Source organism: Paroedura picta, chromosome 2 (genome assembly GCF_049243985.1).
Source record: "Paroedura picta isolate Pp20150507F chromosome 2, Ppicta_v3.0, whole genome shotgun sequence".
Classification (NCBI taxonomy): domain Eukaryota; kingdom Metazoa; phylum Chordata; class Lepidosauria; order Squamata; family Gekkonidae; genus Paroedura; species Paroedura picta.
In genome coordinates this window covers 156510329-156654507 of record NC_135370.1, presented here as the reverse complement: position 1 = coordinate 156654507, position 144179 = coordinate 156510329, and positions in this window count along the sequence as shown.

The window sequence follows — 144179 nt, the reverse complement described above, 5'->3', positions numbered from 1 at the left end:
TTAGCCACTTGTAGTCATTTTTCAAGGCTAACCTTCATTCCATCCTCAAGGGGTCAACATATTTGACTGTAACAATACAAAAAGTGCTATTAGATGCCTGTTAATAGCACTGTGTTCCCTGCAGGGAACAACAGGAACACACTTCCTCTGGGCTGGAAGGAAAATGGTTTACAATGACAAGGAAGCTCTTTGAGAACCTGGACTTCAGAATAAAATTCACCAGCACTGTGCAAAAGTGGGCAGTCTTTTTCATACTCAAGGGGAGTCTTCCTAATCAATGCCACTGCCTTAAAGTATTGGTCACATAAGGACTGCAAGGTCAAGTCCTTCTCATTTGCAGTGATTCACAATGTTTGATTTCAGACACTGTCCTCCATCTCACCATTCTAAACCTTTTCAATCGCCCAAAGAAGTATGTCGGACTTCAACAAGGGCCAGAGCTGTCTCTGTACTGGACCTCACCTGGTGGAATAAGCTCCCTGAAGATCTCAGGGCCCCGGTCGAACTCCCAGAATTCTACAGGGCCTACAAAAGGGAACTCTTTCACCATGCATTCGACTGACATTAATCATATTTAAAATAAAAGTCAGCTCTAATCTCCTTTGTACTGGTTGAATTGTCCACTCTCATTAGATCCACTAATGTGTAACACGGAAAGGAAAGGTAACTGAGAAAGATCTTGTTCAAGCATTTGTTTGGCAGCCCATTTGACTCTCTCTTTCTTCTAGCTTACCATTCCCATCTCTTAGAATAGTATTGAGAATCTGAATGCTCAAATCTCCACCAGTTTGGCTCTTATCCTGTTAACCATAAAGAGGAGCTAAACAATTTCCTGCGGAGTGGATCAGTGGTGTAGTAAAGACTGGGTGAATGAATCTCCATTGGGATGGGACACAACTCGTGTGGACAATAGGATTGCCAGATCTTCCCTGACCACTGATACATGTGTGTTTGTGTGTGTGTGGGGGGGGGGGTGGACTGTTCATCTGGTTATTGACCCATTCCTGGATGATTAGCAGATTGCCTTAACAATTCCTTCTGACCAGAAGGAGAAGATCTGGTTCTTAAATGCCACTTTTCTCTACCTGAAGGAGTCTCAAAGCAGCTTACAATCCCCTTCCCTTTCCTCTCCCTACAACAGACACCCTGTGAGGTAGGTGAGGCTCAGAGAGCCCTGATATTACTGCTCAGTCAGAACAGCTCTATCAGTGCTGTGGCGAGCCCAAGTTCATCCTGCTGGCTGCATATGGGGGAGCAGGGAATCAAACCTGACTCACCAGATTAGAAGCCTGCACTCCTAACCACTACACCAAACTTGCATGATATAATACCATGCAATTGGATTGCTGTACATAAGGGTTGCCAGCCTCCAAGTGAGATCTGGGGAACCCCCCAGAATTACAGCTCATCTCTAGACTACAAGACTCAGTTTCCCTGAAGAAAATTGATGTTTTGGAGAATGCATACCATGGCATTGTACCCCACTGAGGGCCCTGTCCTTCCCAAGCTCCATCCCCAAATCTCTAGGAGTTCCCCAATTTGGATCTCACAACCCTACCTCACCCACTGAAGAAGAAGCAGAAGAGGTTTTTTTTGTATCCCACTCTTCACTACCCAAAAGAATCTCAAAGCAGCTTACAATCTCCTTCCCATCCTCTCCCCACAACAGACACCCTGTGAGAGAGTTCTGACAGGACTGCTCTGTGAGAACAGCTCTAAAGGAACTGTGACTAGCCCATGGTCACCCATCTGGAAGCATGTGGTGGAGTAGAGAATCAAAACTGGTTCTTCGGATTAGAGGCTGCCATTCTTGACCATTATACCACATTACCAGTGGCCAGGGAGGACCTGAAAACCCTATTTTACAATCTAACAAAATATATAGGAATTGTCCAGGCTATTCCAAATCAATAATGGATCTTTTTATTTCTTCTTTTTATAATGATTCAAAACTTTGTAAATCATTCAAAACCATAACAGAAATAAATCACAACCAAAACAGGTTAGCTGGGTCTAGCTAATTAGGAAGCAAAAGCATGATGAGCTGAGAGCCCATGTGATAATTAATATGGAACAGTGAAAATATTAAGAAAATATTATGGAGAATCACAATCACTGAGGAAGTTTGGGAAAATGGGATATTATTTACCTAGGAACCCGTTTTTGTGCATGTCTCCTGGCCTAAGCTCTAGAGTAGCGATCCCCAACCTGTGGGCCGCAGACCACATGTGGTCCGTCGACTAACTGGAGGTGGGCCGCGAAGGAAGCCTTCTCTCCCCCCCCCCCCGGCCCTTTACTTCATCCACGATCCAATAGGCACACATGGAACTAACTCATTGCAGAGAAACAAGCTCAGGGTTCCCATTGATTTGTCATTGCCATGAGTTAAAATTTCCCTGAAAATAAAATGTTCCTTATGTTCATTGTTGTGGCGTGTCTGTAACTTATTTTGAAGGGATGTTTAAACATTACCATAGAGACCAGAGTCAGAGAGCATTAGGGCAGTGGGCCTCTGTAAAATTGTCAAGCGTTGAGTGGCCTCTGGTGATAAAAAGGTTGGGGACCACTGCTCTAGAGAACTGGGGCAGTTCAAAGACTGCCCAGTGCACTTGGTTCTATGAGCCTTTGGCTTCAGCAGAGTTATTCATAGGGCTGATTAAAAGGCACATGAAAAATTCTAATGGGCTGGATATGATACATATCAAAAAAACACATATGCTGGCAGCTTGGACATGAGCATCACAAAGAGGTTTTTAAAATAGCTTTAAAAATGTTTCAGAAGAGTTCAGAGTTGGAAAGACCCCAAAGGAAAAACAACTCATTCTACTATAGAGGTGGGTTCAACTTCAAACCTGTCCTCCTGACTTTGTTGGCCCGGAGTCATCCCTGTCTATAAAGACACAGTGTGCTTTCAATGAACTTCAATGGCAGAGATCTTCTAAAGCTGATTGGGTTAGCTCATTTCCGCTCTCTTCTAGAGGTTTTCATGCTGTCCTTACTAAGGGAATTCTTTCCCTATCAAGATTTCGGCCAAAGAATCTTTGAAAGCCTGCCATGGAATCCTAGCACATTTCAGAAGATTCCAAAGCATGTCCTGGGGCACTGGCCAAGCTTGTTGGGCCTCTCTCTTACCCTGAGTGAATGTTCTCTGGAATACGCCCAACCTTCCAAGGCTACACAGTACAGCGAAAATCTGATAATGTTAGACAAAATAAGTTTCAAAAAGTCTGAACAGTATTTCATTTATTCAATACTAGCCACATTCTCCAGAAATACCACAATGTGGCTTAAAGATAAAGTAAAAAAAAAGGTTCATAAGTGAAACAACAGCAACAAATAATCCATGCGCAGTGTAGACCAGGCTTTCTCAACAAGGGCTTTGTGAAACCCTGGGGTTTCTTGACAGTGCTGGAAGGGTTTCCCGAATAGGTTGGGGTTAATTATTTTTAAATATATAGGTAAAGGTATCCCCTGTGCAAGCACCGAGTCATGTCTGACCCTTGGGGTGACGCCCTCTAGCGTTTTCATGGCAGACTCAATACGGGGTGGTTTGCCAGTGCCTTCCCCAGTCATTACCGTTTACCCCCCAGCAAGCTGGGTACTCATTTTACCGACCTCGGAAGGATGGAAGGCTGAGTCAACCTTGAGCCGGCTGCTGGGATTGAACTCCCAACCTCATGGGCAGACAGCTCCAGACAGCATATCACTGCCTTACCACTCTGCGCCACAAGAGGCTCATATTTTAAATATATATATTTTTTAATTTGTTATACATTTGTTGAGTGATATGACATATATGGTCATGTTGACCCCTCCTCCCAAAATGGTCAATGATGGGCTTGGAGGAGGTAAGAAGGGGGAGGGTCCCCAAGTGGGCATATAGACAGCTATGATTCCCAACCATATTATTCATGATTTCACCAATTCTGGGGTTTCTTGAAGCCTGAAAAAATGTTTCTGGGGTTTCTCAATGGTGAAAAAGTTGAGAAAGGCTCGTATAGACATAAAGTAGGAGGATATAACACCAATTTTGGCCATATACTTAAAACTTTAGGGGGAAATCATTGTACATCCTCCTGCTGCTCCTCTACAAAAATAAGAAAAAAGGTTCCAATGTATTTCATTTGGTGGCTGAAGAAACAGAACAAAGTTGTCACACTTTATGTTTTTTTTTTATGTGCTATAAACCCCCAAAAGAGCACTACACTCTGCCACCACCAACTGACTAGTAATCCCTGGTCCCAAAGAAGTACATCTGACCTCAACAAGGTTTCTCTGTACTGGCCCCCACCTAGTGGGGAAAGCTCTCTGAGGACATCAGGGCCCTGGTCAAGCTCCCAGAATTCTGCAGAGCCTGAAAAAGGGAGCTCCTCCACCAGGCATTCGACTGAGGTTAATCCAACCTAAAAACATCCGGTGGTCCCTCTCAAGACATACCCTCCATAATCTGAATGATTCTGACGTCCCTAGGGGTTCTGTTAAAGTTGTTCCATTGAAATTGTGCAATGAGTTAATTATGGTAACTTGTTAAACTTATATTTATTGTTAGAATCGTTACTGAGGTCCATTCTGCACAGGTTTAACGTAGCAGGAGTGTGGCAAATTGTAATCGCTACTAATATGCAGTTATGCACAACGTCGTACACAATCTGACACACTCCTGAAACAGTCCCAATAGAAGCGCTTCGTTGTAGCACTTCCAGGGAAATCCCAAAAAGTGGATTCACCCTCTGGAAAGCGCTACACTCTTGCAACCAATCTGCAACACTAGCGAAAAAGTTCTGTGCGTTACCATTGTTGCGGTTTCAGCAAAGTCCCTCCCCCTGGCTCTCTCCTCTGAACTTCTGGCAAAGCGATCGCTATTTTTTTTTCTCGGAGCAAGCGGAGAGCAATGAACCGGAGAGCCTTCATTCATCCAGCGAGGCTTCTCCAGCTGCAGTCCCTCCACAGAGCTGCTTTAAAGCTCACCTCCAGTCACCAAGCACAACACAGCCCTGTTTGCAAGTTCCCTTTATTTTCGGCCGAAAATCGTGCCCGTGCATGGGGGGAGTGTGGCAACGATGAAGCGGCAGCTCACAGGCCAGCTGCCAGCTAGATGGGTCTCTACATTAGGAGGAAGCAAGGAATCAAGGCATATTCATTGCAACATGTGTTTTTCTTTTTTTTAAAAAAAACATGTTCTTAAAGGCAAAGGGGCTTTTCCGGAGCATGGTAACAACCGCCCATTGTCTGCTTGTTTGATTGACAGCCAGGGGAGGGACAAAGCACGGCAAAAATCACTTCCTTTCTAGCGATTTTTGCCGAGACCGGAAACCTGTGGGAAACGATTGAAACGCAACTGGATTCCACTACAAAAGCAGGTATGTGTTATGTCGAATTCCACTATTTTAAATTCCCTTTTTTCTTTCCGTAATCTATTTGCCACATTGATCCTGGTGCGGAATGGGCCTGATATTTTTCCTGTAACTGTTGCTAATGTATGATATTCTATGTATCCCACAACATTCCCATGTAAACCGCCCTGGGCTGTATGGGAGGACGGTATAAAAATCTAAGAAAATAAATAAATATTAGCAAGTGTGGACAAAGTCAAAGTTGGTCCTGGTGTCTTGTCTATACCTTAAGATGGTGTGTTTGATGTCTGAGCTAATATTTCAGTTAATATTTGAGTTAAAACTAGTCAAATTAGGAAATTAATTCTCATTGGTGACAAGAGAAAACACATATCCAGGCAAAACCCCATCCAACTAGATTCTCAGAAACTGTCTTTCCCACCAAGGGGTCCTCCTTGCCAAATAACAGGCAGACAGGAGGAACATACCCCCCCCCAAATCCTTTGGACAGCAGCCCCTTGTAGATGTTGGAATATTTATGTGCCAGTCTGCCTTTCCTTGTTGATGGTATGTACATGCAGTGGTAGGGGTAGAAGGGGAAGAACAAGGTTTGCTCCGCTTACTGTAAAGCTGTTCTGACTGGGCAGTGATATCAGCGCTCTCTCAGCCTCACCCACCTCACAGGGTGTCTGTTGTGGGGAGGGGAAAGGGAAGGCGAGTGTAAGCCGCTTTGAGCCTCCTTCGGGTAGGGAAAAGCGGCATATAAGAACCAACTCTTCTTCTTCTTCTTCTTCTACTGGTGAACTCTGGTTTTGTTTCGCAGCAGACTCTCCCTGCTTTACATGAGGACTCATGCATATCATGTTGCACTAAGGCTGCTTTAATAGCAATACATGTCTGAAAGATTTCCATGTCTTTCTCTTGCATAGTGAGATGACCTGCTCTTTCATTATAACTAACATGCATTTTTCCCCTCTGATTGCTTCCTCTTTTGATTGCACTGGAAATCCTATCATGGTGGTGCAGAAGTCTTAGGCATTTGCTTCCATAAATGAGAAGTTTGCACTCAAGGTCAGGCAAGATCCTAGCACTGGTCTCCCCATACATCCCTGCAGTATCAACTATTCTGATTGTCTGCCAGTCATGTTCAACCAATGCTTCTGTCCCTCCTGGAGGAACTGGACTAGCTGTCTCTCGAGAGAAGAAGTAAAGCTGTAGTATATATCTCTGTCCTTCTGTATGTCTGGTATACTAACCAACAGATGAAACCCCATGTGGATTAACAAGCACAACCCCAGAATTAAAAAAAAAAAAAAAGATCATAAGATTCAGGAAGGCTTTCCAAAGCAACTGAGGTAGTGTCATGACTGGTGAAAAGTAGAAATGTAGTACACAGAACTGTTAATCAAAAAATTCCTGTTAGGTAGCAAACTTGGCTATCTGTTCTCGCTGGATGGTGTCCCTCTTAGACATGTGTCTTTTCCATACCTGACTCCCTTCTCCATTACTGATTCTCAGGGAGATAAAATGAGACTGCAGATTTACAGAATAACTGAAAGGTAAGAAGCTTTCCAATCGCTCTTGAATGTTGGAAATAGTTCTGCTCTTATTTGGAATAGTTACAAATGGGCATAGTTCAAGTCAGAACTTGATTAGTAAAGTCCAACTGCACATCCATATCATAAATGAATGATTGTGACAGTTTATTACAGACCCTAGCACAAAACCTGTTTTGTCTGTCATCCCAATATAATTATCCTTTGAAATCGCTTGTAATCTTAGCTGATCTATGTTGCACCCAATCAAGAGTAATTACACCCAAGCCAGTATGCCGTTGCCAATTTGGCGATACTACTGAGCTCCAGAATGAAGGATATGCTTATTGTGTCGCATCGGTGCTCGTATTGTATTTATATTGCTATTACCCGAGAAATGCAAGCTCGTATCCTATTTGTGTCTTTCAAAGTAGCTGCAATTTTGGTGGAAGCTTTAAGAACATTTTTTTGGCAATATTTCTTAAATCTATTTCCTGGCCATTATGCTGCAGCACTTTCCCATTTAGCTGCTGCTCATTTTGTTCTTTCCTCCCGTGCTCATTATTCTTCTTCTTTTTTTTTATCTCTTTACTGAGCTGTGTTTGGCATCTATTAACCTAGGTACTTCCAACCACGTATATAAACAAAATCAAGGCTGCATCTGTGAAATCATGACTTGGGGTGGGTGGGTGGGGGGAGTGACATGCTTCTCACATAGTCCATCTTTGCAGAACAAAAAAAAATTAGTTTAGTGTTCTACTGTGCAAGGGTACTCTTAGGCAATAAGGCAACTTATAAATCAGCTTTTTTACCTGCAGGCTGCTGCTTCATCTTATATATTATGAATTCAACATTGAATGTCATTGTGGTTTAATGGCACTAATCTTATGAGCTGCTGCAGACACTTGTGTATCTATCTTTGCCTCAACTGGGCTTATGATCAGGGAAGGGGGCACAATAGCAATAGTGCTATCTTCCAAAAGGCTAGTGGCCCAGAACCAATATTTAAACACAGGATTTACAAGGATTGTTGGGAAGCACTGAGGAGAGGGATTATCTATTTCTTTATTGCATGGAATGTATGTAGTAAAGCCAAGAGATCAGAGGATTGGTAACCAAGCAAGGGATGTTTGGAAGTGGTTTGCCTTTGCCTGCCTCCACATCATTACCCCTTTGTTCCTTGGGGGAACTACCACCCAAATCTTTGGAGGTCTCCCATCCAAATACTAGACATGGTCAGCCCTGCTTAGCTTCCAAGATCTAAAGATCTAAAGGCTTGCCTGGGTTATCCAGGTCAAAGGGCATGGAAGGGGATGGAATCACCCTGCCCTACCTCAATTCCAAGTACCAACTCTAAAGCTGCAAGAAGCAAAAGAGTAGTTTTGCCACTCCTCCCTCCTCAGGGCAGGCATCCCTCAAACCTTCATGTGGGTCTTGAGATTCTGGGAGTGAACTTTCCTGGAATCAGAAGGGGCAGCTGGAGGCAGAAAACATGGGGAAGATTCCTGACCATCAGCCACTTTTGCTGACAAACTGTGGTGCCCATGTGCATGCCCATGGTGTTACAAACAATAATAAAAGATTAGCAATTGCCCCTGCACATATGGAAGAAGACTTGATACAAGTACTAGCAGTCATTGTTCATGGGGCTGCCATGGCTGATGGCAGCCGCAACAACACAGGGCGTGTGTAAGTATTCATATTTCCTTACTGCAGGCCAACTGAGGCTCTGATTCGGAAAAGGGCTGGGAGGCAGCCAGGATGGCGGTAATGTCATGTGCAAGCAAGGATTACCCCTGCCGCCACCAGCCTGGCTTTCCCATCCTGTGCATAATTGATCTTAGAGGGCATATAGAGGAGGAACTGGGGGAGGTCTTTACCAAGTTTGATGTCTTTAGACTCAACAGGATATGTTCTATACACTCCTAAACCTCCATCTATCAAAATGACCATGGTTCAGGCATGTACAGAATGGATCCTGTGCAAGCTAAAGTTATCAAAGTTGCAGGGGACCTTCCCCAGATGCTCCTCTACGTGCCCTTCATTGTTGCTTGGAAGTTCTGTAAACATTTTGATTGATCAGTGTCAGGGAATATCTGGGAATGTCTCCACTCACATACCAGCAAGAACCTCCATGAAGAACGGTCATGGTACGTATGTTCCAAGTGACCTGCCACAAACTTGGCTTCTTGAAGCATGAACTCACCAAAATTCATCACCATCTTTAATTTATGACCCACTTCTTACCAAACCCTATTCATATCCCCTCCTGTAACAAGTTTATATTGAAATACAAGTCTTGTGTTGCATTCTGGTTGACCAAGGCAGGGTTAGCTGCAAGCAGACTTGCTTACTGATTGCACAGCACTCATTCCCTATCTTGAATCAGGCAGATCACAAGAAAAACATTAGACTGTTAAAAACTGAAACATGTCTATCCAAATAATACATTGCAATATTTTCAAGTTATCGCCTACAAGGTTTTAACCATACAATAATATTAATGATAGTTGTAACAATATAAACAGTGTAAACAATGCGACAGTGCAACAATACAAACAGGTCCAGAACATTCTGGTGGAGTTCTGAGAGGGAGGGGAGCAGGGGCCCCAATAGAACAGAGATATGGTCTTGATTTAATCTGATATATGGTCTTGAGTATGTAGGATACAGTCTTGAGAAGATAGGGTCGTAAGTAGGTACGCATTCCACAATTTAAATGGTATGTATGGTCAAGAAGGTTCTGCCTATATCACCTGCAGACCAGTTTTATCTGCTATGATGAGTTATTCCCAAATAACTATTTCCTGGGGGGAAAATGTATGTGTGACCTCATTTTAACATGCCATCAACTTTTTTTGTGAAACTTTCTAACATGAATGAATTCTTTTCCTTTCATTGCTCAGTTCTGTTTCTTATACTAAAGAAGTCAGCTTGACTGAACTTTTAACATAGCTTTTTAAAAAGCCCTTTCGGAGAATTTTCTCCCCTCAAGCAATTCATGAAATAAAAGGAATGTCTAATAGAACAATATATTCCCTGGAGCCTTTGATAATTGGCATACTTCTGCTTCCACAGGGGTATGCCTATTAAGAGAATTCAGTTATTTCACTGTTGCTGTCTTAAGTTGGTCTTACTTTCTAATCATTGTTAAGCGATCTGGTGAGTCATCATGCCATATTAAAGAGCCTAACAGCAAGATGAATACACGCATGGCCTTTCTTATTTAATGTACTCTGCTTGTTTAGTTACTTTGGTCACTTTCCCTTACAGTACCATGACTTCTCAGCATGGCTTAGTGCAGGGGTAGTCAACCTGTGGTCCTCCAGATGTTCATGGACTACAATTCCCGTGAGCCCCTGCCAGTGTTTGACTACCCCTGGCTTAGTGGACTAGGTTGTTTATATCTGAATTTTAAGACTCCACAGGTCAGATTGGAACAAATGTGGTTTCTAAGAGTTATTTTAGCCTACTGGCTAAAACAGATAATATAGTTTGCCAAACTGATTAAGTTTGACTATAAAATTCAACTCAATAATGATAACAATTGTTCAGATTTTTGAAGGTTTTATTTGTAATGTTGCAGTTGGATGATTCACAATGATTGACCAATGATTCCTTAATGGGTTTTAATTGTCAGGAGATAATCTCTCAATATCTGTGAGAATCCATGAGAGTTTTGAGGAGGTAGCTCTTCCTAACTTAGGGAAAAGACATGATTCAATCCAGTCAGCTTTTTTTAATCACTCACCTAATTCCTCTTCTTACTGCAGACTCTATAACATATTTATATATTTATTTATTAGATTTATAGACCACCAGTCTTGGCCCAGCCAGTTTATGGTGGTTTATATATACACACACATACATACACAGGTATATATATACATATTCCATGATTTCCAGCATAGCCTCTTTTTTGTTGGCTGAAGGGGAACTTCCTGTTTTCTTTTTCACCAGTGCAAAAGCTGGTAGGACTTGTCAGCAGGGAAAAAAACAAATATGACAACAATGGCATAAGGTTCCAATGTTCCATGTCTTCCAAATGCAGGGAGGGGGGAACACCTTTAGAGCTTCAGAGACAAAACATTAAAAAAAAAGAGGACCATCTTCTAACAGCTGAAATATAAGATGAAGTGACTCAGAGCTTTGAACAATAAGAGTAATTGAAAAAGAACAATAGCTGACAAAGGGGCAAATCAGGCACAATCTGTTTCTGGAAGGTTAATTTCTCATTTGTTACTGAAAAGGTATTGTCTCGTAGTAATAAAGCAGATGTCAAAACAGTAGGAAATGTCATAAAATATACAACTGAACCCGGAAAATTTAAATTTGGAAGGGGGATATGGATTCTATGAACATTAGAGGACACGGAGAATTAAAGGCATATATTGAATAACTAGCACTCAAAGGATGGAAGGTTGGATGCAATTGTTAAAAAAAGACCCTTCTTGAGATCCAAGAGAGGCACTGCCTGTCAGAGCACCGAGTTAGCTTGGTGTCATGATTAAGAGCTGTGGCCTCTAATCTGGAGAACAGGGTTTGATTCCCTACTCCTCCACAGGCAGCCAGCTGGGTGATTTTTGGGGTGGTCCCAGTTCCCTCAGAGCTCTCTCACCTACCTCACAGGTGTTTTGGGGAGAGAAAGGGAAGGTGATTGTAAGCTGTATTCGCACGAGTGGGCCATAGGGGCCATATCAGTTTAGACTTTTTCTACTGGCTTCCAAATCTCTTCTGGTCTCATTTCAAGGTGCGGAAATTGTCAAAGATCTGTACAGCTTTGGACCATACACCTTAAGGACTGTTTTCTTCCATATGAACCAACCCATTCAATGCAGCCATCTTTGGAGGCCCTGCTTCGGTTTCCTTTGCCATGTGACACTACTTCTTCCGCCGGGCATATGGTTGAGGGCAGGACAAAGTCCCGGGTTTTTCCAACTGGATCACAAGCTCCACCAGACCAGCTCCCGCTCTCACCAGAGGAAGATCAGGGCCCCACCCTGAACAAGGTGGGAAGGATTAAATAAGGATTACTGCCATCTTTGTGATACTGTTTTATTGTGTAAATTGGGTAAACTGGGATTTTATTGTTGTTAGAATTTTATGCTGTGAACCGCCGTGAGCCCTGTTGGGGAGCAGTGGTATAGAAAGCAATAAATAAACAAACAAACAAATAAACAAACACACACACACACACACACACACACACATACATACATACATATATGGGTGGTGACCCAAGAAAGTGCTCACTTTCTTTTGGCACCAAAAATTTGGAGCTCCCTATTCAGGAGATGAGCCTGTCTCCCTCTATTAATGTCATTTACCAACAGATGGAGAAATGGCTTCATTCGGCATCCCCCTAATAACAGTCCGTGGCCTCCTACCTAGTTCTGGTCCTGTATGTTTAAATATCTTGTTGAATTTATATTTTTAATTTTAAAAAATTATTCAGATGTTTTTATGTTTTCGACCTTGGAGATACCAATTGTATGGAAACATGGCATAAAAATGTTTTAAGTAAATAAAAAAAACAAACACAAATAGATATGTGAGCTAATTGTCCATCTAAACCATTGTCTGCTGAGCAGAGCAGTTATGCTGCAAGGATGGTTTGACATGTAGCGCTCGACTCGGTTGCATGAGGAATACACATATGTGAAAAAAATTGTGCGGTACTGTATGGTTAGGAAGAAATGTGCTGAAGGAACACAGTGAAGCTACCTATTGAACACCAAGCAGAAAAGTAAACCTGTCCCTTAGGCTTACAATAAAGTAACATGTCAATATTTTGCAATAAGATGGGAGGGGGTGTGTGTCATCATGACCATATATATTAATTAACTCCCACCCATTTGGGAAACCCTTCTAAGGTCATCCAGAAACCCCAGGACTTCCCAAAACCCTGGTTGAGAAAGCCTGGAGTCAGGTGTGACATACTGAGATTGATCAATACCCTGGCATTCACATTAACCAAGAAAGGAGAGACAGCCTTTAATTCTAGGATTCAGATTTTCCATTAAGAAACAAACCTGTTTATTTTACACCACTATGTGCTTGGCTGTTAGGGAGAAACATCACTACATCACCAAAATAATGAAAAGGTCAGATGCAGATTTTAATAAATTAAGGAAGTCTCAGCCAATTTTCACCACCACCATTGCATCCATTTTAAATTAGTGCTCATTTTTTAAATGAAATTCTGTGACATTCACACTTTGATTAAGCATGATGAAAGGGGCAAGCCAGCTTCAACTAAATCAGCCAGTGGAGCAAAACAGAGCTGGGGACACAAAAGAGGCACACAAATCCATCTTCTATAAAAGGAAAACAACATCATCAATAAAATGCTTTATAGGAAAAGGAAGAATATTCCATTAGCATCAACCAATGATCTCTTTGAAGAAAACACAGATAACACAACAGCAACAAAGGGATAAGCCTAAAGGTGTACAACATGTATCCCTGGGATTTGCACTGAGAGATGGACTAAGAATGCCTAATTTCCCTTGTTTCATTCTTTTATTGTTCTGGACTTGACCTACGAAATTTGTTTTATTTCTTGTTTAAAAATTATAAAATCAGAATTGTGCATGGTATGTCACAGCTATCAATACATCAGTATCTTCCCTATGATGTATGTTATTAGTTTTTGTGTATATACTCTGGTTTCTCTTCAGATCATTTAAATCTTTCTATGTTTGTGTGCATTGATAAAATGGTACAAAGCACATGGATGAAATTGTATATGATTGCATTAAGGAATTCCTTCTTTATGATATAGTGATGATGTATCTATTCAGGTGTATATGTAAAATGTGCTACAGAAGACATGTTGGTATGACCTTACATATAATTTCTGAATTGCTGTTCCATAGAGTTTTCTCTATGTGTATATCTGTATCAACCATATAAAAGGAGAGAAAAACTATTTGGATAGCCTATAGGAACTGAAGCTGAAGCAATCTTCTTTGAAAACAACATAGACATGACACTATATAGTTTTCAAAAGTTGCAACCATAGAGAATTTGTTGCATGTCTCCCCAATTGACTAGGGATACTTGAACCTGTTTGGGTCATATTGTATAAGCTAACAGTAAGTAGACAGATAACTTGTTAGAAATTCAGATGTGCATGAATGTTTTGGGTACGTTCATTTCATGAGATTCTGTTACTTTCTTGCATGATTGCAATGCTTTTTCTACCACAACCTCCCCACAAAAACCCTGTGTGATTCCAGGTTTTCAGAATCCTGGATTTCAGGTTTGCATTCATTGTCACACTGTTGACATGCAGCATGGAGGGAGAAGAGAAACACATACACACAAAACCCAGTGTGCTCAAGAGAAATGAGGTACATGACCTGAAAGGGGGAGGTGGGGGAACAAAAGGTGAGAAATGGTGCTAGTCAAATGAGAGATTCAAAGAGATTGTTAGATCAAGGCTGGAATGAGCAGCGCTGGCTTCACAGTCAAGAAAGCCTGAGAGAATTTAATGAAGAGAAAAGTATTCTAGAATACAGCACAAAAGCCACATTGACATGAATGCTAAAACCTCCCAAAGTATCAACACTCAAACCCTTAGTGATTTTGAAGTAGCAGCAAGTGACACAACTACCTAATGAGGCATCCCAGATTGCTTTCTTGTTCAGAACCTGTGCATCTTGATGTCATAGTTTCAAGAGATCAATAAATCATGGAAAACATACTAATCAAATAATAATAATCAAAAATGAGAGGAGAAAAATTGAACTATTACAGCAATAATATTGCCCATATCAAGTAAATAAGGGCCCTGCCTTGAGTAATGTTGAATAATTCTATGTTTTGGTCTGTTTCTGTCCTAAATGGACAAAGCCCATTGTTTTGCAATGTTCATTCAGAACATTAACTAATCAAAATCCAATTATTCATGCTTGGTCCAAAATAAATGTATTCTGTAGAACTTTCTCTGGACTTTGTCACCACATTGTGCACATGTAAAAATTAAGGATGGCCAAACCATCTATTCATTGAGAAGCATGTTAATTATGAATGTTAAGATTGTTCAGTTGTCTCTTTGTCAGTTGTGAGTTGGAAGCTGATATATATACATAGATATATTGCTGATCAGTTAGGCTGATTGTGAGCAGTTGGAGCCTGTTTGTCATATTACAATTGTGAATTAATAGTGTACAGTACCTCAGAAGTTAGATGCAGTCGCGGTCCCTACTCGATATCCAAGTCCAATGACTACCAACACTCAGCATTTCACCAGAAAGTTGGTTTAGTTAAAGCGGGACACACAGACATTTCACTCAGCCAATGCAACATGTATACAAGAAAATTGACTGCAACATCGCTCTTCGATCGAGCCCAGGTTTTTAAATGCACACTAGTAGACCCTCCCCTCCCCTCCTTCAACAGGAGCACAGAAGCAATCTTTTCTGGAGAGTTTTTGAAGACAGTGGGGTGTGAGACTGTTGGAGCCAGAAAAGCTCCTGCTTTTACATTTCAAGGGGAGCACTGGGTCCCACCGCCCAGAGAGTGGGAAGGAAGGTGGTGATTAGAGCAATGGGGGGGAGGGGGGGAGGAAGGCAGTGATCGGAGTGATGAGGTTTTTGACACCTCTACGAGGGGCAAGTGGAGCCCGCCCTGAGAAGGATAAAACAGGAAAAAGGGGAAGGAGGGCAGAGGCACCTGACACAGATGCATTCTCTTGAAGCCCATGAGGATTTCCTATGGTCACCATACACTACTTGTCAGTCAATTTTATGTATGTATGTATGTATGTATGTATGTATGTATGTATGTATGTATGTACGTACGTACGTACGTACGTACATACGTACATACATACATACATACAGTGTCATCCACATTTTAGTGATAACCCAACCTGAAACTATGGATCAGCTTGGAAAGGAGCACATATAGATGTGAAATAATATTAAGGAGAGTATTGCTCCCTGCGGGACCCCACAGTTTAGGGCCTGCTGCTGGAAGGTGCTCCCCCCAGCACCACCATCTGTCCCTGGTCATGGGAAAAGGATTGCAGCCACTGAAGGGCCATGCCTCGGATTCCCACACTGGATAAGTGGTGGGCCAGGAGTCAATGGTCAACTGTATCTAATACTGCCATCAGATCTATCAGAAACAGCAGTGCTGACCTGCTTAGATCTAGCTTTCTCTAGAGATCATCTGATAGAGCAGCCAGAGCTATCTCTACCCCAAGGCCAAGTCAGAAGCCAGTTTCAACAAGGTCAAGTGCCAATGTTTCCTCCAAGAAACCCTGCAGTTGTCCTGCAACCTCCCATTCAGCCACCTTACCAGTTTACATTAACTGTAAACAGAACTATTCACAATACAAATGTTATCTGAATTTCAAACTTATATAAGCCAGGGCCTGCCTCTCTCTCTTAATAATGCCTGATTGATCTTCTGAATACATACTAACGGGCTGGTAACTAGAACAATTCTTGAGTTCAATGACACCTTTAAGACCAACAAAATTTAATTCTGGATATAAGCTTTCATGTGCATGCACACTTCTTCAAAGTTTACATGCAGAATTCAACTTTGTAGGTTTTAAAGATGCAACTGGACTCAGACATTGTTCTTTTGCTTCAGACTAAAAATCTATCTTCATGGTTGGTCACTGTGTGAGACAAGATGCTACACTAGAATTGAGTCACTAGATGGACCACTGATCCAAGTCAACAGAGCTCTCCTTAGATTCTGATTGACATGGCCTGGGCTCAGATTCAGAGACCAAGTGGCAAAGGCCAGATACAGGTGTAAGGTAGACTTCAAATTACCAACAACTGAATATAATTAGGTTAGGGAAACTAACCATTACACCATCCATTACACCAACAATACACCTTTATGGGAAACAATTTATGATAGGAAATCTTTTTACAAAGTTGAATAAGTCTTGATTAGGGAGGTATAAATAGTCTTTTCCTGTTTATTTTAGTTCTGAAATGTTACAATTTCATTTTTTGTGGCTGGCATCCCCAATTAACGTCTTTCTTTTAGAGCAGTTGCTTTGGCATTTTGTGCTATTTTGGTGCAATTTAATGTCATTTGTACATAATTCATGGACCATTTATATACAAATGCTAAAAAAGAATGATTAAAATGATGTGCCTTTAATAGGGGAATTCAGCATGAGGAAACAGCAAAAGATGCAGAAAGATTTGCAGCCCTTCTGGGTCAGACCTGGGATCCACCTAGTTTAGCATCCTACCACACAATAGTTCTAGAACAGTATAAAAGCCAAGACCATCCCTTTATGTTGCACCACTCTTCAGAGTTTTTATCATTTGATCTTTCCCTCTGCCGCTAGACCGCTGCTATTCATGTTAAGGTTCTGCTTCCCAAAGAGCCCTGCTGGATCAGATCAGTGGTCCAACTAGTCAAGCTTCCTGTCTCACATAGGCCTATTATGCACGGAGGGGAAGGTCTACATTCGAGGTGGGATGGCGGCAGCTAATATCACCAATAATGCACGGCGCAGGTGGCTGCCGGGCACAGAGTCGACGTATGCCGCCAAAAAAGCTGCGTTAGTGAGATGCGGAAGAAAGTGGAGCTTCTCGGGCGACCAGGGCGCAACCAGAAACGGCTCCGGAGTGGCCGTGTGCATAATCGGGGAGGTCCATGGTGTACAGGGCTTCTGGATGTGCTTGCTCTCTCCCCTTCTGTGCCCTTTGGTTCCGCCGGCAGGGCCTGCACCTGCGCATGCCATGGCCACCCTGCTTGGCAGCCCAGTCTCAGTCAGCACCGTGCTCGCCTTCCTTCCTGTTTGCTCCACATCACCGCCTCATTGGCTGCAGCCAGCGGCTGCTCTGGGTTTTGCCACCGTTGCGTTTGTCCCATGCATTTGTGGTTTGCTTTGCTTCTTCCTCCTCCGCGTTTTCCATGCAACCTCCAACAGCCGTTTCAGTGGCCGTGCATAATAGGCCATAGTGGTTAACCAGTTCCTCTTGAAGGCCAACAACAGGACAGAGAGGCTGAGACCTTTCCCAGATGTTGCCTCCTGGTTCTGGGATTCATAGTGCCTTTGAATGTAGAAGTTCCCCTCAGACACTATGGCTAGTGACCCTTGATAGATCTACCTTCCATGAATCTACTTAATTCCCCTTTAAAGATGTTTATTCCTGTGGCCATCACTACAAACTCTGGTAGCAAATTTTAATCACTCTCCTTGAAAAAACGTATTCCCTTTTGTCCGTCCTGAATCTACTGCCCAACAGCTTCTTTGGATACTCTCAAGTCCTAGTCTTTTGAGAAAGGGAGAAGCATTTCTTGTTTGTTCATGCTCTCTCTACCCCATGCATAATTTTATAAACCTCTACCATGTCCTCCTTTAGTCATCCCTTTTCTAAACTGAAAAATCTCAGACTTTTCAGCCTTTCCTTATAGGGCAGCTACTCCAACCCACTAATCACTTGGCTACCCTCCTCTGTACTTTCCCTAGCTCCACAATGTGATGAGTTCACACCACAAATCTATATGGGGAATTATAACATCAACCATTTCGTTTTTTACTCCTTTCCTATGAATCACTAACACATGAATAATATACTTTTCCCTATGGTTGGAAATAGCTGCTGGATTGAGAGGAGTTCAAAGAAGACATGTGGAGCTCAGTGTTGGTATCTTTGCTGGTGGATTCTGTGATCCCTTGGATAGCAGACATTCTTGTGCCATACCTCCAGGAGTCTGTTTCTAAGAACACTGGGGGCAAAGCCCATAGCATTCAGGAATACAATGGGCACTAAGTTGGGGGAGGGTGGAAGAACTCTGCAGATGGCCTCTCCCTCCCCTCAGGACCTGGAAAGTCTGCAGGCAGGTGTTAGGGAATTCACCAGCAGGGACAGCTCTCATGTGGCAGGGATCTGCAGTCTTCAAGCCTCGGAGGGAAGTAGAAGGAGGAGGGGTAGTCAGGGGTGGGGAACGGAAGTCAACTGGCTGGCCACTGAACAGACAGGGAAGCTGGTTGGAGGAGGAAGCAGGGGCTGGACAGCTGCCCTGAGTGGCTATTAAGCGCTGAGTGGCACTTAAGCCATGAGACTAGCTCCTCCTCCAAACCATTACCAGAAATATTGAGTGGAACAGATATAATGAATGTACATAAGGGAGAAGCAAAATCATGATAGGGAGCTCAAGGAAACAGTGGGGTTGCAAAATCCAGTCCCATCTCTCATCATAAAGTGTCTCCCATAACTTTCTTCACAGCTTTCTCAATTTCCATTGTCTGTTTCTGAACTGTTAATCTTAACCAGTGGGTTCATTTGTCACTGCTTGGTTGCATTTCTGCTAAGGGAGGCTTTCCTGAGGTCTGTATTATTACACTGGCTTTATTGCAGCCACAAATAGCTGTGGGAGATTATTGATCTTCCCCTCCTTGCTCCTTCCAATTCAAAGATCTGACCTGGATTACTCTAGATAAAACTGAACAGTGTTTATGACCGTTATTCCCATAGGTGGCAGTTATTATTTTATTTTATTTATTTATTTTGCGTTGCGAGATGATCGCCAAAGAACCTTTTACAAGTTTTTGCATCCATAAAACAAAAGCTTTTATAATCCTGGAGAGGCATCTTGCTGTGAAAATATATTTAACTCACTTGCGTCGCTATAAAACAGATAAACTTTAAATACAACATATTGTGCCAAAAGATTAGAACTGACTTTGCTTGAGTTCACGACGAGTTCAAAAATCAATGCTAACAGCTTTCTCCCCACCATTTTGGTTAAGAATACAAACCATTTCCTGTTCTGTTCCTGCTATCTTTTTGCAAATACAGACCAAAGATAAAAGGTTAGGCAGGGGAGAACATAACATAGGTAAATCTTATGTGCAAAGATAGCAATGCCTCCTTTAACACTGTGGTTATATTCCTGAAAACAGAGGCCCAGATACTATGATGCTATTGAAGCTTTGTCCTAGAACTGGAGAGGTGCTACTGCTTACTCCACCACCCCCAAGGTTCCTATTAAGATCTTGTTCCTAGCTGTGCTGTTCACTTCCAGATCACTAATGGAGAAATGAGAAGTGGCTGTGTTTCACATGACGTCAAACCATGTCTCTTCTGGCTAGGCCGATCATTATGTAGTCGCCACACAGCCACCTCCCCTTTTCATATTTTTGAAAAAGACCATCATACCCAGTCAGAGATGGCGGCTCTTGTCCCCCACCGTTTGCACATCCAAGGGCTCTTTTCTACGGCTGCTGGCAGCCACCGCTCTCTGCCTCTGGTCCTGTTTAGCTGAAACCGCTGGCTTTCGTTCACTGCAGCCTCCTTGTTGGCAGCGGCGGCTCCCTTTCTGCAGTGGCAGCTCGTTTTCGGTGCCAGTGGCAGTTCCTGATTGCCACCATGGGCAGCTGGATGGAGCAGCAGGGTGGCACAGAGTGGGCAGTCAGGGAAGGCGGGTCATGTAGGGGCTGGCCCAATCAGTGTGTGGCCAACGTTGCTGGCCACACCTTGATTGGGATGGATTCAAGCTCGGACACTGTCTGGGGGGTCGGACACAGTCTGGGGGCCGGACATGCCCCACCCTCTGGGCAATTTCCAAAATATATAGAGGAACCATGGAGGGATAAGGATAGGTGTTATTGTCACTGGATAATATGCAAGGTGATGTTGAACTTCTCATTCCTGCTGATTCAACTACAAAATCCTAATATGGATTTCAGTTACTGGGGCACTGGGTTGGCTGGGACTGGTTCAACAAAGAATGAATAGTGGTTAGATGAGATTCCTTGGATTTGGGATTGAATTACCTGGTAGGGGGTCTGTGAGAAGGGTTCTTATCCTCAAGTTATTGTCCAGCAACCTTGAGTCAATTACTTTTGGGTATAAATTTGAGGGAGCTTCTGGAGGCTTTAAAAGGTAAAGGTAAAGGTATCCCCTGTGCAAGCACCGGGTCATGTCTGACCCTTGGGGTGACACCCTCCAGCACACCAATCTTTTTCAAACTTTTGACCAGGGGTAGTCAAACTGTGGCCCTCCAGATGTCCATGGACTACAATTCCCATGAGCCCCTGCTAGCAAATGTAGTCCATGGACATCTGGAGGGCCGCAGTTTGACTACCCCTGCTTTTAACTATGGAGGAGTCCGTGATATATTATTGAGGCTTCAAGAAGCCCTAGAACTGGGCTGGAAGCGTGGCCTAGTCCATTAAGGTAGGATACAGGGGATAGGCTGGGGAGCCTGTGGGGAGCTCTCCAGGGAGCCCTGGTTGGCAATCGCTGCTTTACACGAAAGAAAAGCTTGAATCAATGTATTCTCTGGAGCATTACAGCAAGTGGGCTCCTCCCATGTGAGAGCATCCAGAGGAGATCCCTGCTAGTTCAGTGCCTATTTTGATACTACACTGGATGATTTTATCCAGGCCTTTGGCAGCTAGGTCAGAGGATCATTTGGGATGCTCAAATATAGGGGTACATTTGCAAGAGACTACCGTCCCCTGTGCCATACGGTCTGTCATTTCCCCAAGCCCTGCAGGGCAGCAGAACTATAAGAAACAAGGCTTGTTCAGTGGTGACACCTTAGCTTTGGAATGGACTTAGTCTCCTTTAGCTGCTAAATGAAACACTTCTTTTTATCTAGTGTTTTTGTCTAGAGCCAGCTTGGTGTAGTGGTTAGGAGTGCAGACTTCTAATCTGGCAAGCCAGGTTTGATTCCACACTCCCCCACATGCAACCACCTGGGTGACCTTGGGCTCGCCACAACACTGATAATGCTGTTCTGACTGAACAGTGATTAGAGAGCCTGAGGCTCTCTCAGCATCATCTACCTCACAGGGTGTCTGTTGTGGGCAGAGGAAAGGAAAGGTGACTGTAAGCCGCTTTGAGCCTCCTTCAGGTAGAGAAAAGCGGCATATAAGAACCAACTCTTGTTTTAATGAAGGAATTCTAGCCTTTTAACTGCTTCTAGCCTAAATGAATGATACGGGCTTTATGCCTTGCCTTTTTTAATGGCTTGTATAGTGATATGGCTTTTATTATATTTTTATTTTATGAGCTGCTCAATAAAATGTCCAAAGAGGTGTCATATACATTTTCTAAGTGCAAATGTCATACAAATAGAATGAAAAGGTGAGTAGGGATAGGTGTATTGGATGTCCTCCTGCTACAGAAATGTGGGTGACTCCCTTTATTAAGGGAGACAATCTCTTAAATTTTGTGTGGTTTTGTGGTGCTTGAGTTAAAAAAAATGCTGAGAACCCTAGACATTGTGTATACGGGAGGATTTAGCTCCCCTCATACTCATAAAAATTTGGACTCCCTCTGCTTGTTTGAGGATTCTGAGGCTCACTCACCCAAATCCATAACTTGTTGCGTGATAGTCAAGTGCAAATGTTAATTGCATACAGAACATGGACTCTGCATGAGAGCACACATTTTGGTTGAAAGATCCCTTTGGATGAGGGGTGGATTTCTTCCTTCCATTGCAGTGACATGGGCAGAAAAGCATGTAGCTTCACATTTGGTGGAAATTACTGACTGCTCACTCTGGGGCTAGGATACACCAGCACTGTTTCCATAGTCACAAGGTTTTCTGCCTGCAGAGTGTAACTTTAATTAAAAAACAAACATAAGAACCCAATTAAAGCTTTTGAAAAACTTTGAAGATAAAGGAGAAGAGTTGGTTTTTATACCCCGATTTTCACGACCCGAAGGGAGTCTAAAAGCGGCATACAGTCTCCTTCCCTCCCTCTCTCTACATCGGACACCCTGTGAGGTAGGTGGGGCTGAGAAAGTTCTGGCAGCACTGCTTTGTGAGAACAGCTTTAAGAGGACTGTAACTAACCCAAGGCCACCCAGCTGGCTGCATGTGGAGGAGCAGGGACTCAAACCTGGCTGTCCAGATTAGAGGCAGCTGCTTTTAACCACTACACCAAGCTGGTGGATCCAAGTTATGACCTTTTGACTTAGTCTTGTGTGCCTTCATGAGGAGGACCAACTCCAGTTGTTTTTTCAGTCCTCAGTTTTGCCATTGAAGTGAAGAAGGAGACTTCAGACACACCATCTCTCCCTATTATTTATTTTGACTCCAGTCTAATTATTAGATGAGGGAGGTGCAATTCCAACCTGCTTAAACTGACTCCATGGCAAAAATTCACTCCTGATTGACAAGGGCAGTAGAATCGCAGCCTTGGGATAGAAGGATAAAAGGACTGGACCAAAGCAAAAGATAGAAAGACCCGTGACTCCACTATGTGGAATATACGAAAATTCTGCTGGCACTCTTCATCATAGTATAATAAGAGATAGCTTGCATTCTGGCATAATTTGTTCCAGAAGTCCTTGAAGGACAGGGGAATGATTTACAGACTTGTTTCTAGTTCTGGTGACTTTATGTTGGAATTCTGTCAGCAAAATGTATCTTCAAAGCCATTTCATCCGTTTAGTTATTCCTCAGCTAGGTTCACTCAGTGAATAAATATTCCCTCACTTTTCTTAACTGGAGCTTTCTCTCCATCATGGGGTGAGGAGAGGAAAGCTTGGCAGCAAAATGTGTGCTACAAACAACTCCAGATAAGATTATGAGAGACAACAAAATTAACACATAGAGCTCGGATGTCTCTAAAAGTGCAGGATGGGTGTAAAGCAACTTTACTGCATAACCAAGATAACTTTTGAACATATAAGACACTAGAGGCAAAGCTCATTGCACCCAGGAATACAACAGGAGCTAGCACATACACCTGCACTGTGACCTTTCTGGGTTCCACACCGCCCACTCCCTGCTCTGTCTTGAGATCCAGTGTAGTGAAGGACAGACTGGTAAGATGGGGAAGGGGAGCTACCTTCTTCCCATCCCCCCACATTTCCCAAGTACCAGAATTGGTGGGGAAGGCTGCTGAATGCCCCCATCCCTTCTGAGGAGAGGGAGGGGAGAAGGCAAAGAGCGTTTTGATGGCCAGCTGTGAGCCCAAGTCCTGTTAGGGAGAACTGCATAAGCTAAGTTTTCAATTCTGGTTGTTCTGTCTTGAGAAAAGCCTTGGAAATACTGGTCTCATTTAGAGTCCAGTATTGTTTGAACAACTTTCAAATTGTTAGTAATGATGAGATTCAGACACTTTTTCTAATGAAAGAGGGTCAATGAGTCCCCGAATGACCACCCAAAAAGGTATAAAATCTGCATATGCAAAAGCCTCTTGGAACATGGGTTGTTGTAAGATATGTGTGTGAACAAAAAACCTGACTGGATCCAACAATGTTTCTTTCTAATATTTCAGTATATGAGCTTGATCTACCACCAGATTTCCAAAGATGGTAGCAATTCATATCAGTGAACAGCGAAACTTCAGGAACAGAATTAAGGGGAATTCAAGAGTTTTGGAGCATGAGAGGAAAATTCTAAAAAAATAAATTTTCCCTTTCATTTGTGGACATCCTCAAGTGAAACTGAAATCCTTTCTGTCTCCTCCCTGAAGCAGTGCATAAAAGTTTAAAGCATAAAAGCTTAAAAGAACTACATTGCAATCCCCCATGGCTAGGCTGCAATCCAGACTACATGCCCACAATCAGCAGATGGAGAGACCTGAGAGAGTAATGGAAGAACCTTCCTCCTTTCAAGCAGAAGATCCTTCTCTTCCTGAAGAACAGGAAATGGGCTGTGGCCCATAAAGGAATCTCCTAGCCACTTGTGCTCGGAAATTTCCACTCCACATGGCTTGAGATCCCTGCAGTTCTAGTAATAACCATTTGGTGCCACCAGTGAATACATAGGTGTACCTTAGCTGCTTGACAACTTAACAACAACCCTTGAGGGTTAACGTCAACAAATTACTTGCTGATTGCAATTCTAACACTATCCAGCTGGGATGAAATTATAAGACATCTGTATCCTTCATCAACAGGATTCTCTTTGAAAAATTTTAGAAAGAGAAAAATTATCCCATTTCATAGGGAATGACTATTGTCAAATGGCATTGGGAGGTGAAAATTGGCATGAGAGGGCTTTTCCCTTCTTTTCTGACCTTTTCATGCCATGGTAAAGGAGATAAGAATACAATTGAGGTGAGTTAAATCAAACCTGCTTTAGGTCTATGTCTTTTAACAGAACCTGTAAATAAAAAGCAGGATATATTGCAGGGGATGTTTAATCCAACATCAATTGGGTGATTGGCTGCCTGGGTCCCACTGGATAACTTAATATAACTGCTAATAAGCTTTATAATATCTTCATACAGTAACCAAATTAAACTGAATTTGTCTATGTAAATGAGAAGCATTGTGTTTTAAAAAGTGACAGTGTAGGTCTTTTTATAATCACTTGTCTTACTCGTGTTATGTATGCTGGACCACCCTACCCAAATGTTGCCGGCTCAAAGGGGCTTTAATTCTTGATGAAATTATTTACCAGTGTCTCATCTTCTATTCTATTCATCCAGGCTATTTGCATTCACTTCAGATTTCTCAAGACAAAAGCTGCAGAGCCCACTTGTCTAGAGAGCTGAAGCTTTCATGCAATAACATAATATTACATTTCCTTTAGATCAGATGGTTGCACAGTTGAGGGGATTCTGGTGGCCCCAGTGACTACTCGAGAACTTGTTGGAGGGGAAGGTTTTGCCAGTTTGGTGTAGTGGTTAGGAGTGCACACTTGTAATCTGTCATGCCAGGTTCAATTCTGCACTCCCCCACATGCAGCCAGCTGGGTGACCTTGGGCTCGCCATGGCACTGATAAAGCTGTTCTGACCGAGCAGTGATATCAGGGCTCTCTCAGCCTCACCCACCCCACAGGGTGTCTGTTGTGGGGAGAGGAATGGGAAGGCGACTGTAAGCCACTTTGAGCCTCCTTTGGGTAGGGAAAAGCAGCATATAAGAACCAACTCTTCTTCTTCTTCTTCTATTACAAAATGACAATGTAAAAAAAACAACAACAACAACAACGGGGAGAGAGATTGTCCTTCACAAGCTGTAATCGGCTCTGGAAGTTTTTTTCCAAGAGCTTTATGGACTTCTGCGTGAAAAAAAAACCCAAACTACAGTCATAGTGGTCACGTTGAAAGATGACACTTTGTGTGGTGTGTGTGTGTGTGGTGGTATCAAATCCAGGGAGAGTCTTCCCTTGATTGAAAAAAAAATGTTTTCAAATATTCTAAAGGAAGGGTTTTTTTTTTATTTTACGTTTAGCAGAAAAGCACCAAGAAAAATGTAAAGAACCTGTCATCCTTGGGCTCTGACCTTTTCCAGGCTAGACTAGAGGGATCACCTCTCGTCAGTTCCATTTTGAGTATGAAAAGCTGCAGTGCCAGCATTTATCTACATGATAGATTTTATGTAAGAAAAAATGGGTATAAATTTCTGAACAGCATAAATAAGCTTATCGCGTAGCTTCCACCTCTTTTCTTTGAATCCTTGAAGGTTCGTGCTGGGTGAAAGCAAGTGTTTGGCCCTTTTCATGCATGCCTTTTAAATAGCCCCTCCAAAGCTGGGACAGTGAGTGGGAAGAGAGAGATTCAAGCATTTTTCTGTAGCCCAACACAGGGGCAGCTGTTCCTTCAAAGGGGCTAGTTAAATCATGGACAAGGCATGGAAAGAAAGGGTTAAATTCTTTCCTTGTGATATTTCCTCCATCTTCAAAGCAGTTACCTGGGGATACTGAGGGTTTTTTTTAAGTGTACGTTTCTGTTCACAGATCATCTGCATGTTAACTTCAGCCATAAGGTTGAGTCAAATCATTGTGACCTTAATTAATAGAAGAAGAAGAGGAGGGAGAGATTGTTTTTATATGCTACTTTTCTCTACCAGAAGGTGTCTCAAAGCAGCTTACAATCACCTTCCCTTTCCTCTTCCCACAACAGACACCCTGAGAGAGCTCTGAGGTGAGGCTGAGAGAGCCCTGATATTACTGGTCAGAACTAGGGTTGCGCGTGGCGGCATCTGAATTGGCTGTTCCAGGCTGATGCAGCCAGCACTGCGAGGTGGAGGGGAGGTGCAGGCGCCAGTGCGTAACTCGGCACATACACACAGGCATGGAGCGCCATGCTTGCGTCTGTGCGCTGAGTTACACACTGGCGCCCACACCTCCCCTCGCCCCCCCTGCAGCGTGGCTCTGGCTGCATCAGCCTAGAATGGCTGATTCAGACATTGCCACACACAACCCTACTCAGAACAGTGCTGTGGCGAGGCCAAGGTCACCCAGCTGGCTTCATGTAGGGGAGGTGCGGGAATTAAACTCAGCTCTTCAGATGAGAAGTCTGTACTTCTTACAACTACACCAAACTGGGTCTCGAAGTCAGTGGGCATTCACAGGGCGAGGGCTGAGGCATCTACACAGCTGGCATGTTTCCAGCAGGCCATGGATCAAGTGAGAGGCATCATTGGCCCCACATAAGGGCCTGATAAATTCAGCCTTAGATTGCATAGCAAATGGGATTATATTGGGGGAGGGACAACTTCCATGTTTGTGGAGAAGTGAGTGACAGTCGTTAGAGACCTCATTCAATATAAATAAAAACACACCAGAAGAAGAAGAAGAAGAAGAAGAAGAAGATCAGGTAAGGGGCATCTTTATTTTAAAGATGAGGAACCTCAAGGAGGGAATATGTCTTAGTGACATCATTGCTAGAAGAGAGTAAGAGGATCAGCCCCACGTGTTTGTTGTTAAAGCCTTTCTGGCAGCAAGTGCCAAGAAATACAGTTCTCTACCTAAAGTTCACAAAGGCTGAAGACAGAGCAGACTATATGATTACACTCCTTGTTTGCCTGTTGCTGATTGCAGTTCTGAAGCCTGTTGTGAGGGCTGTTGCACCTGTCTCCCCCACTCCAAGCAGCCTTTTGCATTTCCCATCTTGCAGTAGTTGCTTATGGGCTAGGTAAGAGCCCTTGTTCGGTCAGTTTGAGACCTCAGGCTGTGTGTTTAACACCTCTGCTCTAACCTGTCCCTAGAGCCCAACATATGGGGCACACGTACTAGAATTATATGGATCATTGGTGTGATTCAATGGAAAAATAATAGGCCTCTTCCACACTGTACACTTTTCCTTCTATTTTTCCAACCTGTGTGCCCCAGGAAGTTACATGTAAGACAGTTCTAACTTAGGTCTATTTTAGGACTTCTAAGTCATAAAATTCCCTAATCAAATGTATTTATTATATTGTTCTTGTTATATTTATATCATCTTAATTTTCAAATGAATTTTCATGTGCTGTTCTCCTCCTCTGTCTCAGCAAGAGTCTCTAAGCTTAATGATATGCTGCTAATTAATTTGTTTAAAGGACCACAGAAAGATTATAGTGACTTTTTCTTTCTATTGCATGTTTTAGTAGTTTAATATCAGTTAATTCTTCTCATGGGCTTTCCCTTTCAACTGTATAAATCTCAGTCAAGTGAAATAATGACTTTTAGAAATGAGCATAAAAAAAACATAAGAGAATGTGAGAGTAGCTTTCTGTGGCATCATCTTCTCTCTCTCTCTCTTTCTCTCTTCCACAGAATGTCTGCATTGATATGTTGGTAAGAGAAATGCCTTATGATGAATGCCAGAATGCAAAACAGGGATAAACATGATGACATCATGCCATCTAGACGAAAAGCTCTTTCGAACAGATCTGCTTTGTGCTATTTCACTGTTTACCATACCATTTTGTTTAATTTTCTTTTGTTATGTTCCACTGTCAAAAACAGCTATATTTATTCTACACTGACAATTTTGATAGGAACAAGGATGGGTTTTTCTAGAAAACTTCAGTGTCTTCTAAGCACAAGTATCACTCTCTTTCCTCATATCCTTCTGTACTGAACTTCATACATATATTGGTGCTCCTAACTGAAAGTGATTCACATGAAGCATGATAAAAATCATGGTGAATCTTTAAAGAGAGCATTCTAGTCCAGAAATAAGCAGCACTCAGCAAACGATTTGCTGATCCACTAATGGCCTCTCAGTGGAATTGGCTACATATAATTTGTGTCATGTATGGGTATAGGACTCCTATTTTGGTTTGGCACTATGATCATAGCATATTGATAAAGGATACCTCTTTGTATGCAAAGCATAGATGACAATGTCACAAAGTCTCTGAAATCACTGGAAATCACCAGATACTTCTATGTTCCTCCAACAGAATGGCATTTATGGAAGAGAGTCACTGAGGGGCAACAGATAGGGCATGGAGGCCTTCTGATATTACATCCTAGCATAGGTACTCACAGATTTACTGGCTCTGCATATGTCAACTCTGCTTAGGCACCATGGTTAGTTCCTACCCTCCATGAATCTGCCTAATCACCTTTTAAAGGCCTTCATGCAAGGTCCCTTTTTAAATAACTTCATTGTCTATTGGCAGCAAATTTGACCATCCATCCATCCATCCATCCATCCATCCAATTTCTATCACACCACTTTCTGTAGACTTGTGGTGGGTTACATAAAATAGATAAAAACCCTGATAAAACCAATCAGAGGACAGAAAGGCCTGGAGGATCATTCTCCATGGGGTTGTGATGGGTCGGACACGACTTCACAACTAACAACAACAACAAAATCAATCAACTCCCCTTAAAACAAACATAAGGCAGCATAAACCCCATCTACCCTTCCCCACCCACAGCCAATTGCTATAGGGTGGGTTCTCATGATGTTACAGTGTTGCTCAGAGGAGGAGCACCAGTTGTTCCTAACCCTGACCTCAACTGAAGACCTGGCAGAAGAGCTCTGTTTTGCAGGCGCTGCAGAACTTAGGCAGTTCCAGCAGGGCCCTCAGTTCTTCCAGGAGCTCATTCCACAAGGTCAGGGCCAAGACCGAGAAAGCCCTGGACCGGGTTGATACCAGGTATGCTTCTATGGGGCCAGAGACCATGAGCAGATTAGCACCTGCAGAGTAGAGAGCCCTGTGGGGGGCATAAGTGGTCCTTCAGATAGGCAGAGCCCAAACCACAGATAGCCTTAAAGGTAAATACCAGAACCTTGAATCTAATCTGGGCTACAACTGGCAGCTAATGCAGCTGCCTCAGCACAGGCTGGATATGGGCTCTCCAAGATGTGCCTGTGAGGAGCCTAGCAGCTGCATTGTGCAACAGCTGCAATTTCCAGGTCAAGGACAAGGGAAGGCCCACATATAGTGAGTTACAGAAGTCTAATCTAGAGGTGACCATTGCATGGATCACTGTAGCCAGACAGTCCAAGCACAGGTAGGGTGCTAGTAGCCTCACCTGGCAAAGATGGTAGAATGCCGTACAGGCTACACCTGTGACCTGGGCCTCCATTGAGAAGGAGACATCCAGAATCACACCCAGATTCCTGGCTGAAGGACCAGTGTTAAGCTGCACCCCCAGCCTCGGTGGGTAAGTGTGCTTCCTGTCCTGCAGCCTTTTTGCCCAGCCACAGGACTTGGATGGGTTGAGTTTCAGGTGACGCTACATGATAAAATTCCTTTTTATATGTTATAAATCTATTGCCCATCACCCTAATTGTTGCCACTGGGTTTTTATATGATGGAAAAGGGGCGACAAACCCCTCTTTATCCTCTTTCTTCTCCTCATGCATAATTCCATGAATGTTAATAGTTGTTTTCCCAGCCACTGTTTCCTAAACTGAAAATTCCTAGACTTTTTAGCCTCTCTTTGTAGGATTGGTGTTCTCACCCCTTAATAATCTTTTTTTGTACTTTTTCCAACTTTTAAATGAATGGTGACCAAACTTTGCATAGTATTTCAACTGAGACAACCTTATGTGCATATAATGAAATTTCAATATTAGCCATTTCATTTTCCTTTCATCTAGATTCCCCTGGGAGGTCTAGAAGACAGGTACTGTGGCCAAAATCTCCTCCAAAGTTACAGCACAACACTTGACTCAGAGAGTTCCTGCCTGAAGGTTTATATGCATAATGTGTATATTTTTGTGATTATGAATGAAAAGTAGAATCCCAGCATTTTTAACTAGATTGGTATACTTTTCCTAATGTCTCAATGTAAAGGCTAGCCTATTAGATTATTGACCAGATTGTATGACTGTAATGTACTCCACATGAGGCTGTCTGAATATCATCCAATCTGATTGTGTCAGCTAAGAAAGGGTAATATGCAAAATTCAAGAAGCAAAACAGTCTACCAACCATTATTGAATGCTTAAATAAATCATGGGATTATGTGGTTATGTCTAAAATTACAATTTATGTCCATCTGGAAGACAAAGGTTGGGTGTATATTACCAGAAATTGTATATGGTTATTGAGTTTTCTGATGGAGAATTATGAATGGATATTAATTTTAGAAATCCCTTCTGTTTATTATATATTGAAAATGATAATTTTTGTACATGGTCTGTAAGTCCATATGTTAGAATTTAACTCAATAAAGACATTTCCATTGGTTAGAATATGGAGGGCCAATTACTAACAGTCGCAGACCATTAGAAGGCCATTAGTTGTTGAGCAAAACTCATGGATATTACCAAATGACACACATTCAACAAAGACGGTAGAGTGAAACCTAAAGGTAAAGGTAAAGGTATCCCCTGTGCAAGCACCGAGTCATGTCTGACCCTTGGGGTGACGCCCTCCAGCGTTTTCATGGCAGACTCAATACGGGGTGGTTTGCCAGTGCCTTCCCCAGTCATTACCGTTTACCCCCCAGCAAGCAAGCTGGGTACTCATTTTACCGACCTCGGAAGGATGGAAGGCTGAGTCAACCTTGAGCCGGCTGCTGGGATTGAACTCCCAGCCTCATGGGCAAAGCTTTCAGACGGCTGCCTTATCACTCTGCGCCACAAGAGGTAGATATCACCAATTCAAGCAACTTTTGCTGTAGTGTAAGATTTGCCATGAATGGACTTTTAAATATTGCCTAGCTAACTAATTCTGAAGATACATGGTGTTATGTATGACATCTGGCTTCTTACATTCTTGATCATCAGAACACATATAGGGAATACATGGCTTGATAGTAGCAGGGATTTAGGAGTTCTGGGAAACAATAAGTTGAATATGAGACAACAATATGAGCAATATGGCAGCTAAGAAGGCTAATACATTATTAGGCTGCACTGCTAGGAACATAGAATCTAGAGCTATAATACCACTCTATTCCACCTTGGTTAGACCTCAGTTAGAATATTGTGTTTAGTTCTGGGTACTGACAAGTTGAAATGTTTCCGAGAAGGGTAACTAGGATGGCTGAGAGTTTGGGATCCATGCCTTACAAGGAGAGACTTGAGAGACTTTTGTATGTGTAGCTTGGGGAAGAGGACAAGGGTGATATGATAGCTGTGTTTAATTATGTAAAAGGTAGGCATGTTGAAGAGGGGGCCAACTTGTTTACTGAGGCTTTAGAGATAAAGACTAGGAGCAATGGGTTCAAAGTATAGGAAAGGAGTTTCTACTTAAATATTAGAAAGCATTTTCTGATAGTAAAGGCTGTTCATAGATATAATATGCTGCCTCAGAGGATCATGGAGTCTTCTTCATTTAAAGTTTTTAGGAGGAAATTGGATAAACACCTGTCAAGAGTGTGTGTTTTAAAATACCCAAGCAGTTGGGGGGCTGGGCTGGATGGCTCTCTGTAGTGTCTTCCAGCTTTGTATGATTATGATAATGATGTCACCAGAGGTTTGGCGGTGGGCAGCGCTGTCAGGTCTTGACCAATTTAGGGCAACCCTGTGGGATTAGACAAACAGAGAGGTTTGCTATGGTTGGCCACTCTATAGAGCTCCTGGCCTTACTTGGTGGTCTCCCATCCAGTTACTCACCAGATATGATCCTGCTTAGATTCTAGGAGCTGAGAACATTACAAAATCTTCCTTATTTGAGCTAATCAGAAAGGAAGCAAAACATTCTTTCTTACCCAATTACATTCACTGGCTCACCCATTCTTAAGTAGCAGCCTATGCAGCTATGAGAAAAGAGGGCAACTGAATATTTGGGATGTTTGGGAACACTGCAGCATAAAATCTTAGTAGGAAAAAGATTCAATAGATATCTATTGACATTAATTCAACATATGGAGGTTTCTATATGTGATGCTAATTAGATCAGATCTATTTGTTGTTGTTGTTTCTTTAGCTAGAGAAATTATCACCAACTTGGTCCTTCATGAAAGTGGTTCTTCTTCTTCTTCTTCTTCTTCTTCTTCTTCTTCTTCTTCTTCTTCTTCTTCTTCTTCTTCTTCTTCTTCTTCTTCTTCTTCTTCTTCTTCTTCTTCTTCTTCTTCTTCTTCTTCTTCTTCTTCTTCTTCTTCCCCTCCACCCCTAAACTTGAGATAAGAAATTGTGCATTTGGTAATATCCAGAACAGCTGTAGAAGAGATGGAAGAGATTTTGATAACAATTTTATGTACCAAAAAAAGGAGCTTGAGTGTCCACTGTGTGGAATATCGCAGAGAAACCAATCTGTTGTTTGGTAATCTTCTCAATCCTTCCAGCAAAGGAATGTTTAAGGGGGGAAAAATGAGGATTAAGAATCTAGTAGCAATTCATATTTCACAGACTGAACTGCCTTTAAACCATTTAAGCCATATGAGAAGTTAGACAAACTTAAACCCTTTTGTCTGCAAAGGCGACATCCAGCTACCCAATTGGTTTTCATTTGCATTATAGCTCTAGCAGATGTTGTGTTTTCACAGATTAGCTCATCACCAAAGTGAATACTTAAAAAAAAGAGTTCTGTTACATTCCAAATTATTGCAGGTTTCAAGAACAGACTGAAAGAAAACCAAGCTCTGCAAGACTTTATGAGGTTTCCAAAATAGCACAGGAAGGTTAATCCTGAATTTAAATTGCCAGGTACATTCAGTAGTGATCCCCCCCCCACCCGTAGCTGTTCATCTGAAAAACTTTTTTCCCCTTCTGTACTTAGTAGTTATCTGTTTTTAGGCCAAGCCCTGGACTCACAGAATATGGCTAAATAAACATATCTACACTTGAGACTTTGTAGAATAGTATTTACCTTAGCAGAAAAGCGAAGGGAATCAAGGGTAATGGGAATGGGGGAAAGTAAGCCCCCCCCCCTCCAACTGAAGTGGATAAACATCCTAGAGCTTGATGAGACAAGCCCCAGAACTACAATGCTCCCATTTGGGTTTTGTTGGCATTCTAACATTCTTTGTCAACCTCATTTTAATATATCACATGCCATTTTAATACCCCCTGCCCACAACTGATACAAAAACAGAAGTAAATTCAATGGCAGCCTTTCTATCACATTTCAATCATGTAGCTGGAAGAAAGACTGACCGCCACTTCCTGCCAATGCTGGAGAAACAGTAAAAACAATCTGAATGTTTGAAACACTTGAAAATAGGATTTGGGGGTCCTGTGGTTAATGTGGTGACTTCACAGAGTGACTCTTCTAGTTCAAACTGGAATTTATGCAGAATAGGTCCTCTAAATATAACAATAAACTAAACGTTAAGTTTTACACCTTTGTTTAAAAGTTGGTAGCCCTATGGGGCCACTAAAGTTGGGTAGCCAACACTGGCTTGGAAAATCTCTGGAGCTCTGGGGACAGCACTAGGGGAAGGCATACTCGGGAGAGCAGAGGGATCTCAGTGCAGTTGTCACGTCACAGAATCTACCCCACAAAGTGACTTTTGCCTCTAGGGGGATGGAATCGCTGAAGTCCAGATTATAGTTGCAATTCCAGGAGAACCACAGGCCCATCTGGAGGTTGTCAGCCCTACTTGACATAGTTTAGGGTCTCTGCATGGCTCGACTGAACATCCCGGAGGAGCTGTGGGAGCTTTCAGAATTCTGCAGGGCCTGCAAAATGGAGGTCTTCTGCCAGGTCTATGGCTGAGGCCATTGTGGCAAGGAAGAGCTGACTAGTTCCCCCCCCCCCCCCCAGTGTTAAGAGCATGCACTTACTTGGAGATCTGTGTTCCCTCCTTCCGCCCCTATATTAGTTTTCGGAGGGGTTTAGAAGGGTATAGTCCATGATGGTTCCAATTGTTGGAGTCTGTTGTGTATATTGATATGTCCAGTACAGTTTTAAATGGGGTTTTAATAGGGTTTTCATTTTGAACAAACTAACCCGCCACGAGTCAGATGTGAGAGGGGTGGGCAGTAAGTCCAATAATAATAATAAATAAATATTTTTTAAAAAACTGTCTTCATTAATACATGCCTTTCTCCCTAATGGAGACTTGAAGTGACTTACATACTTCTCCTTTTTTCCATTTTATCTTTGCAACAATACAGAACGGTATGTTGTGCTGGGAGTGCGGCCTGCCAAAGGTCACCCAACAGACTTTCACTGCAGAGCAGAGCAGTGAAAGGGTCCCAGATCGTAGTCTGGCACTCTAACCACTATATCACTCTGGTTTGCCCACAGTTTAATCTCTGATCATTTCATGCGATCACCCTGCGATTATAGAAGAAGGAATGCTTCCCGAATAACATTCAATATTTAAAATGTCTACTTTGGGTTAAAAGGAAGAAATGTCTTCAAATTTATTCAGAGTTTAGCTGACAATTTTTACAAAACATGTTTATTGTTTATGGATATTATGCCGACTTGTCCAAGTCAATTATCATTTCAATCTGGTCCTGTTGGCGGAATTTATGAAACAGCTTCCCTGTTTTCCCACATTTTAATTCTCTCACACATTTGACTGTGAATTTATTCTGGCTAGGCCGAAGATTGTGCTTTGGGGTAGGAGGAGAATAATGGAGCTGAAATGCTGTGGAGGAGAAAGAGAAAGAAAGAGAAAGAGAAAGAGAACAGATTTTTTTTGGGGGGAGACAAAACAGCAACTTGTTCTTCCCCTTACTTACTACAACATAGCATGGCGACAAATAGACTGGACAAACAGAGATAATAGTAATAGGAGTGGAGTTAAAGGAGGCAAATATAATAAATATACTGATGTTTGGCTACTTAAACAAAAGGGTGTGAATCAAAGTCTTTGCTGCCTAGCTTTTAAAGGCAGGTAAATCCCTGGTACAAAAGAAGCAAGAGCTAAAAAAAAACTGAAGGTTTAGTAACAGGTCCTTGTTTAATTCCTCAAATTCTGCAATTAAGGAATAGAAATATGGTTGCACTCATTGGGCCTGGCATCCCCAAAGTGACTGCAAATATAAGGAAGAGATTGCTAACTGTCTAGCTGTTGCATTGTTTAGAAAGGCAAGACAAATCATTGCTTTCCTCCCCTGGAATGCTGAGTGTGCTGAGAGGATCTGAGCTTCTGGGTTATGATCTGTGGTATAACATCTCATTGGCCTTCTCGCATAAAACCTCAGAAGAGTTCCCCCCTGGAACAAATAAGATCTGAGGGATCTGATATCAGCAAGCAGGCTGTGCTGAATTGAAATTCTAGTTATCTGATAGTTTTAGTTGTATGGTTTTACTATTTTATGATGTATATTTTAATGTAAACTGCCCCGAGCCAGAATTCGGGAGGGGCAGAAATATAAATCCAAATATAAATAAGTAAATATAAATAAATTAAGCCCCACCAGAAGGCAAAGATCCTGTTGGCAAAGCTACGACTTGTATGGCCCTTAACTTGTCATGTTTTCAGGAGAAAGAATCCAGTAGCATAAAACCCTGTGTCTTACCCTCAGGCTTAAAATCTAATCGAAAATTCACTATTGGAATGTCTACAGAAACAGCATTCTCTCTCTCTCCTTGGTGCGATGTCTCCCTTTTTGAGCTATATGTATGTATTCACTTCTGCTGTTTTCTCGAGTCCCTTTATTTATTTAAATATTTATGCATATACACACTTTTTAAATTCTGCCTCTACTGGAAGTTGCCGGAGGCAGCTTACAAAAGAATAATTTAAAACAAATTAAAGATATTAATGTAAATGAATTATTATAAACACAGCAGAGCATTAAAAATAGACCATAAAACTGACAGCTTAAAATAAGATTTCCCAGACTGAAATACTATTGAATCATCAAACCCTTAATTAAAGGCCTTGTCTCATGTCTTGTTCCACCCTGCTTGGATCTAAAATCTGAGTGAATGAGCCTGATGAGAGTTACAGCCAATAATTCTGGACATGCTGAATTGTAAACATGTTTGATTCTTGATATGTTGAACTTTGCTGTATTACAGTTTAGGCTGCATTCTACAAAATTATAAGCACCTCACTGATGGATGAGACCAGCAGACCCTTTAATCTAGCGGTCCCCAACCTTTCTAAGGTCAGGGACCGCCTCTGGAGTGAGGGAAGAGCCGACGGCCCGGGTGCTGCGAAAACGCGCACGCGCGACTGCCGCGCGTGCATGTTTTCGCCACCAGGTGGCGCTAACGCGCATGTGCGGCAACTGCGCGTGCGCGTTTTCGCCACTAGGGGCACTAACGCGCATGCGCGGTAACTGCACGCATGCACGTTTGCGTCACCGCCATGCCGGCCGCACGCCTGCCTCTTCCCTTCCTTCTTGCTGCCGGTGGGGGAAGGCAAGCGTGGCTGGCGGTGGCCCGGTACCGTGGCCTTTGTGGCCCGCCAACGGGCCGCAGACCGGGGGTTGATGACCCCTGCTTTAATCCACCCCCCTTCTCTCTTTCTCACTCTTTTTGTATCTGGAAAGCATCACATAGCAGGCCAAGGCCAATAGCCCTTGTTCAGAGTTGCCTCCTACTGCCCTCTATCCTAGGCTGCCTCTGAATGGGAAGGTGCCTACCTTTCTCAAATTTTCCCCATAGAAAAACCCCTGAAACATTCCAGAAATGGTGCAATCATGCAGAATATGGTTGAGAAGCATGGCTGTGTACATGCCCACCCAGGGCCCCTCTCCTTCCCACCCCCTCCAGGCCCATCATTGGCCATTTTGGGAGGTGGGTAGCTCAACATGACCATATATATACATATCACCCAATAAATATTTCACAAATTAAAAAAAAAATATTAAAAATCATTAAATCCCACCTAATCAGGAAACCCTTCTAGGGCCATCAAGAAACCCAAGGGATTCATGAACCCCTGGTTGAGAAAGCCTGCATTATGCTAGCAGCCTGTGATAGGTCTACCTTCCTTCCCCGTGCCTGATCCTGTTTGCAAGCCATCTAAGAACTGCCATTAAATAAATTGTGTGAAGAACTTTCTCTTCCTGTCCAAAATCTATTGCCCATCAATTTAATTGGGTATGCTCAAAGTGAGATGCAGAAAAGATCATCTGTCTTTGCTTTTATCGTGCCATACATAATTGCCTTGCAGGGTGGGAATTCCGGGATAAAAAAATATGCATACACGTATTGGCGTAAAAAGGCCACAACTTTATTCACCGCAGCCCAGCATGAGTTAGCATGACAGAGGATTAGGAGCCGAAGCAGTCAGCCAACTGCCTTATTTTTCCCTGGCAAGGGTTTGCACCCCTCCTGCTTATTTCCCCTCCGGGAATGCGGGTTCCCCAGCCATTGCCTTACCTATCTGGAAAGTGTCTCACCCTGGACACTAGAGGAAGTGTCTTCTGGGCCCATCCAGGGCCACTTGGCTCTGCGAAATTCCATGCACAGCCCAGCCAGGATTGTCACCCGCTCACCACTTGCCACCTCTTTAAAGAGGTCCCGTTCCTGGGGAGTAGGCCACGCAGGGCGTACTCCCCCACAAACCGGCTCCATCCTCTGCTGACCTGAAAATTGTGACAAAACACAACTTGGGCAATGTAAACCAAATAACTCCAATGCCAATGCTCTGTTGCCTTCCCCAGCCACGTCCCCACCCAACGGGAGAAGAACAAAAAAGGGAGGGTGGGGATCCCGTCCGCATCCCAGCCGAAGAGGGCTCTCCCAGCACGAGGCACTCTCCTGCGCTTCCCCCTCTTTGGCCAATCATGGAACACCACACTGCAGCAAGTAGTGGGTGTGCTCCCAGCCTCCCACTCCCGTTCATTTCTCCCGCCCGCCCCACCCGCCACAGTAATGCCGGCCTCAGCTCAAGCTGAGCCGCAAATTATAGACTTTTGATTTGTTCCCCCTTAATAATATTTTCTTTCTAAATTAAAAAGGTTCAAATGTCTAAACCCTTATTTGGTGCTACGACCTCTTGTTCAATGTGGATGACACATTTTTGCCCTGAGAAAGAAATAATAAATCAACTTTAATAAAATGTATCAAAAGAATAGTTGAAACATAAATTGTGTTAGAATAAAATATGATTATGTAAGAACTAGTTTCAGTCCTTGCTCTTTGGTTTTGGTAGTTAGATTGTTCTGACAAATTGGTGTTTTATATTTCGAAATATTGCTGCTTTAAAAATAAGTATTAATTTTAAAAAATCAAAGGTATTATTTCTTTGTAAGGAAAGACAACCCTTTTCCTCCCAACCTTTCTGGGATCTATTCTAGATGGTGGCGGGGTGTGTGTGTGTGCTGTTGTTTTCTTTTGCTCCCTTCTCCATTCTGCAATATAAAATACTTCCTCAGATTAGGAAACTAAAACTTTACTCAGTGTTCCAGATGTGACAGTTACACTACAGATTTATCTAAAGGCATTATGATATTTATTCCTTATCCTAGCTCCTAGTATGACTTTTCTGTTTGTGTGAATGAATGGAGATCTTGAACCTGTCTGTTGTTACGGTGCTAGACTCTCTCATTCAATTTCCCAGCAAATGGGAAATTGACAGGTAAATGGGAATGACAGGAATGTCATTCATTCAGAACTGTTAGCCAGACTTTCTGCCCAATCATGTTGATTGGTGTTTCTTTGTAAAACACATCTGCTTTCTGCCAATCACTGCCCTGTTACACTGGGATTGCTTCTTTATAAGGGTGTGTTCTAGACTGAGGTAAACTACCTTGTTCTATGGTCTGTCTCTGCATCCCACTAGAAGAAGAAGAAGAGTTGGTTCTTATATGCCGCTTTTCCCTACACGAAGGAGGCTCAACGCAGCTTACAGTAGCCTTCCCATTCCTCTCCCCACAACAGACACCCTGAGAGATGGGTGAGGCTGAGAGAGCCCTGATATCACTGCTCGGTCAGAACAGTTTTATGAGTCCCGTGGAGACCCCAAGGTCTCCCAGCTGGCTGCATGTGGGGGAGCGCAGAATCGAACCTGGCATGCCAGATTAGAAGTCCGCCCCCCTAACCACTACACCAAACTGGCTCTCTACACCAAACTAAGTAGGATCAGGGCTTTTTTTGCATCCCTGTAAGGCAGGCCAAACAGGGGTAGTTCTCAAGAAAGCAGGTGTCATAAACTGCCCTCTGTTGGGATAATCTCAGGACGAAATAAGGGGCGTTCTCAAGCCAGCTGTGGGGAGGGGGGGGGCTGGGTTGCTTGGCACTACCGAATCAGCTTCTGGGTATGTGAGCTCCTGCTACTGCACTCAAGTTGGCTGCTGGGGAATAAACACCTGCTTCCACTCTTGGTAGCTGCTAGGCAGGGGTTTTTCCCCAGAAGTGACATTGTGACATAGCTGACGACATCACTACCCATTTCTCAGCTCATTCCCATATACATTTAGGAGAACACTGAAAACAAAGCATCAGGTCAGATCTTACATGTGAAAGAACTGCTGATACACAATCTGAGATTGGTCCAAAATGTGCATGGCATTTCACAGCTCTGCATATGGGCGGAGACGTCTGTTTTTAAAAGAAAGTCCAAGTATTCATGTGACTGGAGTCACTCTGGCTTGGATACAAGAAGTCAGCTGATATGGACAAAAGTGTTAAAAGGAACAGAATACAGTGAGGAAAGGCATGATGGGGATAGGGCTTAGCTCTTTTTACCCACAAGCTCTTTTTTGCTTTAAGGGTGGGGGCAGTTCCACAGAGAATATTGCTGACGCCAGAATGTTAATCCACCATTAAATCTGGAATGCAATGCAGTATTCTAGACTAGTTCTTACCGATCAAAGTACTGGAGAGGATCACAGAATGGGTAAACATGACAATCCGAACTGTTGGGTCAACTATATCCACAAAACATTTCCGATCCTGTCTGTATTCACTTTGGAATTAGCATTCCAAACATTCTTGCAATGTTGTTGATTCTGGTGTAATTAAAGAGTCCTGGAGTTTTATGACTACTTGGACTCAGGGATGGAATGTATTACTCATTGATAGGATGTTTCTGATAGGGGAGGTTTACACTGGGCAACCCGGCAACAGACTCAGATTCCAACCTGTTCACATGAACAGACACATGAAAATATCGCCGAGCAGCTATAGATTCAGATGGCAAAAGATAAATTTTCCTTGTTATTCTTCTTTTTACACTTTAAACGGAATATGAACAATTTAACATCTGCATTATATCTGTGCTTCATTTTTGTAACCAATAATGATCTCATCCTTTGGTTTTCTTGGTACCTTCCCATCATCATAGAGTTTTAATAGGCCTGAGGTCACTGAGTAATCACATCTGGATGGCTGAATGTCTAGAGCGGTGTGTGGGGTGGGGTGGAGAATAAAAGGATCAGTCCAGAACTCTACAAATCAAATGTAATGGTACATGAAGTTGTTCCTGGGTGGAAGAAGCCTATTTGTTCCAGATGTTATGCAAATATGCTATTTATCAGCACCTACCAGTTCTGAAAAGAATCAGGATGCAAAAATTACCAACTTCTAAAAACCAAGGTGAACTGTTAGTGGAGTGTGCGTGCGTGTGAATACGACATCAATTTTGACCTTTTTGCATTTAAGGGATTTTTTGCACACAACTTGCATGTATGCAAATACAAAGATCTTTTCCTGGTACATTCTGGGATAAGTGGTGAGTGGGTCTGTGTCATTTCAAAGGGGATAAAACACCTTCAGAAACCCCTCCTTGATGAGGTTCGCCTGGCACATCTTTTTGAAGTTATGCACCAGGTGAAGATCTTGTCCTTCCATGTCAGTTCTAGTTAACTTAGTGTTGGTTTATTTTGAGTATTATGAGTGCCCTTTAGATTGCATTTCTTTAGCAGCATCTAAGTCTGCTGCCGCTCCGTCATTGGTGTTTGTGATATTGATGCTGTGTGTTTTAGTACTTTTATTCATGGTCCAGTTGTTTCAGCTGCAGAGGGAACATTTGAACACTGGGAAATTGTGGCAGCTATAATTTAAGCAAGTCAACAAATGATTGAATTTCATGCTTTCTCAGATTGACCCTACTGAGGACCAATCTTCTGGCTTCCTTGTGCTTTTTCAGACAATGACTGTAAATAAATAATCTAATCAGACAAACACATTTTCTTACCTTTCCAGCAATCCTAAAGGAAAACACTTGAAAGACTTCCAGGTTTTAAATTATTTAATGCTATTAAAATCTACTGCAATTTTGCATTTAATCTTTAGCATATCCAAGATCATGCCTGTGGAAAACTCTGCACAAGCAGGATTTTTTTAAAAAAACAACCCAATCCCGAAAACAAACTCTTCACCTTGCACTTTCAGCTAGTTGTTAGTTAAACATTCAAAAACTTACCAAAATATCTCCCATTATGATAAAGTGAGGTCTAATGCCTCATATTTAAACAGCACTGCTTGTCTAGTGGTCCTTTGGGTATCTTGTGTATTGGTCACTAATGGGGAGTGCAAGAAAGCAGGCTAAGTATAGATAGGAGTAGAAGCTTTAAATCCACAGACATGGTGATGCTGTTCGATGAAATAGTTTATGAATAGGAAATCAGAATCACATGTAAAAGGAAATAAAGTATTTTGAAGTCTGCCTGTAAATTGTACTTTCTTTGTCTTGGTATAACATACTGTTATTTCCTTAGTCTAGAAAAATTCGTGTTGAGATTTTTGCAGTGGCTTCAAGCAAACGGTCCCCCAGGAAATAGTTAGGCTGGACGAGCTCCATCTATATATGTTTCTATTCTGGCTTCAGGAAGAGAGGGAGGGAGGGAAACGGAGAGCAGAACTTCCTGTGGGGCTCTTTAAAATGGGAAACATTTGTGATTGGACAGAATATATCTACCCCTGTGCAATCTAGAACAGCTGAGTTCTTTTGAGGAGGCTTGTAAAAAAAAATCACCAAACCTATTACTAATAAGAATTACATCCTTTGTGATAATTAATGGTTCCATGTTAGCACTGAGTACTGAAATCAAACTTAGAATGGTAAAGTGGCTTCTTGAAACCTCAGGGAAACATGGTTGTCATGGTCTACTTAGCCCCAGTCTAGGGACTCCCCTATGGATGGTCCACTAGGGATATCCCTCCCTTGTTCCTCATCAGCCATAAATATTTATTCCTTTCTTTTTACCCAGCTGAGTCCCTCCAACAAAACCCCTAAATATCTATGTCCGCAATCTGTTTCATTAATACTGTCCCCTTCCCTTAAAGCTATTTAGGCTCTCTCCAGTCTATGCAAGTCTTGCCTGCCTTCAGTGTGGTCTCTGCTGCCCAGCTGCTTTAATTGTCATCCAACTGAGCCGGCAACATCTTACGCAACATCAGCAACTGTTCCTCTCAGCTCCAAGCACACTTGGTCTGCATCAGTTTTCAAGGCTACTGTTGCTTTTGCTGCCTCGGGGCTCCAGCACCCCTCCTCCATATTAGTCTTTGCTGCTGTTTCCTTCTTCCTCCAACTTCCCTTTGCCTCCCCCAGTCACCTCTTTAAATTTCCCAGCCTCGTCCCCACTCTTTCATTGTCACTGGTATGTTTCTTCTGGCCCAGTAGTGAGGCACTCCACATACTGGTCAGGGCTCGCAGGACAGGCCACCAGGCACAATGGCTTATTTAATATCTTTATTTAGAACATTGTCAACCTGCAGGCTTCCCAACATTTCTTTTTGTGTAGGGCTTGTTTCTTGATATGCACCTGTACTCCTGCATGTTGATCAAGTCACTCAAACTGTTTTTTTGATACTACCACCTACGTAGCTAGGGAAGTGGAAGGAAAAGAATCATTTTGTTTTCCATGGTTGATGGCCTCGTTTTGTGACTTAACTAGTTTCCGTGTCACGTTTCAACTGTTTGCTTCATTTTCACCTCCAATTTTCATTTTATAGATTTCCCATCACTAAAATGGGAATATTTCAGTTCAGCAGAACTTTTAATAAATAGAATTGGATGAGGCCCTCAGTAATGAAACTAAAGTTCCGAACATTTCTTCCACCTAGGTCCTAGAGATTTTGTTCTGGGGCAACTGGAAAAAAAAAATAACGTCTATTGTTATCACTCCATGTTTTTGAGGGCAAGTTGTAAGGAATCCCCTGGGAATTCAGATACGTTGGGAAGGAATTTTCTGCTAGGAGATTTCTGTAAGCCTTCAGGAAGGTAGGCTCAGGAGGGATCCATTGAAAAAAACTATTAGAGGTTTGCCTTTTATCAGTCCTGTGCTTTATCATTCTTTCCACAAACGTGGGGTTACTGATCACTGCAGGGATAAGTTCTCCCAGAGGAAAAAACAGAGGGTCAACTTTATGGCAACACATGCCTGCGGAGCACCTCCCCCATCCTTCCCAAACATCACCTCCCAAATCTCTGGGGGTTTCCCAAACTAGAATTGGCAAGCCTACACCCAAGTCATTGGCAATGCAAAACAGACCTAGGAACGTTCTCTGCAAAATTTCAGAAATGTGCAATGCTTTCCAATGAAATCACTGTCAAAAGGAAATGTGTGATACACTTACATACTGAAATTTAAGTGCTGCATCAAAGTGAAACTAACTCACAGACATAAACTAATTTCAAACGCAGACCCCCAGATTCCTGCTAAAGTTCACTCCAAAGAGAGAACTCACCCAGGGCAGAGACAGGGCAAGACCTATTAGATTTCAAATTGTCATTGTTCCCTCCCACAAATTGCTCTAATTGGAATAGGAAGCAAAGGAGTCACCAGTTAGCAGATTTCACTGGACTCTGTGTGTCTCAGAGCTCAGAGCTGCCAATCATAATGTCTTTCGCTTGACCTTCCCTCTCCTCTCTTGGAAGCCACTTTCCATATATGGAAGAAAAGGCTCTCGGAGATGACAGACAAAGCATAGAAAGAGGTGGCGCAAATGAACTATTCCAACCATCAGAAAAAACTTAAATCTACTTTAAATGGCTTTGCTTTCATCCATTAGAAAGGTCCTGTTTCGTTTAGAAGTCCCTCAAATGTGATTGGGGTGATCTATTTGGGGGTTTGATTCATTCTGACACAGGTATTCATCCATATAACGGTACACAGAGAATGTGGGTTCCCCCCTCCCATATTTGGATGACATGTTAAGAATGCACATGTGGAAACTGAAAATGCAGGTAAAATGAAAAAGAACTCAGCAAACTGAGAGCTGTTTGAAAATTCACATTCCAAAACTCTTTGCAAAAAATTGTGAATAAAAAGAAAAAAAATGGATGATGCTTGTTTACCAGAAGAATTGATGCATCCCAGTCAGGTGATCTGGAGGAGAATTTCAAAAGCATTTCTGGTCCTAATATTTAGATGAGACCCACAAATTTACTGAAAGTTAACAAAATGAGAGAGAGAGAGCGAGAGAGAGAGAGAGAGGGGAGTCTCAAAGGCCGAGAGGGAGGGTGGTCATATGGAAGTGGGACAATTCCTGCTTTCACATGTCATGGATAGGTCCCTAATTTGGCCTGGGCTAAGGGAATGTGGGAGAATCCATGGTCCCTTAGCCTACTGTGAGGGCCAACAGGGCCTGTCCTGTGGCAGGTCCATGTGGAGAGGCCAAGAGGGGCAGGAAATGCACTGTGGGACAGACGGGGGCATTGATTTATATTTTGCAGATCTGGGGCACTGTTTTTTATTTTGCAAAATAACCCCCCATGCCTCCTGGCAGGGCGGAACCATCCTGTCACTGCTGGGTTTCCTGGGGGGGGGGGGACATATTCCAATACTGGAGCAGATTGAGTGCTGAAATTTGTCTCCTGGGGGGGGGCACAGAAAGCTGTGAAGCATAAAGCTCCACAGCACCGCATTGCAGGTGGCTCAGAGCAGCTGCTGCCATGTGGAATCAGCCAAAGCGGCTTACAATCATTTACCAGACCCTTTGTGAGGTTGGTGTATCTGAGAGAGCTCTGAGAGAACTGTGACTGGGCCAAGTTTACCCAGCTGGTTATATGCGGATGAGTCTGGAATCAGACCTGATTCTCCAGATTAACCACTACACCAAGGTGGCTTATCTACTTGCCTTATTCAATAACATTGCAATAGTTTTAATGCTTAAACAAAATGAAACCAACCTTTTCTTTCTTTGGAATTGATTCCCATCCTTCTGTCTAATTGCTATCAGCCTTCTAAAAGAAATCATATTGTTATATTGATTAACAGTGGCTGCATTTTCCAATTATTTCTTTAATGAGTGAGGCAGCAATGACCCAGAAAATGGACAAAGACCTCACTCCAGACTAATGTTAATTTGGTTTAAATTGTTATTTCTCCCCCTTCTCCGGGAAATAACGATGGAAGAAGGCTACTGTTAATTAATCAAAACTTCTCAAAATAGAGTTCACCAGGTGGAAATAATTAGCTGTTAATTGTCTCGAGTTTATTACTCTTCAGAGATGTAAGCAAGAAAGGCTGGGTTTCTTTGACAGTTGTTAGTAAAAAGCTGCCTGATACATAAATCCGAGGCAGCGGGTGTTGCTATTATGGCATGAGTGTTTGTTCTTTTGCATTTGTTCTGTGAGTCAATTTGACAGGTGAAGAATTGGAAATTTCCCTTTAGAATTAAAATATCAGATCAGCAGGTGGGGAACATTTGCCTTTTGTTTCATCCACATCCTCTCCCTTGATTGTTTTCAGATTGCTTAACCGACTGGCAAAAATGATACAATTCTCTTTGTCAGATGGAATAACTTTTAATGATGCAAACTATGCCCAAAGGTGACATGTCTGTTGCACCTGTACTACAAATAGTCTTCGGAACTGTGTTCTCCCAAAAGACGATAGTTCATCCAGGCATCCATTCTGTTGTGTTAATATGATGCATGTCTTCATTTCACAGTAACCGTGGCATGATAGTGATGAGTTCACATTTCTTTTTGTATATATTTTAAAGATTTGTGCCGTTGTTTTTTTTTTCCCTCTGGTTTTCATTGTTGATTTCATAGAGCCATTTGCTTTGTGGATGCCAGATATGATTTTGATCTTCTATCTGCTGTGATCCTATCTTTCTTCGAAGGAGCTCAGTTGGCATATGCAATTCCCCCTATCCCATTGTATTCTCATGGCAGCTCAATGAGAGAGGCTGAAATGATGATTTGCCAAGGGTCACATAACTAGAGGGTCCAAGTGCAAACTTGGAAAATTCTTGGTGATTTTGGGGTTAAGATTGGGGGAGCTAGTGTTTAGGGAAGTGAGGGACCTCAGCTGGGTTTATCCATGGAACAGTCACCTCTAGATTGGACTTCTGTAACTCACTCTTGTGGCGCAGGGTGGTAAGGCAGCCGACATGCCGTCTGAAGCTCTGACTATGAGTCTGGGAGTTCGATCCCAGCTGCTGGCTCAATGTCGACTCAGCCTTCCATCCTTCCAAGGTTGATAAAATGAGTACCTAGCTTGCTGGGGCTAAAACAATAATGACTGGGGAAGGGAATGGCAAACCACCCCATATTGAGTCTGCCAAGAAAATGCCAGAGGGCGTCACCCCAAGGGTCAGACATGACTCGGTGCTTGCACAGGGGATACCTTTACCTTTAACTCACTCTACATGGGCCTGCCCTTATCCCTACTCCAGAAATTGTAGCTGTTCCAGAATGTAGCTGTCAGAGTCTTCACAGGAACATCTTGGAGGACCTATATTCAGCTTGTGTTTTGGCAGCTGCAGTGGCTTTCGACTGAATTCCGATTAAATTTAAGGTTAGGGTTCTTATCCTTAAAGCCATTCGCAGTCCAGGCCCTGCATATCTGAGGGACCGCCATTCTACCCATACCCCCCAAAGAACACTACACTTTTAGAATACCATCCAGCTGGTGATTTCTGGGTCCGAGGAAGTACATCTGTACTCCACCTGGGCCAGAACATTTTAGTCCTGGCTCCCACCTGGTGGAATTAATTCCCGGAGCATATCTGGGCCCCTGACAGAACTAGCACAGTTCTGCAGGGCCTGAAAGATGGGGTTCTTCCACCAGGCTTTTGATTGGGGCCAGTGAATTAGATAACATCTACTGGGCTCCACCATCAAAGTCACCTTCAGACTGCAATCTAGTTCTAAAAAAGCTGTTATATAATATCTTTCTGGTTGATGCTGACATGGTTGCATAATTTAATTTTACTTTAAATTTTATTTTATTATATGTTTTAATATGTCTTTATGTTGTACACTGCCCTGGGCTTGTCTGTTGGGAGGGCAGTATAGAAATCAAATTATTATTGTTGTTGTTAGGTGCGAAGTCATGCCTGACCCATTGTGACCCCATGGACAATGAATGATCCTCCAGGCCTTCCTGTCCTCTACCATTCCCCAGAGTCCATTTAAGCTCGCACCAACTGCTTCAGTGACTCCATCCAGCAACCTCATTCTCTGTCGTCCCCTTCTTCTTTTGCCCTCAATCGTTCCCAGCATTAGGCTCTTCTCCAGGGAGTCCTTCCTTCTCATGAGGTAGCCAAAGTATTTGAGTTTCATCTTCAGGATCTGGCCTTCTGCCTCTCTTGACATAGCCAACTTGGGGCAGTTTACAACAATTCAATAATGATAAGCATTAAAACAGGCTAATAACGTTTAAAACCTTCAAAAATGATTTTACCCACTGTAGCTGCCAAACTGGCTGATCAGATGAATGCGCTGCTTGCAGAAGGCTTTTAAAGAGACAGAAAGTCCATTAAACACCTTTGGAGTTCACTTGTGGCTTACAAAAGGTATGTAAAGAGACTGTATTCCCTTTAAATACTTTCCCCCTTTCTATTGAAATCAATGGAGGATGGGGCTGCTTCTTTGGGGGCTCATAGAACTAGACTCCCTGTTTCAATTCTTGAGGAAAGGTGCCAGCAGCTACGCTGCAAATTTATTGCCTCTACCTCAAAAAACAGCTCCCTCCAAACCCCAGAAACCCACATATCAGTTTTCCATTATACCCTATGGAGCTGAAAAAATCCAGGATTCCTGGCTATTTACCAAATCCAAATACAATATCAGTATTGGCATTCACAAACACTGGCAAATATCCATATTTTTCAGGTTCCGTATATATCTGAACTCAAAACATTAGCTTTTTTTTTCTCTTTTTTTTCCTTTTCTTTTCGCATACTCCTAATCCAGTTGTTTAATTGTATGTAGATATATGGTAACCCAGTTTAGGGAACTAAGGATTTTTAAAAAAATCATATGCTTGCACATGTCAGATTATGGCACAAGAGAGAACGATGCTTATTCAAAACAAACAATTACTTTATTTAATTTTTGTAGGGGAAAGGGTCAAGTCAGAATGTCAGATTTAAAATCTGGCAAGTGAACAAGCAACAGGAATGATGAAACTTTCTATAATTATAAACAATAGATAGTTTGTCACAATAAAGTAATTGTTTTGTTATCGAGACAGATCTTTGAAACTGTGGAGAGTGACCTCTTAGCAATCCCTGCTTAAATAAGAAGGCATATGCTGCTTTGTCTCAAAAATACTTAAGTGTGAACATAGGAATATATATGTAACTCTCAATTTTCCATCTTTAACAACTGATAGGGATCACCCTCCTCCCCTCGCTAGGAGCTGTTTCCCTGAGGGAAGGACTCACTTCTCTGTTTCAGGATCTTGCTCAATCCTTTTACTCTACTTCTCCATCTGAACTCTCAACTGTACAATTCCATCTGAACCCATTAACCCTTCAGAAGAAAGAAGAGCTGGGTTTTATACCCTGCTCTTGACTACCCAAAGGAGTCTCACAGCTGCTTACAATTACCTTCCCTTCCTCTCCCTACAACAGACACCCTGTGAGGTGGGTGAAGCTGAGAAAGCTTTGACAGAACTGTTCTACAAGAACAGCTCTAACATCACAGTGACTAGCCCAAGGTCACCGAGCTGGCTGTATGTGGAGGAGCAGGGATTCGAACTCAGTTCTCCAGATTCGAGACTACACCAAATTAGCGCAATGTCCATTATGAACTTCTTGGCAGAGAAGGGATACTCAGTTTTGCTGATGCTTATTTATACTGTGTATAATGATAAGATAAGAGCCTCTTGTGGCGCAGAGTGGTAAGGCAGCCGTCTGAAAGCTTTGCCCATAAGGCTGGGAGTTCAATCCCAGCAGCCGGCTCAAGGTTGACTCAGCCTTCCATCCTTCCGAGGTCGGTAAAATGAGTACCCAGCTTGCTGCTGGGGGGTAAACGGTCATGACTGGGGAAGGCACTGGCAAACCACCCCGTATTGAGTCTGCCATGAAAACGCTAGAGGGCGTCACCCCAAGGGTCAGACATGACTCGGTGCTTGCACAGGGGATACCTTTACCTTTACCTTTATAATGATAATGCTGACATATCTATGCATAAATAATGCTGAAAACTGCATTGTTCCATGGAGAAAAGCAGGAAAAAATGGAAGATGGTATGAAAATAAAAGAATCATGAATTTGATTTGTTCAGTAGAGGATAGAAATGTCAAGATCAATAACAAAAACAAGGAAACTTGTATTCCCACTGGAATCAATCAGTTTTGACAGCTTTAATAGGAATGGTCTTGTCTGGGAAAGTTTTATGGCAGGGGACATTGAGTCGGATACCGAAGTAATCTTCACTGGCAGGAATTCTATGGCAGGCATGGTCCTTCTTCTCCTCTACCAATCCACTGCTATCCAAAATGCTGCTCCTAGGGGACAGGGATCTCCCATGATGGGCAAATTGGAGGTTGGCAGTTGAAGAGGCGGAATGGCTGAAAAAAGTCTTTCCTCCTCTATTAGCATAAACCTACAACTTGATTCATTTTATTAAAAAAAAACGAGAAGGGATTTTAAGTGTGTAAGAGGGACTATGGGCCTGAGAAAAGAATAAAACAGGATGTGAACAGACACAGTGTTGCTTGTGGAAAGATAAAAACACTGCTTCTACGGAATTATATCCTGCTGAGGTCCCTCTCCATTCCAACCCTTCTCCCCAGGCTCCACCTCCCAATCCCCAGGAATGTTCCAACCCAAAACTGGCAGGATCCTTACCTTTCCTCCAGAGCAGGAGTGGCCAAACCATGGGTCTCTAGATGTCCATGAACCATAATTACCACAAGCCCCTGCCAGCTGATAGAGGCTCATGGTAATTGTAGTCCGTGGACATCTAGAGAGCCATGGTTTGGCCATTCCTGGTCTAGAACTATCGCACTAACCTACAAGACAAATTGGCTAGCTAATTAGGAGCCTGCTCACAGAACTGTCTACAGAAAGCTTGAGGCAGACTGAAGGGGCGTAAGGTACCAAGGATCATGTCTGCTGGCAGGGCTAACTATCATAAGCTGAATAACAACTGGAGGCATCACGTTGGACAGCTGTGGGCGTGGGGTGTGTGAGCAACCTGAAGATGTGGAGTATGGCAGCTAAAGGAAAGGAGCCCTTCCTATGGGCAGTGCTGGTTAACTAAGCATTCTGGATAATCAAGTGCCTGATCACAAAGCTTTTCTTGTAGCCATACTTTGTACCCTATGTCCCCCAAAGTCCAATGTAGCTTTTTTTGAATGACATCTTGGTCTGGAAGCAATATGAAAATGTCAGTATGAGCTTGCAGGCTTAAAGACTGACAGTGCTTTTTTTTCTGCTTGTCTAGGGCACAATCATTCCAGGGTGAGGCTTGAGAGAAGAATATGTTATATAAGTTTAAAATATCGCAGGGTGTTTCACTGCATCGCTACAAAGGGTGTAATTTCATCTTTAAACTCATCCTTACAATTTATGCACTCAACCCCTACATGGAAACAATACCATGAAGCTCACATAAGGGCACATTTTCTTCTCAAAAGAAGATAACATGGAAATATATTACTGAACCAGTGCAAAGAAGTGACATCCAACTGAGCTGAGCATATATAATTCCTTACCATGGTACTCAGTAGTCACATTTTCTAATAAAATTACCCAACTTTTATTGTTTTCTCCTTGATTTCCTTCTCCTTTATTTTATGCTTTCATCAATCCCAGCCAAAGAGATTGGAAATGAAAGCCAAAAAAAAAAAAAAATCCCCCATTGATACAAGCTTTGATTTCCAGATTAAACTGTGACATGTAGCATTCTGATAGCCATTTTTCTTAACCACCAAATTAGACACCCTGAAACTGGAACTGATTTTACACTTTCCTATCATAATATTTTTATGAGTGAAATTGGATGAAGAGGCACTCAATAGGAAGATAAAAATAGAGCCTGGCTTCTTATATAGAGATATTTATGAGGGGCTAATATTTTCCTTGGAGGATAAGGAGAATTTGACCTTTTTTTTCTCTCCTGAAGAAGGAAAGAAAATCTACACAATGTAGGGTTTGTAATGTAAAGAGACTTATACTGCCAAACGAAATGAGATGTTTTTTTTCCTAAGTATGGACTGCTCCATTTTTTTTGTCTTTCGTACGTCTATCATATTGACCCGAACGAGGATAAATTGTAAGCTGCTTGATCTTTGCAGATGAATTTTGCTCAACTAGAAAAATCAGATAGCAAGGTCCCTGCTCTTTAACAGCCTCTGATAGAATAGCTATTTGAATAATAGAATCTTACTGTTGGAAGGGGCCTCCAGGATCATATAGTCCAACCCCCTGCAGAATGCAAGAAATTCACAGCTACCTGCCCACAGTTCCCTGCCCAAATGATGCCCCTCCACTCAAAAAGACCCGGAATCATTGGCCAGTGGTGATCAACATTTTCCTGGGCATGCAAGAAAGAGTCACAAGAGCCAAGCTCAGAAACATTCCCTTCCGCCCACCCACTTACAATCTGCCCAGTTTGAGCACTAAGAAAGAACTGTCCTCCTGGATTCAAGACAAATCCCAACAACAGCAGTGCAGTAACTTAATCAGTTGCTTGGAACTGGAATACAACCCTATGAAAGTAGAGTATAGCATAATTTAGAGCAGGGGCTCATGAGAATTGTAGTCCATGAACATCTGGAGGACCACAGGTTGACTACCCCTGCTTTAGAGAACTAAAGTAGAATCTCGAAGACCTGATATGAATTTCCACACTGTCAGGTAAGCTCGCTGCATTCTTTCCTAGTCTGGCCGACCTCACAGGGTTGTTTTTATTTTATGTATCTAAAACATTTCCATGCAAACGTGACCACAAATTTAAAGTCCCCAAGGGAGGGAATAATGGGGGGGGGGAATGAAATCCACTTTGAATATACATGCAAACATATGCATGAATAATGGCAAGCAAAAAACCTATCCAAACAAAAACACAGCAAAGCTTCTGAGGAAGGGGTAACTCAATTAATAGAAGCTGAGATGAAACCTCTGCTATTTTATTTACAGAAAAAGTGTATAATCATATATTAGCTGCTGTCTCTTAGACACAGCTTACTGCCTTGAGTACAATTTGTGAAAATAGTTCTTGTTGAGAACACAGATATGAAACACTTTGAATGCTGAAAGTACTATATAAATGCTAAGTACTATTAATTAAAATTACAGAAAAGTACTAGGGATCGGCGATTAGGCCTTGGAAACGACCGAATCGGCTGCTGAGATGGTCCGAATTGTGGTCCCTTTAAATTTTAAATGGCCGAATCACCTTGTTTTGGTGATTTGGCGGCAGAATCAATTCGATTTGGCCGAATCAGAGGCAGCCGCTTGGCTTCCTAGCCTCATGCTGCCTCTCTGCTATTTTTTTTTACTTCCCCCCACCCCCTGCTTTGAAAATCCTTCCCCCGCCTTTTCTGGAGGCTGGGGAGAAAGGGTGTGAGTTGCACTCCTCAAACTCAGGGAGGGTCTTCTCTGACTCCACTGCAAGTTTCAAGAATATTGGACCAAGAGGTCCAATCCTAGGGGCTCCCAAGAAGGGTACCGCTAGCCGCTCCATAGGATATAATGGAGAATCGGATTCTGTATTCTGAACTTGATCCCCCATAGACTTCTATGGGGAATGGTCTTTGGGAGCACCTAGGATAGGACCCCCTGGTGAAATCTCCCTGAAACTTGCAGGGGACTCAGGGAAGACCCTCCCTGAGCTCCCCTGAGGGGTGCAACTTACACCCCTCCCCCCCCCCAGCCCCTGGAAAAGGCTGGGGAAGGATTTCCAATGCAAGTCAATAGCACCATTGACTTGCATTGGCTCCGAATTGGTCTGAATCGGTCGAATCCGAATCCGAACCTGAATCGATCCGAAACAGGTTCATCCAAATCCCAATCGAACCAAATCGGGCCCCCCCCCCTTGCACAACCCTAATCACTACAGGGAAATGAAGTATCCATGGCATAACCTGACCAGAAAGAAAAAGCTGGGAGTGTAATCTTTATACAGATTTCACTGTATTCATATTTGGCTTAGAGAGTTAGTTTGGTGTACTGGTTAGGAGTGCTGATCTAATCTGGCATGCCGGGTTCGATTCTGCACTCCCCCACATGCAGCCAGCTGGGTGACCTTGGGCTTGCCACGGCACTGATAAAGCTGTTCTGACTGAGCAGTCATATCAGGGCTCTCTCAGCTTGACCCACCTCACAGGGGAGAGGAAAGGGAAGGAGAGGAGGGGAGAGGAAAGGGAAGGAGATTGTAAGCCACTTTGAGCCTCCTTCAGGTAGAAAAAAGCGGCAAATAAGAACCAACTCTTCTTCTTAGTTGTGAGGAGCCTGAAAGAAAAATGGAGGTCCAAAGATTTCACACACCATCGTTCTCAGCACAGCCCATCCTTCATGCCCCCCTTGGCTATGGACATTGGTCTTTAACAGATTTCTCTTGGAAAACTCTTTTCACCCTCATCAATGATCCCTTTGTCTCCATTGAGTGTCAGGGCCTTCATTTCATCGTCTGAAACAGGTGGCAGAAAGGATATAAGCCAAAGTCAACAGGATAAAGAGTCAACAGCTCGGGTGCACAAGATAGACTTATCTGTCAGTGAAACCATTTTTTCTTACGATGGCTTGAATAGGCCGGTGGGTGTTGTGGGACGGCCCTTGAGTCATTTTAACCTACATGTTGACAGGCTGTGTGGATTTTCACATGCTAATTTACCCGTTCTTTAAAATACAAAATCCTTCAAAGCCCAGTGTATATTTCCTTGTCTAGTTCCCAAGAAAGCTAAATACTGACAAGTTATGTGGGGTTTTTGCATGCTTATTTACCCCTTTGAATCTGAAGGTATCCACCACAGGAGCCTCAGTATCAGATTTCATACAGAGCAGGCTTCTTGTAACACTCAGTAAGTGGTCTCACATGTCTACCACAAACCTTTAGCCACATTTACAAAGCTGGAAAGGAACAGAAAAACAAAACAGAAACTGCCCTTTCCGACCGAGATTAAACTTGTCCTTTCTCCAGAGACAACGGTTCTCTTTTCCTCAGTGAACTGAATGATACCAACAGCAGGATTAAATATTAATGCATCTGGTGGACGCCTTTTTCGGAAAAAATCTGCCAACATAAGGGGTGAGAATCGTTGTTCCCTGCCCCCTCCCCCTATCCCCCCTACCCACCCCTACCTCTCTTTACCTGCTGACTGTGCTAGCCATGTCCCGCCAGTCTTCCGAGGCTGCCCCCACCCTCCGGAGGGTGGGAGCAGCCTTGGAAGACTGGTGATGGTGACACTGCCAGAGCACTGAGCATATCTCAGTGCTCTGGCACCACTGCCCATCCACTGGTGCGGTCCCTGGGGGCAGGACTGTATGGATATCACATCCATAGACTTCCATTTGGGGGACTGTGCCAGTAGATGTTCCACGTCAAAAATGGGAACTTCAATAGGACTTAATCATCCATAATCTGCAACATTCAGATTCAAAATTGCATTCATAAATCATGTGTTGGATCCAATCAGCTTTTATGCTAATGAAAAAAGGAAGGAGGGTGCCTCCTGAGCACCCAGAAATGCTATGACAAGGATCATAGGGCCCTGCACACACAAAAAGGGGATGGGGAATATTGCAAGCAGGAGAAAGGGGTGCAAAGTAATGAAGTAGCTGGTAGGATCTCATTATTACCACATCTTAGTGTGTCCAGGAGAATCAAGAAAGTAGGACTGCCTCCACAACTCATTGAATTTTGCAGAGCCATTGTAGTACAGCCATTGTAGTACAACCTTTTTGTGAAAGGACAGAATAAAAATGGAAATATAAATAAATAAATCAGTGGCAAAAGCTTTCCGTAGAGGAACAATATCCAGTGATGTGCGGATGACGTCAGAATAAGTTAATAATGCATCTGCTAAAGCATTAAATAACTGCTGGTGTTAGAGATCATGAAGAGAAGAGGTCACACAGGAGGTATGAAATCAAAACATATATCTATGGGATTGCAATAAGGTTATCAGAAATAAATCCTTAGTGTCTTCTCATCTGTGATATAGTGTTGCATCAGCTGACTGTAGTATGTTATGTAGTAATTAGGGCCTGAAAAAGACACAACTCAACTTTTGGCAAGAACAAGGCCACAGCTTTATTTAACAATCCAACCAGGGTTGGCCAGGCACGAGTAGTAGAAAAACCCTGCGCAGCCATCCGGCTGCTGACATGGGCTCAAGGGGCGCCCTGGATCCGCCTTCCTCCCAGCCGGGAGGAAGGATCCCTTGCCCCTTGCAGCCCTCCACCCGGGAAGAGACTGGTGATGGTTGTTGGGCGTCCACCACATCCAACCATCCCATATCTCCTGGCTCCGAGCCCCTGGCCTTCCCAGCCGGGTAAGGCGTTAGCCGGTCTCTTAAGGAGACCCCCTCCTCAGGGCCCAGTACGCAAACTGGACCCTGGCATAACTATTCTACCTTGTGCCGCACTTCCGCCGCTGTGACGAACAAGAAACAAGGGAGGGAGGGTGGGTATCTGTCCTCCGACTCTGCAGGGCGAGGGAGAGCGTCCCAGAGCCGCATGGCGCTTTTAAATTAGCGCGCCAACGTTCCCCTCCCCGTCACGTCTTTTTTCCCCTCCCTCCAGCCGCGTCAACTGCGGCCTTGTTTAAACTCGGCCGCTCTCTACTGGAATTAAATGCTTTATTTATTGTAAATAAAATAGCTATTTCAAATATAGACTATTCATAGCAAGGACGGGCCTAAAAACAGAGAGGAAAATCCACTGATTCTGAATGTCTGAAAGCCACATTTCTATCTCCTCCAGGGTCTGAGTTGAATAATCAAAGCTTTTTGCTTTTAATCTTTCTGTAAACACAAACAACAAAAATAGGACCCCAGATTGCTCTTGTCAATCTTCCCATATGTTTGGCCTTTCGCAAACTTGCAGTTTTGTCACAACATTTTTTCTATTAAATTTGTGCAATATAATGAGGCCTAATTTTGCTGTATTGTAAAGGAAAAAAAGGCCTAAAGGAAATAAACCAATCAGGAACAACAGTATCATAAACGGGCTAATTGAAATGGCCATCGGAAACTAAAGGAAAACAAAAAGGGTGAATCAATTCCTTTAGTGTCGTTGCAGGTAAAGAGTGTTCCCTGGATGCCGCCATTTCAAATTCATTTTCCCTGCCAACGCTGTAAAGGTTTCTAGTTACACACCAGTGTCATCTGCAGCAGGGGTCTTCTACTGGCAGTCAATTTTCAAGCACAGGTACACAATTAATTACAACAGAGTGTTTGATCCTGCATCCAATAGATGCAGTCGCTGGACATGATCATGTCACTTCCAAATTATAATGGGATTGACCTTTGGCTTGTGTGCAGAAATATCATGGGGATAATTTGTGTTTCTGGAAGAAATTAGTTCAACATTTGCTGAAGTGAATGAATACTAGCTATTCATGTTGTTTGTGTACTTTTGCAGGGGATCTATAAGGTAAAATACAAAGAGCCATACAGTGAGATTCTTTGCGCTCCCTGTGGCTTCTGAGGCTCTTCTCCCAGTGAATTTATGCACATAGTGACTACTGAGATTTCTCTTTCTACATTCTAGGCCACCTGAAAAGACACTCTGTAAAGTTGCAGGCCCCTCAGGAGTTGCATACTTTCTCCAATAAAACTGAATTCAGAAGAGGAAATTACAGGCTCACGGGAATCCTTTGAAAATGTCACACATATCAGTGCTGCAATCTATTTCCAATAGTTCTTTACCCTTTTTTGCATGCCCAGGGAAATGCCAATCACGACTTTCCTCTGGGCCAAACTGGCCAGAAATTCTGGGTTTCTTTGGGGGGGGGGGAGGGCATTATCTGGGCATGGAGCAGGGGCCATTGTGGGTGGTCAGGTAGTTGTGAATTTCCTGCATTCTGCAGGGGGTCGGACTAGATGACCCTGGAGGTCCCTTCCAACTCTATGATTCTATTATTCAATCCTAGGTTAAGCTTTAAGCATGGTTTGGTTGTGGCCAGAGTGCATTCATCTCAGTCTTCTAGCAAGATATGTTTTTTGCAATCCTCCTGCAAATGAGTGCGGGGGTCTGCTATAGGGTCATATGGTTTTATTGGGGGGTTTTATATACTGTAACTTGTCTTGAGCCTCCAGGGAGAGGTGAATAACAAATATAAATAACAACAACAACAACAACATTGTTATTATTGCTATTGTTATTATTATAAAAAGGTAAAGGTATCCCCTGTGCAAGCACCGAGTCATGTCTGACCCTTGGGGTGACGCCCTCCAGCGTTTTCATGGCAGACTCAATACGGGGTGGTTTGCCAGTGCCTTCCCCAGTCATTACCATTTACCCCCCAGCAAGCTGGGTACTCATTTTACCGACCTAGGAAGGATGGAAGGCTGAGTCAACCTTGAGCCGGCTGCTGGGATTGAACTCCCAGCCTCATGGGCAAAGCTTTCAGACAGCTGCCTTACCAGTCTGCGCCACAAGAGGCTCTTGTTATTATTATAGGGTTACCTAAATTTACATTCATTTCCATTAATTTCTTTGGGCATATATTATATTATATCTGCTTTACATGTTCACTATAAACAGAAACTTGGGTTAAATTGATCTTCAAACTTGAAACACCGAATGGTGTCATGAGCAGACTCATCACTGTTCATTCTGATCTCTTTGTCCTCAATATATTTTGTGTTTTCCTCCCTCCTTTGAAATGGGGTGTAGGACTTAAGTTGTCATTTGAACTTGAAATACAGAATTATCCCATGCATGTATGTTCAAAATACTGTTATGATGTTGCAGTGCTTCGGTGAGAGATGTAATTTACAATCCAGCCAAGCAAAGGAAGTGCTAAACAGGCAAACTGAACCTAAGTCTACTCAGCCAGTTACATTCAATATGTGAAGACTTTCATTAGATGCTTATCCTGCATTCAGGTTTATTGTCTGAAAATGATAAAAGGGCCTTGTCTATGGCAGTTAATAGCTCTATTCATCAAGTCACTTCCTTTTCTAGATCTCTTTAGCTTTTTAATGTAGATTGCGCTCCACGTTTCATTTCACGCTCACTTGCAAGGTCTACACAACACCCTTTTCCTTTTTAAACAGGACATGTTGCCACACAGAAAAGCTGCCGATTTTCTCCCCACCCCAGGTGATTGTTCCAGATTTCTTTTAATATCAGTTAAACTGACTCACGTAGTATGTATTGAGCAGACCCTCCTGTCTTGGGTTGCCTTAGCTGGCTTTTCAATGGCTGCCAACATTAGAGGCGATACAACCTTGCCTGAAAACTCGGCATGACAGTCCTGATATGCCTTGCTTTTGATTGCCTGTAGAAACTGGGTGCTGTGTAATGTATGGCTGGACCCTGCTCAATAGACTGGCATACTGTCCCCAACAACCAGTGGCACCCCTCAACAGCCTAGGCTTATGCCAAAGTCAGACACCATGTCCATAGTCTGCCATGACCCAGCTTGGCCAGACTCCAGCTTCTCTCCAGCTTGTTCTAAGCCACATATTTGACATGACAGCTGCAGCCTGAGACATGTCCTGCCTTTCTCTTCCTCCCCCTCACTCCATTGTATTGCTCATCAAGTGGCTGGCAGAATAGGCAAATTCCTTTATTTTCTCATCTCTGGCTCATCCTAAGCCAATCTGTCAAGGGAAATCATTCTCCCTCCCCAAAGTTAGATCTATTGAGACATGATGGTTTCCTTTCTTTATGTTCATCAGCACCCATCTCCAGATCCAGTCAGGCCACTTCCCAACTTCTCACTGATGGAAAATTCCATTATGCCTCTACCATACTCCGATCATGCCCCGGTCATGCCCCCATCATGTGCCAAGCATGACTCCTCCTCTCAAAAAAATATAAAAACTCCAGCTTTGCTAAGCCAAAATGTGCTTCTGATACAGATCCATTCAGATCACCCTTCATGATGCTGGTTCTTTGTCTCATCTCTCTGCCTCTTCACTTTCCAGGATGGGTAAATATACATTTTTGATTCCCTGTCCAATTGACTCTCCAGGATGAGTAAATACACCCTTTTGATTTCCTATTAGGTCAGTGTGCCTAGTATGTTTGTCTATTTATTTTTATTATTTTATTTTAATAAAGATTGCTTATTATTTTACTATTGCTATTTGTTGTCTGCCTTGAGTTCAATGGGTTCAATTACCTCGTAAGCATTGGCAAATGATCCTTTCACTATGTTATCTGCCTCTTGCAAGCCAATTCCCACTGGCCATGTGTCCGTGACACGTGCCATTTTTGGTAACAGCTGAGAGAAGTTGACCCCCATCATTCCTCCCATAAGAGCATCAACTGATGGAGCTCCAGTACTGTCAGGATCTCTTCTGTAACCCACCTGGATCTGGTCAGTCATACAAGGCTGTTCTGGGGAACTTCTCATACTATTAGAAGCCTGAGAATGCTCATAAGATTTTCTTATCTTCCAGCACATAACCCCATGCCATTTCTTTTTACTATGATAAGGGACTTTCCAACTGAATTACCAGTTCTATTTGACAGTACCCAGCTTCCAACAAGACAGAGGTCAGTTCCTGCGAGGTCAATCCCCCCCCCCAATGAAGAAAAGAGCTGCTTGGGAGAGTGGACTGTGGCTTTGTTCCCCACAGAGGCCCAGGAATGCCAGCTTCCCTGGGGGACCTGGGCATCTCCCATAATGACAGTTCTTTATCAGACTGCAGAGGTCAGTTCCCCTGGAGAAAAGGGATAGTTGATATCAACTCTCTGGGGCTGGCTCTGCTTCCCCCCTCCCCCAACTTCTACACCAGGGCAACTCACTGGGGGAGGCTACGCTTCACCACTTCCCCAACTTCTACACACCAGGGCAACTCATTAGGGCAGGCTTTGTCCCCCCCCCCCCCAGGTCTGAGCTACTCACTGAGGCAGGCTATGCTATTGCTGCTGTTGCTTCTCCTCTCCCTCTATTCCGGAGCTACTCACTGGGGCTGTCTGCATTTCTACCCAGCATGTTCTGAGGGCAGATGAAGAAAGCTTACACCTTATCAGCCTTTCCTGGCTGATGGCTCCCTCCTGGCTAAACTACAGGGGAGGGTTATTGCTGAGAGCCAATCAGGTAGCGAGTGAACTATCATTTTGGAAAATATATGGTTTACTGATTGCCAGTGGCACATGTATTAACTATTTCCCATTTTATCTTCTGGCATCCATTTATGTTTTATTTGCTTTGAAACTGCCCCCCCTCCATAATCCCTTATATTGTATCATAGATGCATTGTCAAAAATACACTCTGTCAAGGATACACACCTGAGCACTTCCCTAAATATTGGTTCTACAGAAATCACTTTGACAAACATCCATTTCAAAACAACAAACAATGAAACTCACCAGTACCATGAAACAATGTAGGTAAAATGTTCAAGTGACCACCTCTAATGTTGATAACCTTCCAAATCACTCTCTTGCGGACTTTGTTTCTATAGTTAATTTTAGGTTCTGCTAACTCTGCATTGTTCCCGTATGTATAGTGTCAGCTCCCTGCTAGCAAAGTTCCTGAATAACAAGGTCAAGCATACCCTTGTCAAGCATACCCCAGTTAAGCTGGTAGACCAATAAGCACATGTGGTTCTCAGCAGCCACAGGCATCCTCATTCCAGTAGAAACAATACAGCTATAGCCAGGCCTTTACAATGGTGTTCTACACAGTATGTGGGTAATATAATGAGTGGGGACATGTGGATCATATGAGAAGAAGCCAGTCTCAGGATGTGATAGCGTGTTTACATTCCCCATGTAGGGTAGCCAGCTCAAGGTTGGGAAATACCTGGAGATTTTGAGGGTGGAGCCTGAAAAGGGCAGGATCTGGGAAGATGAGAACTTCAATGGAATATAATGTCACAAAGTGGCATATTCTCCATGTGAGCAGGGAGATCTCCAGCCATCACCTGGATGTTGGCAGCCCTATTTCTATGTGATCTTCCCAGTGAATATGCTTCTACTAGAGGCAACGACCACCCAGGGAAACAAAGGCCACCCAGGGAAACAACCTGCACTGTAGCCTTCCGGGGGGGGGGGGGTGGCTACATGGCAAAAGTATAAATCATGCAAGGGAGAAGGAAGGACAGACAGAAAAGACAGAGAGAATGCAGAGGCTAAGCTCGGCCCCATAGGGCTGGTGGGCAGTCTTTATACCTTTCTCCTGCCCCCCCCCCAGACACTTCAGGTCCCACCTCCAAACCTCAAGGAGCATTCCTAACCCAAGGGTCACCAACCTCCAGGTGCAGCCTGGAAATCTCCTGTAACTGGAGATTCCCCTAAGGGAAAAATGACTGTTTGGGAGGGGGACTCTGCAATGACAACTCATCTCCAGGAAATGAAGGGGCTGCTTGGGAAGGGGGAACTCTGTGGTACTGTGCCCCAGAGAGGTTGTGGGATGTGAATCTACAGTTGGTACCTGGGGATTTGCTAGAATTGAAGGCCATTTCCAGGCTGCAGAGCTCGGTCTCCCTGGAGCAAAATTTATTTGAAGAACTGAAAACTTTCAGTCTGTATGTTCTTCAGTTTAATACCAAAGTAAAGGAAAACAGTTGTATATTTCAAACAAACATGAAGGTGTGCAGAGGCTGTCCCTGCTCCCTCCCATGTCCTATGAGTTGATAAAGGTCAGGAGACCAGGACTACTTACTGGCAGCAGGGCATGCTGTGAAGCTGACTCCTCTTCCACCCAGCAAACTTCTGAAACCAGCAGGAAGTTGTAAATGGAGATCCTATCCCTTATTAAGCCCTTCCTGGCTGAGATTGGCTTCCTGATTGGCTCTAAACTACCTGGGTGGGCCATTCCTTGATGGGGGCCAATCAGGTAGTGGATGAGCAGTCAGTTTGGATTTTATAAGGTTTATTGATGACTAGGGGCACAGCCCATTGTATCCAGGAATACAAGGGGCGCTAGAGCTTGGCCGTGGGAAGAGGAAGGGGAGGAGTTGTTCAGTCTGTAAGGGCATGGGGTTGAATGTGGGAGGTTGTGGTGATGAGGTGACAAATGAGGGCATGGGTGTGGAGAGATGGGAGAAGAACCTGTGGTTTGGAATGTTCGTTGAGTGTGGAAGAGGATTAACCTTTGGAAATTGTGGCATAGTGGTTACATATGAGCTTTCCAGAGCCATGTCTTCAGGTATGTGAAGGGAAAATCAGACTGGAGACTCTTCTTAGGGGGAGATTACATGGTAACCAATTCCTCCCAGTTCTGTGTCATTTCCCTTTGTGTATGAATTAGGTCACAGACACCAAAATGTCTTCCTGCCCTAATAACACATGGGGTAGTCGCGTTACACAGGTCTCTACTCTTCTCCTTGTGTCTCCATTTTTTTACTGTTGATAAAATGTTATGTGCCCCCATACTTCTTGCATGGTTGCTTATAAGAAGAAGAACTGGATTTTATACCCTGCTGTTTACTACCCAAAGGAATCTCAAAGTGGTTTATGAATACCTTTTCCTTTCGTCTCCCCACAATAGACAACCTGTGAGGGATGTGGTGCTGTAAGAGGTCTGAGAGAACTGGGAATGGGCTGCAGTGACTCAGCAGGCCTCAGGTGTCTCAAAGCAATTTCCAATTGTCTTCCCTTCTCCCCATTGCAGACTCCCCATGAGGGAGCTGGGGAAAAGAGTCCCACATGGAAGCTGGCTGTGCACAGCAGTCTTGACCTTAGTAAGGGTTTTTATACCGTTTTTTACATTTGCCAGCCCAAGCTTGAAAGTCACTTCAGCTCCCATGTCTCTCCAGTCATTTACTTGTTCACTACTTACCCATTCAGGCTGTAAATATTTTTTTTGATCTTCCTGCACTTTCCAGACTCACAGGACAGATCCTGGTCTGTCTGTCTGCGCCCCAGAATACAAACAGTTGCTGGTAAGGGCTAGCCATAGTCCATAGCCCAGGAGGGACACACCCACACCACTCCCTCCCAACTGCAATCTACAAACCTCAACCATAATATCTAGACCGCTGCTGATCTCTAGATTATAATGATCATCTTTGTAGGCAAAAATGGCTCCTTTGAAGGCCAGATTCTGAGGCATGGTACGATTTTCAAGTCCCACCTCCAAACCTCCAGGAATATTTCCAACCCAGGGGTAGCCATCTTCCAGGTGAGGCCTGGAGAGCTCCTGGAATTACAGCTTATCTTCAGAGTATAAAGATTAGCTCCCTAGGCAGAATGGGCTACTTTGGACAGGGTTGTGGTGGAGAAGAAACATTTAAGGCCTCCCACACTGGTTGCTGTTGAATTGAAAGACTTGAGGCCTACTGCACAGGGTTGTTGTACAGATGAAACAGGATACAAAAGAACCTCTGCAACAGCATGCAGTTTTATCTGCAGAATAACGCTGTGCAGTAGGCCTCAAATTTGCAGAGAGTTGCAAGGAAGAAATATACATGGATTGGCTGTGTCTAACCTCTAGCACCTAGGCTGGCCAGAGCAGTATTTTAAGTGGGGCTTTTCTGTGGCCTTCCTGTCAGCCAACTGTTTGGCAGAAGAGGAAAGCTCCCCCCCCCCTCAAAAGGAATGTCCACAACCATGCCCTCAGGAAATACCTCCCTCCCCTCAGTCAGGAGCTGTCAGAGGCTCCTACCCAGCAGGCCTGAAGGGAGGGGGAAGGGAGTGCACTCACCAGCCTCCTGCCAGCTCTGTTGGTGTTCTGAGGCAAAGGGAGGGAACTTACAGTTGAATGTGACAGTTAGGACAGCCCTGAGGTGAAAAGGGCTGGCACAGCCTGTCCAATCCTCCTTTCTCATCCCCCTCAGCAGCCCTACCAAACTCCTCTCCCTGTGGTGGTCAGGGGCAGACTGGCAGTGATGTCCCCAGATTGTCCCTGGCTGGGCTGGATGGGTGGGCTTTGTCAGAACTTTGGCCCAATGATTGGGCCAAAGTCCTGAGTGGGTGTGACCTGTCTGAGGCAGGGCCCAGTCGGGTTGCGCTTCACGCATCCCAATTGGACCCTGCCTCTGACAGGCCTTGCCCACTCTCCTCCCACTTAGCAAATTATTTTATAACAGCGAGCCTGCTTTTACAGATTAGTTATATATAACCAGTGTGTGATTTAGTCATAGAGATAGATACCATACTGCTCTATACATTTATGGAGACATCCTGAATAATCAAGAGTTGTAGAAAATGTCAAAGTAACTATCACTGGACAAGAAGGTCAAGTGACATGTAGGATTCAGTTCATATAAATATAGGTAAACTGCTGTAAATTTCCACTAACAGAAGGCATCTCTGTCTGCAGATTAAGACTTCTTTGCCCCTTCCATCCCACTACAGCCCCAATGTTCCTCAAAATACTGCTCTGAGGACAGAGGGGACCTTTAGGAACAGCTTGATGGGAAAGTCGGAGGTCTCTTCCCATTTTATCACCACAGTACCATCCCATCGAAATCAATGATATTAAGCATTTAACTGCTTAAAATTTAAATTTTAAATTAAATTAAATTAAAAATTTAAATTCAAATTTAAAATTTAAAAGCATGGCAACTGAATCCACCTGATGGATATATCTAATTTACCTCTTCTTAGGAATAGTTTCAGTTTTACTGAAATTTGATCGCTTTTGTGGTTGTAAAATTGACCAGGGCCATGTAGCTTCTTTCTGGTTTTTAAAGGGGTTTTCTTCCACAACTTTTTGAGGATTTGGTATGTAATATAAGTTCCTGTTAGTTGCCCCCTAGTGACTAAGTGGCCAATACTTTTGCTGAACAGTCTGACTATGCTTTTGAAGAAGGTGGGGCTTATGAGGCCTTTTCCTAGGATGGATGACTGGCGTAGGCCTTGTGTGCTATTGCCCAAATAAAGCCAAGCTATAGCCTTATTCCCATAGGAGTGTGGAGCCCGGGAACAGTGGCAAGCCCTGGGGTGGTGCTTCTCAGCAGAAAAAAATGCATTGTGGCTTCCTTCGCCATTTCAAATGGTAACGAATTTCCAACTGCAAGAAATTCCAAGTAGCAGTTACTGGGGCAGTCCTTCTAATGTTTGATGGATAATAAGTTCAGGGTGGTTTTGATTCACAATCCAGTCCCTAGAAGTAAGTGGCAGCCACTGTGAAATCCAAATCTTTTGTCTGTGTTTTCAATTTCAGATCTGAAAGCAAAAGTAAAATGAGACTTTTAAACATTTCAGGTTTAAAAAAAAAAGAAGCTTGGGTTCTCACTGCAGAAGAAGTGTCAAGAAATAAATTTGAAATATGAATAGGATCTGCAATGTGCTCCTCTAGTTATGATGTGTTGCCACATTCTTTCCAGACAGCGTTGGGTGGTATGAACTTTGTCCCACTTCATTTGCCATAATAAGTGTCAGGCTAGGTGTCCTCCAGCTCACCACTTCAGGCTCAACAGCGTTTCTGGAAATGATATTCATAAGCCTACATCCCTCCGACATGCTCAGTATGAATCAACCTGAGTGGACAGAAGAAGCCCTTCCTTAGAAGAAGCTGTCCAAGAGATGAGTTATGTGCATTGCACAGTAAGCTGCTAATCATCAGACTGCAAGAACAGGTGTGTTTAAATTTGTATTCCAGGCACAAATCCCATGAACACATATTTGACATTAAGTCTCACTGAAAACAGTGAGCTTTATTCCAGAGTAAACATGTCTAAGACTGGGTTGGAACAAGTGGGAACTCATAAGAATTTCCAGAGGGCATCTCATTTCCCCCTCCGTCACTATTTCTTGTTTCTCTTCTTGAAAGGTCTACTCTTTTCCTGCCAGCTTCTCTCCATCGCATCCACCAGCAATCTACTTTTCGCCTCTTCTCTGTCCTCAGTCTCCCCTCCTTTCCTGCCTTTGGCAGACTCTACCCAGCAAAATTAGGACAGTGCCGGTTGCCAGGCCCAGTTGTACAGTAGGGAACCTGCAAAAAACTTGTGAGGGGGCACCTCATTTTCCACTGCCTTACTTTCCCCACACTATTTTGTTTTCCCTCCTTCTGCCAGGCCTATATTCTCAGCCTTCTCTGCCTCCTTTTATCCTTCTTACTCATGCATCAACCCTTTATCTTTCTTATTTACTTACTTCATTTACATCCCACATTTCTCCACAATGGAGACCAAAAGCAGTTTATTTCATTTTCCTCTCCCCCATTATATCCTTAGAACAAACTTGTGAGGAGAAGTGGACTGGGACTGAACAATCCTGGAAAACAGGCTCTTCCCAGCCCACCATGGTCTGGTCACCTCCAAAGAAGAAAGAAGAAGCAGCCTGTCTAACCAACTTGCTGAGTGCCACTTTTCTTGTCTTAAATCGGACTTTGGTAAGTGGGCACCACTTCCCACACCTCAGGTGGGTTTGGTGCTAATTCCTTGGTTTCATATAGGGTTTGGGTGGGCCCAGATGGGTACTGCCTCCTGCCTCACTTTGGATGAACAAACCTGGGCAGCACATCTTACTTCATCATGGATGGGCTTGGTACCAACTCCCCTTCATCTTGCCTCAGGCAGATCAGGTATGCCTCCCCACTCAACTCACTTCAGGTGGATTAGGCATCCCCCTTACCTCACCTTAGGTGGGCCAGTAGCCAGTTCCCCCCTTGACTTGCGGTGGGTTAGCTAGGTGCTACCTCACCTTTCTTGTAGCCTTCTGTCACAGGGCTAACCTGGTCCCTACTAGAAAGAGGTCATCAGTCCATGGGGATGTATCTGAATTGCCAGTAAGTCCATACCTGTGATGTAAATTAGTCTGAGAAAAGTTAATTAGCTCAAGGTCATCCAGTGTGTTTCCAGGGCAGAATAGGGGTTTAGGGTCCTTGTCTGAAACCCTAACCACTCTTCCCCAGTTACTTTCATGGACTGGCTGTTGTTGAACACCAGCAAGCAGCCAGAACCTTGGTGAATCATGCCAGTCATCTAGTATCAAATCACCTAGTAGTTGCTGCTGGACATCACCTGGATGAAGCCTTCCTAAAGGACAAAACAGGCCTGGAAAGGAACTTGTTCCCTTGCCTTTTATTGATAGGAAACAGGCAGCTCAACAACTGCTGTTTAAAATAAAGTTGTTTCTTACAGAAGAAGAAAAAGAGAGAGAGAGACTTGCTTTAGCCTTAGTTAGTCATAGTACGGTTTAAGAGCCAGGCCCCTCAAATTGTGAGCACTGCACTACTTTGAAATGTTTCAGGCTGTAATGCCACTGGAATGTGGACCAAAGTAAATGGACAGCTTTACCTTCACATTGTTCCCCAGGGCATCATTGTCTGCAGTATGGTTAGACTGCTACTATTACAGACAATATTTTAATGAAGAGCAGTTAAATGAGTATGGAGAACGTTATGGTTGATGTTATTGAAGGTAATGAGTATTATGTAATACTCAATAATAAAAGATGGGGCAGTACCATGTGTGCAAAGGAGACACACACACACAGAGAATGAGAGAGAGAGAGAGGGAGAGATTTGACTGTTGCAGCTTTCTAAGTGCATCATGAAATCTTTATATAGACCTTCTTGAATTCTTTGTTACAATATCACCCCAAAATGGCAGAATCATTACCTTTCCACATTCTGCAACTGCAATTGACTATACAAATTCTGCTTCTTTGCATAAATTTAATTAGCATGCTATTATTCTACCCAAGAAGCCTTAGGGGAAAAGCTGAACATGTAACAATAAGGGGGAAAAGCTGAACATGTAACATTAGGGACATGTGAACATATCAAAACAGATTATATTTCACAAAGAACACAATTATTTGGATTCAATTATGTGTGTCTTTTCACTAAATTTCAGTACTGAATTCTTTCATGACTTCTTATTTTTGGCATCAAGCCACAACCAACCTGATAACATATTCATGGCAAGAGACATTCAGAGTCTACTTGCTACTGCTTGCCTTTGCATAGCTACCCTGGTGTTCCTTGGTGGTCTCCGATCCAAATACTTGCCAGGGCTTATCATACAACTTCCAAGATCGGATGGCATTGGGCTGGCTGGGGGAATCCAGGTCAGGACTTCAGTCAATTAGGCTGATTCCACATGGAGGGTGTAGTGTTGGGCTGCCCCCCAGCATTTCCTCCGGGAGGAGGTAGTCCGGAGTTTCATACCACCACATGTGGTACCATCCCGCTGACATTTCTGCCATGCGGCCTGGAGTACTGCAGCCAAACGAGGGTGCTGGGCAGCAGTACACTGGGAGGGCCCATCACAGTTCCTGCTGCGGAGCCTGGATTGACTGCTGACACATGGCCATGCATCAGCAGAGGCCCCGTTGGTGCCCTGGCTGCCTAATGGAGTGCCGGAGATATTTGTGTTCCTTTGCTCTGTGCCAAGTGGCTGGGTTGGGCTGGCAGCGGGGCAGCCATCAAGGTATTTCCCTGCCTCCAGATGAACAGTATATTGGGGCATCGTCCCTATGCAGAATCAGCCTTAGTGAACAAAAAAGAATACCAAGATATAAAGCACACATTATATGGATGGTCCTCCTATTAACAGAAGAAAATTTGTCTCTGGCTTAGGGGATAATCCTTTCCCTGCCCATTGTTTCTTGGCTCCAATGACATTTTCCCATGGAGTGCCGCATGTGCCCTCAGGGAGCATAGAAGCAATGTCCAGAACCTTGGTATGTTGGTCACATAAGTGGTTTTCTACACATACCTGTGATTTTTAGACTCTTACCAGGGTGCCAGACCCATGAATGCACCAGCAACCATGCAGAGGATCTTGCATTTAAGCAATTGAGTTCAGAACCAAGCTGTATGTTCATAAAATGGTGAATATTCGCCCATTGTTTAATTAATGTTAACGCAACAAACAGCAGCAATAACAGCAATGAAGAACCTGGGATGTTCTTGGAAGAAAAATGCGATATTGGTTCAAAAGAAACGATTCAGCGTGCCATGTGCCCGTTAGCAAAACACCCCAAACACTGATTTCTATTCTGCAAGTACCAGCAATTATTCAGTTTTTCTGCGTGGCACCGTTTATAATGAGAGGTGCCAGAAGTGATGCTTTTAACCCTGACAAACATGTCAGAAATGCATTGCCTGGTATTGCTCATGAAACCATCGACACAAATCACTTGCTTCTTGTTTATCAGTGCTCTCAGAATGCCCTCAAACTCTTACAAAATGCAAGGCAAGTTGCTGTACCTTGCAGTTATCCCCCCCCCCCAATTGCTATGCATTTTCCTATTTGAGATTATTTTTATTGGAAGAGAACATTATGCTGTCCTTGCACTAGGCCCCGTTGTACTGGTCTGAATTATTCTCCCTGTACAATTAAACCATGGGGGGGAAGGGGGGAATAGCTGAGGGAAAACCCACCCTTTAAAAACATGTGCACATACGGTTTGCTCAGATGAACAACAATAAGATTTTCAGGAATATATCTAACATGTAGCTAATGAAATTTGCTGCTGGGGAGCACATTTCAGAGCATGCTGTCTGACACAAATACAGTGTCCAAAGTCTGCTTAGCCAACCACAAGCACAATATTTTACGCAGCCTCTTGAAACGCAGCACCAGAATGTGGAGTGGATCACATGCTAAGGGTATCCTATCCCAACTTGAAAATAAAATGTGCTTTTTACAAAACATTACCCTCTGTTCAGTACATTACAAGGCATTGTTCTGGATTGTTTTACTAGAAATAAGCCAGACCATGTAGGCTGCAGTCAATTCAGGCAATTCCAAGCAGAGATATGAACCCGAATTTAGCAGCTGTTCAGTTTGTCGGCTTGCTGATGGGGGGAAAAACAAACAATGCTGCCTGTTTTAGCACCATCCTATTATCAAGAAGTGGCAAATCTGTCCACAATTTTCTTTAGTTACCAGTAAAATGCATTTCAATCCCCCCACCCCCGTGTTGGAATTAATTTTTGATCGAAATATTTATCTTTTCTCGCTCTAAATATTTGTGCAAATGTGCCAACAGGCAGAAGGCACAGTGAAATCACAAGTACGTATACAACATGGCCATAAATATATAACCAGTCTTAACAAACCCTTTTGCCGCCATCTAAAACACTCCATTCCACTAAACACACATTCTGTGAAATATGAGTGTCTTAAAAGTCTCCCCAAATATAGGAAATGATAGCATTGTCTGGACTTCCTCCAATATGCCATTAAAAGAAAGAAAAAAAACCCCAAACAACTGATTCAAAGACTGAGATGGACCTGATTCAACAAAGGAGGAACATGCCAAAGACCCTGTGAGTAACCAGGGGACAAGAACTGGAGCATAAGTCTCTGGTAGGCAGATATCTTATAGAATCATAGAATCACAGAGTTGGAAGGGGCCATACAGGCCATCTAGTCCAACCCCCTGCTCAACGCAGGATCAGTCCTAAGCATCCTAAAGCATCCAAGAAAAGTGTGTATCCAACCTTTGCTTGGAGACTGCCAGTGAGGGGGAGCTCACCACCTCCTTAGGCAGCCTATTCCACTGCCGAACTACTCTGACTGTGGAATTTTTTTTCCTGATATCTAGCCTAAATCGTTGTACTTGTAGTTTAAACCCATTACTGTGTGTCTTCATTTAGACATATGGAATATTTCTGAACAGATTGCAGTTGTTTTTGGACTCCTTAATATTGTGTTCTTCTTAAATTTGTTGTCCAATATGGTGATTGAGTCCGTAATGAACTCTTCATAATCTTCTCACTTTTTTTTTTGTTCTATTTTTATCCTATCATGCTGGAGAACAAAGCCTAAAAATGCTTTCAGCATCCTCAAAATGTTTACAGCATTTTTCACCCTTCTATTGTCTAGATACATCATGTTGGAAGCATACTGGTGCACTCCCTTCTGGAGAGCTGAAGGAGGCTGAATTTGACCAGGGACATCAACCAAGTGTCCTCCTGGGCAGATTCTGCACTTGCTTTGTTTATTCCGTTGTGGATCTTGCTGAATTCAGATCGATTTGAACTTGGGTCTTCCTATATCCTCCCCCCCAATTGTAACAGAAAGTGTTCTGCGCTCAGTTGGGGAAGCTCAGAATGGGGGGAGAGGGAGCAAAGTGCAGCCTCTTTCTTTTCTTGAACTGGGGATGTGGGTGGGGAAAGAAGATTGGAAACAGCAGAGGAGTGTGTGTGTGTGTGGGGGGGGGAACCAAGAGGCAAATCTCTGTTGAGAGAAGTTAGGGTTTCTGGAGCACAGTCACTTTAAGATAAGCCTTGCAACTGCGAACCAGGAAGACTTTGAACTGACACCCTGGCCAGTCAGGGAAAACAGCTTTGCTATATCACTGTTGGAGGCACGAGGCAGCAAGTTAATTCACAAAAAGCAGAGAGTTGCACATTTACTCATGGTGGTTTTTGAAATATTGAGGCTTATATCCACTCCAGGATATTGCAGGGGAAATATCATGAATCAATCATGCATGTTGCAGAGGGAAAATTTAAAGCACCCAAAATCAAAATGCAAATCAAATTCAGTGTAGACGGGAGGGATTCATTTGAACTGGGATTGGGTAAAAAGCCCCATGCAGACTACATCCTGGTGTTCAGTCTTCCATGTCATACCTGTCATGAAGCAGTCCGTCTCCATGTTCTTGATCCATGTTTCCAGCAGCTCCTGGGAAGTGCATGGAAATTCAACATGTGAGAAGCCTTAACTTATGTGCTGGAAATTCTGTGAGAAATCCAAGGAATCCCTTTAGGGCTAGAGTTTGATTAAACACATTCTTCTACCTGCACACTAACCATTGCTTTTGAACTCTGCTCAAGAAAATAGCATGGCCTCCTGAGTTTTTACTCAAGCCCAATAAATCCTGCAATAAACTATTTCCTGTTCAAAACGAGTGCCAGATAAGGCAAGGGGCTCCCTAGTACCATGTAATCTGTCCCCCTTGCCCCCAAGCATAATTACTGACTGAACATAATTTCTACCCAGAAAGGCCTTTTGGCATTTCTCTTCCCAACATTCCCTTTGTAGTGGAGACGAGTTCACATTTCTCATCCCTGGTGCTTCAGCTGCCAAATCTCCATTGGGATTTCATGTCTCCCCAGAGTGAACGGAACCTGTGATTCTTTATTTCTGTGCCATTTTCTGCCTCTTAGCACCACATTTTTCCTGTAAAATGTTGGGGCTTTTCACCATTACACAGAGGTATAAAGCCACACTTACATTCGCACAAGATCAATGGGCCTTTGGCAGAAGAGAAAGCATGCTCCACAGCAGAGGCGAGCTGGAGAACATAGAACTCATTAATAGGATCCAGAGTTCTGTAAATTATGTACAAATGCCCACCCCCCCCCAAAAAAAAATATCTACAAAACAGAGAGCCAAAACTATTGACAAAATTACAAATGAGTGTAAAAAGGAAAAGATATAACTTTATTTCCCCACACTCCATGGAGGGAGGGGAGATAAGGGTCAGAGCTGAGAGAACTAGCAACCTATATGTTTCCCCCAGTGTCAAACAAAAGATCTGGGAGAGGGGGATTTAAATAGGGGGAAATGTCGTGAATCCCCTATCCCACAGTGGCACAAATTGGACTTGAATGGGGCCCTGTAACACAGCCACATTAAAACACACACATACACATAGGATATGCTGTCATTGATTGCTCCCTAAAGCATCTGTCAGAATCAAGATTTCAGATTTATTGTCATTTTTCTCCTTCTCATTTTCAGTGGGGAGGGGGGAACAGAAGAAAGAGGATGCTTCATCAGTTTCCTATCCTCTTCTACAATTTATTCACACATATCCACTGCTGTTTTTTTTAATCCCACTACATTCCTTTAAAATAAAGAGCCTCTGAATTTCCAGCCAGTACCTAGAGAGCACCCGAAACATGGTGCAGAAACATCACCCTTTTAGAAGACTGCAATTACAGCCAAAACATAGAGCTGTAGCATAGCCTCGAGCTGATATATTAATCTTGAGCATCTCCTTTGTATTAATTAAAACAATGTTAACCCCTGGCCCACAGCTGGGAGGGCCTTCATTTCCGCCATCAGATCTTTTCCATAGGTTTTGTACCATCAGAGGGAGATCAATAACAAGCTCAGACTGAATTATGGCGGGTGTTTAAATGGGACAAAGATTAACATCAAGGGTAATATTTTTCTCTGCCTCTTTTTCTCCCCCTCCATGGTGGAATGACTAATAGATTCCTTTCAAATTGCATCCCCCTCAGACTTGAAGATGCTGGCTAATGAACAAGCTGCTTTTTGAAGAGCTGCTGGAGAAATGGTGCTGAATGCCAATGCCAAAGGAAGGACACCAGTAGCTCTGTAGTCAATACGGCTTCTCTCTCATTTTGCCTAACAAATGTATAGTCGGGTGGCACCTTTTAGACCAACAAAGCTTTATTCAAAGAATGAGCTTTCGTATGTACACATATGTCCTCAGATACAATATAAAGCTTATCTGTAACAAAATGGGGTGGTGGGAGGAGTTGGGACCCATCACCCATCTTATTGGCTGTCAGTCCAATAAACAGCCAACCAGATAGGCTGTCCTACCCCTGGTTGCACCCCCCCAACAACTTCTTCCATGTGGAAGACGTCCCAGCCCTCAGTAAGCCAAGCAGCAAGCAGGAACTGGGAGAGAGAGCCTGGGACTGGGGGGGGGGGTTGGTGGCTGGCAGCCCCTACCAGTGGTCTGCTCTGCTCTGCTATGCCCTGCCCTGCCCTGCCCTACCCCACTGCAGCCTCACCAGGCCTCCGTGGGCTTGCCCAGGTCAGAGATATATTATTTGTACAACAGGCTTTTCTGCTAGTACCTTGAATAAAACTCTGTTGGTCTTAAAGGCACGAGTGGACTCTAAATTTGTTCTGCTGCTTCAGACCAACATGGCTACCCACTTGACTCCTTCTGCTTCTCATTCTCTTCCCTTCTAGATCATCTATGAACACTAAGGCAAAATATGAAATCCTGAAGGCAGAATGCTAGATTTGTTCAAGATGGGTAGCTGTGTTAGTCTTTCTGCAGTAGAAAACAACTTAAAAACTAACAAAATTTGTGTCAGGGTATCAGCTTTTGGGATTCACTGTTCTGAAAAAGTGAGCAGTGACTCATGAAAGCTCAGACTCTAATATAAATTTTGTTAAGTCGTTAAGGTATTGCTTTTTTGAAAATGAGTAAAACGTGAATTTCATGCTGTCAAAGGCAGACAAGAGTACAAATTATTTTGTATCTCTCCACCAGTCTAAGTTCCTTAGGTGCTAGGAGTGTGGGAATCAAAACGTTAAGACCCGTCAACTGTAATAAAGTAGAAGAAAAAATGACTCAAGCTGGCAATGGTGAAGTGATTTAACGTTCAAAACAGTTTCACAATGTTCAAAACGGATTCCCAGTTATAGTCCATTTTTGCTATCTTCATCAGTGATACTTTAGTCTCTTATAATGTCTTGGTTTATGTAGCTGAATCCCAAATTGGTCACATAATATCCAAATTTGTAGGGGTCTACTAATATTAATATCACAATGTATAATTACTCTACAGCAGGGGGAGTGTGGAAATCTGCTACTTGCAAATTTCTTCCTTAGGACAAATTATTTGGAATTCACTTCATCTGCATTTAGTTCTAGAAACTCACTGCTAGGAGAGCAGTATCTATTTTGGAGGGGAAAAAGATCCCTGCCACATTCTTGCTTCGATCTAAGTCCACAAATAAGGGACTAATGTTATTTCAGATGGCAACCTTAAAGAAATATTGAAAAAACGGAATAGGCACTATATGGATAATAGTGAATTAAAGAGTAATGGGAATATAACATAAGAGAAGACATATTGGTTTAGGCCAGTGGCCCATCCAGCCAACACACTGTGTCACACAGTGGCCTAAAAGCAAACAAGTGCCATTAGGAGGTCTACCAACAGGGCCAGAACCCAGGAAACCCTCCCAGTGCTGCCCCCAAAGCACCAAGAATATTCTGAACATGTGCAGTTCTGAAGTTATAAAAATAAGCAACATTTTCTGCAGCTGCTGAATGAAGCACATGTATTTGGGTAGTTTGGCCCTGATTTTCCTTGCAGTTTTGGACAAGATGGGCAAGGCAGATTAGTAGCATAGCAGCAAAAAAGAGGACAGCACCCATCCAGCCAGTAACTGTCTCCTCTGGCAAATCTCTGGGCCATTTTGTACATCTGAAAAAATAGTGTCATGCCAGCGAAATTGTATGACACTATAAAAAAATTGTGTCCCCCGCCATTTCTCACCTTCTTGCTCTCCCACTGTCTTCTGCCACTTTTTGGCACTTCCTGGCACTCCACATGGCTGCCTGAAATGGCGGAGGAGAGGGATACACTATACACGCATCATTCCCACTACTTGTCAATCATGCCAGGTAGCCATTCACCTTTTCCCCTGTTTTAAAGGGACCAGGATGCAAGCATTTTTTAAAGTGAAATTTATCCGTTGGTATGCCTATGCATCTAATCATAAATGCATAGTGCTTATTTTAATGCCAGCTTCTTTACTTCAAATATTTAAAAGGCTGCCATGTAGACGATGGAGCAGAGTTGTTCTCTCTTGCCTCAGAGGGATGGACCAGAACCAATGGAATGAAATCAATTCAAAAGAAATTCTGTCTAAACATCAGGAAGAAGTTCCTGACAGAGCAGTTTCTCAGTGGAACAGGCTTCCTCAGGAGGTGGTGGGTTCTCTATCTTTGGAACATTTTTAAACAGAGGCTAGATAGCCATCTGACATAGAGGCTGATTCTGTGAAGGCTCAAGGGGGTGGCAGGTGATAGTAGATGAGTGATAGGGATGTGAGTGTCCTGCATAGTGCAGGGGGTTGGACTAGATGACCCACAAGGTACCTTCTAACTTTATGATTCTATGATTCCTGAGACTGAAAGGCTCACAAAACGTGAGAAGCACTTTGTAGTGCTCTACCCTTCCCTATCTAGAAGGACAGTTTCTATGCGGAAACTCCTTTATCATATACAACCATCCCTTCCAGTATTACAGCACTTGTCCTATATCCTGATTACCAAAACAGCAAAACCAGGATACAACAGTTGAGATACAGGGGCAACTCCCTGAGTATGCAGGAAAATATAGCTTTGTCAATTAAGCGAACAAAAACTTCATCAAAATGGCCAGATGATGACTGAATATGCTCCAACTGAGAGTCTCTTAAAGGGAGGAAAGATGAGTATTTGGCCCCGAGAGCTAACAGAAGCCTGGGAGATGGGGGAGGTCTTGTTTTCCAAAGCTGTTCTTCCCTTCAAAGATTCCTCGCAGCCCCGCCCCACCCAGGCAGGTCAGAACAGCTGATGTGCACCATTTCAGATTAGTTCCCCTTGCTATTTAATTGAAGGGAAAGTTAACAAAATGACATGGTTGCTGCACAAAAAAATGTGTCCGAAATTGAGGAAATAGCTACCCCCAACATCGACAGTAAAGAGCATTGGGGGGAAGGGGACACATTTATTCTGCCTCTCCTTCAAGGGCAAAAACTTGCCTATTATAGAAAGGCTGTGGGAAGCCTTTGCTGTTGATTGCATATCTGAAGAGCCAGATGATGTAGCTTCAGTGCAATGCTTATTAGTGAAGCATGCTGTAAGGCGAGATAAAGCTGTGTTCATTCAGCCTTTGGTAGGCAGTGATTCAAGTGCCCACTTTTGCAGCAGCTTCATTTTCTGAAAAGCCAGAAAGGAAGCAGCATCAGCAGTAGCCACGGACTGTCCCCTGCCCCCCCCCCGCCTCCCATCAAAAGGAAGGTGCTGAACCCAAGCCATTGAAAAAAATGAGGTCTCCATGACAGTTTTCTCCTCCCCCTAAGTCGTTGGCTAGGATTCCCAATGACTGGCCAAGTGGAAAGAGAAGATCCCTTTGTAGTATACAATCCATTCTGCTCTGTTAATTCAACCTAGAGATTAAAGATACCAGATTGGTTTTCTATTTCCCCATGTATAATGCAAGTTGTCAATAATGAGAGACGCAGAGTAATGCTCATGCCAAGTCTTAACATGTCAAAATAGTGTTCCCAGCAGCTATTACCTGTGGGCAGAGGGGGAAAAAGTCACATTTCCAATTCCCTGTTATGGTCATGGAAAAGAGTATTGGAGTAGCAACAATGATGAGTCAGAGAGGACGATTCTGAATCTTAGCAATAGACATTCCTTTAAGGAAGGACTGCATTACCTCTAATGAGGGAGGACTTAGATTTTACTGGATGAATAGTGGTTTGAGTACTTTATATTGTCTGTGGGGGGTGGGGAGTCATGCACCAATTTCTACCATTTGTGCCATTTTTACAATTTGGCCGTAGCAACTCTGACATGGAGTTTGTTTGCTTTTATAAATTTGATATGGTCTCTATAGAATTTGATAAGCTGCAGAAGTATTTAATATGTTCCTGGGTAGGTGTGTGTGTGTGTGGGGGGGGGAGTTTTGTTCTGAATTAGCCCTTCTCAGAGCCGCATCTTGGGTTAAATAGGCCTGTTATCATACCTCACAGACTATTTCAGTTCCAAAATCACACTTTCTGACATGGACTCTTCCCACTCAGAATAAAACTGAAGTTGTATGTTTTTTCCAGCCATGCTAATGAAATCTTATCCAATGATTACTGTATATATTGGCATTTACTTTTCTGTGAACTGCTTATAAATCACAGAGAAATTATGTAAAACAACATATGGTGGTATCAAATGAAATGACACTTAAAAACAAACAAGCCAAACAATTCAGGAACCTCAGATACTAAAAATGGGCAAAACAAAAAGGCTTATATAAGAATATATAAAAAGAAAACCAAAGTTAACAGAAAAGAGCACCTCCATGCTTGCCTAATTCCATAACTACTTCACGTTTTGACCAAAGTTCTGTCCTTAGTTTATCATGTTGTTTTCCCTCATGGTATTTAGAAACTAAAAAAAAAAATCCCAAAGAAAGATTTTGCTTATTCACTTGAATGCCACATGTGAATAAATCACTTTTCTTACTTTTAGCATGTAGAATATATCCATTGTCTCAAAACAAAATCTTAGTATGTTATAGACCAACAACATTTCCCAGTGTATAAGCTTTCATGTACCGAAGCTCACTTCATCAAAAAAAGAATGAAGCTATATCAGAGACTGACAGACAGGTGAATATGCATGCAAGCGAATAAATGGATATAAATCAAACATTAAAAACTGCAACACTCAAAAATTGGTGGACATTCCAATGCTGACCTAAAATTTGCAGTTCTTCCAAAGAGAAGCTTCATAGTGAGAGAAGAAGGTATGCTTTTCCACACATGCAAAATTTAGCTGGACAGCTTTCACATGTTGGCCAGTGAGCAAGCAGTGATCAACCAGGGAAAAGACTGTATGGAGGGGGAACCACGTGATCATCTCTTTAGTGTTGTCCTGCCCTCACTGCTTGCTTACCTCTCTATTTCCTGCCCCAGAGAGGGAAGCAGATTCCCACTCCTGCGTCAGTTTAACCTCCATTAAGGTTCTCTCTAGTGGTCCTAAGTAACCTCTGCTGCCCAAGCTGCCACTGCTGCCATCTTTCTGCCCAAGTGCCTCCCTCCCTCCCACCTCTTGTGTGTCACACCCCCATCCCTTCTTCCCCCACCCCACTGGTCTGCTTGCCTGCCACTCAGCCATTACCTTCCCTACTCATTCTGGACTCCTTTCCTCCTTCTCCCTCTCCCTTTCCCTCCATGAGTTCTTCATAAGTGAATGCACCACCGCTGCACCAGTCAAGTCACCACTGTGCTGCCCAAACCACCGCCGTGCCACCCAAACCACTGTTGCACTGCTGCCACTGCCATGCTATTGCTGCCACTTAAGAAGTGCTCGGGGAGGGAGAGGGAGGGCAAGAGTCCAAGGCAAGTGGGAAGGGAATGGCTGAGCAGCAGGTGGGTAGACCAGTGGGGTGGGGTAGAGAAGAGTAGCAGAAGAGAGAACCTTAATGACAGCTGAACTACTGCAGGAATGGGAATCTGACTCCCTTGCCATGCCCTCCACTGGCCAGCCATGTTTGGATATTTTTTGGGTTCTTTACCTTCCATGGCCACCCGTACACATTCATACGTGTTTGTATTTCCATGTCTACGGATTGCCACGCGTAGGTTTCAGTTTTTTAAAATGTGCTAGTAGACCCACAAACCTCCAATTGGTTACCTCCACTGATTGACAGGCCAAGGAGCAGTGAATAAAAGAGTGTGTTGCTCTCTTTTGTGCTTTTTATATCGCTAATGAGTAGGGGAAAAGGTGAGTTGTGGCAGCAGAGTGTGGAGGGAAGAAATAGCGCAAATTAGTATTCTGCAATTGTAGGTAGGAGACATGTGATTTGGCCCTCCATACAGAAAAGTCCTGTGTTACTGTGGAATGAGAATTCCTTAATAGGTTCAGGAAAATGGACTTATGGGGGGGGGTGAATAGGGCCCCAGGGTATCTCATTACAGGTGCTACTTTTCTGCATTTCCAACATTTATGCATATCTCCTTTCTCTAATAAATCTCATCAAATTTTGCATGATACCTCTGCAACTGGACTCCAATTGGCTCTTCTTGGTAACACCCACATACTATCTGGGTCTCATATAAGAGCAGTTGGATTTTTTGTTTTTTTGACAAAGTGAATATTGAGCTACAATTGCTTATACCTTGTAAAATGTTATTTTGTAAGGTGCTACCTGACTTGTTCTACTATTGCACATTCATAAGTTTTCCCCCTGAAACTACCTTCATCATCTTGGGTTTGTTTATCGCCATTAACTCAGCATCATTTTAGAACTAATGAGGTTGTCTTAGAATCATAGAATCATAGAATCATAGAAACATAGAGTTGGAAGGGACCACACAGGCCATCTAGTCCAACCCCCTGCTCAACGCAGGTTCAGCCCAAAGAATCCTAAAGCATCCAAGAAAAGTGTGTATCCAACCTTTGTTTTAAGACTGCCAGTGAAGGGACATGCATTCTTAGTATTGTGTTCTAACAATAAGAATGTCATTGTACACTGAGGTCAAACAGTTCTAGGACTACTATGGTCGTCCCAGCAAGAGGCTTTCAAAGCAAGTGAGAAGAGGTGGTTTAGCATTGCCTTTCTCTACAGAGTCTTCCGTGATGATCTCCCATCCAAATAAGGACTCTTCTTAGTTTCTGAGATCTCAGAAGATTGAGCTACACCATTTTTATAAAGAGGTGCAGGGAGGTTCCAGGAAATTACATGCCAGTTAGTCAAACAGCTATTCCAGGTAAATGAATAGAAACTGTAAGATGAAGAAGTAGGAGGTATGGTAGTTGCCAGACAGGTTTAGATGGAGACTGAGATATGGACATCTCAGTCCCCTTCTAATCCTACCCAAAGAAATGAGGATGTAAATTTAATACATAAATTAAAGTGGCAAATGAATGAAATTCAGTGCAGGTATGTTGGTGTATACTAGAATAAACTTAATATGTGCTGACAGAGTCTGAACTAGCTGACACTGAGATTGAAAGAGATCTTGGGGTTGTTGTGGAAGGCTATAAAGCCCCAAAGGCCATGAACCCATCCCCCCTGGGAAATACCATTTTTTGTGATGCCAAAAACAAGTCAATACACAAGAAAATAGAGCTTGCCATTTAACTGGCTGAATTTTAGAAGTTAACTCCCCCCATCCCCACCTAGTCTAGCCAGTTCATAGGGCTCTGCAAGTCATTCCATAACAGGATCATATGTGGAGCAAAGTTCTCAGCTTTGACACTGTTGACCATCTATAGATCTAGAATGAGGGAACAACTGAATCAAAGCCTTTTCTAGTCCACCTCTTCAACCATCCTCTACTAGATGATCAGCACGTCAAAACAGGGCTGCATATGGACTGATCTGAACTGAAGCCAAAGGAAGTAAATGAATTGAAAAGAAACCCCAATATAATTTTGGTTAAAATGTATCACATTCAACATTTGGAGACAGTCAATCTTTTGTTCAAGAGCCCCAGTCTGGCAAAAATGTTAGACTTTCCCCCCCTACTAAACCCAAATATTGTCTTTTTCACCATGGGGAAAATTCATTTTCTATTGCTGTTCTCACAGTTGTTTTCTATTCCGTTGTTCGGTATATAATTCTGTCAAACTGCATTAGTTTGTACATTTTCTCAAAAAAACAAAAATAAAACTCATATGGAGTCTTTTCCTTTCACTGGCCTCAGAAAACATTCCATTGAGCAGTACTGGCTAATCAGGAAAAGAAACATTCAAAGAACAATCCAGCAGTGGAATCAGCTGCCTAAGGAGATGGTAAGCTCCCCTTCACTGGTAATCTTAAGCAGTGACTGGACAGGTACTTATCCTGGATGTTTTAGGCCAGGGGTAGTCAACCTGTGGTCCTCCAGATGTTCATGGACTACAATTCCCATGAGCCCCTGCCAGCAACCACTGGCAGGGGGCTCATGGGAACTGTAGTCCATGGACATCTGGAGGACCAAAGGCTGAATACCCCTGCTTTAGGCTGATTCTGCATTGTTAGACTAGATGGCCTCTATGGCTATTTCCAACTCTATGACTCGTATGTGTGGGCTCATGAATAGAAATGGTCTCTTAGCAGACTTGGTTCCCACCATGAAGTTCCTCTGGGCTACATGATGTTTTCCTTTGGAGAGCTATAATACCTCTGAGAGATATATAGTGAATGAGAGGCTTTGGCCAGTTCCATTTCATTATTGTTTCTTATGTTATAATAATTTCTTATTATTGTTTCCGAGCTGTACTCCATTTCTACTAATTAGGATTTACTAGACTTTTCAGTTGAAATCTGGTATTATGATATGTGTTGTTTGCTGATCCTTTCATTTCTTGAAGCCCACATGGGTGTTGTTCTTCCCCTTACTAATACGCAGAGATGCTTTGATGATATTTTGCAGAATGTAAACAATCTTGCTGTGATGGTAGGAATAACTTCCTCAAGGTCATTTTAAGGAGAGGGTTGACTTGCGTGCATTCTTAAGATAGCACACCACAACCAGAGATGCTGAAAAATGTCAAACAATCATACTCAGAGCTTGTGCTTCTGAGCTGCCAATTCCACTCACTAGCTCACCTCCATGTCTGAGTTCAAAGTTTGCCTCAAATGCCATGTTGTCAAAGTCTCTTGACAAAACTCTCCCATACCTGTGAGCTGAAGGCCGGTGTTATATGAATATTGTTCATGCTACAACTTTGAGTTGGATATACAGTAAAAAGACATGATTGTCAACAATATAGAATAGGAAAAATATTGGATTATTGGAAATTTGCAAGGATAATTTTCACAGTCATAGGAGGAAACAGTTACTAATGAAAATTTAACATTGAAAATGGCACAAATCTAGAGTCTGTTTTGGTTGCTTCATTAATCATTAAAATAGAGATAAGACACATTTTGATGTTTAATGCAATATCATGAATCAGATTCAAGGTTTTGGTTTTAACCTTTAAATCCCTCCGCGGTCTGGGACCCACATACTTGAGGGAACGCCTGCCACCCTATGCTCGGCGCGGACAAATTTGTTGCTGATTCACGGCCCCCGGAGGTGCGCCTGGCCTTGATCAGGACTAGGGCTTTCTCAGTCCTGGCCCCTACCTGGTGGAATTTGCTCCCGGAAGAGCTGCGGGCCCTGCAGGATTTACCAGCTTTCCGCAGGGCCTGCAAAACGGAGCTCTTCCACCAGGCCTATGGTTGAGGCCGACGCCTCCTTGTAGATCGCCCCCCCTTCCCCCCTTCCCCTCTCAGAGCTATATATGCAGTGCTCCCTGGTCCCCTCCATGGGAATGCTGTTACTGTCGGCTTCGTTGGGTTGGACAGTGTATTTGTTTTTGTAGGATGTTTTTATGTATTAGGGGTTTTATGGGTATTTATATGTTGTTACCCACCATGAGCCTTAGATGTGTGGCATGCTATAAATTGAAGTAATAAATAAGTAAATAAGTAAATAAGAAAATAAATAAATAAATAAATATCTTATTGTGCATTATATAAATATTATACTGTATAGATTTTGATAACTGGGACAGGTCCTGTCTTTTTTCTGTTGGTACATTTTATTCAGAACCGCCTGTTTTTTCAAGTGCCATGTTTTCAAGTGCCATGTTGAACAGCTCTTCCCTCCCCTCCATAAACTGATTTGTGTGCTAGGGCTACATTTAGAGCAAATCTTTAATCATTGCACAAAACTCTAGTCATGTCGTTGCCCCCCCCCAACCATTTATTGTGTATGTGGTGCAACAGAGATCCTAGTGGATCCTAGTGCTAGCATCAGGGATGTGTAATTACCATTGGGTAGCTCACAGGATCCTGCTTGCTACTGGCTGTAGTAAGTAGCCAATCAGAGGGTTCTGCTTAGGGCCAATCATGGGCTTTGACAGGAAGTTCTATAAGTTCAGGTAATGGGCTGTTGCTTTAGCTCAGCTGTGTGTGATCAATAAAGAGTTGTTGTTGTGGCACACGAGCAACTCTGTGCCTTATTGAGCCCCCTACTCAACACCATTTCTATGCCGTTATGCAAAAATGTACATGTGTGAAATGTTCCCAATCTGAAGAATTCGCTCACCTTTTATTATTATTAAATACAATAAAAATTAAGGATCTGGCAGACATGGTGGGTCAAGAACACGGATTTCACAGCCCTAAGACACATGATTTGTTCATGGAACAAACTTTTAACAAGCCTCTTCCCTGCTCCTGAGTGGAATGATGTAATTGTGTCTCCCCCGTATTTGAGCAGAGCATGCGGCTCCTGTGGGGCAATGAATAATTCCATTTCTCTTGTGGAGGACAGCCAACTTTAAGAAACATTGGAAGGTGTATTTAAGTTGGCTCTGTTTTTCTGGTGCAGGCTTTTTGTCCAGCAGGTCAGATAATATAGGATTAGATAGTTACCTAAGGATAATAATTTGTGTGGGGTGGATTTCCTTTAAAGCGGCATAGAAGGGAACTATTTTTACAGCTTCAAATTGTCATGTAATGTTTAGTGGGTTTAATATTAAGTAGACTTGGGCTATGCAAGTGAATTGAAACTCAAATACTTCGGCCACCTCATGAGAAGGAAGGACTCCCTGGAGAAGAACCTAATGCTGGGAGCAATTGAGGGCAAAAGAAGAAGGGGACAACTGAGAATGAGGTGGCTGGATGGAGTCACTGAAGCAGTCGGTGCGAACTTAAATGGACTCTGGGGAATGGTAGAGGACAGGAAGGCCTGGAGGATCATTGTCCATGGGGTCGTGATGGGTCGGACACGACTTTGCACCTAACAACATGCAAGTGATTGGAATATGTAAGTCAGTAAAAATAAGAGAGTACTTGGTTCTAGGTATAAGCAACAAGAAGAGGTTCCCATGTAATGTTCAACACTAAATCTGAAATTTGGAAATTCCTCTAGAAAGCTGTAATACATTTTCTGAAATAAAATTCTGAACAAAGTGGCTTGAAGAGTTCTGCCTTTTACTGGAGAAATGTGCATACTCTATCCATACCGGTCGGGATTCTGTCCTGGCCATGGGGTAGAGCTGACAGATGCTCTGACAGATGATCTTCAGTGCCAGCTGAGCAGGGGCGATTCAACTATCCTTGTGATGTTAGACCTGTGATGTTAGGCCACATTTGATGTGGTCAACCATGAGTTGATAACCTGCCATTTTGCTGGGATATGTGGGACAGCCCTTCATTGGCTGATCTCCTTTCTCAAACACCGGATACAGAGGGTTGCTGTGGGGTAAGAGTTATCTTGCCCTTTTCAAATCCCTGGTAGGATTCCACAGGGGGTGGTCCTTTCCCCCACACTCCTCCACATCTCAATGCATCCCCTGGCCCAGCTGATCCTAAATTATGGGCTGGGTTGACACCAATATGCGGATGACACCCAGTTCGATCCCCTGATGGATGGCCACCTGAACGTCCTCCCAGATACATTCACCAGATGTTTGGAAGATGTAGCTGGATGGTTAGAGCAGAGTTGCCTGAAACTCAATCCCTCCAAGATGGAAGTCCTGTGGCAAGGTTTGAAAGGACCACATAAGGAAGCATGGATGCCCACCCTGGCTGGGGTGCAAATTATCATGTCATCAATGAGCAGGAATTTGGGCATGATTCTGGATGCCTCTCTATCGATGGAAGTCCAGGTGACTAAAGTAGCCTGTTTGGCATCTTTCCACCTGCATCAGGCTACTATCACCCTATCTGTCTTCAGATCATCTGGCAACAGTGATCAGTCCAATGGTCACCTCCAAGATTGATTTCAGTAACTAATTCTGTGCAGGCCTTCCCTTGTCCTTGACTCAGAAACTGCAGCTAGTACAGAACAAAACTGCTAAGGTCTTCACAGGAACATCTTGGAGGGCCCATATCAAGCCAGTGTTGAGGCAGCTGCATTGATTATCAGTTGCAGTGTAGATCAAGTTCAAGGTTCTGGTACTGACCTTTAAGCCCATTTGTAGTCTGGGTCCCACATACTTGCAGGACCACCTACTTCTTTGTGACTCCCACAAAGCTCTGCACTCTGTGTGTGCAAACTTGTTGGTGATTCCTGGCCTGCAGAAGGTACTACTGGCCTTGACCTGGACCAAGGCCTTTTTGGTCCTCGCCCCAACCTTGTGGAATGAGCTCGTGGAAGAGCTGAGGACCCTGTCATAGCTTTTCCAGTTCTACAGAACCTGCAAGGTGGAGCTCTTCCACCAGACCTTTGGTTGAGGCCAGGGCAGTTAAGATCTGGGGCCACTCCTGAAGGGGCTAGAACAACTGCTCCTCCCCACCTTTTCCAGTTGTTTAATCAAAGCACAAGGTCATTGGTTAGTGGTAGTCCATTAAATGGGGTGGGGATGGGGTTGGAGTTTTCCCCCCTGCTGTTTTATGTGTTTTACTGGGGGGTTTATTGTGGGGATTTTATGATGTTACCTGCCATGAGCCAGAATTCTGGAAGTGGCAGGATATACATTAAACAAACAAACAAATATATTTTGGTCATAAGATCTTTGTCAGTGTGAACAATAAACACTAAAAACAAATATTTTCTATGTATTGACATTCAGTGTGGTCAGAGGGGCTTAGCTAGTGGGTTCCCCAGCTGAGGTCCCACATTTTAATTGTGATTCCTCTCCCCTGCTGGGGTTTGGGGGTATTAGGTAGACTCAGGGCTATGAGTGATCCATCTCTCTAGTAGTAGGCTAGTAGAGGGGCTCTACTATGGGGTTCCTCAGCTGAAGATTCACATTTGATACCCTTTTACCCCCTTGTGTTTCTGATCCAACCCCTCTGTGCCATGAGGGTGAAAATGGGTTAAAATGGTGTCACTGTAGGAGGCAGATGTCTTCCACTACTCATGTAAGTTGATGGACTCTGATATTAAAGATAGAATTAGTAGGCACATTGATGAACAAAAGCAATTAAGGATCAGCAAGGATTCTGTAAGACAAAATCTTGTTTCACTAACCTTGTTAAAGTTCTTTGAGGAGATAAACAAACATGTGAACAAGGTCAATAGGTCTTCCAGAAAGCTTTTAATAAAGTTCCTCAGTAGTTGTGGGATTCAATCCACTTGTGGATTTTAAACTGGTTAATTAACAGGAAGAAGTATAAATGGGCAGTTTTCACAGTGGAAGGTGGTAAGCAGTGATCTACTGCAGGGCTCAGAACTGGGGACAGTGCTTTTGCATTTGTTCATTAATGATTTGGAGTTGGGAGTAAACAGTAAAGTGGCTAAATCAATGGTGTGGCCTCATTTAAAATACTGTGTACAGTTGTGGCCACAACACCTCAAAGATATTATGGCATTGGGAAAAGTGCAGAAAAAGGCCAGTAAAATGATTAAGAAGATGAAACAGTTTCCCTATGAAGAAAGGTTAATAACGTTAGGGTTCTTTAGCTTGGAGAAACAACGACTGAGCTAAATAATTACTTTTCTCCCTTTTTCACAATAGAAGAACATGTGGTTCTCAATGAAATTAATGAGCATCAGGTTAGAACATGTTTACTTCCATGAAAGCATATAAACATGTGGAATTCACTGCCACAGGATGTGGTGGCAGCTACAAGCAAAGACAGTTTCAAGAGGGGATTAGATCAACATATACAGCAGAGGTCCATCAGCCGCTATTAGCTACAAGACTCAGATGCAATACTGGCCAGAGCATTATTCAGCTAAAAGAAGCAATGCAAGATTGGAAAATGTGGCAACAATTGAGCCACAGGATCTCCAAAAGTTGGCTGAATGAACCTCATCAATTTTATATTTTGCTGTGATATTAGATGCTAGCCGTTGCCTGAATGGCCCAAGCTAACCTAATCGCATCAGATCTTGGAAGTTAAGTAGAGTCAGCCCTGGATAGCACTGGAATGGGAGACAACTGAAGAAGTCCACAATCACTATGAGAGGAAGGCATCTCTGCTTGTCTCTTGCCTTGGAAACCATGGCTGATTAAGGCTGGGAGGGTGCTCATGTGGATGTGAGGCTAATCCCCTTGTCCACATGACGTCGCCACTGGGCCGGTGCCCCCCAAGGCCTGCTGTGGATTGGGCCCTCAGTAGCACCATGCTAAGGGAATAGGGAAGAATTTGGGTATCCTTTTTCATCATGGACTACAAAGGGCCCGATCCATGTTCTTTTACCCAGGGGGTAAAAATGCCCCAGTCAGCTTCACAGGGCTTTTTACAATTTTGAAGGAAGGTGGGATTGCATTCTTACATAATCCCACCCCACCCTTCTCCATGTAGAGGAACTTGTCCACTATGGCTGCGTCCCCCATGGGGACACATTTCAGTGGCAGACTGGGTGCTGCACTGATATGTCCCCCAAAGGAACACAGAAAGTTGTGGAGACTGCAGCTTCACAGCACCATATTGGTGGCACCCAAAGTGGTGCTGTTGGTGCAGAATTGGCCCATCAGAGTCTTCACAAGTTGGCTGAGACTTTATGGCACTTTAAACACACACACACAAGTTGCTAATGCACATAAGTACACATCTACTTTGATTAACATCTCATGAAAAATTCATCTTAATTCAGCACCATGATTTCATTGAGATTCCTTATTTGAACCATGACTTAATCAATATGTGTATGCAGCAATTTAAAGGACTGCCAGCTCATCAAAATTTCTTTTACTCCACCTAAGGAGAATAAGATGGCAAATGAAAACCATGGTCTACTATGCATATGTCACAGAATTTATTTGATAAATTTGCCAAGTTAGCCGGAAGGCAGTCAGAATCGAATTGAGGATATGGCTATCTGAACATCCCTAATACTATTTATTAAAGAAACTGATATTAGGCACTTGTCCCTTCATTTCATACCTTAGGGCTCATCCCTGTGTGAGCAAGCAAATCTGCATAATAAAAACCAACCACAAATATAATGAAGGGTTCTGCAGACCCAGAAGACTCTCCAGGTTTTCAGAAACATTTCTAAGAATCTTAATTTGGGTGGTATCCCAACAATTGGGTCACAATGTACAGTATGATGTGTGCAGTATAGTGACAGAGGGTGGGCAGCATTTTGGGTTACCCGAGGAACAAATAATGGCATCTGACAATGTGCAAGTGTTGCTAGCGCTTGGTAAGTCACGAGAGGATGGAGGGGCAGCAGTTATAGAAACCGGCATCACAAAAAACTGCAATGTCATTTCTGGTTTCAAACCTGAATGTGACATCACAATATTGTGAGGTCTTCCCTCAGCATCACATGATAATGTGATGTCACTTCCAATACAAAGGGACCTCAAAGCATTCTGCAATACCACTCCCCCCTCTTTTTTCTTCCTACATTCGCCTGGAGGCTGGGGAGGGGGGAATGTTGCCTGCCATAGCAGGTAACCTGGCACCCCTATATTGTGTTGGTCAGCAAGAGGAAGCAGCACTGGAACTGAGAATCACCAGGAGAAGGAAGAGGAAGAGACAGGGAGACCAAGCCTGCATGGAATGTGATCTGGGTGTTACTGGGGGATAGGGCAAGCAGTCAGGAAAGGGGAAGTGGGATTTCTCCTTCCCTACAAGTTTGTGTGGGTCTTTTCTTGCGTAGCCCAAGGCTTCAAGGTCTTTGTGAGGCAAACCACCCCAATTCCCCTCAAGGGTTAATGTGAATATTTGCAGGGCCTGCTCCAGTTTACAGATATCCATAATTGAGCTTTCTTGTGTCTTCTCTGCAAAGGTGATTAAGCCTGCGACAGGGCTCATCTAGTTGCAGGGCAAATCCCTACTTCCAGATGACATTGGGGCTGGCCCAACTCAGGCCCTCAGTTGCATTGCAGCATTGGAATGTGGATTCTTCCCATGTCGCCTTCCATGCTGCAGGAATCAGCAGGGCCTATGTCAGGCCAGGCCCATCTGGCAGGAAAGAGTTGGCCCCCAACCCTAGGATGACTATGGTGTTTCGGAAAGAGCACAAAATGCCCCAGGCAGTTCTGTGGCACTGTGCAGCACTGCTGAGCAGGCATGATTTTATTTAGGAATGTGGGTGTCCTTCGAAAAATGGGCAAAAGAGGTGGTAGTATCCAAACAATGGAAACCTAGTCTGAAAAAGGACAACTATGCTGACATGTCTTGGGGCTGTTCTTGTTCATATTTAATCATTTTAACAACTGAATTATGCCAATAAAGGTGCAAGTATGCAAATTATGCTTCTGGAACTTGAGTAAATGCAATGTTTTTGTTAAGTGACAAAAGAAAGTATAAGCACAAGTATTGGCTAAGAGAGGATCAGGAATCCACATCACAAAAATGGCCTATAATTGATTTAACCAAGCACAGGCATAATAGAAGATTTAATAAGAGAGCTGAAGGATGGTGCTGTTTTGACGATACTGCAAACACTTGTTTATGCACTCTTAGACGTGCTAGCATCAGCATGAAGTGCAGCTATGTCAGAGGTTATGTCGCATCTTGATTGTCCCAGTCTGCTTAATGAAAGAAAGTGAGAAAGGGAGGTTCAAGACACCAATTACATTTAAGCAATACGATGCTGTGTGTGTGAACTCATGCGTCATTCTGCTTCCCCCAGAGATATTATTGGGGGGGGGGGAGCCCTGTAACCAGTTCGTTTTTCAGTAATTCTTTCATATTTTATAAATTCTCACATTCTTCACAATGTGAGAAGTGAATTTAAAATTGCCTCCTGTCTTTTCCCACTATTGCCCCAAAACATACTTTGTAAACTGAAGAACCTCAAAACAGGGCGAGGTGACTTGGCGAAGGTGCCTACCTATGGAGTCTCTTGTTTCCTGGGTAAGAATTCAGTAGCTGGACTAATGCCCAGCCAGTGAGGTGTCTTCAAAGGGAAGTTCATAAGCAGGTTATACCTTTTCCATACAGGCATTTGCCATGGGGAATGTCAAATGGTACAGTATAGCTTGTTCTCATCAGATATTCAAAGCTAAGCAGGTATGCAAATGGGAGAGAGTGAGGAGACAAGAAGAAGAGTTGTTGTTTTTTTTATACCCTGTTTTACACTATGCAATGGAGTCCCAAAGCGGCATACAAACACATTTCCGTTCTTTTCCCCACTACCTTGTGAAGTGGGTGGGGCTGAGAGATCTCTAAGACCAGGGGTAGTCAAACTGTGGCCCTCCGGATGTCCGTGGACTACAATTCCCAGGAGCCCCTGCCAGCGAATGCTGGCAGGGGCTCCTGGGAATTGTAGTCCACAGACATCTGGAGGGCCGCAGTTTGACTACCCCTGTCTAAGACAAATGCTCTGCAGGAACAGCTCTAAGACCTCCAAGGTCACCCAGCTGGCTGCATGTGGAAGAGTGGGGAATCAAACCCAGTTCCTCTGATTATAGTCCACCATTCTTAAGCACTAAACCACATTGGCTCAGAGGACGGAAAGTAAGCAACCAGGTTTTGAGGAAAGCCTGTTGCACACCAAGAGCACCTGGAAGTCCAAGATGTTCAGGCTTTTGCCAACATATTTTGATCCAGAAGCACTGTCTTCTGAGGAGTAAGCTAATTACCTCAGATATGATCTTTAGCCTTTGCGTTACTCAGAGAGGTTGAAAAATTGCATTGGTAGTCTATAGCCTTCACCTGTTCTATGCATTTGCAACACTATAGTACTCCTTGTGGATGACTTTGCACCAAATGAATGGAATAGTTGGCAGCCAGAGTGTTCATAATGCCCCTCCAGTCACACAAGTAGGGCAAATGCAAGCCGAGAGGAGCAGCATCCACACAGATGTGCCCGTGATAAATTAGGACTTGGTTGAAACCACCTATGGTTAAATGAAATTACCAACTGGCAGCAGTGGCCTGACCTGTATCCGTCAAAATGTCAGATCTGATATTGGTAGACAGCAGGTATGCACCCTAGAAGGAACAGGGCATACATTAATCTCTGACACTCCTGCACGCTGTTTCGGGTAATTGTGAGATGGCCAGGTTTGTTTCACATTACCACATGTGCCACCTAAAAAAAAAAAAAAGACTCATATTCTTGGTTACAACGAGTGTAGCTGTAACCAGCAGCCCAAAATGGCCCATCCTAGTTATCTGCACATATTTTAACGTTATATCAATTCATTACTTTTGAAAGTATATTAAAGAATTTAAAAGTCAGCAGTACAACTTTATAGAAAGGATTTAAGCTATCCCATGCAATTTAGGAGGCAATGATTCTTCTGATGCTAAATTTGATTCAAACAATCCATGGAGAATATAATACTCTGCATTCAATCCAATGCACTTGTAATGCTGCACTTCATAAAGCAACTTCCATAGAACCCTATTAAAGTTTGTGGGAGCTATAAAATACTCAGTATTTTTTATTAGGGAACACCTCCTTCGATGTGAGACACAGATGTCAAAGCCCCTGAAAACAGTGTTCATAAACTCTTTGTAGGCATGAGGAGAGAGCTGTTGTTTAGTACATTAGCAGAATTCTATCGAAATATGTCTCATTATCTCATTCTTCATGGCCAAGAGTCTTCCTCCTCAACTGTTATTAATAACAATAAGACATGCCATGTAAAACAGGGGTAGTCAACCTGTGGTCCTCCAGATGTTCATGGACTACAATTCCCACAAGCCCCTGCCAACAAACGCTGGCAGGGGCTCGTGGGAATTGTAGTCCATGAACATCTGGAGGACCACAGGTTGACTACCCCTGATGTAAAAGACTTATTTCCCTTGACTGTTTCAAGAAAAGAGAGAGAGTGACTGGCTAGGGAAACAAACTGCTTCCACTTAGATTATGTTTGAAGCCTCATTACTTGCAGCACAAGCATGAGCAGAGTTTCACCTGAATGACCACATTGTCTTCTAAAGATGTGGAAGGATGGAACCCTGCTTTGACTGCAGTGTTATAGCCTGATTGTGAGGGCTGCTTTGGTGAAGGTGGCTGGCCATTGGTACAACAGTGCACTCTCCAGACCATTTCCAAAGGGCAAGCTGCACAGGCTGGGTTTAGGGATGCCTCCCTTCCAGTGGGGAGGGGCCTATGGCCATTCCAGCATCTCCAGCAACCATTTCATTGTGCCTATGGGACATCACAGGGGCATGAAAGTATAGCTGTGACAGGCAGGGAACCTACTAATCACAGGGCAGGAGTCCTGGGGAGACGGACCTGGGAGCATCCAAGGAGAGGGGCAAAGAAGAGCATGCTCATGGGACCACACTTATAGCCACCATCTCACCTCCTTAAAGGCATGGGAGAACTCTGCAGAACACAATGGGGGCAGCAACTGAAAAGGAGAATGCATCACCCAGTATGACTGCATATCTGGGCCTGTTTCACATGGCGGCCTAGCATTATACTAACATCAGTGCCAGGATCACCTACCACAGCCATCCAGCAGTTAGGAGTGTAGACTTCTAATCTGGCAAGTTGGGTTGGATTTCTCACTTCCCCACATGCAGCCAGCTGGGTGACCTTGGGCTTGCCATGGTGCCGATAAAGCTGTTCTGACTGAGCAGTTTGAGAGAAGCTTGAGAGCAGTTTGAGAGAAGGGTGTCTGTTGTGGGAAGAGGAAAGGGAAGGTGATTGTAAGCTGCTTTGAGACTCCTGGTAGAGAAAAAATAGCATATAAGAACCAATTCTTCTTCTTCTTCTTCTTCTTCTTCTTCTTCTTCTTCTATGCTTTTAGACATTCACCACTTCCTGCAGCAGTGAATTCCAAATTACTCTTTGGGTGAAAAAGTATTTCCTTTTTATGTATTCTAACCCTACTGTACATCAATTTAATTGAGAGCCCACAAGTTCTTATACAGTGAGAGAGAAAAGTACTTCTTGTTCTACATTCTGTATCCCATGCATCATGTCACCTCTCTATCACCATTTCCCCAAACTGATATGGGTACCCAGTTAAGGAAACCAGTTCACTTCAGCCTCCCCTGCTGTCACTGGAGGTGCTCTGTGGCACTGCTGCACCCGCTGGCACTGGGCTGTTCCACCAGCATATCTTTGGATTGACACTCTGATGACTCATTGTGGGACCTCTTTTTTGTCATGCTTTTCCCCTCCCTTTTTTGCATGTGTGTACACCTCAATGGAGGTCTAGAAATTATATAGAGAGCCTGTATGAAGTTGACATCAAAAGGCAGTGAGTGATGCTGAGGCAGAAGGAAATACAGTGCAGCTCTTCTATCAATCATGCAAATAGCCAGCCTAATAGGGATTCCATTGATGACCTTTTCCCTCAAGGACATTCTTACCAGATAATTTGATCCTAACTAATAAACCAGATTTCCAAACTGATAAGCAAGGCCCAGTTCCAGCAATTTCCTACATACCTCAAAGGTCATATTGGAAAATTCCTGCCTTTCCCAATCATGACAACTACTCGGTCCACATTTCCTCAAGAAAAGACTCCATGCAAAAGGAGAAAACTCCTCTCTACAAAGGAATACTTTTTAGACTGGCTAATCTTTCATTATTTCCACATTCCAGTGCCAATAGTCCACCTAACACTGAAACCGTACCAGAGGAGAGAAATTCATGAAGTTATAAAATGAGAGTTCTTACTCATTTATTTATTTTTATTTATTTAATAGATTCATAGAGTTGGAACAGAACTCCAGGGTCATCTACTCCACCCCATGCAGAATGCAGGGAATTCACAACTACCTGCCCACCCACAGTGATTCCAATTTTATGTCCAAATGATGCCCCTCCCCCAAAAAAGCAGACCCTCTGGCCAAATTCATCCTCTGACCCCCAAAGTAGTGATCAGCATTTCCCTGTGCATGCAAGAAAGCGTCACAAGATCCAAACCCAGACACAGTCCCTTCTGCCCACCCACTTACAATCTGCCTAAGTTCACAGAACCAGCCTGTCCATCAGATGGCTATTTAAACGTGCACGCGCAGTAACCGTGCATATGCGTTTTCGCCACTAGGTGGCGCTAACGCGCATGCGCAGAGCTGCCGCGGCTGTGGACCAAGCCACAGACCGGGGGTTGAGGACCCCTGTCTTATAGAAACTGCTTGAAAGTTGGTGCAAAGTTCATACCAGCTAAGCTGTCACAAACTTCAGTTCATAAACCACAAATCGGCCAAAATCCACCCTATTTTTATGCAGACATCAAATTTTAATGATCAGAAGGGTACACTTTATACTCAGAACACTTTATGGTCAGATTTGACTTCTCTGTTCCCTGTTTCCTGGGCTAGCCAACTAATTTTGCCACTACAACTATCAAGAATGGGGTACGGGAGGAAGTATTCTCCCCCCCCCCCAATGCAATCTCACTGTCTCCAGCTGGCAATGGTATGAAGAGGCAAAAGCAGTTCATCCCTACTCTGTAGCACTTTGAAGGATGGCAATAGTTGTGCTAAGAGAGGCAGCTTGGGCTATTAGTTAAGAGCACTGAACTCTAATCGGGAAAACTGAGTTTGATTCCCCACCCCTCCACAAGCAGCCAGCTGGGTGACCTTGGGTTCTCTCAGAGTTCTCTCAGAGTTCTTGCAGCCTCACCTACCTCACAGGGTGCCCATTATGGAGAGAAGCTGGGAAGCCGGTTATAAGCCACTTTGAGACTCCTTCAGGTAGTGAAAACTACCTGAGGTATAAAAAATGTTTCTTCTTCTAACAGGAAAGGAGTGTGTAGTGCATTGCATCAGGGATGTGCTGCCCCTCCCCTGCAGAATCCCAGTTTAGATTGCCTGCCTGGACCAATTGGGCAGTGAACTAGCTCAGAATCCATAACACATCAAAGAGGAGCACACAGCTTGAACCCAACAAATCTGGTCAGCAAAGTTCCACTCTTTTCAGGAGTTATTCTCTAGAGCTCTTAGAATGAGGGGTATTTCTCATTCCATAATTCACTTTGTTAGATATAGCCATTGATTCCTTGTATCTTTTCTTTCTCTTTGTTTAATATATATATATATTTCTTTTTTATTTCTCTTTTATTTCTCTTTAAGCAAAATCAATGCTTCTTTTTAATAATTTCAACCCCTTCATTTGTTACACACCATCAGGTGTTGCTCTAGTGGAGGGATAGCAAGGCTTTAAAAGACAATGCCTGCTTCTGGGAGTCTACTGGGTGAAATTCTGAGTTTTTTCAAGGTCACCCTTCCTAGCCCTCCTATCTTTGATCAAAATTCTTACACATTGATTCCAGTTTTCTAAAAGGAGGAAAAGAATCAGATTGCTGGACATCAAGGCAAAATGGAATTAAAAATTCAGATATTTTTTAAATTAATGCTACTATTTTTGCCTACAAGGAATCATGCAAAATATATGTTCAAATACATACGTCAGTGCATATCTTCTGGAAGAATGTATGAATGCAGTCAAATACCTAATAAATGTCACATTAAGATACAGACTAAAAAAATTAAATATTTGGGGAACAGGGTAGGGAAAAAAAGAAATTATTAATTGGAAGGTCAAAAGAACAGGATACCTACATACTGAAAATCATTACAATGATGAAATACAGCCAAGTAGTTTGCAATAATTTAGCTTTTTTCTGAAAGAAGAAGAGTTGGTTCATATATGCTGCTTTTCGGCTCACAATCTCCTTCCCTTTCCTCTCCCCACAACAGACACCCTATGAGGTGGGTGAGGTTGAAAGAGCTCTGATATTACTGCTCAGTCAGAACAGCTTTATCAGTACTTTGGCAAGCCCAAGCTGGGTGCATGTGGGGGAGCGGGGAATCAAACCTGGCTCACTAGATTAGAAGCCCGCACTCCTAACCATAACACCAAGATGACTAACTAATCTTATGAAAAAACTTACCAACAGAAGCGTCATATACATAAGGTATTGGATATTTTTATTGGTTAGTTCCCTTCCTCCATAAGATTAGCTATTCTTTCTATTAGAAACAACTATTATTTTCCATTATGTTTTAAATGCTTCATGCAATTTGGTTCCTGTATAAAACAAACACACCAGAATGAACATAGCAGACATATTCCTGAGGATTGCATGTGCCAACTGGACAGAGAAAAGCCAGCAAGGATGAGACAATCTTCTTTATTTTGTTTCCTTTTACAGTCATTGCCAGTTTGGTCAGTGGTTGCATTCCTTCACTTTCTGCTATTGCTTTTATAGATTCATTTATCATGAGTATGCATGTTATCCAGCTTTTTATATGCAAAGTATATGAAACTTATTTATATAATGCACAACATTTATACTTATAATAGACCTAGAATGCCAATTTGTTGACACATGAATAATGTTCAAATGCATACATTTCACAGAACCAGTGGAAATGGAAAGAGGTGGGTTAAATGAAAAAGGGAGAAAACTGCCTTAAAAGCAAAGAGATAGATCCCAAAATAAACCATTAGCAAGTCACACTTTCCTGGAAAGGCCCCATTGACTGCTTAGGATTTTCCCTGCTATGACTGAAGAAGCAGTGGCAACAGGATGAAATGAAGGCAGTGGAGTAGGGATTACTGAAGTCAGGTGAGATCAGAACATTTAAGGTATTCTATGGAAAGATTATAGAAAAATGGCATTTGGAAGTTGGCCTGCTGAAACTGGGGGGGAAATGGAAGACATCTAGCTGGAGACAGATAAGAGAGGCAACAGGACTTCAGCAGCTTATTAAAATGGAATGGAAAGTCAATGAGGCAATGCTAAGGAAGCCACAGACTAGATTAGTACCTTCTGTAATGTTAGGTGAGCTGTTCAGTGCAAAAATGAAGGCAAGAGAAGGGCATGTTCCATGATGTAATTTGGTAGGACTCCCTGTGAGGTTATAAAATAAATGAGGTAGGCATAAAAACTGGGGGAGGGGGAATTGTTTCAGATTGTGCAGCCTAAAGGTATGTTCAAAGTCTTTGTGTCTGTAAAACCCGATGAAATTTTATGGACACTGAAGTCCTATGAAATAGAAAGTAAGAAATTTTACTGAGAGGCAGGAAGAATAGGCAAGAGGGGAGCTGAGAGATGTCTGGTGTAAGCTCCAGGGTACCATTAACAAAGGTGAAGGTTTTTGTGCAGCAAAGAGGAGCTGAGAAACAATCAAAATAAAAGATGGAGAAGGAAAACCCAAAGCAAAGTTAGACTGTACAAATCCCAAATATCACATCCATTGAATGACATAGAGTCTTTAGAGTCTTTAGATATAACTATTTAGGCCTCAGATATCCAAGTGATGAATTCATGAGAGTACTTTCTACCACAAGATCCAGTCATGGTTTTTAGATCAGAAATCGTTAAACAGTTTGTAGATGGTTTTTAAAGAGCTAATAGTGCTATTGTCACAGAAGCTACACCCTTCTAAACCCATTGACTTCAACAGACCTGTAAGGACTGAATTGTTAGACAAATAATAGGTGAAATTTCTGCTCAGATAAGCAGTATCCCTCTGATGGCAACAAAGAGCAGGGCGGCCATAATTTCTTTCTCTATTGGTGAGATGGATTGACTTAATCAACGAAGCCATAGCCCTCACTGGGAGCAAGGTCACCCAGCTGGCTGCATGTGGGAAAGTGGGAAATCAAGCCCAACCTGCCAGATTAGAAGTCCGCACTCCTAGCCACTACACCAAGCTGGTTTAGCCCTTCACATGCATGTGTGGAGAACCTGCTACTGAAAACCTTTCTCATTATGTTTTAGATTGTCCTCTATATTTGAAGGACTAAATTTGCAACTAGATTTTTTTTTTAGCCAAAATGTTTACGCTGACACAGATAAATGGGTCTTTCTATTATTGGATACTAATCCTTTGATTAATGTGCCTTTGTTTCCACTGGCTGAAAGGAAAAATTGAGCCAAATCTATCCCATTAGAGATTTAAATAATATTTGTTTTATTTCTTTTTAAATGAAAGGAAGGTAGAGAAAAACAGGGATAGAATGTCTACTACTCTGACTGTGAAATTCCCCCCCCCCCCGATATCTAGCCTATGTCATTGAACTTGTAGTTTAAACCCATTACTGTGTGTCCTTTCCTCTGCAGCCAGTACAATGGGACTATGACATCTTGTGATTTTGATGTGATGCCCCTGTTGATACAGCCCAAAATGGCATTCGCCTTTTTTACCGCTGCCTCACACTTCCTGCTCATGTTTAGCTTAAAATCCACAAGTACCCCAAGGTCTCGTTCACACACAGTGTTACCTAGAAGCGTATCCCCCATCCAGTAGGTATGCTTTTCATTTTTCTGACCCAGATGCAGAACTTTACACTTATCTTTATTAAATTGCATCTTGTTCTCATTTGCCCATTTTTCCATTGTGTTCACATCTAGTTGAACTCTGTCTCTATCTTCCGGAGTATTTGCCAGTTCTCCCAATTTGAAGAAGAAGAAGAAGAAGAGTTGGTTTTTATATGCCGCTTTTCTCTACCCAAAGGAGGCTCAAAGCGGCTTACAGTCGCCTTCCCATTCCTCTCCCCACAATGGACATCCTTTGAGGTGGGTTAGGCTGAGAGAGCCCTGATATCACTGCCTGGTCAGAACAGTTTTATCAGTGCCGTGGCGAGCCCAAGGTCACCCAGCTGGTTGCATGTGGGGGAGCGCAGAATCGAACCTGGCATGCCAGATTAGAAGTCCGCACTCCTAACCACTACACCAAACTGGCTCATCAAATTTGGTGTCATCTGTAAACTTGATGAGTAGTCCCTACACCCCTTCATCTAGATCATTAATAAATATGTTAAAAAGTACCGGACCGAGCACCGAGCCCTGAGGTACCCCACTACTCACCTCCCTCCAGTCTGATGAAACACCATTGACAACAACTCTTTGAGTGCGGTTCTCTAACCATTTCCCTATCCACCTAACTATCTGAAAATCCAGATTGCAGTCCTTCAATTTATCCATAAGAACATCATGGGGAACCTTATCAAAAGCTTTACTAAAATCCAAGTAAACGACATCAACCGAATTTCCACGATCCAGCAAACCTGTTACTTGGTCAAAAAAGGAAACCAAGTTGGTCTGGCAGGACCTGTTGGAGACAAATCCATGCTGACTTCCTTGGATCACCAAATTGTCCTCCAGATGTTTGCAGATCACTCCCTTTAATATCTGCTCCATTATCTTCCCCACAACAGAGTTCAGACTCACTGGTCTGTTGTTTCCCGGGTCATCCTTCCTCCCTTTTTTGAAGATCGGAATATCTTGGCACTTGAGTAGACATCTTTCGCATTGCTGAAACAATTCTGATGACTCTCCATTTAGAATTCTCATCAGTTTTGATGTTGATACTAGTGTATTCAGTTTGTCTATCCATCCTCTGATCCTAGTAGGGATGGCTGCTTCCATCTGGTCACTACAACTGGGAGAGATAATATTTTTTTATACTTTTAGTGCTTGGTATTTTCCGGGGTCTGACATATTTCCATAACTTTGTTTATATTGTTTTAAGAACTATTGATTAAACTGTATATACTGTATACATATTGTAATGGTCTTTGGCTATAAACAATAAAAATCTTCATGCATTCATTCACCAAAAAATTCAGGATGCAATGGTAGTAGGGACTGGGTGAAAATACCTTCATAGTAACTTTAAAGAGCACAAACTTCCATTGAAACCACAACAAACAGGAGAGAACCAGCATGGACAGAGTTCAAGGACTTTGGCTTTGGAGATCTATCTAATAGCATACCAAGAAATTCAGCCCTATCACAGGCAAGAAGATGGGAATAGAAATGAGTACTGATGTGTGAATTTCCTTCAGTTCAGAATGTTATTTATTGCAATTATGAACACATACATGAAGACTAACGAAAAGCCTTGCTTGCTTGTTTTCTTTCTGCTGCTTGTTAACTGTTCATGGGTGGGAAGAAGATACTGGGTTGCCTAGGCAACTGTGAAAAGCTCCATGTATTTCATGTGTCGTGCCATCATATCTCATCATGATTGGTTGCTGACATCTCAGCTGGGAAGGAAGAAGAAAAGGAGACAATTGCACAAGATTCTGCAGCATCTGATACCATCTGTGAGATAGCTGGCCATCAAAACCCAAGAAGAGACACTTATTCAGATGCCAGTCAGTTCATCTGCTGCACTCCCCCCCCATAAGCCTTACAGATGCAAATACAGCCCATATCTCATTTTAAATAAGATGCCCCTTACTTTGAAGTATTTATGAAGTTGATCGTTCATAGTGCCGTTTATGAATTTTGCATCCTCACTAGAAAAAGGAATCCATCTCAGGGACTAATGCTTGTTGCTGAACGCCTTCTTTGAAGCAGTAACAGCACAAAGGTAAAGAATGAGCTCCTAAAATCATAGATACGGAATCCTATTTACTGGCAGATATCCGTCAGCCATCAGACTAGCAAAATGTATTTATTGTTCACATCAAATGAGTAATGCTATTATGTGTTCATTGTTTAAAAGGATTTAATTTGAAAGGCTTTCTTTAGAAACACGCTGGGAAACTTTTCCTCCATCTTTCCTGGAGGCTGACTAGATAATCTTTTTACAATTCCCCCAAATACCACTGAAAATTCCAGCCATCTGCCTTTCCTTTAATGAAAGCGGGCTGGGAAAGATATACTTTCGCTCATGACAAGGTTATACATTTTAAAAGACATTGCTGGATGAATTTCTGTTTTCAGAATAAGCGTATTTCATCTGTTGTTTTTTTTCTCCTTAGCTATGCATTTGTTTTGTGGAGCACATACTCTTGCCTATAGAAAATCGACCCGATAATATTGCCTGCCCAAGTCATTACATGGACTAGATGAAGGCTAATTGGGTAGGCCACCTAGATAGCTCCAAGGTCTTTTGTTTAGCATTCTTGCTATGGTACATGCATCCAATGGCACCCAAGGCTACAGAGATGCAATTTGTTTTTGTTTGGGGTGGAGTTTTCTGGCCATGCATATTGATAATCTAGAGGAAGGAGACAGCTTTGTTATTGGATTCTGTCTCCCTCTGTCTTTTCCATTATGGCATAATCATCAAACCGAGAATGGGATGACAAGAGTCATATTCCATCTCCTAAAAGCTAGTGGCAGCTGTCGGACACCCTGCAGAGTCAGTTCTAATATACAGAAAACCTTTGCAAATGTTCAGTACCTTCCTGCCCTTGTCCGGCTTGTTTTCCTATGCAGATTTGTCAGCTTTTCCTAATGGGGAAAAACACTATTTAATTTCTCTGTGTAAGGGAGAAAGTTATCCATTAGCATTTGTAGCCTGTCAATGGAGATTATGTCACTCTCCAGTGTAAACTACACATTTGTCAGATGGCTCAGCAGTTTTGGAGACAGCCAAGAGACAGCAAGTAGATAGAGGATGGGTTGCCGCTTCCAGAAGCCCATCTCTTGCAGGTCAAGTCTTTCCATTTCTTGGGGGGGGGGCAAAACAAAAACTGATGCTTCTCCAAGTCAAAAGAAGTTTTAGAGGGGGAAAATGTGTCGAAGCATTACCCTGGTACAACCTTCTGCTTCAGAATTGTTCCATATACACACCTCCATGTTGAAAACTAGATACCAGAGACAAGACTAGGAGGAAATACTACTGGGAATTAGCCCACACTGCTATTGATGAGGTGGAAGGAGGGCAGATGAAGGAAGACATGTGGCTCTCATGTGGCCGGCCAGTTGGTAGGTGTGATTAAGTAAGATGGCGAAATGACCAGTAGAAAACATCTGCCTGAGCTACTGATGATAAAGTTTGACTCAAATTGCACATGGATTACCAATTGTGAGCAATGCTTGCTTTGTACTCAGAGTTCTAAATTGCTTTGTATTCCTTGCACATGACTTTCCCCATTGTCCCTTGGAAATGGCAGTAGAGGACTGATTTATCCAGGGGTTGGGGCTGTAATTCAGTAGCAGAGCATCTGCTTTTCTTGTACAAGGTCCAGTGTTCAGTCCCAAGCATTTCTAGTGAAAATGATCCAGTGATGTGACTTTTGCTTCTGACCCTGGAGAGTTGGTGCAAGTCAAAGAAGACAATCCAGGCCTCCTGAAAAAGCTGCCCTCTGAACCCTGTCTCAAGCTGACCCAACCTAAGCTTCCTATGAAACCCAACTGTATGATTATCATAGGCTCTTGAAGTCGCCTCAGTCGCCAGAATTCTGCCCTCATAATTGCCCCTTCTTGGCTGCTTTGGGAGTAGAACATGGCATGAGCAAAGAGTTGCCTCCTTTCCAATTTTCAAAAGAATTGATTTGTTTGATGAGGGTTTACATGGATTAGTTGGCTTGTTGTTCACAAGCCGAGTTATCTTTTCCAAACAATCACACTCCTAATTTGTTTTCAAAAGGTCACATTTGCATGATGTATGCCTTGCCTTTGGGCTGTACATGACGTTCCAGTTCTTGTTCATTGTGTGAGTCATCACTCATAGCAGCCAACATGTGAATTACATATCCAGCTATTGTTTTTTGTAAAAAAAAAGTTCAAGTCACAGTGGAAATGCACCAATGCACCTCTTTTTTGAGGACTGAGGGCTATATTGGTAGAAAATTTGAACTTAAACTCATAATCTCTCTTTTATATAAAGGTCTGCAGTCCAGTAAAACTGCAGCTCGAAAGCCACTTTAGTATGGCAAGCTGAATGTATTTGTACACCAAGTCTATGAAGTTCAAGAAGAAATGTTTGCATTTTATCATGACTGTAAGCTGCCACGAGGTAGCCTGGCTGGCCATTAAATGTCAACATGAATGAATGAATGAATGAGTGAGTGAGTGAGTGAATGAATGAATGAATGAATGAATGGATGAATGAATGAATGAATGAATGAATGAATGAATGAATGAATACTTTTGAACTTCTCAACCCGCATTCTGCCTGTTTTTTTAAGAATTCTCAGTTATCAGTTCTTATTTCTTAATAAGAACCAAAAATGTACCTGAAAAAAACAAACACTTTATGGGTATTTTGGGGTGTATTTCAGCATCCTAAAGGTATTTGGATTTTCTTGGGAAAATCAAGAAAAACAATCTTTAGAAAACCCCAGATAATCAGGAATTACCAGTAGATCTTAAAACAACAATAGGCAGGAACAGATTGCTCCTGCCTCCAAGCTGTTTGTAGACCCTCTGAAGTTCCCTGAAACTTTAAAGAGGCAGCGGAAAACAGCCCCCATGAGCTCGACTTGAGACTGGCTGGCTTCTCCTGCAGTCTGGTCCAAGTCAAGATTTGAGAGATGTTCAGCTGGTTGGGCAGGAACTGAGAGCTCCACATTGCCTTAGCTGGAGCTGACTCTCCTTGCTGCATGGTTTAAACTGAGAGTCAAGAGAAGTCAGCCACAGATCACAACACCTACAGACACAACACCTACAATTCCTATAAAATTCCTATAAAATTGAAAAATAATTCAAATTAATAACAATAAGACATTTACATTAAAATCCTATATATGAAAATAACATATATTAACAAAATTTACTAATTACTAAAATCAACCATAGCATTTTTGCTATGGGGATGGAGGAGGGGGGATGATTCAAAAACTGAAGCGCAGAGTATCAGCCTGGTAGGGGTCAAGCAGAGAGGTCAAACAGATGTTACTGCTAGCCTCAACCAAAAGGCCTGTGGAACAGCCCTGTTTTGTGAGCCCTGTTGAATGGTTAAAAGTCCCTCAGGGCTCTGATGTTATCTGGCAGAGCATTCCACCAGGCCAGGGCCAGGACTGCAATGGCCCTGGTTCTAGTTGAGGCTAATTTAAATATCCCGGAGCCTGGGGATTTTTAACAGATTTCTCTTACTCAACCATGGTGTTCTAGGGGGCATGTACTGGGAGATGCAGTCTCATGGAGACAATGGTCCCAGACAATCTAGGATTTTAAAGGAAAGTACCAGTACCTTGCATCTAGTCTCGAATCTGGAGACAGTGAAGCTGGGAGAGCACAGGCTGAATATGGGTTTTCCATTCGGTCCTAGGCCCATTATGCACAGAGTGGAAGGTCCGCATTCGGGGTGGAATGGCGGCGGCTAAAATCACCAATTATGCATGCTGCAGGTGGCAACCGGGCGCAGAGTCAACATATGCCTCTGAAAAAGCCACGTTAGCGAGATGCGGAAGAAAGTGGAGCTTCCCGGGACCAGGGCGCAACCAGAAGCGGCTCTGGAGTAGCTGCATGCATAATCAGATACTCTGGGTTTTGCCCCCGTTGTGTTCCATCCCGTGCGTAAGTGGTTTGCTTCGCTTCTTCCTCCTCCGCGTTCTCCATGCCGCCGTTTCAGCGGCTGTGAATAATAGGCCCTAGTGAGGACCCTTGCTTCCATATTCTAGACCAGTTGGAACTTCTGGAGAAGCCTCAAGGGTAGCCCTGCATAATTGCATCAATTGCAGAAAAATAATCATTTCAGATGGCTTCTGAGTTGAGGAAGCCTAACTAGCCATAACTAGTGAAGCAGTCCATGCTCAGTCACCCAAGGCACAGTTAAATGTAATCATGAAATTGTAAATTGAGCCGCACAGTTCTGCCAACATTGCTTTTATGCACTGCTTTGTTGACATCTACCTGTGTATTGGCAATGTAAAGAAGAATACAAGAGAACCAAAGGGACAGGAAGTTGTTCTGACACAACAGATGACTGGAACAGGGGCAATCCACTCATTCCTGCTTTCTGTCTGGCTCCCTCACTTACCTTGATTGCTGGTCACCTTTTAACAGAAACAAAGAGGAGAAAAAGGGGAATTCAACCACACTGGTCATGCTACTGAGAGATCAGCCAAGCTGAAACAAATTAAACATCACAGCATGAGAGATCAATCATATGCAATGCATCTTGTTATATATGAATCTTGTGCTAGATTGCATAGTAACACAAACTGATATATAAAGAAGAGAATTGCTGCAGTGTGATTATAGCATGCGAGAGAATCATAAATGCAGAAAAATAATGTCCTAGAAATTGATATGGCCAAAGAAAACAGCTCCCCCCCACCTCTTCCCAATTTGTTATCTGGCAACAATCTGACAGTATGTGTCATTATTTATTTTAGGCACAAACATTCATAATGTAAGTAGATCATAATCCCCACTCCAAATCTTGTCGGAATGAAAAGAAATGAGACTACTCATTTCTACTATTTTTTGTAAACTTTTCCATCACTGCCCGCAATGTCACTGGACTTCATAATTCCCTGGCTTCTCAAATCGATCTTTGTGACTGGAAATGCGTACCTTAAATATGAATAATAGAATTGGAAGGTACCTCCAGGGCCATCTAGTCCAACCCCCTGCACAATGCAGGAACATTCAGCTATCTGACTACCCATAGGTAAAGGTAAAGGTATCCCCTGTGCAAGCACCGGGTCATGTCTGACCCTTGGGGTGACGCCCTCTAGCGTTTTCATGGCAGACTCAATACGGGATGGTTTGCCAGTGCCTTCCCCAGTCATTACCCTTTACCCTTTACCCTTTAAGCTGGGTACTCATTTTACCGACCTCGGAATGGATTGAAGGCTGAGTCAACCTTGAGCCACCTGCTGGGATCGAACTCCCAACCTCATGGGCAGACAGCTTCAGACAGCATGTCACTGCCTTACCACTCTGCACCACAAGAGGCTCTTCTGACTACCCATAGTGACCCCAATTTCATGCCCAAATGATCTCTCTCAGGCTTTCATACCCAAATGATTCTAACTCAGGCTTGGTTTCTAATCTGACCTGGATAAGATCCCAGTAACCCACCCATGGTTTTGATGCCACTGATACAATGGATGAGTGATTCAAGTGGGTAGCCATGTTAGTTTGAAGGAGTAGAACAAGATTTGAGTCTAATAGTACCTTTAAGTCCAACAGGTTCTACAATGGGGAATGTATCTGGCCATTAATCTTTAAACTTGACATTTTTATTTCCTTTACTATGCCCCCCCCAGTTGAACTCAAATAAAGGATGACCTTATAAACTTAGCTCACCTTTTCTGTAAGGCCGTTGTATGTGATAAACATCTTCACTATAGTGTATACTAATCCATGGCCCACTGTTTGCTTACATATATATGGTCTTGTTATTTCCATGTCATCGTGTCTGACTAAGCCACTGAATGAGTGGCTGAGGTATCGGCATCACCCCTTATTTCTTGCTCTCTTCTCAGACCCTCCTCCCTAGGAATACTTCTTCTACAATGACCCAACTGTCACTTGGAGTTCTGGGATATCCACTTTTCCCACGGATCCGGATATCTGAATTAATGCCATAGAATTTTCCACATTCCTGATAGTAGGATTTAGAAGAGCAAAGAACCTAGAATAAATCAAACAAACAAACACCTCAGCTTACTAAACCCAAACCCAAATTTGTAGATTAGGTTACCCACCATTCCAAATCCCTCCTATGCACTGGAGTTATAGGCTGGAGCTTCAAAAGCAAAGGGCAGTATGTCCAGATATATATATCTGGTGATTACACAAGAGAGGGCCTTTTTGCTGGCAGTTTCCCCCCTTCCTCACCCGGTTATGGAACCAACTCCCCAAGAAGATATGCCTGGCCCCCTCACTGTCAATCTTCAGGAAGTGGCTGAAGATGATTTCATTTAGGAATATATGTACTGATTTAGTTTTTGAAGGTTTATTGGCAGTCCTAATTGGAGTTTTGAAATTAGGACTTCATGATTGTTTTATTATGTTTTTTATAAGTTTTTATTTATATTGAGTTGAGCTCCACAAGGAAGAAAGGCAGCTAATAAATGTTTTAAATGAATAAACATAAAGGGAACCAGGGGTGGTATAGAAGATAGAGTGGTGGATTAGGATCTGGGAGATTTGGGGTTTGTATCCCTGGTTGGTCATGGGCCAGTCAGAAACTCTCAGTCTGATCTACTTCATAAGGGTGCTGTGAGGATATAATGGAGTCCGGGGTATAAACTGCTTTGGATCCCCATTGGAGGGAAAGGCAAAGGAAGTAAATAAATCAGTTCTGGAACCCATCATAGAAATGGGACCAAAGATCTCTTGCACAGTGCAGAGAACAGCTGACATCAGGCTTCCTGGCCAGTCCAAGCCTTCACATGACAAGTCTTCAGTTCTGTTTGTCTTGCCTTCCCATTTGCTGGGGCAAGGGGAGGGAGCTTCTTAACTGCTGAAGCGACTTGTTTTCTTCTCACTGATCTGCTTGACATCAGTGCAGCACAATTATAAAGATGTAAACATTGCAAGGGCATCCAGCACATGGGCTGTCACAATGAGTTAAGGCAGAAGGTTCCCTTCCCCAAGCAACTGCAGAGAAAGAGCAAATGGCCTCATCAGGCATTCAGCCCTGTGTGGGCGGATGGGAGTGGACGGAAGCAAAGAGCAGGGATGGCAGTGGGGTCAATCCATCAACCTCTGTCAGGCACAAGCGTTTCCTGTCACAGCTTTCCATTTTGCACTTTCAGGTAGGAGAACAGCATCATAAATGGATTTGTCGAGTCTCTGGTCAGGGGCCTCACCTTGAAGAGAGCCTCGGAGATAGGTTTCCACTGCCTCTGCTATTTTATGGTTTTGTAAAAGACCTAATTCAAACAAACCATTTTCTTTCTCTATGTAGTTGGTGTAATTTGCAGGTTCTAAACGACCATCACTCAATGGGCTGGCAAACTGTAGAGTGAATTATTTTGTTTGCAGACCATTAACAAATCTCAGACACTCGAAAACTCTTGAATAAAGTGGATTGTATTAACGCCGATTATCTCATGACACTCTCCTTCAATATATCTTTCCTCTTTCTCAAAGGTAGGAATAAATATCATACAATAATGCACACAATGACATAGCTATGCGGGTGAGTGACATTTAAATCAATATTCAATAAGAATTAATGGCTTAATGTTAAGTTTATGTTTCACAGTTAATTTTTATAAAGCTCCTGATTACCTGGCCACGTCATTGGAGTTACCAGCTCCAGACCTTAAGGAAGAGCTGTGACCTTGCTTTAAAACTTAATGACCATAAATGTGACATAACTTATCATCTGCAGTATTTTCACAGTATATAAGACTACAGTGATTGTTGACAAATGTTCAGTATCTGCTTGCCTGGTCTTTTTTTTTGGGGGGGGGGGCGGATGCTGGTTTTATATTCTCTATTGTTTTCTTTCTCCTCGGTTCTGTAGTTTCATAAATCTATGGATTATCCAGAGTAGAAGACATAAAAAGATACCAAGTGAGAAAGAACAGTCCTGGGTAAGTTGAATGTAGATAAAAGAAGGACGTAGATAAAATTGAAAGGGTACAGAGGAGAGCGAATAGATGATCTGGGGCCAAGGGACCAAGCCCTATGAAGATAGTTTGAGGGACTTGGGAAAGTTCAGCCTGGAGAAAAGGAGGTTGAGAGGGGAGATGATAGCCTTCTTTAAGTATTTGAAAGGTTGTCACTTGGAGGAGGGCAGGATGCTGTTCCCATTGGCTGCAGAGTAAAGGATGCGCAGTAATGGGTTTGAACTACAAGTACAATGATATAGGCTAGATATCAGGAAAAGTTTTTTCACAGTCAGAGTAGTTCAGCAGTGGAATAGGCTGCCTAAGGAGGTGGTGAGGTCCCCCTCACTGGCAGTCTTCAAGCAAAGGTTGGATACACACTTTTCGTGGATGCTTTAGGATGCTTTGGGCTGATCCTGCGTTGAGCAGGGGGTTGGACTAGATGGCCTGTATGGCCCCTTCCAACTCTGTGATTCCGTGAACACGAATCCCAATCAGGGCTTTTCAATGGATTAAAAAGGAAACGGGGAATGGGTCAAAAGGTCAAAAGGGAAATACAAAGCATCTAAACAGGAAAATCTGTTTGTAGCCTGCCCTTATCAGACATATTTGAAGCTAAGCTTCAGCCTTTGGGCCAGCCCCTCTAAATCAAGTATAGCATGAGATATCATTGGCAGACCTGGGCTGGTACACAACTGTACCAGTTATTTAGGAGAGCAGCTCATAAAAGATAAGTTTATAATCAGGCTCCGTCTGTCCCACATGGGCACATTTGCTTCATGCTGCTGCTCCAACCACCCTTCCATTTGCTGCAACATGGGATTAGCTGGTCTCCTTTAGAGGTACGCAGGATTTTTTTTCACAGCTCCTCCATCAACTTTGAAAAGGATATTTTTAATGTAATTCCTTGGATGTGATATTTAAATAGAATTGCTGCTCTGATCAGGGATGTCACAGAGTTCATGATAAACACATTCAACAGGCAAACATACTGTGTTCAACAGCCATGAATGCCTGTGACCTGAATGTCTGATCTCTTCCCTCTTAGCCATCAAACAGGCTGTGCTTTTTGAATGCCTGAAATGTAAGCTGGTGAACAGGCTTGAAGTGTTCATAAACAGCCAGCCTTTTTAACTGAAAATGAGGGGGGTTTTTTGCTTGAAACTGTTAAACAGGCTGTGATCTAAGCTGATAGTTCTAGCATCCATGATTGAGACATTTGTTTTTACCATTAAGAAACCCCTGAAACATCCTTCAGGCTTTGAGAAACCCCAGAATAGGAGTGATGGTGCAGAATATGGTTGGAAAGCAGAGCTGTGTACATACCCACTCAGGGCCTTTCCCATTCTACCTCCCCCCCCTTAGCCCATCATTGGCCATTTGGGGAGGGAAGGGCAGGTTGACATGACCATATACTCAATACACATTTAACAAAATTGATGGCTGGCTGGCTGGCTGGCTGGCTGGCTGGCTGGCTGGCTAGATGGCTAGATGGCTAGATGGCTAGATAGATAGATAGATAGATAGATAGATAGATAGATAGATAGATAGATAGATAGATAGATAGATAGATAGATAGATAGATAGATAGATAGATAGATAGATAGATAGACAGATAGATTAAAAATTAACTAACTCCCACTCAGTCAAAGAAACCCTTCCAGGGCCTTCAAAAAACTCTAGGGGTTTCACAAAATCCTGGTTGAGAAAGCCTGGGGTAAAGTGCTAAAATGAATGAATATCGTGAATTGCTCCATACAAGTAGGGCTAATTTATAAACTCCCCTTAAACGAATAATGATGAACGCATCCAATACAGCCCATCATTTTCTTAAGCAGGAGGGTGGGTTAGCTGCTTGAATGGCACATTTAAGTGAAAGAAATGGGCCTTGGGACTTCTTGGCAATTTAGTGTCTGGCTAGGATAAACTAAGCTAGCAAATTTGGGAGCCAAAGTGGTGATGTCCAAAAACTGGAACAATCTCTGTGCAGAAATTTATGGGTTGCAATCATAAGGTTGAGTCACTAATCTAGATTGTATTGTTTCATTTGCCCATTGCATCAGGCTGAACATTTAAAAAAATGATTACCATTCAAAAGAAATAGGAAAAAAAGCCTGGGGTGGAGGGAGAGATTGGATGATATAGGTACATTGGGATGGGAAATATTTTGTGTCCCTTTTCCAACAATGTTATCACAATATTCAGGCAGAAAGGAATGATTACCAGGCAATTATTCATAGAGTGGTTTAAACTTAAATATGTTTTCAAGAAAGAATTGTTCTTAGGTCAACAAGGTTGTTGGCTGAAAAAGGAGTTTGGCTCAACCTCACATTTCTCACCACTGTCATTAATGTTATCAACATCATACTCAGAAAAAAAAGATGTCCTTTGACTTCTGGGGAAAAAATCCATTAATTGTCATCTGCTAAAGTTTATCCATTCAAATATTAGGGTGTTGCTGTATATTCTGGTTTTCTTAAAATGCATGCAGGGTGTAATGCATTCTATTCAAATATGCTAGCAAGCAATAGAAGCAACAGAACTCAAACAATAGTCCTGTGGACTCTTGAAGATGAAGACACAAACTAATCTATCTAGTCACAATCAGAATCAGGCAGGCAGCTCTCACACCATGGAATAGTGGAGAACCTGCAAGTCCCATGTTTACACATGATGCAAGGCAAGATCCCTGGCCCAAACTTATGTTCTCCCATGATGTGTAAATTGGCACAAGGCTAAATAGTTGTGCAGAACAATTTTATACCTATAGACACTGAGAAAATGATCAGACCCACTGGCCAATGCTAGAAAACCTGTCATCAAATTAAAATTAGACAGTTTATTCTTCATGTCCTCCTTTCAAGTTCCTTTGTTTGAGCTCATGGATTTTTGGGTCATCAACTTTCAGGCGAGTCACCAGAACTGAATTGTTGGCCCACAGCTTCTAGAATATTGTTACTGTTTATATATGTCAGTCCTTTTATTTGAGTATTGTCTGACCTGCTTGTTCTATGTATGCTACAGAAGAGTATTGTTGATTGATGACTGCAGAGATTTTCCAAACAATTCTCATACATGTTCCTGCATCTCCCTAAAGTTCTCCCCCTTGTTTGTCCTCTAGCACATTTAACCACTCAGTTTTGGACAGTTCATGTCCCTTCAAAGGCAGCAAACTCCCTCTCTAATAATAGTGAGGATGTTTCCAACCCTTAGCATTCCAGAAGAAACATCTCTAGGACATTTCCAACCATTTCTGCAGCAGAAGTCCATTCAATGTGAAGTGAACCTGAGAATGGCTGTAAAAAAAAAACTTGTCAGCTGAATATCTACTTATATGTCAGTTTAAGCACCATGTTTACCAGCCTTAGTAATCAGACTTGTGAATTTGTATAAAACACTGCCCATCCAACCATATTTTATGTTTGTCTCTCACTTGCATATGTTTGCTCATCCAGTTGCCTGTAAATGTTCTTTCTTGGTGGAAATTAAATTGAGTAGTATCAGACATAAGGCCCAGAAGAAGATAATTTATGTGAAATCCTTTCAAAAATCAATAATGCTTCACTAACTACTAATATTGTGCTGCGTGGACAGATCACTAAACCTACTTCTATATTAGATGGAGGTTCTTCTGGTTTGGGTCATAAATGGTGGCTGAATCCATTTTCTTTGATTCTTTTTCAGAATTTCAGAAATTTCTGTGTTGTTATACGAAAATGAAGGGCAAAGGTGTTGATGAAGTGAAAGCCATGGAACATTACATGTGTAAATGTAAAATTCAGTATGAAAAAATGAAACTATCCTAGATTTCTGATGTGACTGCTCCCTTTTGGCTACAAAAGCTGGAAATTCATAATTCCACAAAAATTTAGATGTGGACAAATTCAGAAGTGTCTCTAGTGTAATCACAGCTTTCCTACATTTTCTCATTGATTGATGGAAAAAAATAATTATCTTGAATCTAATTACGTGTGATCATTTAATTGTCTTTAAGAAAAATACTGAATAACTGGTGATTTGCCAGCATTTAGCTGTGATTTCCTCACTATATTTATATATTGTCATTTAACCACTGGTGCTGAATTTCATTCATATCAAGATGTTTTCACATGATTTACACAAAATAAGTAAACTATTTCATCTTCCTGCTGAGCTTATGATGCGAAAGTGCTAGAAAGACTCACTGGATGATATAACCTTGACTCGTGAGGATTAAACTGACTAGAACTCAATTGCTGTGCAACAGATAAGAAAGTGAATCTAATAACAAACAAGCAGTCAACATTCAAGAATCATTTGGAGCCCAGATCTTAAACACTGTTTGGGAACTTCATGTGAAGTCAACAAAGGGATAATAATTCATTTTTATGATGTGTCTGATAATCATATTTCAAATGCTATGACTTTGAATGCCAGTTGAAAGGCTTTAGACTTATAAGGCCACTCAACAATCACTAGGAAGCGTTAATATAGCTAGGATTTTTCTCTTGCCTTAACTCTGAAAACAAATTTCCATTAACGTAAATAGCTATAGCTATACCAAAGTGCCCTCACCTGGGTAACTTGGCTATCCAAAACTCATCAGATCTCAGAAGCTAAGAAGGGTTGGCCAGCTTGGTGTGGTGGTTAGGAGTGTGGACTTCTAATCTGGTGAGCCAGGTTTGATTCCCTGTTCCCCCACATGCAGCCAGCTGGGTGACCTTGGGCTTGGCACAACACTGATAACGCGTAGACTATGTACACAGAACTGGGAAACCTGAAGCTTTGGAGACCCTGATCTCATGGTAGGATTGCACATTTGGGGTTGGGGAGGGATTTCACCAGGAGGTTTTGTGTAAGGAGTATGAGGAGGGCACAGGTTGGGGAGTGATTTCTAGTAGTAGTAGTAGTAGTAGTAGTAGTAGTAGTAGTAGTAGTAGTAGATTTATTTCCCGCCACTCCATGGGTAGGCTCATGGCGGGTAACAGTTGTCTTAAAAATCCCAATTAAAACCCCATTAAAAGACATTAAAATCATAACATAACATGGCAGCAGCCAATCTCAATCTACTCCCACCTACCAAGGCGATAGAGAATGCGGGAGATGATGATGGAGATGATAGAGAATGGGGGAGATTATTTAATGCCACCTTCCAAAGTGGCCATTTTCTCCTGTGGAACTCAACTGAACTTTGTCACCAGGAGATTATTTGTAATCCCAGGAGATTTCCAGCTACAAATGGGAGGTCAGCAGCCTTGATCTCATGGAGTCTGACTTTGCACATACAATTTGATGCCCATATAATTTCAGTATTTTGGACAACATGTGAAAGCTGTAGGTAGGGATGGTGGACCGTATCTCATCCCCCATCTCCACGTAATTAGTGTACACACATTTCAAAGGTATTGGTGGGGCTATCTTCTTTTGACAGTGCATAAACCGGAAACCCTAATCGCCATTTTGTAAAAAATCCCTTTAAATTCTTCTTAAGCACATTCTTCTTCATGTTGGTTAATACCTTCTGGCTGTTCTCCAGCCCATGGACTCAAATAAATCATTCCATTTAATTTTATAATAACCCTTGGCTAATTTAAATACCTCAATCATGTCATCTCTTAATCATCTAAGGCCTTGCCTCTGGCTAAATTATATAGTTATTGGTCAAAATGGTAGTGCCAGCCGGCAAACATGCTGTCATGGTTGGTAAGCTATAGCTCATTTAAGATTTTTGTAAAGCCTTTTGGATGATATAAGTGTTGTAATATATAAGTTTGGCTGTGTAAATCAGAAAGAGACTTCCCTGCCCCCGAAGCAAACAAAGTGCAGGTGTAATTTCCATAGTACTAAGGAATCAGGGGACAAGATGCAGCTCAGTGGCAAAGCAACTGCTTTGCATGTCAAAGGCTCAATTCCTAGAAGTTTATTTTTTTAAGAATAAAAGACAAACCATGTTGGATCAGGCCAATGGCCCAACTAGTCCAACACTCTGGACCAAAATGAGGATTGCCAGCTGTGTGTTGGGCAATGCCTGGAGACTTTGAGAGTAGAGCCAGGAGGGGGCAGAATTTGGGTTGGGGAGAGGCTTCAGTGGAATATAATGCTATGGAGTCCACCCTCCAAAGCAGCCATTTTTTCCATGTAAACTGATCTCTTTAGTCTGGAGATGAGCTATAATTCCAAGGGATCCCCAGGTCCTACCTGGGGACTGGTATCAGCCAAAATCCTGCTGCCATCAGGTCACCAGCAAAGCCAGAACTTCAGAAGCCCTCCCACTGTTCCCACCCAGCACCAGAAATACAGAGCATCACTCCCCAGACATAGTGTTCAAGTTATACCTTTTGTTTAATAGCTACTGGTGGACATCTGCTCCATGTGTTTATCCAATCCCCTCTTGCTTGTAGCTGCCATCACTTCTTGCGGCAGTGAATTCCACATGTTAATTATTCTTTGGGTGAAGAAGGATCATGTAGGAAGGGATATGAAAAGCCCTGCCTGTAGACCCTGGAAAGACCATACTAACATGGATATTATTTTATTTTTCCACTTGTATGCCACCCTTTCCCAGAGGGCTCAGGGCAGCTCACAACAGTCACAAATTATATAAAATCACATAAAATCTATATAATCATCTGTCTCAACAATTGCTGACATTAAAAGCAAATTTCAACATTTCTGACAAGCTGCCTCTTTCTCTTTTGAGGGAGAGGGGCATGTACAATGCATCCATATCGTTGGTAGTACATGTTAAGTTATAAGTTAGGCACTTTAAGTATGGAGGCAGGACTTTTGATGCTGTTTCCTGGTTTCATTGGTAGGCCTGACAGAACAGTTGTGTCCTACAGGCCCTGCAGAGCTGTTGAAGGTCTCACAAAGCCCTGATCTCATTTGGTAGTGCATCCCACCAGGCTGGGGGCAGGGCTGAAAAAGCCGTTCCCCTTGTTGAGATCAGTTTGGCCACTTTCTGGCTGGAGGTCTTGAGAAGGTTTTGCTTTCTGGATCTCAAGTCAATGTTGTGACTCAGTAGCCCTGTACACATGTTACAGTGATCACATGTACATCCTTCCTGTACATGCATTCATCTGTTTGTAAGAAAGAGCCAACACATGTTCATTTCACAAATTTATTTATTTATTTAGGTTTTTATACTAGCCTTCCATACAGCTCCAGGTGGTTTACATAAAACATTGTAGAACATTGAACATCTGTAAACTGCTCCTGTTAAATAAAACAGTAAGGCCTAGGTGGGAGGAGAAGGGGGCGGGGCGAGTCCGTTATAAAAATTCAGAGGGGCCCATCGGGAGCCGCTTCGCAGCTCTGGATGGGCCCATCCAACTGTCACTCTGGGGCCAGGTGGCCAATGGGGAGCCGCGCACAACCACTTGGCCCATCCTGAACTCCATGGTGAAAGGGCCGGGGGAAGAGGCTTCGCTGCCGGGAAAGGAGCAGGGGCACCACGTCTTCAACACAGCAGCCCTGTTCCTTTCCTGGGGCGAGCCTGGGACCTTGGCTGGGGAGGGTGGTGCTGGGAAGGCTTCAATGCGCCCAGAAGAGCAGGGCATCAGACAGCGGCCCTGCTCCTTTCGCCGCACTGGACTTTGGGTGGGAGGGGGGAGGGGGGAAAAAGCCTTGGCGTGGTGAGAAGAGCAGGCCCGACGCGTAAGAGGCGCATCAGAGACGTGTCGGGCCTGCTCCTTTCACCATGCCGAGGCCGGGGGGGGAGAGGGGGAGGGGTAGAAAGGCTTTGCCGTGGCGAAAACAGGAGACCCGGTGCGTCAGAGACGCGCCACGCCTGCTCCTCTCACCATGCCGAAGCCAGGACACCGGGGGGAGGGGGCATCAGGGACACTGCAGCGGGGGGGGGGGGGCAGAAGGTGCCCTGCAAGCCCTCCAGCCCCACCAGCACTCATGCTAGCGCCCATTGTATTTAAAAATACAATGGACTTTATTCCTAGTATAACAATATAGGTAAAGGTAATGGTATCCCCTGTGCAAACACCGAGCCATGTCTGACCCCTGGGGGTGACGCCCTCCAGCGTTTTCATGGCAGACTCAATACGGGGTGGTTTGCCAGTGCCTTTCCCAGTCATTACCGTTTACCCCCCAGCAAGCTGGGTACTCATTTTACCGACCTCGGAAGGATGGAAGGCTGAGTCAACCTTGAATCAGCTGTTGGGATTGAACTCCCAGCTTCATGGACAGGCAGCTTTCAGACGGCTTCCTTACCACTCTGTGCCACAAGAGGCTCCAGTATAACAATATAACACATAACAATCATGATATAACATACCAACTAGAACAGCATTTCAACAAACAGTAACATTGACAATCCCTAGGTAGGTTCGACCTCTCAGTCGGGGGAGAGGGGACATGTAGATGTTTTGAGTCAGTCGGCTTGAAGCAAATGCTTCTTGGAGGAGCACCCTTTTGCATGCCCTGCAGAATTGTGGAAGCTCAGGCAGGGCCCTTATCTCTTCAGGGAGCTCATTCCACCAGGTGGGGATCAGAGTGTAAACTGCACGGAGCTTTTATTCCAACCCCAGATCAATTCAGTCCCTGCCCTCTACACAGAATGCAATTTCCATTTGGATTTGGGGTGATTTAAAATTTCCTTCTGCAGCAAGAAGGATTGATCCGGAGTGACCCTACCTTTATTGTGCGATATCTTACTTTTAAACCTCAATATTTAAAGGCTGTTTTGAATCTGGACTCTCCTCCGTGGTAGAGGACCCATGATTGGCCACAGGTGGTCATGTGACAAACCTGCCTTAAAGGAGAAGCCCCTAATTTCTCTCAATTTCTGTTGGTCCTGGATTTTTTCTGCCTTCTCTGCCTTCTTCGATCCTCTCCGCCCCCCCCCCCCTCCAGGAAAAGAAAGAGGCTCCCTGCTTGGCTCCTCTCCCCCTACTTCAAGAAAAGAAAGAAAGAGGCTTGGCTCCCCGCCCTTCTGAACTACCCTAACCACCTGCAGAACACTTTCCTGTTTCAATCGGGAGGGGGGGGAGAGGAAGACCCGAGTTCAAAGCAATCTGAATTCAACAGGATTGACAATGGAATAAACAAAGTAAGTGCAGACTCTGCCCAGGACTGAAAAGGCTCTGGCCCTTGTTGAGATTCGACATACTTCTTTAGGGCCAGGGATCCACAGCCATATGTTCAGAATCTACATACACAAAACTTCAGAAGGCCTGAAAGTTAGTTCTTCAGCGGGTTACCTCCCTGAAAATCGGGGCCAGTGCCCAACTCTCCATGATGGTTGTTAAAGACAGGCACTGGTTTCTTGAAATAAACCTGAATCTGAGGGGGAAAGTGCAATTAAACAGCTGTATATGTAGCTAGACTAGCTGTCACTTTTATTAGTGCTATACCTGTCTAGTTCTTGTTACTGATCTTTATGCTATGCTTTTTTTAATTTTAAGTTATGTAGTACATTATGTGTTTTTCCCATGTGTTGTGAGTTGCCTCACTTATGATTGCTAATCTTCCCTGTATCGTTCCCATTTTAATTTATGTGCTGCCGAAGTGAGCACCAATTATGGTTGCTAACTGCTCTGTTGGTTGCGCTGATCAAATAGCAGGCTATAAATAATTTTGAATGCCTAATAGTAATAATACTGATTGATTATTTATCATATGGTGTGTGTATGTAGACAGGCAAGGGACGTATGGAGGTGGTTTGCCATATCCTGCTTCTGTGTTCCTTGGAGGAACTCCACCCAAATACTTGGATGGTTCGTATCCAAAGGCTAGCCAGGGTCAGCCTTGCTTAGCTTCCTGCCTGGCTTACGTGATCAGGTTTAATATTGATTGAATAGAACTGATTTAGATCTAATTTACAGTGATGCTTAAGACTGGAATCTTTGTCAAGGAGCTTGAAAATGCTCTCTTGTTTTCAGAGGTTTCTCTGTCTGCCCACCTGTCTATCTGTCCTCTATCTATCATCTAGTCCAGGGGTAGTCAAACTGCGGCCCTCCAGATGTGCACAGACTTCAATTCCCATGAGCCCCTGCCATATTTCGCTGGCAGGGGCTCATGGGAATTGTAGTCCGTGGACATCTGGAGGGCCACAGTTTGACTACCCCTGATCTAGTCCATCTTTCTCATCTGGACTTGCCAGTCACAAACAGGGAGCAAACATTCCTTTTTTTGTGAAGCAGTCCAGCTATTTGCAAGCAGTTGGGACCGATCTGTTGAGTTACCATGTGCATATTCAGAAAGCAGAGCACTGAGCAGTCAACAGGATTTGCACACAGAGAGTTCTGTTGAAGTCCTCGTCCCGACACCGGCCTTTTGTCCCCAGGTACTGCACAGCGACCAGTCATCTAAATAAACAGTGAGCAAATAAATCATCTTCCATCTCTTCTGAGCCACCTCAGTGGCTCAGTGATTAAAAATGAACTTGATTTTACTTTTTTTAAAGCCTTCCTGCTTCTTTAAAGCCTGATCTATTTTTGAACTTTTCTTGTGCATTTACCTTTTTATACAGCCGGTGGGAGTCTTATTCCCACCCCCACCACCCCCATGTAATTACCTCACCTGACAACCCGTGATCCTGACGGGGAATCAATTTCACCTACTGTGCCTCTTCAAATGCCACATGCAAAGCAGAAAGCAATGAAGCTCCACCGCAGCTGCTGTACAACAACAAAGCTGTTCAAGGCTGACACAGTCAGAAACTGCGGTTGCTGAACACGGTGTGTTTGCCTGCCAAGTGTGTTCACAGTGAAGTCTGTAGCAACCTAGAGTGAAGTTGTTTTTACTGTGGCTTCCTTTATGAGCCCAGTCTAGAACGATCACAACATAGTTGTGGAGGTATCCCCAATGTCCATTTTGTCAAAAGAAGGAGAATTGGCTGATGGTGTTTTTTCCTTGGTCAATGAAATTCAGCCAGCTCTTTTGAGATGTCAAATGAATATGTGGGTGTGGAGAAAGGAGCGGCATGTGCTTTTGTAATGCATGTTCACCTATGTGCACATTGGCTTAGTGCATGATAGAGGGAGCCTTTCCTAGGGTTTCTGGCTGCTTCAATGGGGTCTAGACACGTGCCTAGACCAGTGATTCCCAGCCAGCTGTCCGTGGACCTCTGGGAGTCTGCAGGAGCCCCAGAGGGTTCTGTGACCTTTCCTCTCCTGTCTAAATGGACTTGGCCACAAGCTAGGGAACTGGCTGGCCCCATCTGGAGGGCTTGGTGGGTAGGCTGTGGGTGTAAAAATCAAAGGGACTCAGTGGTGGCATAGTATGGGGGTGTCTGGGCTGTCTTCTCAGCTCCTCTCCTTTCCAGCCTACATGAGGCAAAGCTACCGTAGGAGTAGTAAAGGCAGAGGGAGGGAGTGAAAGAAAGGCGAAGGGTGTGGATGGCTATGCCACTTTGGGGGGACGTGGCAAGCAGGCATAACCAGCTGACATCACTTCCAGGGATTCTCAAAGCTTGAAAATATAGTTCAGGGGCTCCTCCCTGGTCAAAAGGTTGAAAAAGGCTGGCCTAGACTACTCAGACCCACAAATGAATGCACAATGGTCAGGATGAGGAGAGATACATAAGCCTGATATCGCTGTCCCTCTCCCTCCCTCTCTCTTTGGGCATTCATGAGCCAAAGGAGTAGGAAAATTGGGAGTGAGTGGAGAGGCTTAGAGCAAAACTGCATATGTCCAGGAGCTGCTAAAGTGAGAATTCATGAAGAGATTTGGAAATATTCAAATATTTGTAAGCTTCCAGTATTGTGCTACAGGTGTCCCCAATGTTGCTTAGGCTGTGGGCACTTTTTTTGTGGTTGCCACCACAAAATGGCCACCAAGCAAAAGCTAGAGCCAACCATAACCTGCTGGAAAATTTCAAGCCAACAGTTATCCCAAGATGGAGCCAGCTGTTTCCAGATGGACTTCCCTAAAAAGACCCAAAAGTGATGCCTCATGGGCTCTTGTGAAGACTCCACCTACTCCAATGAAGTACAAGTAAGCCCCTATTGACTATTAGCCTTGTGGAAAAGATTCTTGAGGAAGAAAGAAATGGGCATCAGGGAACACAACGGCAAGGACCATGAGTCAGGGATTACTGTTACAGTATATCTGTTCTATCTTTTTAGAAACCTGTAGCAAAAACACCATATATAAAATGCATAATTCCCTTCCCTTTTTTTCTTGGATGCTTTAGGATGCTTTGGGTTGATCCTGCATTGAGCAGGGGGTTGGACTAGATGGCCTGTATGGCCCCTTCCCACTCTATGATTCCATGATTCTAATCACTTTCCAGATTCTGTCAACAATTGTCCCTTTAAAATGTTGTCTAAAATTGCATGGCATTCTCCCAGCATGCCTTTGAAAGTACTGACAATTATTGTGTGTGCCGTTTTCAGGCAGAAAGCCTCCAGATGATTCTTGGGAAAGCTTTTAAGAGTGTGATTTATCCCAGGAATCACTAAGAATGCACACCGCTCTTGCTTGCTCCCCCTCTCACCCCTGCAATGACAGAAAGGGACAGCTTTGTACTACTGTCACTTTCCCCTCTTCTTGAGCTATTTGTCAGAAGTTGTCTTCATCATGCATATTTACACGAGTTTAATTACCCTTGTGTATTAACCTGTATTGTTATACTCTGGAGAAGACACAGAGTGCTCCACAGGAAAATCAATACATCATGTGAGCTTCCAGGGAATCAGGCATAGGTCTGTTCTTCTTTGTGGATTCTCTTTGAGAAATTTTGGGGAATAATGGGCTGCTTTCCCCACCCTGCACAGCAGTGTTGCAAACTTACCATCATCTCTTTAAGATTCTCCTATGAAATACTTTTGTTTGAATAGCTAAGATGCTCAATGCCTGCTGATGGCTGGCAAAGAGTTACTAAGTGACTAAGAAGTAGAGAAGACATTGGACCTCATCTCTAATCCCCATTGCAGCCCTCCCTCCTATACTTGCTGCAGCTTTACTCCTTTTTTGAAATAACTGAGCTCATTAGTGCAAATTAGAAGAGGAAGAGGCAAGGATCAGATACCCTGGGGAGCTCTCTAAGGTTTAAGGGGGCTTCTTCAGATCAACTCTTGGGCCTGGCAGGGGATGGGTTTTGCATCACCTTGCAGCCTGATCAACTCACCCAACCAAAGCGATTGGGCTAAGAGAACGGTGACTTGAAAAGGACTCCGCCGGTAACATTAAGTTATGGCTGTGGTTTGCCAGGAGCAGTTTTACAAGTATTACAACAGTTTTACAATCATCGCAACCAAGGTGGATTGTATTTCCTGGGGCAGGTCAGTTAATCCATTTAATCAAAGCTTTAAAAAAAAATCCTGTTACAGATCATTTCGGTTTTAAAAAGTAATTATGTCAAAGCACCTATTATTATAAAGTTATTATGCCAAACTGCTTGTGCCGTACTGTGTGTGTTGGCATGCATGCCAGTAATGACTCAGCACTAGACCTTAGCACAGGAGCAGACTCATGTGCAGCTTTAGCAGTATAAATCTGCAGGCATAAAACTCTCTGTCTCTCTGGCAGGTCTGTCCCATCTTTTACAGGCAACAAAATTATATGAGCCTCTGGCTGTGCAATCACCACTGGGAAATCAATCTTATATATTCCCTTGCTGTTGTTTGATGGTGATCAGAGAATTATCTCTGAAACTGTCTCTCTTATTTCAGTGGATATCTACTAATTTCTGTAAATACTTCTGCCTCTCTTGAAAGCATCAGTCTATGTTTAAGATAGATGTACCCAAATCTGTGTATGTAATTTTCACAAGGGTAGAATATTTCATATTAGTTTCAGTATCAATTGAAAACCAGCATATATGAGCCTCATTCCATTTGAACGGTATCCGTAGACTTAGAATAGAGTAACTCTGCATTGACAGCATTTGGGATGGGCACGATATGGGTCACAGAAAATTTTCATGATGGATTTCGGCCGGTTCAAGAACTGAAGAGTTGTCACAAACTTCCACAAATGTTAAGGCAGTTCAAGGTGGCTTGTGAAGAGCAGGAAGCAGGGGTGAATATAGTTCCAAGTCATTTAAACCCTTTCTTACTGCTCTTCACAAAAAACACAGCTGACTGGTGGGGGGGGGCAAAAAGAAACCCCTGCTTTCTGCTCCCCACTGCTTTTCATGAAAAAACCACAAAAAACAATGGGGAGCCAAAAGCAGGGGTCATGAACCAACATGAACCAGTTTGGCTTGTGAACAAACTTCCTGGTTCATTCCAGTTTGTGGCTCATCAATTGTTGCACATGCCTACCCAGCAAATTTGTCTAATGATTCTCAGATCTGAATTTTTATCTATTTATTTAGGCATTCAGAACTAAAGTCACAAAGCATCCCCCACAAACTCCCCAGTACAGTTTTTTTCAGCTTGAAAACAAACTCAGTTGCCATATAATGGTTTAAACCAGGGGTAGTCAAACTGTGGCCCTCCAGATGTTCATGGACTACAATTCCCAGGAGCCCCTGCCAGCGTTCGCTGGCAGGGGCTCCTGGGAATTGTAGTCCATGAACATCTGGAGGGCCACAGTTTGACTACCCCTGGTTTAAACGTATAATCACACAAACATGCAGTTGTGAAATCATGCAGGCAGTGCATTACAATTGTAGGATTCCCTCTACAGAAAAAAATGCAAAATGTGTTGGACCAGAGAGAATACCAGGATGGCAAAAATGTGTGTATGTGTGTAATGCAAGCAAAGATCACTCTATCATGCTGCCATCCTGTCTCTGAAAAAACTATGGTCTGTCTTCAGCTTCATATTGTTATTTTCATGCTCATCAATCTTCAGGATTAAGGTAGCCCAAAGTGTCAGTGCCAGTTATTGCCCCGAACCTGATGATTTGTATCTGATGAAGACTGTCTTGATCAAATAAATGTTTGCAAAAATGGAGCAAGATGGGAAGCAATATGACATTTCATCTGTGCTTTAAATTTTATTACCTTTTCTTCTTCTTCGCTCTGTCTCTTTTCCTTCTGCTCAGTTATTGAGCTTGGTGTTTTCTGAACCCTGCCATGGCTTCGGGATTTCCTGTAATACTTTATCAGCTGAAATTCAGTCACATTTGATTGACTGTTCAACCATCCTCTCAGCACTTTTGAAAGGTCATTGGAGGTCACATGCTGCATCGGTAGTTGGGCTTGTTATACTGTTCCAATGTTCTTCCCAGGTTGCCAACCAGAAGCCATTGCAATTGGGGGGAAAATGTGACTCAAGTGGTTGTGGAGATCAGTCTGGAATCAGGCCCAGTCAGGGGATGCTTCCTATGTTATTTCAGAAGCATGCATCCTGCTTTCCCATCATTTCACCCCATATGGTCATAATAAGGCTGGAACTAGTGTAAGTATAGAGTGCTCCCTGGGCAGCTGGCTAGAAAGCAAGGTGACAATTCAGGCACCAAAACTTATGTAATTGGCCTCATCATTCCTTTTTACCACAGTAATGCAGAGTGCAATGATGGAAACGGTGTTCCTGCACCACTGATGTAACAAATAAGGTGTTCACTAGACAAGCAGCTCCTCAGATGTTCCTGGGATATCTAACTAGAGATGTTCCTGAATATCTCATCTGAATTTCTTCGCAGACATCAAAGTTCCAAAGAACATGGTCATGTTTCCAAACTGGAACTGATGCATTAGAAATTCTGTATTGTTCCTTTTTTGATCTCTTAAAGGTAAAGGTAAAGGTATCCCCTATGCAAGCACCGAGTCACGTCTGACCTTTGGTGTGACACCCTCTAGTGTTTTCTTGGCAGACTCAATACAGGGTGGTTTGCCATTCCCTTCCCCAGTCATTACCGTTTTACCCCCCCAGCAAGCTTGGTACTCATTTTACTGACCTTGGAAGGATGGAAGGCTGAGTCAATCTTGAGCCGGCTGCTGGGATCAAACTCCCAGCCTCATGGTCAGTGCTTCAGACAGCATGTCAGCTGCCTTACCACCCTGTGCCACAAGAGGCTCTTTTGATTTCTTACTTGTGTACAAAGCATTGTGGATGTGTAATTTGTTTCAGCTTCAATTCCTTCAATTCCTCATGTCTTTCCTCCTCTAAATTATCAGGGCACATGTGTGCACACACAAAAATATTCTGCAAAAAGCATTATTGGTATGACAAGATATTTAGCCATATCAAGATAATTTTTTTGTGTCAGTGGAATTTTGCAAACTGAGAGCCAGCTTGGTATAATAGTTAGGAATAGTGGCCTCTGATCTGGAGAACTAGGTTTGATTCTCTAGTACTCTACATGCTAGGTGATCTTGGACTGGTCACAGTTCTCTCACTCAGCCTCACTTACCTCGCAGGGTGTCTGTTGTGGGGGGAGGAAAGGTAGGTGATTGTAAGCTGCTTTGAGACTTCTTTGAGTAGTCAAAATCAGGGAACAAAAATGGCTCTTCAAATAGACAGGAGCAGAAAAATACTATGTTAAACAGAATGTTCAAATAATGGTCCATATAGTCAGGTCAATATATGGGATTATTTTTTAAGCTAGTAGATTATTGTGAGGAAAAAAGGTTTTGAAAGGTGACTTGAGCTGTGATGAGAGCAGTCAAGGTGATGATCTAGTTTTGATGGAACCTCTGCATAGGGAGGCACAGAGAGTGATCAAAGGACCCCGAACTCCTATGGCCAGAACATCCACCATTAGAGGACATTATAGGTGCCACTGGATTTGAATTTTGTTGCGCTTCTTCAGACCAACACGGCTACCCAACAGGACATTTCAGTATGTTAAGCTGCAGGATAGGATTTGAAGGTTCGTGCCCTTTACTGGTTGATTGCCTAATGCAATTCATGATGAGGAAGAAAAATGATAAAAAGAAACAACTGGGGCTTAGTTGACCATGCGGACTGGAAGATAATGAAAGATTTGATTAGATGGCAGCCAGTTGGGTGGGTTGAGACAAGGGTGTTTAGGACTGAAGTGATACACCTGTTTCTGAGTTGTTAAGAATGAGGCTGGTGTTATAACCTTTTGTCAACATATTTAGTGGCACAAAAACGAAGCCCCTTTTCAATGTATGTTTTATCTACTCCACCTCACAGGGTGTCTGTTGTGGGGGGAGGAAAGGGAAGGCGACTGTAAGCCGCTTTGAGCCTCCTTCGGGCAGAGAAAAGCAGCATATAAGAACCAACTCCTTCTTCTTCTTCTTCTTCTTCTTCTTCTTCTTCTTCTTCTTCTTCTTCTTCTTCTTCTAGAGAAAAGGAGGCAACCCTTCTGAAGTTTAAATTAATTTTAAATTAATAATAATGTTAGAATTTTAAATGTCATTTTATTGATATTGTGAACCACCCTGAGCCTCCTGGAGAAGGGCAACATATAAACAGAAAAGTAAATTTTAAAAAATAACAATAAAATAAAGCCTGAAAGGTTTTCAGAGGGGAAATATTAGCTGCTCCCCCAACTTGTTTTTCTTTTAATTTTTTTTCAATTTTTTTAAAATACACACTAGTCAATAAAAAAACAAGGTCTTTTACAAAGGCTTATAATAACTGGATCAATAAATTTTATCCCGTCTCCTTCAAAATATGATATACCATAGCTAAGGCTCATTAAACAAATTAGACTCTTGAAAATAATTTCCTCTTTCCTAATATGTTACCCCTGTGCTGCCTTACTGGGAATTAGACCATTAGTCCATCAAGGTCAGTATTGTTTACTCAGACTGGCAGCAGCAGCTCTCTACAATCTCAGAAAGAAGTCGTTCACATGATCTACCTTTACCATCCTTTTAAATGGAGATGCTGGGGATTGAACCTTGGAGCTTCTGTATGTCTCCTACTGTACCACAGCCCTTCCCTCACATGTTAATTGTGACAATAAAGCAATGGACCAGATCTTATTAAAATGTTCATTTATGGATGCTGATTCTTCCAATCTAGAAGTGGAAATCTTGCAAATGTAATTTAAAATGCAACAATGCCTGAATACTATTCCCCACATTGAATTAAATGAGCTTAGGGTTACAAATGAATAAATGCATATACTGTACATAAGGCTGGACATTGCAATTACAGAAACATTTGAAAATCACTAAATTAGGGAGGTTTTTTTTTTTTTTTAATGGGGGAACATTTAAATGTGGAGTTCTGCCCCCATGCAGTCTGAAGTGGTATGACCCAGTGAGAGTCAAGCAGGGTGATACTGTGAACATTTATTTTCTGCCACAGTCCTCATTTAATTGCCGAAAATGCTCTCCGTGCATGACTGGAATAACTTCTACTTTGCAAAAGACTTTGTTTGATCATTTGTCAGAGTCCTTCTTATCTATATGTTCTTGAGCCATGAATCTGAATAGTTGTCAGCATCAAATGTTTGCCCCCCCCCCCAATATTTTTTCATGAATTATATTTCATCACTGACATTTACTGATGTGTCAACTTTCCTTTCCGACTGTACATTCAAAAGGAGTATGTGTGTATGTGTGTGTGTGACACTAAGTATGTTGACAAAAGATTAGAATACCAGGGCTCATTCTTTAAAAGAATAAGCTGCTAATAGAAGCACTCACTTCTGAGATACTGGCAGAGAACCAAGTGTTTAATTATGCCAAAATGCTACATTTCCTTTTTGTCTCTTAGGGACACTTGAGACACAATGTTTCCTACCTTGGGGAGAGCTTTGTGCGGGTAAGGGAAGTACAGTGTTTCCTTTCTTCAAGCACCCAGGTCGGGAAGCCAAGGTATGCATAACAATTCATAATGAATAGTTCCGAATGAAATGTACACATAGCAAGCAAATCGCCACATACTGCCTCTTCGCAGTCTCCATTAATCTCATTGGGCCTTAAACGCAACACCTGTGCAAGTGTCAAAGAAATGAATGGACGCTGTGCGGCAGCTGACTGATGTTTCACTACTAGCAGGGTTTCCCATCCTTGGAGCGTTGAGTACAATAAGGAAGGCTATTATGCGATCAGCAGACCTCTGTCAGCCGTACGGTCATTAAAACAAGTGACAGTATGTGCATGAGTTTGATTAACATGATTCTTGCTGCATTCAAGATCTTGTTTCGATGAGTATGCAGTGCTTGCTACATATTATGCATGACGCTGGATGTAGACTAATATCCCCATAGGCTCCAAGATTTGTACCCATGGGATGTGATTTTCCTGCTTCCCCTCACCATGGCTGATTCAAACCCCTTATCCAGTTAAGAACATAAGAAGAGCCGTGCTGGATGAGAACAATGGTCCATCTAGTCCAGCATCCTCTCTCACACAATAACCAACTAGTTCCTCTAGAGCAGTGGTTCCCAGACTTATCTGGCCTACCGCCCCCTTTCCAGAAAAAATATTACTCAGTGCCCCCTAGAAATTAATTTTTTAAAATTTTAATAGCAATTAAACAGAAAGAGGTCATTCTTAGTCAAATCTTAGCCCATCACCACCCCCCTGGATTGCTGCAGCATCCACCAGGGGGCGGTAGCGCCCACTTTGGGAATCACTGCTCTAGAGCAGTGGTCCCCAACCTTTTTATCACCGGGGACCACTCAATGCCAGGGACCACTCACCGGGGACCACTCAACGCCTTTTACTGAGGCCCGGTGGGGGGGGTAGTTTACTCCTCTACTCTCAACCACTGCCCTAGCGCTCTCTGATCGCTATGGTACTGTTTAAACATCCCTTCAAAATAAGACACAGACACACCACAACAATGAAGTGTGTTGTAAAGGGCTGGGGAGGATGAAGTAAAGGGCCGGGGGGGGGGGGGAGAAGGCGTCCTTTGGGGCCCACCTCCAATTAGTCGAAGGACCACATGTGGTCCGTGGCCCACAGGTTGGGGATCGCTACTCTAGAGGGCCAACTAAAGGGCCTAGAGGCCAAGTCCTTTCTCTTTCCTACTAGCTCTGAGATTCATAGACTGAGTAGTGCTCAGGTCCCCCAGAAACAGGATTTCAGGGAGCAATTGGAGTTGACAAAGGAGGGCAGAAATGTTAATAGGCTTCCACATCATGAGGAAGGTCTCTGAACGAGGCCGTAAAACAACCAGTTGCTCTGATTCACTAGCCCCTATTCCCCGGATGACTGTTCTTGTAAAACACTGTCCTTTCTGTCTCTGTTTTACCCTTTGGGGAGATTTTGGCAATGCCTTTCAAACATCCCTCGTACATGCACTGATGAATTACAGGCCACAGTGTCTGAAGAGGAGGGAAGAACAAACAAGCAGGGGAAATGAGCCCATCTTGACTTCAGTGCCCACACATCCATCTGCATTCTGAAGGAAACAATGCCTGATCTAGCCCAAGCACTTATCCATAAAGGAAAGTGACCGTAATGATTTCCCCTTTCAAAATGCAAGACTGTGGTAGCGGTTTCACAATGGAGCTGATTGTCCTTGAGGAGAATAGCTGCAACGCAGACATGTTGAGCAGCATTTGTGACCACATCTGGCTTCAGAAGCGCTAGAGCCCTTGGGCAAGCTGCTGTATAGGCAAGGCATACAGCAGAAGGCTGGCAGAGGGACACTTTCAGCAATGTGCAAGAGCAGTGAAGGGTCAGGGGGCGAGAATAAAAGGGGTATAAGTACCCAATTCTGGGGAAGGCACTAGCAAATCACCCCGTATTGAGTCTGCCATGAAAACGCTAGAGGGCGTCACCCCAAGGGTCAGGCATGACCCAGTGCTTGCACAGGGGATACCTTTACCTTTAAGTACCCAATTATGTCTCCAGTTTAATCTCTAGGGAAGATCAGCATAGCATTAGCAAGGGGGGGGGGGTTCCTCCTCTCCCTCTGCTCTAATGCCTTTCTCAAATTCTTGCTCCTCCAGCCACCTGAAAACATCCAGTGGCATATTTTTGCTTCTCAGTTCCCTCAGTGGACTGTAACTTCCATAAATCCCCTTCCTACTTCAGTCCAAAATGGTCAAGGAAATTCCATAAAGAGCATTTTCACCTGTGTGTGTGTATGTGTGCATGTATATATATTAGAGCCAGCGTGGTGTAGTGGTTAAGAGTAGCAGCTTCTCATCTGGCAAACTGGGTTTGATTCCCTGCTCCTTGATGTGCAGCCAGCTGGGTAACTTTAGGCTTGTCACAGCCCTGGTAGAGCTGTTCTAACCGAGCAGTCCTGTCAGAGTTCTTTCAGCCTCACCTACCTCACAAGGTTGTGGGGAGAGGAAAGGACAGTGATGGTACGTCTCTTTGAGACTCCTTCAGGCAGTATCAAAACCAACTCTACTTCTTCATCATGGATGCTTAGGGCTGATCCTGCATTGAGCAGGGGGTTGGACTAAATGGCCTGTATGGCCCCTTCCAACTCTGTGATTCTATGATTCTATGATTCTATTCTATGATCATCACGGAATTGCTGCAAATATGAATAGATATGCTATATTTAAAAGGGAAAATTTCAGCATTAGGAAAGAAATAGGCATGAAAATAGGCTTAGCAGTTCATTACCAAACAGGGCTACTCCAGATCTGGGTAACTTCAGGTACTGATGAGAACCGCACACAATACACTCCCACTGAGGGTGTGATGAAAGTGTGTTGTGATTGTGTATCGACATCACAGACTTCCAGTTAAACCCAGTCTCCATATAATTATTTGAAAGTCAAGTCTTTGATGTCCCACTGATAACCATTTCAGCATTGATTGTAGTCAATTCTTATTCTGCAGAAGGCAAAAGCCAAGAACAGGGTTCTGAAGTCCTGCATCCTCCCCTTTCTTTATACTTAAGTTACCTAACTTTGCCTTTCAGCAATGCTTTCTAACGTATCCAGCAATGTTTCCCTGACAAACAACATCTATCTTCTGCTTATTGGAAGCTGGGTAATTTTTTTTTTGGTTATGTAAAAGGCTGGGTTCATTATGACCCCTTCTGCTCATTTTTCACTTGCCTATGTCAACCCGCCTCACTGTAGATCAAATGCAGATGGTTGAATAATATCAAGTCAGACCCAGAAAGGAAAAAGTCATTTTTCTGCCTGAATCCTTTGCTGAAATAAGTCCAATTATTTCTTATTGTAAAGCAAAGGACTTTTTTCTTCTTTCAAAAGGTTCATCACTTTGTATCCCTGAGCCAAGGATAATGTGCCAGAGATGGGACTCCAGGTCTCTTGAATCACCTCGGGACAAGGAAGACCTGGAGCCTAGACAGCCCTCTTTTTGCAAATGATACATTGTACAAATGCAAATGACAGATTTGACTTTCAAAGCAGGATAATTTGACAAACACGATCTCATATGGCGCTCTGAGGTGCACCAAAGTTGTCTCTCTCCTCCAAATTGCACAGCAAGGCAGGATTTGCAAATGGAAACGTTCCAAGGTTGCATCTGTAAGGCTTTGTGTTATATGATCTGGAAGACAGCAACACGGTTCAGGCATTAATCTCCAGACGAGCTCTTTGTGATCAAGATGGGATAAAGCCACCGGATGTACATTTTACCCTAAGATGCCCTCTGAAGTGTCCTCTGATCTGTTGGCATGAACAAAGCTCGAGCTCGGCATATTTAATTCATACTTCTTGTGGCCATGGAAATGCATAATGTGTGAAATCTGAAACAGTAGTTCCCATTAGGGGGGTGCCTTTTGTTTCATGGTATTATTCAGTTTGCGTTTATTAGACCTGGGAGGGGGGAGAGATCAGGATTCCTGAAAAAAACCTGGATTCCAATACTAGTAAAATATTTGGACCCATGATTTTTTGAAAATCTGGAATTGTTTTCAGGTCCAATAGATTCAAACAACAGCTTCAAAGCTGCTAAAACTAGCTGAAAAGTGGCTCAAGTGAGACTCTGTTTGGTTGTCCCTTTCAACTAAGCTACCCAACAAAGCCCACAAAGCAGCTGATCCTGTGGGGAGAGGTTTCCTGGCAGGGTTTTGCTGGGCAACTCAGTTTAGACCGGACTGCCCAACAGAGACCCTCAGGAGCTGGTTTGGACAGCGGAGAGTTCTCTGTCTGCTCTGCAGGGCAGCCCAGTTTAGTGAAGAATGCCCAAGATCTGATCCTGCAGAGAAGGTTCTCCCTGAAGGTTCTGGTGAGGCTCTGCTGGGCAGCCCGATTTTGCTGGTCATTCTCATATATATCCAGGATTTTTTTTTAGGGTGGGGGGGAATCAGTTTTCCAAAACATCAAAGTTACCTTTGGGAAGCCAAAATATACCCCAAATTACCAATAAAGTGTTTTGCGGTATATTTTTGGTTTGGGTAAACCCATATGCACTCTCCAAATCCCCATAGGAAGCTTTATGGTGGTGGACAGTGCTGTCAAGTCACAGCATATGTATGGCTACTCCATAGGATATCCTCAGTGGTCCCCTGTCCAGACTAACCATTCAGGGCTGTTAAGTATGGCAGGACCCCTGTCTCACTGACTGGCACACTGTCTTCTACAACCAGCAGCACCCCTCAATAGTCTAGGCTTGAGCCAAAGCCAAGACACAATTAAAGTTTGCCAAGCCAGGCCAGACTCCATCTTAAAGAGCTTGCTCTCTGCCATAGGTTCAGAATGACAGCCTCCTTCTAACCCCCACCCACCCACCCACTCTGTTGTATTGCTGATCAAGTGAACCGGCTCAAACCTGGACCAGCTCAAACCAGGGGCTCCTAGGGAAATTTTTTTGTCTTACAACATTACTCATCCTTGGCTGTTCTGCCAGGGGAAATCTCTTCCCTATATACCAGCAGCTAGACATATTGAGACATGATGGCTCCCTTTTATTAGACCCATTAACACCTTTATCTAAGCCCATCAACAGCCGTCTCCAGACCTGGCCAGGGCATTGCCTTAACACCCTGACCCATGGAAAATCCCATCATGTGCTCACCTACGGCCACCTCACAGCCCCCTCCTCAAATCTCAATATAAACTGTGGCTGCACAAAGCCACTCCAAGTGCCTTCCAACTCTGGACACATTGGAACCTCCCTTCACTCTGCCTCGTGTTGCTTACCTCTGACTCTCCACTCTTCAGGAACGGTAATTATAATGAACCTTCTTTTCCCCACCTTGATTTCTTCTCTATACAACTGCTTGATAGGTGTGCTAGATATATTTGTGCTTTTATTATTTTCTTCTAATAAAGATTTTGTTATTTTTACCAATTTACCACTGTTGTCTGCCTTGAGTTCTTAAGGGTTGAATTCTCATAAACACATGCAAAACACATGATCCATAATAACATCTCCTTCAGGGCTCTCCCTGCACCGACAATCCCAGGAATTGAGTGTGTTTGCCTCGGGTGGGGTACAACCGAGAGCATGGCCATCTGGCTGGTGTATCGCGTGCCCAATGCACCTCCAGATGCCCTGCCTGCCCTGCTAGAGGCGGCCGCCGCCTGGACACTACAGTTCCCCAGACTATTAATTCTGGTGGACTTTAATGTCCATGCGGAATTGCCGTCTTCTGGCAATGGGCTAGACCTGGTGTCAGCCATGGCGACACTAGGGCTCTCGCAATTTGTTGTTGGCCCTACACACCAAGCAGGCCACACTCTGGACTTGATTTTCGGAGCAGGGTTGAGTATGGATCCAGTCATGACTACTGCCGTGCCATGGTCGGACCACTATACCCTGAAGACTCGGCTTAGGTTGCCATCTCCCTCTCAATCGGGCGCCGAGCACATTTCAGCTCTCCCATGGAGACTTATGGATTCAATTGAATTCCTGAATGCTCCCAGCACCTCCCAGCACTTCTCTAGATGGACTGGTCAGTGACTGTTTCCTTTTTTGACTGAGTGATGAGCTTACTAGAACCTGGAAACTCAGTAGATGTTGTTTGCCTGGATTTCAGTAACACTTTTGACAATGTTCTCCATGATGTTCTGATGGGTAAACTAGAGGACTGCAGACTGGATTTGCAGATGATTAGGTGGATTGGGAACTGGTTAAAAAACCACACCCAAAGAGTAGATGTCAATGATATTTCATCAGATAGAAGATAAACAGTGAGGAGCAACATAGCTTGGTACTTTTCAATATTTTTATCAATGATCTGGATGAGGGGGTAGAGGGACTAATTAAATTTGCAATCGACACCAAATTGGGAGGAGTAGCGATCATTCCAGAAAGTAAAGCTCAACGAGAGCTGAAAATGTCAGAAAAGAGAGCAAATGAAAACTAAGATGCAATTAGATAAGGAGAAGTGTGGAGTTCTACATCTGGGTCACAAAAATGAGAAGAATGCATGCTGGATGGTAGATACACTTCTGGGTAGCAGTGTGCATAAATATGATCTTGGGGTACTTGTGGACCATAAGGTAAATGTGACCTAACAATGTGATGCAGAGGTAAAGAAGGCAAATGCAGTCTTGGCTGTTTCAACAGAGACATCCCATCAAAATTGGAAGATGTCATTGTCCTGCAGTATACTACACTGGTCAAATTGAACCTGGAATATTGTGTGCTGTTCTGGAGGCCTCACTTCAAAAAGGATGTGGTGAAAATTGAGTGGGTATAGTGCAGAGCAACGAGGATGATCCGGGGCCTGGGGACCAGGCCCTATGAGGAAACGCTGAGAGACTTGAGAATGTTCAGCCTGGAGAAAAAGAGGCTGAAAGGGGACATGATTGCTGGCTTTGAAAGGTCGTCACTTGGAGGAGGACAGGGGGTGGTTCCTGTTGGCAGCAGAGGACAGGACCTTCATTAATGGTACTGTCTAGACAATGGGGGGGGGGATTTCACAGTCACAGTAATTTGGCAATGGAACCGGCTGCCTAAAGTGGTAGTGAGTTCCCCCTCACGTAGACTTCAAGCAGTCGCTCGACAGATATTTATCAAGGATGCTTTAAAATTTCACTGTTTTCAGTTCAGGGACTATATATAATAAATATAAGTTCTTGAACAATTTCCTATAAAGAACAGCAACAGCTATACAGTTGTTTTTTTTTTGTTTTTTTAATATCTGTAGTCCATATGGAAGAGATGTTTTTTATCGCTTTAAATCTGTGTAAGATCAGATGTTAACATATTTCAGTTATGCCATTTGTTAGGCGATTCCCTGTTTTAAGTAAATGTCAGCATCTGTTCTTGGCTTTGGTTATAGTTAAGACTGACATGATGACTCTTTCCTGTCTGAGTGGGATTTTTTCATCATGAATAGTCCTTTTTTTAAAGTTTCAGATTGGGTTTTTTTTTTGGGGGGGGGGAGGGAAGGGACAGAAAGTCCTTTATTTGGTCCGTTGTTTTAGTAGGTTGTGATAATGTCCAAAATGCTAGGTCCCATTTATCTATATTTGTACCAAACACATTTTGCAGACATTCTAAACCCACTGGTTTTGTTCAATAATTGGTCCAGGGAAGCACTGGGAAATTTTATCTCACCACTCATCTAAAAAAAATGCTCCCAAAGTGGCTTAAAGAATCAAATCAATAAATTGGTAAAAACAAGTTAAAAATCCCCAAAGCAATACAACAATCAAGACATAAAGAATCAGAAGCAAATTAAAACAGGTTCAGAGTGTTAAAAATGTCAACTGAGTAAGATATTATTAAAAACACAGGAAAAGAGGACAGACTCCTAAACGTAAATAGAAGTGGTACTAGGTAAGCCGGACTATGGAGGCAATCCTATAGCCAAGGAATCATCCAAGAAAATACTCTCTAACTACCAGCCCCTAAGCTAAGCTATGGAGGTAAGGATGCTCAGAAGAAGGCCTTCAATTATGATCTTACCCAAATCAGGCATGATATATGCTTTCGAATGTTCCAAATCTGAGTCTTAAGGATGGACACAAACCAAGAAAATGCAGTTGGTTCTGTTTGTGGTTCATGCCTCAACCACAAAACAGCACATGAACTCTAACAGGGGTTTGTTCACAAATCAAACCAGTTCATGATTTGTGGCCCCACAAACCCTATTGAAAGGAACCATAGACAATTTCAACAGGGTTTACTGAAAGTCCTAAAAACAGCTGTGCAGCAGGAAGGTGCTCCTCGCCATTTTAAAGAGACTGATGAGGACAGCCTGAAAAACAGTAGCGTAGCAAGAAGCCACTCTACAGCTGTTTTTCAGGTTGCCTTGTGTAGCCTGAAATAGCTGAGCAGTAGGAAGTACCTCCCCATTGCTCGGCTGCTTTTGTGGGGAACAGAAAACAGGGAGTTAAAGGGAGTCTCTTTAAACCACTGCTTTCTGATTCATCTACAAACCCCCACAAACTGCTTTAAAAGTTCATGGAAGGTTGCAATGGGAGACCCATCATGAACTTTTGCTTGTGAGCCATGACTAGGGCAAAATTTGTGGTGAATTTTGCATTATGGTTCATTTCATGCCTGTCCCTACTAAAGCTCATGGTAGTAGTTGGGCAATTTGGAGGAGGGCTGGCCCAGCATTTTTAAAGGTCCTCCCTAAGCACCTTCCTGGGCCTTATTACATGCTGGAATTCACCACAAGAGGGAGCAAAACACATGCGGTAAAGAAAAAGTGTTATAGGGAGGAATAAGCAGGAAAAAAATGAAAATGCTGAAGAGCCTCAAAAAGACATATAGCCTGATGGTACATCAGCTTATGCAGAGAAGTTCCACTGAATTTTATGGCTCTTGTTGCTAGGTCAGTAGGCACAGGATTACAGCTTTGTTTGTTTTTTAAATTATTTTTTATTATTCTAACATATATTCATAGAATCATAGAGTTGGAAGGGGCCATACAGGCCATCTAGTCCAACCCCCTGCTCAACGCAGGATCAGCCCAAAGCATCCTAAAGCATCCAAGAAAAGTGTGTATCCAACCTTTGCTTGAAGACTGCCAGTGAGGGGGAGCTCACCACCTCCTTAGGCAGCCTATTCCACTGCTGAACTACTCTGACTGTGAACATTTTTTTTCCTGATATCTAGCCTATATCGTTGTACTTGTAGTTTAAACCCATTACTGCGCGTCCTCTCCTCTGCAGCCAAAGGGAAGAGCATCCTGCCCTCCTCCAAGTGACAACCTTTCAAATACCTAAAGAGGGCTATCATGTCCCCTCTCAACCTCCTTTTCTCCAGGCTGAACATTCCCAAGTCCCTCAACCTAGCTTCATAGGGCTTTCCTTGTGGCTCAAAGTGGCTGAAATCTTTACTTTAGCAGGGCTGTGTACACATTATCCTTTTTATATGAACATATTAATCTTTTATACTATGCACACTATTTATTTAATTACGTATTTAAGATGTTTCTGTCCTGTGATCTCCAATTTTAAAGACAGTATAAGGGATCAATGAAGTAATACAATATCTGACCACCCCAAAATGTCATGAATTGAGCATTTCCTATTTTCCTCTCCTGCTGCAGTCCCCTGAACACTGCCCTATTATGTTTTTTGAAGGTCATTAGACTGTCAAGAATACAAGGGGCAAAGTGGAGGTACTGCAGTGGGAGGGGGAAGTAGTGGAAATTGCCACCTTCACTTCTCCAAAAAACAGGGAGTGAGATGATAATGCAACAAATCCATACCTGCAAGCATCATGTACAAAACACTCCTGTTTTCCTGATTTAAATGTTTACTTGCAGAAGACTGGTGCAATAATCAAAGTCACTGAGATGTACTTAGAGTCAGAGGCAGACTACCTTTATTGGCATAAAATAGCAAAGCGTAAAACGAAAGCTTAACAATTGCAGTTACAGAATCCATTTAAGATTGCTAACAAAGAATTAGCTACTTTTACAATTATTGCTGAGTCCTTCACAGTTGGGATAGTTTTAATCCACTGTTTCTCATCAACACAGATAGATCTCAGGCTCTTCATATATTCAGCAAAAGGGAAGCCATGTAGTGAGAAATTAGGACATTCCAAAAGTATGTGGTACAACATGATATGTATTTACTAATTACTTAAATAAACACACTTCCAAATAGAGTTCTTTCACCTCAAATCCAGGTCATTCAGAACACAACTCATCAGTCTGCGGTGAAAAAAAAAATTAGTCACATATCAAAACTCCACAGCTCACATGCTTGTACATGAGAGCCAACTTGGTGTACTGGTTAAGAGTGTGGACTTTTAATCTGGCGAGCTGGGTTTGATTCTGCACTCCCCCACATGAAGTTGTTCTGACTGAGCAGTAATATCAGGGCTCTCTCAGCCTCACCTCCCTCACAGGGTGTCTGTGGTGGGGAGAGGAAATGGAAGGTAATTGTAAGCCACTTCAAGACTCTTTCAGGTAGAGAAAAGCATCATATAAGAATCATAGAATAATAGAGTTGGAAGGTACCTCATGGGTCATCTAGTCCAACCTGCTGCACTATGCAGGACATTCACACCCCAATCGCTCATCTACTGTAACCTGCCACCCCCTTAAGCCTTCACAGAATCAGCCACTCCATCAGATGTGGCCTCTGTTTAAAAATTTCCAAAGATTTCCACCACCTCCTGAGGAAGCCTGTTCCACTGAGAAACTGCTGTAACTGACAGAACCAACTCTTCTTCAATTTAAGGATTGTCCAGCTGCACTTACTTGGAGATAAATACCTCTGTTGGCTTCTGGATGGAAATGCTTAAAATTAGTCCTTAAGAAGCCTAAAATGTTGCTTTGGGTTCAAGCCATAAAACATTTAAAGGATAAGGCTTATTCTGCAGAATGCAAGCCATTGTCCCATTTATTAAACTCTTTCCAATTCTTTCCAGCACCCTGTTAGCACTCTGCTTAATAGCATTCCCATTTTGCCTGACGTTAACCTGCTCACGTTATCTGGCGTCCAGCAGGTGTTTAGGTGAAAGAATTATTTTGTGGAGCTTGTTTTATTTCACTCAAACAAGAAGACAAGAAATGCCATAGCAGAAAAAGGAAATCTTTTTGCCAAAGATTCTAAGTGAGGAATATTATTTGTATCAACAGCTCTTGAGCTGTTCAGCCCAAATTATTGTGAAATTAACCAAGAGTTCTGAAAGTTCAAGACATCATCTTGGTTTACATATCTAATTTGAGAACTGCAACAACATGCACAGTGTTGGGGGTGGAACACTGGTGTAACAGCTTTATTGGAGAGGCTGTGAACATAGTGTAAGGCAATTAAACATGGTGAATGGCAAAGGATTTAGTAAAATGTCTAAGTGTTGGCAACGTAACATACAGAACACATTCCTTAAACATATGGTTTAAGTCCAGTCTTTTTTTTCTGGGAAAAAGTTATGACTCATATCGATTTCGTATTAGAATGTTCATTGATTTTTGAGGATTCTTATGTACTTTTAAACTATCTGCCTGTCTCTTGGAGGCTAACCAATGGTCAATGGAAATGAACCCTCCGTGCCCTCACTACAGCTGAAATAGTCATGTCATGACCCTGAAAAGATAAAAGCACACTTCTAGAAAATCAATGGATCAAGGACCTTGACATTCTATCAGCTTCTGAATACATGGCATATGGATGGCAATTGTGTATGGACTTTTTAGATATTCGGGAATTATTTATAGAAACTGAGGGGCAGACCCCCCACCACTGTTATAATTTTGTGTCATCTTTACGTATTGTTTCTGTTTTGTTTTAAATCTTACTTTGTTTCTGCATTTTAATTTTTTCAATTGTTCTTTTCCCTGTTTTTTTTTGAAAGACAAAAATTGAAATAATAATAATAATAGTAAAAACCCAGGGAGAATGCCAAACTCTTAACAGAATGTAACAGTGCAAAGCTGGAAGGACACTGCGGGTCACTGTGTGAAATCAATCTTGCTCGTACATCTGGAAGTGAGTTAATAGGATCGGGAGTTGATTTTCATGCCTGGGGGAGGTTGAGTTGTGCATGAAAGATTTGGCATTTGATCACTGCAAAACTGATGGGGAAACCTGTGTATGTGAAGAAGCCATCATATACACAGTAGAAGACAACTTAGTTTTTATACCCCACTTTTCACTACCTGAAGGAGTCTCAAAGTGGCTTACAATCACCTCCCCTTCCTCTCCCCACAAGACATCTTGTGGGACTGAGAGCTTTGACAGAACTGCTCTGTGTTAACAGCTCTAACAGGACTGTCCAAGGTCACACAGATGGCTGCAGGGGAGAAGCAGGACATCCCACTCAACTATCCAGACTAGGGAGCTCTGCTCTTAACCACTACACCAAGCTGACTCAAACAGATTTAACAATACAGAGAGACATTTCTTCAGACCACTTGACATATCACTAGAACCAATTCAAACAGTCAGCTGCAAGACTCAAGGGTCAATATGCCTGCATGAGCATGCACCATCCATGGCATTTCTACTAGGAGTCAGGAAATCTTTGGGATTTAGTGGCTATTTGGCAAGTACCCAGAGATATACAAGGATGAGGGGAAGTGCCCAGACTAGCTACTGTGGCTGACTTGTCCCTGTGGGCTGGAAGGGGTTAATCTCATGATGCTGTGCCACAGTGCTTGATTCCTTGCACTGCATTGTGTGGGTACATGTTTGGTGAAGTTTGGAAAAACAAGAGCATGACCTGTGGAGCCAAAAACAATAGTGTTTCAACAAGGAGGAAAACGAAGTCTCAGGAGAAGGACCTTTTCTTTCTCTTTTTGTGGACTTCTTGGCCTGGGGCATGTTTATTTATGACCCTCAGGGTAGTACAAGTCCCGTATTAGAGCACACAAGAGCCTTGTTCTCCCTGTTTTGTGATGTTGCTAGTAGACTATAAAAGCCATGGCGTAGGAGTTAAAGAATGGTTAGGTTTGATTCTCCAAATCTCCAGATGCAGCCAGTTGGGTGACCTTGGGCTGGTCACAGTTCTCTTAGAGCTGTTCTCACTAACAGCTCTCTTAGAGCTCTTTCATTCCCACCTACCACGGAAGGTCTCTGTTGTGGGAAGAGGGAGGGAAAGGTGTTTGTACCCTGCTTTGGGACTCCTTTGGGTAGTGAAAAGCAGGGTATAAAAAGCAAGGAAGGGTTGCCCAAATGCTGGCAAACACAACAGAGCTGTCAGAGAATCCGCGCAATTTAGAGGGTACAATGATTTGAGCAGTTTAAACTATAATCCATAAAGCCTCATATAACCCTTGCATTTGATCTGATGTCATCATTGTATGAAGTAGGAGTACAGCAAAACACCATTTCAAATTCAGCTGCACTCAGGAAATCCACAAACTCTTTCGGAACAGGATTGCAGCAAGTGTTTTCAGGACTATTCGTTCTGCACACAATTTCCAAATGGGACAGCATTCATTTCACCTATTAGCAGTAAGGAACAAAGGAAACAAAGCCAAGGTGGGGAGATGAAGCTGAAGAGGAAAAAAAAAAGTCTGTTTGTCTAGAGAACCCTCAGTAGAGGCAGCTCAGTTACATGTACATCAATATATCCATCCACATAGAGAGGAATAACCAGAAAGATGGAGCCAAAAATAATAGCATTTCAAACAGGAAGGAAAATGATGCTTCAAGAGAAAGACGTTTTCTTTCTCTTTCCGTAGGCTTCTTGGCCTCGAGCATGTTTATTTAGGGTCTTCGGGGCAGTACTAGTCCCGCATCAGAGCATATGAGAGCCTTGTTCTCCCTGTTTTGTGATGTAGCTAATAGAATATAAAAGCTTTGGCTATGTTTTACCACTTAGAAATAAGCTATTGAGACCAATTTGGGGGGGGGGGGATATAAGGCACGAGAGGTTGATGTGGGGAAACTTGTCTTTTGCACTTTCCCTTGGCCCTGTGGCCCTCGAGTGGAAACTGCCGCAGCATTTCGTAAACGTCTGAAGTTTGAAGCGTGACATTGGTTTGAGAAAGCTTCACTTGGCTTTTATTTGCGAGGCTTTCCTTGTAAAACTGTATTTTGCTTTCTGGAATGATTTGGTGGTGGTAGCCTTCAACACTCATTGGATGTCTCTAATTACAGGACAGGGAGGCATGCATTATGAGATTGGAGGAAGACTCTGAACTCATGCACAAGATGCATACCATTCACTCATCACCCATTCCATGTCTCCCAAGGAAGGAGCTCCAGTTGCTCATAAAATGGTGGGCTGCCATGCTGCCTTATCTCGAAATAACACATTTTACACTCCCAGTGATAAATTGGAGAATGGAAATAAGGATGGCATAAGTTCTACACATGAAGATGCCTTACAGTGAATCGGATTGTTAGTCTATCAAGGTCAGTATTATCTTCTCTGACTGGCAGAATCTCAGGCAGAGATCTTTCCTGTCACCTGTTGACTTGTCCTTTATCTGGAGATGTCAGGGACTGAACTTGGGACCTTCTACACACAGAACAGAGTCTGTTCTGCTGAACAACAAACTCTCCGATGGTCTTCCTCTGAAAAGGAATTGCAGAAGACCTTTAGAGATTACACAAATATCTGAGTGAATCTTGATTAGAGTGTGAGCTGATTTTCAGATTGCTTTAAACAACTCAAACATTGACCAGGCATGTATATTAGCAGATTTTGAGGAAGTAACACAATTTTGCTATTACTGAAACAATGCTCAGCTGTAAGAGAATGGGAAGCCTCAACTGGTAAGTGTGTGAGAGAGTGAGTGAGTGAGTGAGAGAGACAGAAAGACAGAATGTGGCCGTGGAGTTTTGGCTGCCCCTGAGGAAGGAAATTAGGGATTTTTTAAAACTTTTCCTAACATGGAGTGCACTCTCTAGAGAGAATTTATGTATCACACCAAGACAGAGCTTTCACTGGGAACATTATCACAGTGAATCTAGAAGGGCTGGAGGTATCAACCATCATCTTCAGCTCTGTCTTTCTCAGAAGAATGGTCCCCTCATGGGCAATCACAGGACATTAGAAAGGTCAATGATGAGGTAAATCACCATCCTGAGGAAGACAGGTCTCCAATTCCTGTCTGGGCTTAATTCTCTCCTCCCAAGGCCAGGAGAATATCTCTGAGACCACAGGAAATGACAATGTGATCTCTAATCATGCCCTGCTTTACATATGGTATTGTTGTAAGGCTTACTGAAATAATGCCAGTGATCTTATATATTGTTGTTACTGCACTATAGTTGCTCTCCAGTTGTGCTCAGTTTTTTTTTATTCTTACCACACAGTTAAAAAATCCCTAAATCTAAATCAGTATTTAAGTATTACCAGTAAGAAGATCATCAGATTTAGATAAATCTGATGTGTCCCCTATCATGAACACAGCAGTATTACTAAGTCCTGTTTGCAGCTTGGAATACCTACCAAACCCCAGAAGGAAATTGTCCTAAAATGTGACAAGGTAAATGCCACCCTCCAAATAGTGGTTATGCACTATTGCAGAAGATCATATTGTGATCTGTAGCAAGATTATTTTGAAAAGAAAAATACTTTGTGGTGGCCAATAAGAACCAAATATAAAAAACATTTATGGATTAGCAAGATTGTTTTTGCTGGGGGGAGGGGGGTGACCTAAGTAAGCATCTGGCAGAAAGTTTAAAAATCTTCTGTAAACCTGTCTCTGTATTACTATTGCCAGATGTGATGATGGGCAGGAGTTTAGAGGGTTTAAAAGAAACAAATCAAATCCGTAGACGATATGCCCATCAATGGTGATTAACCTGATTGGATCTTCCATGTTCAGAATAGGTCTCTGAAGTCACTGGGGGCCACAGTAGTGAAGTTCTACTCGTGGACTTCTTAACTGCATTTGCTTCTCCACTGCAGTAACCAGGAGGTATTCTGCATGGACCCAAATAAAACAGTTTAAAAAGCAACCAGTTTAGAACGCTATATTATATTACAATCGTTGTTCTGCATTGAATATAGTCTGTTGAAAAACTACATCGCAATGGTCTCTGCATGAAACAATTCATAGCCCTGCCCCCTGTAGTTTTGCCAACTCCGCTTTGTTCTCTAATGCAGTCACTAACCTGCATAACTAAGGAGCTGCTCTACATGACTAATAGTCCTTCGCAGGCAGGAGAGAAATGAATCGGTGAAAAGCATCTTTCAGAAACGCTTAAAAGATGCTTAAATCACCGAAG